This window comes from Oryza glaberrima, chromosome 10, assembly GCF_000147395.1.
Source record: "Oryza glaberrima chromosome 10, OglaRS2, whole genome shotgun sequence".
Classification (NCBI taxonomy): Eukaryota; Viridiplantae; Streptophyta; class Magnoliopsida; order Poales; family Poaceae; genus Oryza; species Oryza glaberrima.
The window spans coordinates 4,631,137-4,775,315 of record NC_068335.1 but is presented as its reverse complement, the minus strand read 5'-3'; the positions used below and the strand labels follow the sequence as shown (position 1 = coordinate 4,775,315).

Here is a 144,179-nt window from a genome sequence, read left to right as displayed (position 1 = left end):
CGAGATCCTTGTCGAGACTATTCGACGAGATCTCCTGTGGCTTCGGCTTGAGTCCTTTGGCTTTGTAGACTATGGTGGGTGTGTTGGCGCTATGATTCGGTGATCCTGAACCCCTCCGGGGGTGTGCCTTTTACACTGTGAGTTGCCTTAGTCTCCAAGTATAACTCGGAGACAACGAACCCTGCACGATATAGAATAGTCCCTATCCTTTTCGAGTAGGACTCTGATAGTCTCCGGCCCGTAAGGATATTTTCCATAATATCTTGTATATTTCCTTATCGCATATGGAAACATATCGTAGGATATGAGGTATACCAATCTGGTACACTTGGTGAATAGTAGGATAGGATGTATGCCTTATTCGTAACCCTGACAGTAGCCCCGACTTCAATTTAAATGAACTCTCGTTGTCATCCGCGACTTCCTGGTCAATGTTATAGCTCTCTTCTGGTCATTCTTGATAAGAATCGAAAAGACACTGAGTTCTCAATAACTCTGGAGGAAGTTCAACAGTCTATATAGGTGAATTTAATTTGAAGTCCAATCATCCTGTCAGCAACGGGTCATAGAAAATTTCAGCGGCAATCTCTCTCTTTCCCTCAAAATACGAACTGTCAAGTAGTGCGCTTATATAAAGCAGTTTCTGGATCCATTTCAAGTCTGTTTGCCAAAAAAAGGCCTTTCCAACTTTCTTTGCGCCCAGACTCTCAGCTTCTGCAATCTCCCGAAGAAAACCCTAACTTTCCTCTTCCTCTCCGGTGATCCTACGATGGTGATGGATCTTGGGGCTTCTAGCACCGACACCGCAGCCATGAAGAAGCTACAGGTAGAAGGAGCTCTCCCCGGCCATGAGCACCTGGTGCGGGAGGAAGGTGGTAATCATCCTTAATTGGTCTTAAGTCGGATGGTCATTGTTGAAGACTTTGTTCGTTGCAGTTTTTTTGCCTCCGCCATCCGAATTCCTCCTTCTGATTCTGAACTTCTACGGCCTTTCTCTTCTGCACCTTAACCCCAACTCCATCGCTTTTTTGAGTATTTTTGCTCATCTTTGCGAAGCCTACGTTGGGGTGGTACCCTTCCTTGATATTTTTCACTACTACTATGAGCTCCGGTGGAAGGAATCCAACAGATTTGGTCTCCGGATGCTATGGATTTCGTCTCTAGGACTGCATGAAAGCGGTTTACATCATCTTCAAATGCCATTTGTCCCGGAGCCATTGGAGATCAAAGTGGTTCTATATCGAGATACAGGATCTCGATCTTGTTCTGATCGTTCTAGAGGACAAGCCTGAATGTTCTCAGGATTGGACCTCAAAACCCCCACTGACTCCCTCCCTCCTAGAATTCGTCAACACCATCAGCAGCCTACGAGAACGGGGTCTGACTAGGTATGAAGTCGCTCAAGACTTCATTTCCCAGCGGATTCAACCGCTCCAGGCCCACGCACACCCAACCTTTGACTACACGGGGAAGGACAACATGACGTGGATCTCGACGCGGGGTACTTATTCTGGTGTCCTCGTGTCCGCTATTCTTTTGATGTCGGGGAATTTGTATTTATTCTAAAACAATCTTGTCCCTTTTTCCTTTGCAGATCTTAGCGACAAGACGGTGTCCCAGCGAGTGGGACAGGTGCTGATAAGCGCGGCGTTGGGCGTCGACAAGCCGCCCAGCACCATCTATGAGTTCGCGGACACGAGCCGCCTAGTGCCATCTACGAGTTCGCGGACGCTGACCAGACCGCCATCATTAACGTGAATGCCCGACTTGATTTTGTCGAACTTTCGTTTCTGTACTTGGAAGGCGAAGTGACTTCACCTCGTGCAGGCACTTCCCCTAGTTGATGCCATTGGACCACTGGTCGACTACCAAGCTGCTGCCTCCTTGAATGAGAAGGTCTCTCAGGAGACAACGACAACGGTTGGGTCGGTGCCAAGTGGGATCGGCAACAAGAACCCAAAGAGGAAGTGGGCTACCACCGTCCCAAGCCAGTTCTTGTTCTCTGAGGATGGGAAACTGAAACGAAGCAAATTTTGACTCCTAGTTCAATGTAGTACTCCTAGAAATCCTCGCTTGTGAACTAGGAGCCGTTATCGGTGAGGATGTGGTGAGGCAACCCATATCTTCAAAAGATCTCTTTGATAAAGTTGATGGCATTGTTGGAATTAATTTCACGTGTGGGCTCTGCCTCAATCCACTTTGTGAATTTATAGATTGCAATGAACAAGAACTTGTATTCTCCTCATCCTTGTGGAAACGGTCCGAGTATATCGAGTCCCTAGCATGAGAACGGCCATGTCAGAGGGATAGTTTGGAGCGCTTGTGCTGGCATCTTGGTGTGTTTGCTGTAGAACTGACAGGCTTCATAGCGTTGTACCATATCGCAAGCATCTTTGAGGGCAGTTGGCCAGAAAAACCCTTGTCGAAAAGCTTTTTCGACCAAGGTATGCCCGCCGACGTGCGATCCGCAGATTCCTTCGTGGATGTCGAGATGCAAGGCTTTTGCATCGTCGGTCGAAACGCATTTGAGGAGGACGTCATTCGGGGCCTTTTTGTATTGATCGTTGTCGATCAAACAGTAAATTATGGCCTGTCAAGATAGCTTCTCTGCCTCTGCGTCGTCCTCTGGCAACTTGTCAGCACCCAAGAAGTCAATAAGTGGAGTTCGCCGGTCTTTCATTGTCTTGATGTCAACAACGACATGTTCGACCTCTTGAGCCCCCGAGGAGTTGTCGGTATTGGCCATGGTACCTTCGTCGTGCGACTCTTTTACAGACGGTTTTGTCAGGACATCTAAGAAAGTTCCTAGTTCAAGAGGTTCTCTTCTGGATGCTTGTCGTGCTAAGTCATCTGGTTCGATGTTATCCTTGCTATAAACGTGTCGAACCTCGATGCCGTCAAACTTCTGCTCTAGCTTCTTGACTTCAAAGAGGTACTTAGCCAACTCAGGATTGGAGCATTTGTAATCCTTATCCACTTGGTTTGCGACTAATTTTGAGTCCCCTCTCACAATCAATCGTTTAACTCCTAGTGCAACGGCTGCTTGAATACCAGTGAGGAATCCTTCGTACTCGGCTGTATTGTTTATTGCTCGGAAATTGAGGTGAATTTCATGTTTGAACTGATCTCCTGTTGGAGCAGTCAAAATGAATCTGGCTCCTGCTCCTTGGCTGTTGAGTGTACCATCGAATGCCATGGTCCATGTCTCATTATCCGTTTGGCTGGTTGGTATATTTTCAGGGATAGTCCAGTCAGCTACGAAATCAGCGAGAACTTGGGATTTGATGGTTGTTCTTAGTACGAAATGGACATTAAATTGACTGAGCTCGACTACCACTTTGCAATGAGGTCGACAACGTCTTTGTTCCTAACGACTTCTCCTAGGCGAAAAAAAGAGACAACTGTAACTTTTTGTGCCTAGAAGTAGAGGCGCAGTTTCCTTGATGTCATGACTACAGCGTAGAGCATCTTTTGAATATGTGGGTACTTGGCTTTTGCGTCATGGAGGTCTTCGTTCACATACAACACTGGGTGTTGCACCTTCTCCCTCTCGACGATGATAACTGTACTCATAGAATATGGTGTGGCAGCGATGTATAGATAGAGCTCTTCGTTAGGTTGTGGGGCAACGAGTACAATGGATTTGACAGGTAGCGTTTGTGCGTGATGAACGCGTTCTCAGCATCCCGAGTCCACTCGAATTTGTCCTGCTTTTTGAGTAAAGTGAAGAAAGGTTGTGCTCGTTTTCCCATCTTGGCTACGAAGCGACTAAGTGCTGCTATACATCCGGTCAATTTCTAAACTTCCTTGAGTCAGGTGGGTGACTTCATGTTCTCGATGGCCTTGATCTTTTCAGGGTTTGCTTCGATGCCTCTTCCTGATACGAGAAAGCTGAACAACTTCCCTGATAGTACTCCGAACCTGCACTTCTCTATGTTCAGCTTGAGGCGATGTTGTCGGAGGTTATTGAACGTTTCTCCGAGGTCATCGATTAGTGTGTCACCCGTCTTCATCTTAATGACAACGTCATCGACATAAGCCTCGATGTTTCGTCTGAGTTGGTTACCAAGAGCCCCTTGGATCTCACGCTGATATGTGTTGCCGGCGCTGATTAATCCAAAAAGCATCATGGTGTAGCAGAAGACACCGAAGGGCGTGATAAATGATGTCTTCTCCTCGTCCTCTTTTCCCTTGCTGATTTGATGGTACCCGAGTAAGCATCAAGGAAACTTAACAACTTACAACCGGATATTGTATCCACCAATTGGTCTATTCGAGGAAGAGGGAAGTAATCTTCGGGGCACGCATTGTTGAGGTCGGTGAAATCCACGCACATTCTCCACTTCCCATTGGCTTTCTAGACCATGACCGGGTTGGCAAGCCACTCCGGGTGGAGTACTTCTCGAATGAAACCGGCCTTGAGAAGTTTGTCCAATTCTTCTCGTATGGCCTACTTTCAGTCTGGTGCAAATCTCCGCATTTTTTTTCTTAACTGGCTTGGCATCGGGTCGTACCATCAGTTTGTGCTCGATCACCTTTCTAGGTGATGAGGACACAACTAGCTCGGATATAATCATGACTACCTTATGTATTAATCAACCAAAGGTGCATATGTTCTACATTAGATTTACTTGTTATATATTTGAACAAACGTTGCTACACAATGAGTTTTGTGTGTTTTCATTTGCAGAGGTACTTGCTTGGGCGAAAGAAAAGAGACCGAACGTAAGGAATGCATGGATGATTGAACAATTTGATTGGGGACCAAACCAAGACCTTCTCCAAGTCTTCTTTCATCTCACCACGTCACTTTTGGTCCATAGAAGATAAGAGATAAAGTTCTACATGTTTTGGATTTGGATTCGGGCCTCCTGACAGCATCAACTTCAAACGGACCTAGCCGCTGATCTAGAAGGAATTTCGGGGCCCGTGAGTACTTCTTGGAAAGCTTATGGAGTCTAATTTCAGATGGTTTTGGTCCCACGTCAAAATTTCTACCGAGCTACTGGTAATCTGCAAAACAAGCCACATATCTCATCCAGTCTGAATCTGATTTAGGTTTTGGGCCTTGTAATTGTATCATGGGCTTAGCCCATAGGGGTGTGCGCCCTAGGGCAACCCTAGGACGTCCCTAATCATACTTAATCAGTAGTCGTCATCGTTTAGAGTCGGGTTTTGCTTAGATTATTCTGTCGAGAAGAGTTTCGCTGCTAGATCGGTTTGTAAAACCCCAACTTGTGAGCTTAATCATTCATCTGCAATTTTGGTTGTATTCTATTTCGTTCTTGTTTGTGTTCTTCGATTGGCAAACAGGTTTTAGCCTTCTTGGCGAGGTCATCCGCGTTTCGACATGGGTGATAACCAGAGGAGACGTGGTAATACGATTGCGGAGCGTGTGCGTTCAAAAAGTCGGATCAATTTGTGTTGCGACTCCGCCCAAATCGTTGTTTATCAGAACCTTTCGAAAGATCGGGAACCCTAGTCATCATCACTAGGGACTCCTGGAATGCCTGACGGTTGCCAAGCAAACGCGTCTGCATTATCGCGGAGGAAGGTGATGAGCTCGAGTTCCTATTTGCTACCTAGCGTTGCCCCGATCTTAACGGTCTTGTCGGGGTTGGTGCTAGTTTGCGGGACAATCTTGATTGCGTCATCGGGTTTTGGTGCTTTGTTGGGCTTGCTCACTTTCCTGGGTGGCTCGGTTGTGGTGGGTGGTGTGGGAGTATGTTCGACCATGTCGAGGCTTCTCTTGTCGCAGTGCACCGCTAACTTCGCATTTCCCTGGATAGTGATTGTCCATTTTCGTCCTGGTATCTTGAGCAATTGGTACGCGTAATGGGATGCCACCATGAACTTCGCGAGTGCAGTTCTCCCTAAGAAGGCATTGTACACAGTGCCGAACTCAGCAACATCGAAGGTGACCTATTCTGTTCCAAAGTTATCGGCCTGTCCGAAGGTAACTGCTAGCGTAATTTTTCCCAATGGTTTGGATGATGATTCTGGAGTGATCCCATGGAAGGGCTGATTTGAAGGTGTTAGCTCGCTTCGTGGAATGCCCATTTCATCCAGAGTGCTAGCGAAGAGAAGATTGATGGAGCTACCACCGTCGATGAGGACCCAGGCAACTTTGATGTTCCGAATAGTGGGCTCGACCACTATTGGGTATTTTCCTGGTATTGTTGTGGTCGTTGGGTGGCGTGCATCGGAGAACTTGATCTTTTGGTGAGACCATTTCATCTTGGCAGTAGTCCCTTGTGATGCAGAACAGACTTCGTGTTCAACCTTCTTGTACTCTCTCTTGGAAGAGAACGTCATAGAACCGCCAAAGATATGGGTGACATGGAGGTCGAATTCTGAGAAAATGAGTTCGTTATCGGGTGCAAGTACTTCGGTATCTACTTTAACAACGCGTACTCGTTTCCCTTTTTCCGCTGCCATCTGTCTTGCCAACGCCTTCTTGAAGACCAGACATTCTTCCAGAGAATGAGCGTTGGTTTTATGTATCAGGCACCATTGTCGTCGCGAGTCGTCGCCTTGGGGGTTTGGACGCTTGGGCGGGTATACCTGTTCCGTGGCTAGAACTTCTGTTGTCGCGTTGCGCTTCCCACTCTTACGACTTCTCATTTTGCTAGAATCTGGTGCTTCTTTGTTGGTTGTTTCCTTCTCCTCGCCTGTCTTCCCCTTTCCATCTTTTCATCTTAAGGCGTCATTTGCTTTAGCGCACCTATCGACGATCTCGAATAAATTGTGTGCGGAGGTAATCCGTCGTGTCGCCAGCTCCTGGGTAGTATAGCGATCTCGGACGCCTGATTTGAACGCGCGCAGCACAGAAGCATCAGAGATTTCGGGGATCGTATTTTAGCATTCGTTGAAACATCGAATATAGTCCCTCAAGGATTCACCGGAATTCTGAGTTAGGGCGTGTAGGTCGTCTGCTGGAAGTTAGCGACAAACTACTGCCACAAGTCTTCCCAAGAGGAAATTGAGCGAGGAGGGAGATGAACCAGCCATGATCGGGCTGATCCTTTTAACGTGGCAGACAAGTAATTTGCCAGAGCGTTATCATCCGCCCCAGCATCGTAGAGAACTGTAGAGTAGACATGGAGGAACTCCTTGGGGTCTATGCTTCCATCGTACTTCTCTATTGCTCCTGGTCGGAATTTCTCAGGCCATCGTACTTCTCGCAGTGTGGGTGTGAATGATCCGCATCCACCTCCCGGTATGATAGGCGGTCGGTGCCCATGCTATCTTCTAGGTGATCTGGTTGATGACAAGGACGATGAAGATGATGATGACGAAGGTCCCCTCGGATCTGGAGCACGACTCCAGGATCGACGCCCTTGTTGTCGATCTTGATGAGAGTCTGGAGAGCACGACTCCCGCCATCATTGATCGTCATTATCTCGTTGTTGACCTTGACTGTTGTCGTCCCGAACATGCTGTTCTTGGCGGTAATCATAGCGGTGACTTCGACGATCCTGTCGGTCTTGGTTCTTATTGGGGTGGCCTCCCCGATTCGCGGATTTATTCCGTCACGGTGGAGGACGGCATTGGTGAGCATCGTTGTCGACTCATTGCTCCCGCCGGCGCTTATCTAAGTGATCGCGTAAATCGCGATTACCTTGTGGCGGTGGGGTCTGTTGACGAGGGACACAAGGTGAAGCGTTGTGGGGGTTTCGACCCAGATCTCAACTTGGGTGATTGCAAGGGTCATGGCTGACTTCGGTCTCGGCTCCATCATGTACATATTCTTCTAGATGCGGCAAGTCTTGAGCTAGTGGTTCGGCGATTGCTGCAAAAGCACTATTCAAATTGGCCACTGTCTCCCGAAGTCGCTGAACCCATTGCTCACCGTTGGGATGCAAGACCGGATCGAAAGGGCTCTCTCTTAGGTTCGAGTTGACAGTGTCTAGATGTTGAGCAGGAGTGCGCACGGGTGTCATCCGCATTTGCACGAGCAGATGGTTCAGCACCGCCCTCCGCATTGATCGCGTTCACATCTCGTGGAGCGTTTGACGAAGATGATTCTCGATCCTCCAGACCGTGCAGGACCGATGTTTGTGAGTATCTAAACCCACGAATCCTACCAAACGATCTAGGCTTTTCTCTGCGTCCTGTTCCTTTGCGACATACCAAGATTGGACTCGCGGTTGTTGAACATTAGGACGTGAAGACTTGGTAGCGTTGAGAAAAACTCTTCAACTCGAGAGATCATGCATCTTCGATTTAGGGATCGGACACAAGGTGGTATTTGTTGGTGAAGTTCACTGGATTCCTCGTTCTTTGCAGGCTCTGAGTTTGTCCTTTATATGTTGCAGCACCGGGCAGTCCGATAGGGATTGCTTGGGTGTTTTATGGATAACACACCAAGCAGTTGATTTCTGAGAGAACGTCCTTGTCAGCGTCTGGTTCCCGATCGAGGGACGAGAAGTGGCCGCTTGAGGTTGTTCCCGAGATGTTGTTGTAGTCGGTGTCTGTTTCTCTATATAGAGAAGGCACCAATGATGTGTCGTTTCTCGAAGTCGTAGCTACGACGTTCTCGCTCCCGACAGAGATTGGGCCAGACGAGATCGGTATCGCAGAGTAGACTAGAAAGACGATGGATCCGACTTGAGTCCACACTAGCGGAGTAGAGGTTGGATCTCCTGCACTGGGGCCGATGTAGACGAAGTTGTCGGAGTAGCTTGAAGTCATATTGGCAAAACCTTGAGCACCAAGTCCTCCTACCTGGTGCGCCACTGTCGATGGGGGATACCCGTAGACCGGATAAATGGGGTATTGGTGTACGTTGGTACAAAGATCTACATGATACGACATCAAAGCAGACAAGAGACAAGGATTATACTGGTCCAGGCCCCTCGTAATGTAATAGCCCTAATCCAGTTTATATGAGATTGATATGGAAAACCACAGAGTTCAAAGAGAACAGATGATCCTCGTTGATACCGATGAGATCCTTGTCGAGACTATTCGATGAGATCTCCCGGCGGCTTCGGCTTGAGTCCTTCGGCTTCGTAGACTACGGTGGGTGTGTTGGCGCTATGATGTGGTGATCCTGAACCCCTCCGGTGGTGTGCCTTTTATATCGTGTGTTGCCTTAGTCTCCAAGTAGAACTCAGAGACAAGGAACATTGCATGATATAGAATAGTCCCTATCCTTTCCGAGTAGGACTCTGATAGTCTCTAGCCTGTAAGGATATTTTCCATAATATCTTGTATATTTCCTCATCGCATACGGAAACATATTGTAGGATATGAGGTATACCAATCTGGTATACTTGGTGAATCGTAGGATAGGAGGTATGCCTTATCCGTAACCCTGATAAGTTAGACCAGCATGTATCATGCGGTTAGACCGGCCAACCCGCGGTTTGACTGGCTAACATGTGTCGGTTTCCATTTTGGGTTTTTTCTTTGGATATTCGTGGGTAATCCATGTTTATGACTTTTAGATGGATGCTATGCGTATGTAATACTATTGTCTGCCAATATTGAGTCAAGTTAGAGAGAACTTGTGCTCGGATATGGTTTCTTGGTTGCCCCACGTGTAGGTAAGTCTTGATGCCTCGGGAGAGCGTGGCCAGTGATGGATCGGTAGTCAACTTGGGAGAAGATGACGTATGGATGATCAGGATATCATGCGGGATGCTTAGGCTGAAGATCAATGTATGTGGTTGGTGAAGATTCCATATGGTATGCAAAGAAGATATTGTGTGTATGGGATGTGGAGTCGAATTTGGAAGGAGACCAAATTCAGTACTATTGGAATTTGTAAAGTTTGATTCTTGTACGGGAAGGTTTCCTAGGAGATTAGGACTTCTTGTATGAGTTTGGTTCATGGCTTTAGGCTGCCTACCTCAGGTATAATAAAGAGGGAGTGTGTAGCCTCACAGTGTCGATTTTGTGAGAGTTGAGTTTAGAGAAAAGTTAGTGTTTCAAGTTTAGTCAAGATTTTTATGAGGAGTGATGTTGTTGTATTATGTAAATACAAATAGAAGCAATAAAGTTTCAATCTAGTTTGAGAGATCTTCAATTTGTGTTTGCTCAAGTGCGGCGGTCCAACCGGCGGGACACCAATCACATATCCGGGCCTGTCTGTCCATGAGGGGAGATTGACAGTGGCAGATTTGGCAATTGCTCCACATAAAATTGAAAATAGCCTTGCAACTTGGAACTGTCGGCACTTCTCCTATGGAGGCAAGGCTTTTTGATCAATTCATGTTTGAGTCGCATTCCTATGATCAATTCACCACGGTATGGATTCTATCATAGCAAGGTTTTTCTGGGAGGGACTGGAAAATAAGAGTAAATATGACATGATTAAATGTGAAGCTCTATATAGACCAACTCTAGGGTGATGAACATTGCTCTGCTGAGCAAATGGATTTTTAAATTAGAGACAAGCTGCAATGATCCTTGTTGTGACCTGCTCAGGAGGAAGTACTTGAAGGAGGTTTTTTTTTTTCAATCTAGTGCCAACGGGGGATAACAGTTTTGGAGAGGACTGGATGCGGTTAAGAGCAGTAGTTAAGAAATTGGAAGTGGGAAGACAGTTAGCTTTTGGGATGATGTCTGCCTAGGAGAAACTCCTCTGAAGGTTCAATACCCTTACAAATACAGCATCTGCACTGACAGAAAGGAGACTGTCTGGCAGGCCAAGGAGGGAAAACTGGGTAATCCACCTGTGAAGAACCTTGGGACAAAAGAAACTGGAGGAATGGAATGATTTTCAAGGAAAATTAAGAGGGATCCACTTAAACAATGAGAAAGTTGTTATGAAATGGAATGTTCTTCAAGGAAAATTAAGAGGGATCCAGTCAGGACTTTTTACAACTAAATCCCTTTAAAGAGAGATATTGTTTGGTGGAGTGAGAGAGATGAGACTGCAAGAAGTATGGAAGACACCTGCTCCCTTAAAAGTCAAGATCTTCTTCTGGATGATGTTGAAAGGGAGAATTCAGGCAGCCGAGCAACTTAAGAAGATGAACTGGAAGGGGAACTCTTTATGCAAATTATGTGAATAAAAGGAGGACGTGGATCACCTGATCTTTAGATGTGCGCCGGCTAGGTTCCTCTAGTGCTGCATTACAGATGTGCTAAATTGGGACTTTGTGCCCTCTTCTAGAGCTGATTTGCTAACTCTAAATCAGGGGCTTGGCAAAAAGAAGATGGCTCTGCTATGTTTTTTTGCTGCATGCTCCTGGGCCATCTGGTTAAGGAGGAAAAATAAGGTGTTTAATGATAAATTGATGAATGATGTTTCGCACCTTCCTCACAAGGCGGTGTCTTTTATGGTACAATGGAGAGGTCTTCGGAAGGACTCACTGCTTGGCAATATACACAAGATGGGAGATCAAAGGAGCGGATGAAGCTATAGAGCGCGGGGGTAGGCAGTGCGCTATCAATCTAGTGTAATCTATTTCTTCTTGGGTGCTTAGGTTTGTTCTGGTTGTGATCTGGCTTGTACCCCCACGATCTCCTTGCTTCGTTGGTCTTTCCAGCTTTCGTTTTTCTTTTGCTGTTTTTCTGTGTGAATCTGTTATGCTTTTTATTAAAAACTAGGTGATGAGCCTTTGTCTAAAAAAATCTAATCACTAATTAGAGTGTTGGATATACCCGGTTTTTATAGTAGTGATCACACATATACTCCCTCCCTATAGATGGCCAAATGGGCTGCCCGCCCCGCCACGGACCGGGTACGACAAGGCCCGGGCTGAGATCAGTTGGGCCGGCACGACCTGACCTACAAGCCGAGGCGGGTCGTGCCCGCCTACGGGCTGCAACAACGACCCAGGCACAACCCAACAAGACTCTGGCCATGCCAGGAGGCCCGAAGGCCCAACAGCCTATCATGCTTCTCCATGGAATAACTCTATTTTTCCTCTCCCATCTCTTTGGGTCATATCTTATATAGCTAGAGTAAGTCTATTTTATGTCCCTCTTGTCTTCGGATCGTGCCATATCTCTAATAATGAATTCAATGCATGTTACCGACCGGAACAAACGCCACGTGGCACGGCATGGTTCGAGGATACTCCCATGCGTGAGTATCTAATGTAAAAATTAAAAATTGATTAGGAGTTCAATAAAAAAATCGCCGGTACCCATATCTCTGGAAAGGTCGTGCCTCTTCCGCTCCCAATCGCTTCTCTGGATAAATCGCCCGGTCCTGTGGTTCGTCTCTTCATTAATCTCCTCATCTATCTATGAAAATATAAGAGCAAGTTTAATAGTATAGCCAGCTACTAGCTTCCAATTATCTATAGTTAATTTAATAGTCAATTCATACAATAGCTACCTATAAACATATATACTACACTATTAATATATGGTCTCACATATCATACACACATTGTGTCTTGGAGTCCGTGCTGCAGCTGGCTACAAATTTATCTTCTCGATATGTGTTTATAGTTGGCTTGTAGTCTGCTATTTTATCTGCTCTAAAAGACACACCCCGAAGTCTTAAGATATATTTGCAAATTCCTCTAGAAAAAAAACATTTCAATGAAGAAGGATGTCATCTGATCCACAATTTCTTCCGTTCAGTTCCCATAAGACCATAAGAGGAACTTAATTATTCGATTATTGTATTGTGTTACACCTGCTGCTATCAGCCTACTCCCTCCATCCCACAACAAAATAAATCTATGACTGAATGTGACACAGCCTAGTACAATGAATCTGGAGAGATCTATGTCCAAATTCATAGTATTAGGATGTGTCACATCTAGTACGAGGTTGGTTTTTATGAGAGAGTACTTTAATTAAGAGAGTAATAGCAGGTCTAGATGGAATATGTGCATGTGCTATGCCTCCTAGTATTCATTCTTCAGGATTTATTTGGTTAGCATATAAATTTCTGACAACATGTTGATGTATTTATAAGCGTCAAATGAGATGGCATCACAGGGCTAGCGTCCCAGCTAAGGTGTTCGATACGCCCAATTTAAGATGGCCCATCTACTATTGCACGCGGCAAAGCCGTGGGTACTTTCTAATTTATCTCTAAATCTCTTCTCTCGCGTCGCCCTCCCCTTGGCGGCATGAAAGGCAACGCCACGCCGCCACCCTCCTTCCCCGCCTCCTCCTCATCCTGCCTTGCTGCTGCGGCCGCAAGGACGGTGGCGGCAGGGCCTCGTCTCACCCACCCCGTGCTAGGTTGCCGGGGGAGGCTGTTCGGGGCGGTGATGGTGGTGGCCAGATCCAGGCCGAGTCCGGCCAGATCTGGCGGGGGGTGGCTAGCAGCGGAAGCTGACGGTGGTGGCAGCAACGCCTGGTGGCGGAGATGGCGGCGACAGCGGCGCAGCCCCGTCTAGATCCAGACCACCCCAGGTGGATCTGGCCAGGTGGCGGCAGGCCGTCGCGGATGAGGCGGGACGACGCGTCTTCATTGGAGGCAGCAAGTGGTGGCAAGGAAGGATATGGCGGCGGGGTAGGAGGCGCGGACGTCGGAGCGGTGGAGGGCAGCGGTTCGTGCAAGTGGCGACGGAGGCCGGCGAGGCACGGGCGGCGCGTGCAGGGGGCGGCGGAGGCCGGCGAGGCACGGCCGGCGCGTGCAGGCGATGATGGAGGCAGACAAGGTGCCGCCGCGCAGGTGGCCGCGGAGGCTGCTGGCGGAGGCCTGTGTGTGGTACACCGGCCACGGAGGTCGGCACGGTACGAGGAGGTACGGTCGGTGACGGCAGAAACCAGTACAGCACAAGGAGACGCTGCTGGTGGTGGCGGCGGCTTGCCGGCTGTCCGGTGGCGGCGAGTGGGAGGCCTCCGTGGAGGTATGTGGACGCTGCCCAGCGAAAGGCGTTGGTGCAGCAATGTCCACGCGCTAACAGTGAACGATCGGTGGTTGGAGCAAGGGGGAACAACTTTTGATCAGCAGGCGGTGGACGGCGGGTGAAAACCCTGCCCAGCGTTGGCCGGGTCGGCAACGGTGGCGTTCGAGCGCCACTCCCCTAATGAGGGCGTTGTCATGCCGTCTCACCTCCTCTAGTGTGGTTACTGGGTGAAAGCCCAGTCCCAGTTCTCTTTGAGACCTTGACGGATGGCGGTGGTGATTCTTTCGTCGCTTCTCTCCTTGGAGACATTGTCTAGACACCCCCTTGCCAAAACCTCCCAAGCAATTGGTGCAACCACGCTCTAGATTCTTATCCTCTTTTGTCGGTGTCCTGGCTTCCGCAAGTTGGCTACATCGGAGGGCCTAGGGGGAGAGTGGTTCCATTCTTCTCTCTCACCCTCTCTTCTTCAATCCCAAAGTTTTGGATAGAGCGTGGTTTTGTGTTAGTGTTGACAGAAAACACGAGGCCTGGGAGATCTGCTTAACCGTTAACAGTTAGTTGTAAGGGTTGGGTTTTGGGTGATCTCGACTGTATTACGTTGTTGGCTTAGGGTGGTCGGTCCCGCTTACCACCGGCCAGTCTGGTGCTAGCCTTCTCCTGGGTCTATGTGTTGGCACTGTCAGTGTGTGGATGGTTGTATACTTTTATTCTTTTTCCTGGTTACTACCTCCTAGGATTGTAATATTTTATTTTTCTCCTGCTTTATCAGTAGAACTTCGTTAAAGAAAAAAAGGGGATATGCGTATTCTAATAACATGAATCTAGTTTATTTTGAGATAGAGGTTGTAGGTCGGTTCGGATCCATTCACACACTTTGTCACCACACTTACGAGAAGAAGTGATTTTTTTAATCCCTAGGATAAAAAATGATGGGCAAAATTTGCTACAGGACACTCAAAGATTGTGGTCTTTACTGTGAGACACCCGAAGATCGTGTATTTTCTCGTGGACACTGTAAAAAAGTGGTAATTAGCTGCTGGACACTCCTCCCATTATTTTATTAATTTCGATGAAAACGGAGAGAGAAACTTTGGTTAAAGACAAGTTTGCCCATGGGCCCACTTGTCATTCTCACTTATCCTCTCTCTCTCTTCCTCTTCTTCCTTGTGCTGCTATGTGTGCCGCCGCTCGTGCCTCTCCCGTCTTCATCTCCGATTGGCGCGGCAATGGTAGCGGAGGACAACGTGGCATCCGCGGACTGAATCGCCTCAGCGTCGTAGGGATGTTGCGCCTGCTGGAGCTGCTTGTACGTTGCCTTCACCGCCGACACGCCATAGGATGCCATCAGCAGGATCGCGTGCGCGGCGGCCAGGTGGCGCGGCTAGGCGAGCGTCGTGCGGAGGCGGTGCGGCTTTGCAGGCGTGGCACGGCGCGACCACTGGGATACGGCGGTCGTGGCCAGGCGCAGCGCGGGTGCAGGCTGGCACGGCAATGCAGATATGGAAGCGACCCGACGAGGATGGTAATGGTGCAGCCTAGTGGTGTAGTGGCCGGCCGAGGGGCGGTGGAGCAGCACGGACCGGCCATGCGGCGGCGGGGTGGTGGCGGGGTATGCGCGATTCTGGCCATCCAGCGGGCGGTGTGGTGCGGCATGGCGCGGTGGCTAGATGTGGCACGGCGACCGGGATGCAGTGGTCGCGGCTTACCGTGCGACGACGATGACGGCAAGGGTGTCTTCGACCTCGTCTTCTCCACTGACGGCCGCCTCATTGCCTCCGTTTCCAACTGAGAGGGGATTGAGTCAGGTTCAACCAGTGTTTACAAGCAAAATGGCACAGGGGCATTTTGGTACTTTCAACGCCCTTTCTTTCTCCAGTTCAGCTAGAAATAATAAAATAATGGAAGGGGTGTCCAGCAGCTAATTACCATATTTTTACCGTGTCCATGAGCAAATACACGATCTTCAGGTGTCTCACAGCAAAGACCACAATCTTTGAGTGTCCTGTAGCAAATTTTGCCAGCTGTCGAGCTTTGGTTGGAGGAAGGACTACAGGGAAAACGTCGTTTGCCTTTGTCCTTTCAGAGCAAGTTTAATAGTATAGCCATCCATTGGCTTTAAATCATCTATAGTCAATTTAATAGCCAATTTATACAATAGTTATCTATAAACATGTACTGCATAATTAACGTCTGGTACCACCTGTCATACACACATGCACCTTGTAGTCTGTGCTACAACTGGCTATAAATCTGTAGCCTGATGTTTTTATTTCTCCTCTTTTATCTACTTAAAATATTTTCAACCGGCACCTATTGGTCGGCACCAATACAAGCAACCGGCACCTATAGGTTTCCACGAGCCAAAAAAAAGAGCCGGCTCGAATCGAGCCGAACTCACAATCGCCTTCACTGTGCCATGCCCCACACAATCGCCTTCACTGTGCCATGCCCCACATCTAGTTGTTTGAAATCCCCAAATCCCCACATCACATATCATCCACAAATCACATTTGAAACCCCCAAATCTCCACATCATAGATCATCCACAAATCAAGATCGAAACATATTCAACAAGAAAATCATCCACAAATCAAAAAAATCTTAAAAGAATCTACAAACCATCCCAAAAAAATTCCTCGGGCTCCGCCGCCTACCACCGCCGCCCGCCGCCACCCCTCCCACCAGATCCGATGGAGGGGAGTGCACCGCCGCCGGCCATCCCCGAAGGTCCACCACCTCCCTTCCGGCTGGATTCGGCGGAGGGGAGAGCGTGGCCGCCGCCTCCGCCTGACCACCGGCGAAGCCCGCCGACTCCCAAATGCCCTCCCACACAGGCTCCCCTCTACACCGCCGCCTCCGCCCGCGGGGTGCCTGCAGCCTCCCCTCCCGCCGGATCTGGCGGAGGGGAGGGCGTGGCTGCCGCCGCCGGTTGCCAGCTGAGGGGGCTCGCCGTCTTCGCCGCTCAGCCACTGCCGAGACGTGAGAGAGAGAGGGGAGGGAGAGAGACGCAAGAGCTGAGAGAGAGGAGAGATGGATAAGGCAGAGAAATGAGTTGAGAAGGACCGCTTGTGGTGCGGTGCTTGTAGGCTCGGCTCAAAACTATAGGTGCCGGTTTTTAAAAAAAACCGATGCCGGTTCTTTTATGAAAACCGGCACCTATAGTATAAGTGCTGGTTTTTTCGCTAAAAGCGCACCTACAATGTTTAAAGGTGTCGGTTCTATGTTTTTTCATCGTAGGGAGGTGGGAAAAGCTCATATGTGTCGGTTTTAAATGAACCGGCACCTATGAGAGAAGCCGTTCTCTATTAGGGTTTTTTTAGTAGTGATTGTACCTGCTCTGAGTGCATTTGTTGTGAAGCTGGCAACGGTCATCTTGGATCGGATGCATTTCTGATTCTTTGTTCCTCTCCTATGTACGTATGACTGTATCTCTAATTCTACTAGCAAAATGCCCGTGCGTTGCACCGGGTAATGATATGGTGACTGAAATTTGATTTGACTAAAGTTTTCTGCAATATTAATTACACTCTTTTAAATTATAGCAAAAGTGGTCTTGCGTTGCAACGAAAAGAAAAAATAGATAAAATTGAATTAAAACATATTAAATTCTAATTAAATTCTAATATTTGGTATTTTTTAAGTAGGTAGGTATATAATTAAATTAATTTATAAGTAAAGTAAGTGTAAGAAATAAAATGTTATGGTTGATTTAACTTTTATTAAATTTTCTATATTAATTACACTCATTGAAATTTTCTTGGAATTTACATTGCTTAATTGCTAATTTTGATAATACAAATATCATTTCAGCGTTTATTAAAATAAAAATCTAAATAAAAATCCTTTTTTCTCTATGGGCCTTTTTCAGCCCGCAAGAGAGCAAAGTCTACTTAATACCCCATACCCCCATACTCCTCTCTCGCTTAGTGGACCGCCGGCCCACGTGCAGCCCAAGTAGTGCGGCCCAAACCTTCAATTGATCTCAGCCGTTCGTTTTGATGGACGCCTTAGATTAGTTTAAAATTGATGAAAACCTAACCCTAACCCTCCCCCCTCCCCCCAGCCGAGCCGAGCCGTCCGCCTCCTCCTTCCCCGCCCCAACGCCGCCTCCTCCTCCCCCTCTCCATCTCCCCACCGGCGCCTCTCCCCTTCCCCCTCCCCCCAGCTGGCCGACTCCCCCGCCACCGGCGCCGTCCCTCCCTTCTCGCCGGCACTACGCGGCGACGGTGGGGTGCGGCGGGGTGTGGCGGCGGCGCCGCCTTCCCCCACGGCGAGCGGCGGCAGCGGCGGCGACGCCTCCCCCACACTGAGTAGCGGCGGCGGCGCCGCCCTCCCCACAACGCGATGCCCCCACCCCCACTCTCTCCACTTCCCTCCCTTTCTCTCTGTGTGGCGGCGGCGGGAGGGGAGGTGCGGCGGCGGTGGTCCCGGCGGAGCGGGAGGGGTGGCGGCCCGGACGACGTGGAGGCGGGCGGCGGCCGGCCGCCGTTTTTTTTTTTTGGCAATTTTTTCCATGGCTATTGCTAACCGAATCGAATTGTGTATGGACGAAAAACGGATGAAAATTAGATCTGACGATCAGAAAAATACGAATATTTATAGTAGTTATAGATATCACGATCACCGGACTAATTGACTTTCCCGGCTAATAAATACGTATCACGAGCTCTATCTGATGCATCGTGTCCTTGTTTTTCTGCTGTGGACGTCACCACTGACGCCGGATTTGTTTCATCCAGTTTCTGTAAGTCACCACTGACGTGTCCTTGTTTCACTCCTGTGGACGTCACCACTGACGCCGGGTGTGTTTCCTTCTTTTGTTGTAAAGTTTTTAGAGTATACGGATACACTTTTAAAATATTAAGTATAGATTAATAATAAAATAAATTATAGATTTCATCCGTAAACTGTGAGACGAATTTATTAAGTCTAATTAATTAGCAAATGATTAGTGTAGCATCACATTGTCAAATTATAGCGTAATTAAACTCAAAAGATTATCTCGTAATTTACATGTAAACTGTGTAATTGGTTTTTTTCCCACATTTAATACCCTGTGTGTATGTGTCCAAATATTTGAGGTCAGGTTTTTTGCAAAAATTTTTTGATGTAAACAAGGCCCTAGACTGCAAGGGGTTCCTAAACAATCAGGTTTGTGAATCTCGAGGCCTACCGGCCGATTAAATTTAACCACATCTGTTGGTTGGCAGGGACGAACGACTAGAAGCCATCGATCACACTATGATCCCATCTTGTGCAGCAGTATACGCCAGACAACCAAATATTTGCGTCTTTTCAAAATTTGACAATTTTCGCAAGTCTTTTACTTCTCCACATAGAAAGCTTTCGTTTTTGGTCATTGCTCTCACGGAAATAGCCGTCATGACGTGAGCATAGTAGAAAAAATCGAACCGGTACTTGAACCGTGGCAGCTGCTGGGTCACCAGGTCAGTGGTCTAACCGCCGGTTCATCCGGGTCAATTGCAGAACCGGCCTACTAGTTACTATGATGTATATCCTTGGGATAAGTCCATTTTACACCCTTCAACTCTTTGCTTCGTCTAAAATACACCTACCAACTTCAAAACTGGGTATTTGGCACCCCCTAAACTTTCAATACCGTCCATTTTACCCTCTCGAGCGGTTTTCAACTGGTTTTCACCTATGTGGCGCTGATGTGACGGTCCAATCAGCAAATAAGGAGAGCCACCTCTTCTTCCTCCATCTCCCATCCCCTTTCTCTCCTTCCTCTTTCTCTCTCTATCCATATTCCTCCCAGGTCAGGAGAGCAGCAGTGGTGGCGGTGGAGCTCGAGCGGGGCAGTCGGGTAGCGGCGAAGCTCGCGGACGGCAACCACATTCTAGATCTGGCGGTGAAAGTGGTGTGGGCGACGATGAGCTCGCGGACGCCAATGCCAATGTTGCTGGCGAGCTCCATTTATGGAGCCACCCCCTACCCCCCAATGCCTGGAGCTCCACGCCCTTCCGCCGCCGATAACACTGCCCAACGAGCTCCAATTGAAGGCGAATACGGCACAGGCAGCTCCAAGTGAGCTCACAGTGGGGTCGACCCACATCCATCAACCCTCGTTGGAGCTTGCCGACGACCCCGTCTTATTCGTGCTCCGCGACCCCTCTTCTCTGACCTCGGCCAAGGGGGCGGGCTCCGATCCGTGTTGAGCTCGCCGTCAACCTCCCTCTTCTCGCATCAATCTCGCCACCGACCTCCCTCTTCTCTCAAGCACGGCGAGATCTCGGCTGATCTTGGAGAAGATAGGTTCGGTGTCGAGCTTGTCGCGGTCTAGATCTGGGGGCTGAGGCGTCGACGACGCAAAGAGGCGGAACTCGCCGGAGCCCAAGTTATCGGTGAGATCGACCTAATCTCTTCTCCCCCTACCTCCCCGACGCCCGAGCACATCCTCCTGTATGCACCGGCGAGCTCAAGCTCCGGCTGCCCTCTGCCTTCCCGAGTGGCTCCTCCTGCATGTGCCGGCAAGCTCGAGCTCTGGCTACCTGCAGTCTCCCCGAGCGGCGTGAGCGTCTCCTCCGTGTGTCGTCTTCGATCCACCCACCGAGCGTCTCCTCCTCCTCTAGCGTGAAGGTCTCGAGCGTGCACGGTGCCGCAGAAGCTTGTTCCGTCGACCGCAAATACCACCTGCTTGCTTGTTGTGGCTTCCTCGCCGCGGGGAGCTGCTTCCCTGCTCAGCCATCTCCGCTGGCGCGCAGACCTCCTCCACTGATGACCGCAGCAGCTTGTTGGAGATGCTCCGAAAAAGTTGCCTTCCTCCGCCAATGACCGCGTAGACTTCCTTGCCGCTGCCGCTCGTGAAAAAGTTGGTCAAAACAACCGTCCCTACCATCACCCATTTAATCCTATGCATATGAAGTGTCATCCAAGTGTGCAAAAACCACAGCAAAACAGCTCTAGGGGGCAAAGTGTCTGGTATTGACAGTTCAGGGGTATAATATATCCGGTTTTGAAATTTAGGGATGTATTTTAGATAAGCATAATAGTTCAAGGGTGTAAATTGGACTTATCCCAATATCCTTTCACTAGATGATCTAAACAAGTAGCATTGTATCCCAATGGTAACGTGTGAGTGTTTGTAACAAAGCCAATCAGGTTCGATCCCCCATAAAGCATATTTTTTCACATATTCTTCTAATAAATAGGTATTGGGCCTTACCAGCTAATGACTTCGGCCTTCGCAAGCCCTATCTCTTTGGCCCACTAATCGAACCACCGTTTTCGACAAAAGCCGCACGGTTCAGCCGGGTCTCACCGGGTCAACTGCATGGACGGTCTCTGAAGCAAACCGAATCGGCGAGGTCTTCGTTCCGGTTTTTTCGGTCGAACCGTCGGGCTGGTCCGTTGAACTGCTGACTAGAGTGAAAGAATAATCATCAGGACAAAGATCATCGTGAATTCCTCCGAAACTTTATAAAGCCAACGTGAAATTTGTGTTGGTTGTGCATGCAGGACACATTAGGGCGGGTCAACGTTGCTCACCATGGCTTACTATATATTCAACGCCGCTCGCACCCTCGCGCTATATATATTTGTGGTTGTCCGATTTGAGGGCATTTGTTTCCGTTTTTTTTTTTTTTACAACCCGTTTGATCGGAACAGCTGCTAGCCATGAAGAGAAAGACGTTTGTGCTGTTCCCGTCGCTGGGCGTCGGACACCTGAACCCCATGGTGGAGCTGGCCAAGCACCTGCGCCGCCACGGCCTCGGCGTCGTCGTCGCGGTGATCGACCCACGCGACGATGATGCCACGTCGGCTGACGCGACGGCGCGCCTCGCTGCGGCCAACCCTTCCGTCACGTTCCGCATCCTGCCGGCGCCGGCCACGGCCAGCCCGGACCCCGGCGCGCACCGTGTCAGGCGCAGCCTCGACACGCTCCGGCTCGCCAACCCGGTGCTCCTGGAGTTCCTCCGCTCGCTGCCGTTCGCTGTCGACGCGCTCCTGCTCGACATGTTCTGCGTCGACGCGCTCGACGTCGCGGCCGAGCTCGCCATCCCCGCATACTTCTTCTTCCCCTCCCCGGCAAGCGCCCTCGCCGTCTTCCTCCACCTCCCGCATTACTACGCCAACGGGACGTCGTTCAGGGAGATGGGTAAGGCGGCGCTCCTCCGATTCCCCGGCATTCCGCCGATCCGCACCGTGGACATGATGGCGACGATGCAGGACAAGGAGAGCGAGACGACCAAGATCAGGTTGTACCAGTTCAAGCGGATGATGGAAGGGAAGGGCGTGCTGGTGAACAGCTTCGACTGGCTGGAGCCCAAGGCCCTGAAAGCGCTCGCCGCCGGTGTCTGCGTGCCCGACAAGCCCACGCCGAGCGTCTACTGCGTCGGGCCACTGGTCGACACCGGCAACAAGGTAGGGAGCGGCGCCGAGAGGCGCCATGCGTGCCTCGTGTGGCTTGACGCCCAGCCGCGGCGGAGCGTCGTGTTCCTCTCCTTCGGCAGCCAGGGCGCGCTCCCGGCGGCGCAGCTGAAGGAGATAGCTCGTGGGCTCGAGAGCTCCGGCCACCGCTTCCTGTGGGTCGTGAGGAGCCCGCCGGAGGAGCAGGCCACATCACCGGAGCCGGACCTGGAGCGGCTGCTTCCGGCGGGGTTCTTGGAGAGGACGAAGGGCACAGGCATGGTGGCCAAGAACTGGGCGCCACAGGCGGAGGTGGTGCAACACGAGGCGGTCGGCGTGTTCGTCACGCACTGCGGGTGGAACTCGACGCTGGAGGCGATCATGTCGGCGCTGCCGATGATATGCTGGCCGCTGTACGCGGAGCAGGCGATGAACAAGGTGATCATGGTGGAGGAGATGAAGATCGCCGTGCCGCTCGACGGCTACGAGGAAGGAGGGTTGGTGAAGGCCGAGGAAGTGGAGGCGAAGGTGAGGCTGGTGATGGAGACCGAGGAAGGGAGGAAGCTCAGGGAGAAGCTGGTGGAGACGAGGGACATGGCGTTGGATGCCGTCAAGGAAGGTGGGTCTTCTGAAGTGGCATTTGATGAGTTCATGAGAGATTTGGAGAAGAGCAGCTTGGAGAATGGCGTTTGTAGCTGATCAAGCAGAGTTACGCTCATGACCGAATAGAAATGGTGATGGTTTCTTGATTCCATTTTTTTTTTAAAGTTGGCGTAACTGAGGACTCTGCATAACTGTATTAGTGCATCAATGCGTAGCTGATGGGTGGGGGCTAACAGAAAGGAAAAATTGCAAAAACCACCCCAAATATCACTCTAAGTTTAAGATGCCCCCCTATAAGAGATTTGTTGCAAATTCCCACCTCCTAATTCACCTTATTTTGATTTAGGCACCTTCTCTCTACGGGCCTGTTTGGTACAGCTCCAACTCCTAAATATAACTCCAGGAGTTGAGTCTGGAGTGGAGTTGTGGAGCTGTCTAAACCCAGCTCCACAACTCTAGTATATTTTGTGAGAGAGCTCCACCCAACTCCACTCCCAGTTTTGGTGGAGCTGAAACTATTTGGCTGAAATTAGCCAAGTCCTGCTCGTCGTGATGATTTGTCAATAGGTCCCTTTTGCATTAGATTGTGTGGCCTTAATTTCTTATTAAACTATATTGAAACCTGCTATTTTAGGTCATCTGACCAATTGCAACGGATGAAGTCATGCAGTTCTAATCTAGCTATATGATTACTCCTTCATGTTCAAATGTTTCTATATGCTCATTACGTCTATGAAAAAAAAAGAGTATGTTGTTTAGTACACATGTCAGTTTGGAATATATATATAGCTAGTACACTATGAAAAACAGTGTTGGTCATGATAACACAACGAAATGATCGTCTTATACAGAACAAACAACATAATCACTTGCTCCCGCCGAGTGGGACTCAGTTAATTTCGCCAAGAGATTCTTCAGAAATCACACATATGTGAAGAGAAGGTACCTAAATTAAACCAAGGGTGAATTAGGAGGTGGGGATTTGCAACAAATCTTCTTATGGGAGGCATCTCAAACTCAGAGTGACATTTGGGGTGGTTTTTGCAATTTTCCCTAACATAAATTATTGATCTAATTTAGGCCTTGTTTAGTTGGAGAAAAATTTTGGGTTTAGTTATCACATCGGATATACGGACACATTTAAAGTATTAAATGTAGTCTAATAACAAAACAAATTACATATTCCACCAGGAAAATGCGAGACGAATTTATTAAGCCTAATTATTCCGTCATTAGCACATGTTTACTGTAGCACCACATTGTCAAATCATGGCGCAATTAGGCTTAAAAAATCGTCTCGCAATTAACACATAAACTGTGTAATTGGTTTTTTTTGCCACATTTAATACTTCATGCATGTGTCCAATTAAGCATTCGATGTGATGGGTGAAAAATTTTTGTTTTGGGAACTAAACAAGGCGTAAAATTGAAGGCAAAATTTGCTATACGACACGCAAAAATCCTGTAATTGGATGGGAGACACCGCAAAAATGCAACACTGCCCATAGATACTACAAAAGTTGTGTAATTGGCTGTAGGACACCAGAGATAATATTTTATAATTTCTGAGACAAAAGAGGGGAGAGAATTTTCTAAATGACCAGATTGGCCCCGGCGTCACCCCATCTGAACCAGACCCAGTCGGAGTCTGCTAATGGGGTTAGGCCCACATGTCAGCATCGCCGGCGGTGATGAGGTTGTGTGGCCCTGTCCGGATGGGAGGTAGAGAAGCGGCAAGGTTTGCAGCATCGCAAGCAGTGATGAGGTTGTGTGGCCACGACGTGTCGACGGCTCCAAACTTCTCCTCGGCTCCTAGCTCACCCTGCAACGTCACACGACTTCACTCTCCACTCCATTGCCAAGAAACCGAAGCCGGGTGTTCCATCTCATCCTCCTCGCCCTCATCTTCTCTGTCGGCCGTGTTGAAGACGAAGGCCGTCATTGCCATCGAGTCACGGTCGTCTCTATCTTTTACCCGTTCCATCATCTCCTTTCAGTGCCATCTCCATTCCACCTAATCCCACCCCATTTCGTGCAGTGACGGCGTCGGAACGCAACCTCGCCACCGTAGCTTGGGAGCACGCTCCGAGCACCACCGCCACAGCGACCTCGGCGTTCCGACCATAGTGGAGCATGCCCGGCCAAGCTGCCTCGCCATCATTACCACCTCGAGCACCTCTTCAAAACACTCCAAGAACCACCAAGATCGATGAAGTGAGGAGGAAGATCAACCTTCTCTTCTCCGGCACCGGTCTACCGCCATCGTCGTCAAATTCGTCCTCGCCAGTGAGCCGTTGTCCGATTCCCCTGTACACATGTCGTCCCTATGAACTCACCACCCTCAAGCATGCCACAACCTAGTGTCTCGTCAACCCTTTCGTGCCATCATCGTCGTCGTGGTCACCGCTAGTAGACTTTCTCCATCGTCATCGCTATCTGGACCTTGCGGAACCTTGCACGCGATTCGGTGAATACTCTAGAGCCCCTAGAAACCACATGCATGCATTCCCTTAGGCTAAATCGAGCTCTAACACGACATTCACCACCATCCCGAACTTGGCTGCCGACCGTACTGCTGATGCCATTGATTCTGTTCACCATTGCTTACAATAAGACCACGATAGCTTCGCCTTAGATCCCTGTACAAATTCTCTTTTGACCGCAACCTCATCCGAGCCGCCGTTCACCGCTGGCGACGCCACAAACCTCGTTGCTGCCCTACCTCCCATCCACCACCTCGCTGATGTGTGGGCCTAACCCCATTAGCGGACTCTGACTGGGTTGGGTTTAGATGGTGCGACGCCGGGGCAATCTGATCATTTAGAAAATTTTCTCCCCACTTTTGTCTCGGAAATTATAAAATATTATCTTCGGTGTCCAACAGCCAATTACACAACTTTTGTAGTGTCCATGGCAGCGTCACGTTTTTACGGTAGGCTAAACATTAGCCTAGGTGATATGTTTGGATATAATTAGTTTGGTGTTAAAATTATTTAGAACTACTATTAGGAGCGCAGTTCCAAGCACCAAGTATGCATCAGCTCAGGCTCACCCCACCCCACATCCCGTCATCCCACTCCTATCGTTGTCGGAGTAAACGATTTACTCCTATCGTGCGCCTCAACCACCCACCTTTATTCGAGTAAACGATTTACTTCGATAATAAAAACAACTCCCCTGCTTCTGATCCCACCCAATGTCCCGCATCGTGCTCCCACCATTATCGGAGTAAATGATTTACTTCGATAAAAACAACTTCTCTGCTTCCAGTATATATTCTATTTTTCCCGTACCCAACCAACCACTCTCGCCCCCACTTCATTTTTTCCTTTTTTTTTGGGATCTGAATCGATCCACCATCCCAGCCCACAGATCGGCGACACACCATGCAGGAGGATGATGACACCGTGGCAGTTGATGGCGGTGGCCTGGGCGGTTGAGGCAAAGGCACTACTTCGGCCTCACTGTCGGACGCTGGGCCGCACCTTAACCAGCAAGGAGGTGTTCACTTAGGCCAATAGCAACAATCAGCGGCTGCTCCATGTCGGCGAATCTGATAGAACAAGCAAGTAAGGAAATGACACTCTGATTTGCATCTGCATACTCTCCTTCAACTTGACGCATGAAGCCCCAATTTTTTTTTAAAATCAAATTAACGTGCAATCTCCAATATTACCTGATCTCAATTGATGGACTGCACAAGTCCTACATTTGCACATCGTGCTCCATGTGGTTGGCCGCAGAGGATAGGGTGGAGTCCGGTGGTGATGAAGGTTGTTTGCTATTTTTCTTTTGCTCGTCATCCCTATTGACATGAACGAGAATGTTTTTGCATTTTTTTCGTACTTGCTGGATGATGGATGGCTGCTACTGCGCAACATCGAGCTCATCTCTATACCACACCGCTACATCCTTCCATGATTCCATCGTCGACTACTGCTCGCCACCTGGTTGCCCTCTCCACTACCAATCACAAGACACGGATTGTGCTCTTCATTCTTATAGCAAAGATCCAGCAAAACCACCAGACGGATTTTTGGTTTTTTGGCCGAATCTTTTTTTTTTCTAGTTTGATTCACCTGTGAGTAATTTTATCGCTTATGTGTGATTGAGCCTGTAATTTTTTCATTCATACGACTATTTTGTGATACAGATCAACAATACTCTTACTATCAGTTTTTACTCTTATACTGTATATTGAACACATCAGTAAACATATTACTACACGATGGCTACTAGATCTATTAAACACATCAGTAAACATATTACTACACGGTGGCTATGAGATCATGGCTATATTAAGAGGAAGGTGATAATTGTTTTCCTCGCAGACCACAAAATCTCAATTTTTACTCTTATAATATGTATTGAACATATCAGTAAATATATTACTACATGGTGGCTACGAGATCATGAGCTGTATTGAGAGGACATGGTGGCTACAAGATCATGGGCTGTATTAAGAGGAAGGTAGTAATTGTTTTACTCATAGACCACGAAATCTAAACAATATTTATAATATTGGTAAAAGAATTACTAGCGTTGTAAGCTGGTAGTAATTCTTTTACGACCATCTAGGTATGGCGTCATACGATGTGGAGGCATTCATGCGAGTAAATTTGTTACTTTTGAATGAGCAGATATGGGAGGCTGAGAGTAAGTGAAAAACTCCACAGAGTAAATTCGTTACTTTTGAAACGTGCAGAGATACTAGAAAAACAGAAAACTCGAAAAGAAAAACAAGACGGTAAATATTTTACTAAAACGCGAAAACACTACAGATAAGGAATGAAAAACAGAAAAATATTTTACCGGGCCCATTGATGAAGCACGGATGAGATGGAAAAGAGAAAAAAGAAACACGGAAGGTGGAGTGGTAAAAAACGAAAAAAACGAACCGAGAAAAGGTGGGAGCGGAGGAAAAGTGGGGTGGTAAAAAAGGGAAAAACCGAAAGGAGAGGGCGTTGTGCGACGCTCGAACTAATATTCCGTGTTGTAGAACGTGGAATAGCGCTTCTCTCAAATTTCAGTGGTTTCCGAAAGTGTGAACCTTTTACGCTACTTGCATTCCTGTGTCTTTTGAGTGCTGGTGAAGCTGTCGGTGCTCGGTGGTCGCCTTAGCTCGGATGACTTTCTGAAATTCTCTCCTCCTTTGCTTGTATCTCTATGACAGTCACTCAGCTAGTCAGTATTGCTATTTATTTCTTTGATATTTTCTAACTATATATATATATATATATTACCGAAATTGATTAAAATCGGGCGACCGGGGGAGGTGGGAAGAATCGGTCGCTTCCCCTCCCCCCATGCGCACACGCTCCCCTCTCCCCATCTGGATCCACCCACTTATTCCCCCATTTTTCCACAAAAGATGTTTCACCTAATGTATTTATAATGTTTCACTATTTATAGATCTAATGTTGCAGTGAATTGAAATACTCTTTTGCAACAAAAAAAACCCACATATTTTAGAAACTCTCTATTAAGGAAATTTAGTTTATTTTTTGTTCCATAAAAAATGTTTCACCTAGTGTTCTCACAATATTTCGCTATGTATAGATCTAATGTTGCAGTAAACGAAATATTCCATTGCAACAAAAAAAACCCACATATTTTGGAAAACCCCTATTAAGAGAATTTGGTTTATTTTTTGTTCCACCGAAAAATTTTTCACCTAATGTAATCACAATGTTTCACTACGTATAAATCTAATGTTGCAGTGAACTGAAACATTCTTTCGCTATTTGCTGAAACATTATTTTATATAAGGTGAAACAACACCCGATTTAAACGAGTGAAATATTTTTGATCTACTTAGTGAGACAATTCCGATATACCTGGTGGAATATCGTGCAACATTTTAAAAAATCAATAATAAGCTAATTTTTTTCGTCGGAATATATCTATGTGTGGTTTTGTTTTGAAGATTTAATTGCAACGAATTTAATGGTGCAATCGGATCATGATTTGTATAAGTAATTTACGAGAAAAATCAGTTTAAAATATTTTTGCACATAAATCGGTCATCAGCGTCCAATTTTTCTTGAAATCGTCAGGCGCCCGAGCCGTAGGCAGCCCCGAGCTAGGAAAGGATTAACCATGTTTATTCTAGAGACTACAAATTCTATTGAAAAGGGAGAAATATATTAACCTAGCCAAAAAAAAAAAAAACTCCTACCGTGTCACCGCTCATTCAATGTAAAAAGGCCAACTATTCACATCTTCTCACGAAGGGAAATAAAAAGTCTAGTATGACTGAATTAAGTCTATATTGGGTCCCTTATATAGTTTTCTTCTCTACTCATTGGACCGTTCCGTACTGGGCCAGCCCACCGTGCCACTGTCAAGCCAGGCCGGTATTGGCCCGACACTAGTCATGTCATGCTATGTTTGGGCCGGGCCATCGGGCCTTGAGCTTTATGGCCATCTATATCCCTCCCTCCAAAAAAAACTCACTTTTGGACTTAAATCTGAATATAGAAGTAGTTCTATATTCCTCCCTCCAAAAAAAACTCACTTTTGGACTTAAATCTGAATATAGAAGTAGTTCTATATTCCTCCCTCCAAAAAAAACTCACTTTTGGACTTAAATCTGAATATAGAAGTAGTTCTTTTTGGAATGGAGAGAGTTCCTAGCTCGATTTAATATAATCGCTCCCGCGAGTGGCACACTGAGGCAAAAGAACTGTATGATATTTGCACCGGCCATAATACGACCTCGTGATAATTACAACAGAACGGATTGCATGGCATCCGTACAATCCGTTGTTTTAATCTTGATCATATAGTTTCCAGGGAAGGTATCGCTAGCTTTTTCATGATTTCTACGGACGGCATCGGCTTGACGAAGACGCAAATCAGGATTTTAATTAATCTCCTTGATGCTTTTATTGTTGAGAATGACCAGCTTGACCTAGGACAGCGATCAGCAAAATGAAGACTGTTCGGTGAAAGATGCGCGTTGACGCCACCGACGTAGAAGCTCGAGTTTTCATCAATCTCTGTATAAACAAAAGTCAAAATTTGCTAGAAGACACTAAAAGATTGTGGCTTTTGTTGTGAGACATTCGAAGATCGTGTATTTACTCGTGGACACTGTAAAAAAATGATAATTAGCTACTGAACACTCCTCCCATTATTTTATTATTTCCGGTTATGGGAGGAAATAGTTGTGTAAGTACCAAAATGCCCTAGATACTGTTCTTTCTCTATCTTCTTTTCTTTTCCCCTTCTTCTTCCTCGCAGCAGAGCAGAGGCGCGACGGCGGTTGGCTCGAGCCGGGATGGCTCAGCCATGATGGGGCAGCGGCGGCGTATCGCCGGGGTTCACTGCCGACGGCGACAACGCACGGCAGCGTCCCGGCACACAACTTCCTCTCTCTCTCTCTTCTTTTCTTTTCCTCTCTCTCCCGACGCACGTCGACGTGGTGTGCTGCCCGTCCTACTCTTCCTACCTCCACCCGCCGCGGCTCTGGCTCCGCACCGCACCGGAGTCGCTAGAGCTCATGAGGCTCCTCCTCCGCCACGTCAACCGCCACATCGCCCGCCTCGGCATCGTCCTCGCTGCCGCGGAGTTCGTCTTCACCGAGCCCCACTCAAAGCGCCTCATGCTCCGCCTCCGCGCGGCGAGATCCTCCTCGACAGCGGCCGCGTCACGCTGGAGCAGGGCCACGTCGTGAAGTTTGCTGTCCACGGCCGCCTCTGCGACGCGTGCGCCATGGCAAGAGCGCGGGCACAGGTGCTGGCCGAACCCCCCAACCAGTGCGGCTGGTTCGCTGTCGTGCAGGTGTGGCAGCACGCGTCGCATCGCCGCACGCTGCTCCACCTCGAGCAGTAGGTCGTCACCCACGACACCGCTGGCGACGCCCTCCGTGTCGGCACGGCGCGCGGTGTCGGCGGGCTCGACTTCTTCGTGTCACGCTCCCACTCCGCCCGCCTCATCGACCTTGTCACCTTGCTGTCGCCCACCCACGTCGTCGCGTCCAAGCAGCTCGTCTCGCACGATAGCAATAACAGTAGCTACGACGTGAGGCACACCTTCACCGTGGAGCTCTGCCCATTGTGCCGCGACAGAAAAAGAGAGGAAGAAGAATAGAGAAAGAGAGATTGACAAGTGGACCCATGGGCAAACTTGTCTTTAACCAAAGTCCCTCTCTCCGTTTCGACCGGAAATAATAAAATAATAGGAGGAGTGTCCAGCAGCTAATTACCACTTTTTTATAGTGTCTACGAGTAAATACACAATTTTCGGGTATCTTACAGCAAAGACCGCTATCTTTCGATGTCCTGCAACAAATTTTGCCTAAACAAAATATGTGCCATACATGTTCACCACCGACGGTGCAGCGCTGCTTCATGTGCAGCGCCCGCCTTGCATTTGTGTGGGTATTTAGATGCAAGAAGGCAATATCGCCCTTAAATAGACTGCATATGCGTATAGTGATGTGTCAATATCAACAATCGGAGAGTGTGAGATGATCGTGCAATCTACAAACTTACCGTATTGATAGCCAGAGCATCCATCCTGATGCATGCATGCACATTACAAAAAGGCCTCTATTTTTTACTAGTACTAACTAGGGATAAAAACGCTACGAAAACGGACGGAAACTATCTTTATTATTTTCGATTTCATATTTTTTCGGAATCAGAATCGGAAAACCTGGATACAAAAACGAAATCGAATATTATCAAAACCGAAAACCCGGAGCAAAAACGAATCGGCGCTGGTAACAAAAATTTATCAGAACACCAAAACCCCTCAAACTGATAAATCCAATTCTCAAGTCTCAACGGTCAACAATTCATCATAAAACACAATCATACAAGTCCAATTGTTAAGTCTCAACAGTAAATCTTAAAACACAATCTATAGAATAAATTATCTATGTTTAAAGAGTAATGATGTTGATAAATCCCAATGCAGAAAAAAAATTCATATGTAACTTCAGATTTGCATAGCAAATATTTTTTAAAGAATAACAATCAAACACCATGATATTCAACATTCAGTTCTTACAAAAAAAAGTCCAAGGTATTTCAGTCACAAAATTTTTGGAAATTCCGAGAAAATTTCTGGAAAGTTTCCGATCGGATTCCGAGTTCCGACGAAAACTGTCCTTATCATTTTCGATCCCGTTTCCGAGAAAATATTTTCGAATTCGTTTCCGTTTCCAAAAAATTCCGACCGATAGATTCCGTTTTCGAAAATAGGTCTGGCACCCTAGTATTAACTACATACGGCTCATTATTGCATCGCGTACGCAGTGATAGGCCAATGTCAAGCACTAGACCCAAGGGTGTGTTTAGTTCCTGAAAAAGGTTAGAAGTTTGAAGAAAGTTGGGAGTTTAAAAAAAAAGTTAGAAGTTTATCTGCGTAGGAAAGTTTTTGATGTGATATGATGTGATGGAAAGTTGGAAGTTTGGGGTAGTTGGGGGTGAACTAAACACGACCCAATTCATGTAACATATAAATATATATCGTACAGACGTGGGCATAATAGGAGGTATTGTGAATGGCGTGGCCTCATCTTTTTAATGTAAAACTAGGTTTATTAATAATTTGTACAATATACTATTGGCTATGCATTTATTTTTCTCAAAAATATCGGCAATAGTCTTATTGGCATAGAGACATTTTTATAGTAACAATAAACAATTTGAAATATAGAAATTTCGCATCTGACTTATAGGAATTTTGCCTAAAAATCTTGATTCTCGTACTACGAATCAAGAAAAATCCAGTCGCCTTGGCAATTTAGCATCCCTAAATTTCAATAAAATTTAATGTTTTATCGGCGAAAAAAATCATGCAGCCCTTTCGAAATCTCCTCCTCTTTGCGAGTAAAAAAACCCTCGGCTACGGGCTATCCACAAACTGCCATCGACGGATACTGTGTGGGTCGCCCATGGCGATTGGCGACAGCCGCTGCCGCGGCGTGGGTTTTCCGGTCGCAAAGAAACCGTCAAACGCCGCGGCCGCACCAAGCCACCCACTCGCCGCGGCCACTCGATATCCTCGGCGGCTCATCGGCTGCGCCCTAGGCCGGAATCCACATCTGCAGGTTATTTTTCTGTCTTTTTTATGTTCTTGCTCGCCATCCTTTTATTTCCTTTCTTTTCCTCACTATTTAATCATTTTGTAGGTGCGGAGGAACCAGTGGCTTCTAGATTCCATCATCTTTTTTATTCCCCAACTGCTGAGGTAAACCAGGTCATAGTGTTTAATTTGTTAATTTGTCTGTATCCCCATCATCAACCACGGCACGAATATTTGATTTACTTTCTGATCGGCTGTATATTCAAGATTCATGGCATCCACATGGGCTTGAAAGCGATGCTCCGGTTGTAAATTGTTACTGTAGCTTCTTCAGACACCGGAAGAGTTCTGAGAAAGTGAGCTTGTGGTGTAAGTTGTATTTTGCTGGAAATGGATAAGATTCCATTGCAGGGGCATTGACTTGAACCTGAAGGAAACTTCCTTGATATGCCTGATGAATAGGATTCAGGCTCTGAATGTGATTGAATCTTTGGTAATATCCACTGACCGGACAAAGTATTGGTCACTGCTTTTGCGATGTCCACCGACCAATTTAGAATTGCTTTGGTTATCCTTATTGGCACACGCAACACCCGTCAGATTCAATTTCCCCCTCTTTTCATCCATGACTTTTTGTGCAGTAACCAGCATATAGAACAGTCACAGTGTTCATTGTCACACTCATTAGCTCACAATTCACAGACTCTACACTTGAAATGGTGAGAATCTTATAGCTCTGGCTAGACAACCATGGCTGAGGGCGTCATTGGCTCGTTAATCCTGAAGCTAGGTGATGCCTTGGGTAATGAATCTTGCCAGCTGGGATCGTCATTGCTCGTTTATGAGGCATCTGCTCTGAAAGGCCTGTTTGGCGAGATACGGATGATCAAGGAGGAGCTGGAGAGCATGCAGGCCTTCTTCTGCACCTCTGAGCGGTTCAAGGATACTGATGAGACAACAGTTGCATTCGTGAAGCAGATCAGAGGCCTTGCATTCGACATCGAGGATGTTATCGATGAGTTCACCTACAAGTTGGGAGAAGATCGCGAAGGCATGTTTCTGCTGAAGGCATTCAGGAGGATCAGACAGATCAAGACATGGTATCGGTTGGCCAACAGTCTGCAGGATATCAAAGTTAGCCTCAAGAGTGCTGCAGAGAGGAGGTGCAGATATGACCTGAAGGGTGTTCGAAGGGAGAGGAAACTGATGCGGTTAGGGAGCTTGAATCAGAGATCTACAGAATCAGTACATTTCAAGAGGGAAGCTGATCTTGTGGGGATTGCTGAGAACAAACAGCTGTTGATGGATTGGTTGAAAGATGAGGAGCAGCAGCACATGATAATTACTGTATGGGGTATGGGCGGTGTCGGTAAAACGACACTTGTTGCTCATGTTTACAGTGCTATCAAGACTGACTTTGATACTTGTGCTTGGATCACAGTGTCTAATAGCTATGAAGCCGATGATTTGCTGAAACAAATTGTTGCGGAGTTCCGGAAGAATGACCGCAAGAAGGAGTTCCCAAAGGATGTCGATGTCACAGATTATAGAAGCCTGGTTTGAGACAATCCGACTTTACCTGGAGAAGAAAAGGTATGTTCTTGTTTTAGATGACGTGTGGAGTGTGAATGTTTGGTTTGATATCAAAGATGCATTTTCTGGTGGGAAACATGGGCGGATAATTTTTACATCTAGGATCTATGAGGTCGCTCTACTCGCTCCTGAAAGCCAAAAGATTAACCTTCAACCCTTACAAAATCACTATGCATGGGACCTTTTTTGTAAAGAGGCATTTTGGAAGTCTGAAAACAGGAGTTGTCCAGTAGAATTGCACCCTTGGGCCCAAAGGTTTGTTGACAAGTGCAAGGGCTTGCCAATCGCTATAGTGTGCATAGGGCGCCTCCTTTCATTCAAGAGTGCAAATTTGTTGGAGTGGGAGAATGTGTACAGAAATCTTGAGATGCAGTTTACCAACAATTACATCCTTGACATGAACATAATCCTGAAGGTTAGTTTGGAAGACTTGCCACACAACATGAAGAATTGCTTCCTCTATTGCTCCATGTTCCCAGAAAATTATGTGATGCAAAGGAAGTGGTTAGTACGGCTTTGGATTGCAGAAGGATTTATTGAAGAGAGTGAGCACAAGACGCTGGAGGAGGTAGCAGAGGATTACTTGACCGAACTTATTAACAGATGTTTGTTAGTGGAGGTCAAGAGGAATGAGTCTGGATATATTGATGATTTCCAGATGCATGATATATTTCGTGTTTTAGCTCTTAGCAAGGCACGAGAAGAGAACTTTTGCTTTGTCTTAGACTACACAAAGACTCATCTTATTGGCAAAGCACGCCGTTTGTCGATTCAAAGGGGGGATATCTCACAAATTGCAGAAAATGTGCCACATCTGCGGTCATTGCTTGTTTTCCACAATTCACTTAGTTTCAATTCACTTCGTTTGTTTGCAAGGTCTGTGAAGTTACTGTCTGTCCTGAATCTGCAAGATAGTTCAATTGAGAGTCTACCCAATGATGTGTTTGATTTGTTTAACTTACGTTTTCTGGGCCTTAGACGAACTAATATTGCATATATCTCAAGATCAATTGGGAGACTTCAAAATTTGGTCGTGTTGGATGCTTGGAAAAGCAAAATTATGAACCTACCAGAGGAAATTATAAGGCTATCTAAGTTGACACATCTTATTGTGACTGTGAAACCAGTGATTACTTCTATGAATTTTGTTCCTTCTGTTGGCATACCTGCACCTACTGGTTTATGGTCTTTGGGATGTTTGCAGACCTTATTACTGATGGAAGCTAGTTCTGAAATGGTCTTTTACCTTGGTGCTCTGGTGAATTTGAGATCATTTCGCATCAGCAAAGTACAAGGCCGCCATTGTGCCAAGCTGTTTGTGGCAATCACCAATATGTTTCATCTTGTCCGCCTCGGGATACACGCAAACGACAATCAGGAGGTTCTACAACTTGAAGCATTGAAACCATCTCCGTTACTTCAGAAGCTTATCTTGCAGGGGGCATTAGATAAAGAATCATTGCCTCAGTTCTTCATGTCAATCAGTAAACTGAAAAGCCTCACCATTCTACGGCTTGTCTGGTCGAAACTCGACGAAGAAGACTTCTACTATCTTGAGGAATTACAGCAGCTAGTGAAGCTTCAGCTTTATGATGCATATAATGGCAAGAGGCTGTCTTTCCAGGCAACATCATTTCCAAAGCTCAGGATACTGAAGATCTGGGGAGCTCCTCACCTCAGTCTGATCAAGATAGAAAGAGGGGCCATGTCAAGCATGGTTGATCTTAAGCTCCTGCTCTGCCCTGAATTGAAGTTGTTGCCTCGCGGCATTGAGCATGTGACCACTCTCGAAGAGATGACTTTGGATTCTACAGCAGAGGAGCTTGTGGGCAGGGTTAGGAAGAAGAATGAGGCCAGGATTTCTCATGTCAAGAGAGTTTATGTTGGGTTCATCAGAAATGGTGAGCTGGCTGCAGAAAGGATACAATAAATCGATGTCTATCTAGACAATGTCATGTATCTTTTCAACTATGATTTTCCTATTTTGTACATTTATAATTTTGTATTGGTCTTATGATGTAATCCAGACAATGCCATTTTCCTTTTCAGATATAGTTTCTTATCTGTAAGTATTTGTACATATTTGTGACATATAAACCTGTTTTGGGTTTTATTGTCAATATATGAATGTATACAAATAAGATTCTTCCCTATTGTATTCGTTCATTATTGTGTACATTCAAATTTATTTTCAATTTTCAACTGTAACTTGTTTCTTATCCAACTGGTGTGTATTTGTCTTGCAATTTAATCCTTGCCATGATCAATGGTATTCAGGGGCGGACCAAGGCCTTTGGGTTACGCATGGTCTGAGGGGATTGGAGGTCTATTAGGATGTACATTTTTTCACAATGTAATTGTCATTCAAGGCCCAACTCTCCATGGGCTTGCCCGAGCCTTGGGCTAATTCTAGGTTTGCTCTAGACTATTTTAGAAAGAAATAAAGTTGCAAGTCCGTGTACATGGACACCACCACTGTCGCGGGTGGGATCTTTTAAAAAAAGGAAAATGTACGAATTACCCCCCCCGAACTATCGCGTCGTCTGAATTACCCCCCTGAACCACAAAACCGGACATTTTTTACCCTGAACTATGCAAACCGGACAAATTACCCCCCTCGATCCAATCCGCGATGGTTTTGATTTACGTGGCGTACACGTGGCAGTCCAGTCAGCATTCTATATAAAAAAAATATGGGGCCTACATGTCATATGCTCTTCTCTCTCTATTCTCTCTCTCACTCTTCCTCTCTCTCTCTAACGGTCAGCGGCAGGCGGGGGCAGCGCTGAGGGCGGCGGCCTCGGCGCGGAGGCGGCGGCAGCAAGCGGCGGCCAGCGCGGCTGGCGCCGAGCGGCGGTGCGCGGGGGCGGACGCGGAGGCGGCGGCTGCGAGCGGCGGTGCGCGGGGGCGGAGGGCGGCGTGGGTGCGCGGGGGCGGACGGTCGGTGGGCGGCGGTGGCGGAGGTGGGGATGGTGGAGACGGCGGCGCCCCCGCCTCTCTCTTCCCCTCTCTCTCTCACGGGCGGCGGCGCGAGCGGCAGTGGCGGGCGCGGCTGGTGGAGGGCGATGGCGGATGACCGGACGGTGCGCTGGGGCGGGCGGACGACGCCTCCCAATCCACCTCTATCGTCGCCGCCGCTTCTCCTCCTCACCGGAGAAGCTCGCCTCGGATCCCTCCTCCTCCTTGTCGTCGTCGTCAGTGCTCGGCCCCCGGAACCTCCCCACCCCGGTCTCCAGCATCGTCGCCGCCACCGTCTCCATCATCCCCACCTCCGCCACCGCCGCCCACCGACCATCCGCCCCCGTGCACCGTCGCCGCCCATCTGCCCCCGCGCACCGCCGCTCGCCGCCGCCGCCACCTCCACGTCCGCCCCCGTGCCCCCGCGCATCGCCGCTCGCCGCCAGCCGCGCCCGCCGCTCGCCTCCAGCCGCCGCTCGCCGACGCCGCCTCCGCGCCGAGGGCGCCGCCCTCAGCCGCTGCCACCGCCTGCCGCTGATCGTGAGAGAGAGAGAGGGGGGAAGAGTGAGGAGAGTGAGAGAGAAGAGAGAGAGAAGAGTGTATGACATGTAGGCCCCACATTTTTTTTATATAGAACGCTGACTGGACTGCCACGCGTACGCCACGTAGACCAAAACCACCGCGGATTGAGTCGAGGGGGTAATTCGTCCGGTTTGTATAGTTCGAGGTGAAGAATGTCCGGTTTTGTGGTTCAGGGGGATAATTCAGACGACGCGATAGTTCGGGGGGGGGAGGGTAATTCGTACTTTTTCCTTTAAAAAATGCCCGTGTGCATTGCAACAGGTGAAGACTATTTTAATCTTATTATTGTTATACGATTTAGTTAAGGTGACATTCACTGTGGGAATTTGGTAGGATATATATGTTTTTAGAAAACCATGAGCTTTAATTATGAGTCCGATTATCTCAAGTTAGTATGCAAGTTTTTTTAAAGGCATTTCTTATATGACTTCTTCTATATTTCCAAAAGCGAATGAACTTAAAAACTGACTCAAATACGGATATGTATTTCCAAAAACGAACGAACTTAAAAATCGACTCATACATGGATAACGTACCAAAATACCAGCAAAACCATCTTTAAATTTTATAATAGTAGAGATCAGATGCTAGATTCCATCGTTCCCTAAGGAGATTTTGGATTTCATATCAAAATATATTTTATGCATTTTCTACCCTCAGTTTAAATTGTTCGGAAGAAACAAAGAATAATTTATATATTCTTTTTGTTTCTACTCCTCACATGTCGCCTGTGCTGCACCTCCAAGGAATCCAGGGCAAGATGGAATCAAGAACATGAGGAACACAGCTTGTCTTTTACTCTTAACTTTTTCTTTTTCTTTTGCGGGGGAAAAGGAATCTTTTACTCTTAACTTGAGGTGAGTTATAATATAATCCTCTCATCTGTGATGGCCCCTCACATGCCTGGATTTTGCGGGCCGTCACAATAAAGTGATCTTAAACGGGCCCAAAAAGAGGCCGACAAAGATATACCTGCACAAACATGTTAGATGTGCATAAAACTCTAACCCGTCACAGATGACACCTATCGGTGACGGGCTATAGTTGAGGCTCGATTGAGATAACCGGTGATATCTTTGTGGGGCCCTAACAAAAGCCCGTCACCGATGTCCATCATCAGTGTCAGGCTCCAACTTGAGGCCCAATTGAGATAACTATTAGGGCCGTCACCGATGAATATCATCGGTTACGAGCTTTTACTTAGGCCCAACAAAGATAACTGGAATACCCATCACCGTTGTAAGTTTTTTTGCCGTTACAAATATTTATTACACAGTATAAATACCCCAATTCCCTAGTGTAATGGTTATCCCACTATTCACTATTTTGGTGGGAGTGTGAAGGGGGCGATTTTTGCCTATTTTTTCCAAGAAAATTATAAATTGCAAATGTAATTGAAAAATAGTAGTCAATTCTCATAGATTTAGTAAATACTTACCTACAAAATGTATATATAATATTTTTCCACCTTTTTGCAGCTCAGGGATGGATCGAGGTTGGATGTATGGGAAAATTGTGTTATATTATACCAAGGAGTATAGAGATGGCATATTGAATTTTATTAACGCCACTGAGGATGATAGGAAAAGAAGAAACAACGAGAATGTGTTGTCCATGTGCAGATTGCAAAAATGAGAATATGTTAGATAGCATAGTGGACGTACACGCTCATCTGATACAAAGAGCTTTCATGAAGGGCTATACTTGTTGGGTGAAGCATGGAGAGCAACAATCAGGAAGTGGTGCACAAAATCAATAACATGAAGTTCATGAGCATGAATCAGGAAGTGGTGAACAAAATCAGGAAGATGAAGATGAGCATGACATGTTTGTACCTTCTCTATTGGGTGGTGAAATTGTTGATGTGGATCACGATCTGTTGCAAGATATGTTACGTAACGTTGAGGACCCAGCTTACAACGAGAGAGATTTCATGAAGTTCAGTAGGTTGGTCAGTGACTTACTAAATTAACCTTGAGTTCGAGGCGGCTAAACCTTAATGGTAGGCTGAAATTGGCTATGGGCTAAGGGCAGCCCGTCTCTTCTGTAAAGTGTAAACCCTAAATCCCTCACACTCTCTCTCCATCTCTCATTTCTCTCCCTCTTCTCTCCTCGATAGACATACAGGCAATGGCGGCGACTGTGCCTGGAGGGGGTGACAGTGGCGGGTGGCGACGGCTACGGCGGCGGGGTAGTAGCGGCGGCTACGGCAGCTGTGGTTGTGCCTGGAGCTACGACAGTCCTTTCCCATGCTTCTTCGTTCTACGATTCTTCCCCAAGCAGCGGCAGTTGCTCCCCAAGGCTGCATCCTGACTTCGGAGGCCCACTCCTCTCCCACAAGCGGCACCAACACCATGTTGAGACAGGCAAGTTTTTTTTTCTGTTCCTATGATGAACTGTTTATTCTTCTGTAGTGAACTATTTATCCCGTGACTCATGTCCTATTTTTGCAAAATAGCTAAATAGCTTAGCTGCAGCAATAGCCCACTATATCTGATCGTTTCTAAAAATTGGAGCCCGAGATTTGAATCATTGGTACATATTGACTATGGTGCCTATTATAGATGATATGTACACTAATTAGAGCCAGTAGCTGGCTCTCCTATTCACCTTGCTCTTAGATTTTTCATGGGAACTTTTTTGAAGAATTCTTTAAAGTTACATTTCTTCATTCCCGTTCTCCCTTCTGTTTTCTTCCGATTACCTCCATCGGTAACGAATTCATCTGTGTGGGGTAGCGACGAGGGAGTAGCCAGAGACGGTGAAACGCAGCAAGGTAGTGGCAGTAGGGGCGAAGTGTGGTTTCAGCGTTTTGGACCACCATGGCTTCTCCAAGCCTGTCCTTTAAATTTTGCAGTCGCTGGAAGAAGTTAGTTGAACGGTTGATCCAGAGCCCGTCATACAATGACAACAATTTCTTCACGATGGCGTTAGTCGCTGTCCCCTTCGTCTTTGCCAGGAATTTCGTGTAGCAATGGAGGCAACGATCACGATGTCGAGGTGGTTTCCCTGGAGGAACAAATAGTGTAGCCATTATCCTCCTCCTCCTCGTTGGTGGTGATGTATTATGGCTGCCGCTGTGAGTCCACCACTGCCAGAGTGCGGGTGGATAAAAGAGGTGAGACGAAAATAAGGAGTGTGCCAGGAAAACCTACACTTCTATTTATAGCCAAATAGCAGCTCAATTGGAGCTGAGCAGGTGCGACGTGGTAGTACAGGGCGTGACAGGTGTCCGAGTAAATTGACACGGGTGGTGGTCCTTATAAAGCATAAGTAGTTGTTTTGTATTTTTATCCGCCTACGAAATTAAGGGTGAGGGTCATGTGAAAATAGTGTTTATTGAGTAAAAAATACGGTCGATTCTTAAACTTAAGAGAGGGTGTCAGTTAGATCTGTAAACAAGAAAATTAAAAATCTAGATCCATCATATTGGTTTAATGAACCATAGCTGGTCCAAATATCGTTTGACCTAGACTGGCTACCGACGTAACATTTCATGTAGGCAACACTTTTGCATCCAGTCCTATACACAGTGAAGCGTGGTTGGAAAATTATCCGTGTGCTCAAATATAATTTTCGTGTGCGGAGGTCCTGCCCGTCTGCACCTAGGTGATGAGGACACAACTAGTTCGGATATAACCATGACTACCTTATGTATTAATCAACCAAAGGTGCATATGTTCTATATTAGATTTACTTGTTATATATTTGAATAAACGTTGCTACACAATGAGTTCTGTGTGTTTTCGTTTGTAGAGGTACTTGCTTGGGCGAAAGAAAAGAGACCAAGCGTAAGGAATGGATGGATGATTGAAGAAGTTGATTGGGGACCAAATCAAGACCTTCTCCAAGTTTTCTTTCATCTCACTACGTCACTTTTGGTCCATAGAAGACAAGAGATGAAGTTCTACACGTTTTAGATTCGGATTCGGGACTACTGACATCATCAACTTCAAACGGACCTAGCCGTTGTTCTAGAAGAAATTTCGGGGCCCATGAGTACTTTTTGGAAAGCTTATGGAGTCTACTTTCAGATGGTTTTGGTCCCACGTTAAAATTCCTACCGAGCTGCCAGGAATCTGCAAAACAAGCCACGTATCTCATCCAGTCCGAATCTGATTTGAGTTTTGGGCCTTGTAATTATATCGTGGGCTTAGCCCAAGGGGGTGTGCGCCCTAGGGCAACCCTAGGACGTCCCTAATCATATTAATTCAATAGCCGTCATCGTTTAGAGTTGGGTTTTGCTTAGATTATTTTGTCAAGAACAGTTTCGCCGCTAGATCGGTTTGTGGAACCCCAAATTCGTGTGCTTAATTATTCATATGCAATTTGGTTGCAATCTATCTTGTTCTTGCTTGTGTTCTTCGATTCGCATGCAGGGATTAGCCTTCTCGGCGAGGTCAACTGGGTTTTAGCACGGTTGATAACCAGAGGAGACGTGGTGCTGCGATTGCGGGGATCAGTAGTGTGTTCGTTTAGAAGCCGAATCGAGTTGTGTCATGACTCTGATACCAACTGATGAGGGATGTTAAGTTCCAATCTTCCGATAGGTATTGATAAACAGTCGATTTGGGCGAAGTCACGACACAATTCGATCATTCCATGCCGGCCGGCCCTCCGCGCGCCGCGCCGCCGCGCGGGCCGGCCGTCCCTCCGCGCCCCGCCGTTGCAGAGGGAGGTGAGGAGGTTGGGAGGAGGGAGGAGGGAGAGGAGGAGAGGAAGGGAGGAGGGAGAGGAAGAGATAAGGATGTGACTGTGTCATGAGATGAGTTAAAAAGGAGAGGAGGAGATTGTATCGATCCGATCCGCGTGCAACCACTCCGTTTATGTCGACTTTTTTTCCGGTTGGTAATAGATCTTTAGTCCCGGTTGGTAACATCAACCGGGAGTAAATCTTATATCGATCTTTTTTCCCGGTTGGTAACACTATAAATGGATCTTTAGTACCGGTTGGTGATCAAAAAATTCCTCTGAGTATTCAAACCGGGACTAAAGATATTTTTAGTCTCGGTTTTTAATACAACCAGGACTATTGTGAAATCTGGTGGACCGACTAAAGATGGTTTCTCAGTGAAGGGTGGTATGCGAGGGCGCAGTTATGCGCATCACGCAGAAGGGCTGCACACATTAGTTTTTGAGCGAGATGTGCAAGTACCATCCAACGGCATGTAGCAGTAAGGAAGACAAAAATATGAGATTGCTTAAGCATTGGAATGTGGGCTGTCATTGGAAGCTATGCATGGACGTGGTGTGCGCATATGCATGAGAAATTGAGAATCATGGTGGTCATTAATGTAAAGCAGGGATATCTGAATATTTTTGTTGACTTGTAGGCAACTACATGGTGGCTGGTGGCTGGGCAGGCATGGAAACCGAATCCAATCAAGCGCCAGAATTGCTAGTCGAAACTGTGTTGGTCTAGGTAGAGGCATGGCACAGTACGTGAGCCAAAGGCGAGGAGGTCAGATGCTAGACGGAACGGTGCGGTTTTTTTTTTGTTTGTCGCTGGTTACGGTGTGATCGAGGAGTTGTTCTCAACTCGGAGTCGATGAACTCGTTGGAGATCGGGTGGCAAGAGAGATGACAGAGTCAATTTAGACTCATGTTATCTAGCTAAGCCGGAAAACGGGACCGTGAATTAATAGCAACAGTAATTCAGCACTAGGTTTAGGCGTTCGCCATGGATTGATCGGAGAAGATGGAGGCTCAGGCGGAGGTGTACAGCAGTGTGTGCAGATCTCGGGCAATAGCGAGTGAAATCGTTGAGGGTGTCAACATGGTTGTTTGGCAGTACAGGGTATATCCAGGATTTGTGGGGTTTGCATGATGGGGACATATGGAATCTGCGTCACCGAAGAGTAAGAGCAAGCGCTATGGTGATAATTTCTTCAGATGATTCAAAGCAATGATGATTTTCTTAAATTATCAGGAATTCAGTCTACAGATGCAGGAAAGCGTAGATGTTGGATTTATTAGCTCAGTTCATAAGACGACAAGGAAGAAAGGGTTCTCTTCAAGTCTGGTGAGTTTGGTTTATCTATTTGGTGATGACACGGCCATGAATTAGATCAAGTCAAATTTAAGATGGTAGATAGAGTTGAACATGATCTTCGGAAAGTCTATGACATGATAGCTAGGAAGGAATCCAATTTCGTTTGGTAAGACGATTGTGGTAATATGAGAGAAGGTGGAGCACTGTTGCAGGTGGAGTCAATATGAAGAAATTACAGGAATAGTGGAGTCTCTTGTTATGGTGAGCCTGGTGGAGGCTTGTCGGGGCAGCTCGGCATGAGCGGCGAAAAGGAACCAACTCAAGTCATGGTACACGGAGGTTCGAGCAAGTAACACATGCATACATCGTCAAATGAGTTAAATGCCGAACTCATCTCCTCGCAAACCCGAACTTGACCCGACCGCGAATCGCTCCCTCTGAGCTCCGGCGCTCATCTGGTCTCGGTGCCATACTACCATCAAGAGGGGAAGAGGAGAGTCACTGCTCTGTGGGTCCCACCTGCCACGTCAGCAAAATCGCTTTCTAAAACCAATAAAGAGTCGATTTACAAGTTTTTTAAATACGAGGGGAACGTTATATCCAGCGATTTCAATCAGGACCTCCTTTAGTTGCAAACGGTATTTATTCCCTGAACCAGCCCGTCGGACCTTAAAAACAAAGAAAAAAAGTATGTACTTCCACATTTATATATATATATATATATATATATATATATATATATATATATATATATATATATATATATATTTATTAACATCAATATGAATGTAGAAAATGTTAGAATGACTTACATTGTGAAACGGAGAGAGTTCTCAAATAAAATAGGTCTATTAGCTACAGTAGGTAACGCGCGATTAAAGTTGTAATAAGCTGATACTCCCTCTGTCCTATAAAATAAGGAATTTTGATTTTTTACTTGCACTGTTTGACCATTCGTCTTATTCAAAAAATTTTGAAATTCTTATTTATTTTATTTGTGACTTACTTTATTATCCAAAGTACTTTAAGCACAACTTTTCGTTTTTTATATTTGCACAAATTTTTTGAATAAGACGAATGATCAAACAGTACAAGCAAAAAGTCCAAATCCCTACATGATACTTGCAGTTTTGAAAATTTACCCTTTTAGCAATGATTAATTTTGTTGTACTACAGTTGCATTATTATTGACACAGTTCTTTCAAATTATAATCGCAGATGGGAAGTTACCATCTATGTGCATTTTTCCACTGCTCCTTATAATAATTAATATATCTTTGATTGCATCGGATGGCAACAAATAATGCAGCAACAAACTCAACTATGCTAGTATAAACTAAAGAATGGTTCCCTTTCCTCTAAATAGGCAATGACGGGCCTTTTAGGTATATGTAATTCTCTTTTACAAAAAGAATTGGTCGGCCTTTGCCAAACACAATAAAGTAATTTATGCATATTTCTTTTCTACTATAATATATACTCCCTCCATCCAAAATATTTGACGCCGTTGACTTTTTTAAATATGTTTGACCGTTCGTCTTATTCAAAAAATTTTAAGTAATTAATAATTCCTTTCCTATCATTTGATTTATTGTTAAATATACTTTTATGTATACATATAGTTTTACATATTTCACAAAAATTTTTGAATAAGACGAACGGTCAAACATGTTTACATTTAGGAAAGGAGGTAGTATATATCTATCAGAACACGGAAAATGCGCGTTCACAAGTGTTACAACTAGTACTTTTTCGTGTGTCTACCAACCTAAACTGGGTCACTGCTTCTAGGTATTATCCGTACAGGAAGGCTGGCTGGCGTAGAGCTGTAAATATTGGCTACACCATGTCCATCTCCTTCACTTCCACTGTCCTTCTGAGGGGCATCAGTAAAATGGAAACTCGGGCCTTGTTCTAGGTCAAGATCATCATCACCCATGTACCTTGTCTTTGACAGGGCATGGGGGCTTCGCCAACTATTGTTGCTTTGATCTAGTTCTGAGTTTCCATCCGACGTTTCATCGCCATGATAGCTAGAGCTATGACAGGACATGTAATCACCAAAATCAGGAGGCTCAACGAAGCTGTCTTGTGGATCAGTTGACCTTCTGGAGGTCAGCCTACAATCACTTTGATGGCTGGAATCATGGCTAGCTTCCAAATGATTTCGGAAGTCCGGAGGCTCAAGAAAACTGTCTTGAGGAGGCCCTTGAAAACTGTTTCGTGGATCAGCCTGCTGCCTCGAGGCCTGAGCCCACCATTGACGGCTGGTAGAATTTTGTTCCCTGCCATGGCGCTTGAAGGTGGTGGCCTGTCGAAAGAATGCACTTGATGTTGATGCCTCCAGGTAGCTTCGAGCTCTTCTATATAAATCAGAATCCCAGATTTGCTCACCTTCAATTTCTGTTAATGGTTTGCTCAGAGGTGGCCATATCTCCTCCTGTTGCTCAGGTGATGCTTCATTAAGGTGGGAAGATGATCCCGCTTCTCTATTTGTGTGTTGGTGTGTGTAATACCAATCCAGGATATATGGACAAGTTCTTTGATCTGTGTCAAGCAGTCCTAATGGATCAAAGTTAAAAATGACCCCATTGCCAGGATAGATGTTTCTAGGGAGCAGTCGATGGAAAACTGCCGTTTGACCTCTACTACTCAACCCAAGCTGTGATGATTCCGTTGTTTGAAAGGTATGTTGACGGATTTGTTTCTCCTTGAATTTCTGGAGGTTGCAAATAAATTTCTTGCCATCTGCGTTTGGCTCCCATGATGTGTAGGTGCTTTGGAAACTGTAAGAAATGAAACAGCGTAGTTAGGCCAAGGCAATCTTCATCCAAACATACTATTTTTCCTGAGCCTTTCTGTTGAATTTGATATGGGTTTGTGGTGTTGTCATATCAATGAGATTATTAAAACCTGATTCATCTTCCTATGATTTCAACATGGCATTTGAAAGATGGATTTTGTGACACAATAGGCGAGCTCCCAGTACACTCAAAAGGACTGAAGGGCAGATGACTAACTACAAGTTCTCTAGTCAAGGAATAGCCTAACACCAAAGGGTATGAAAAGGCAAGCTAGAAAAGTGGCCCATGATAGGATGTGCATAGCATGTAAGCACACAACAGTACAAGGACTATAGTAATAATGCTAATATGCTTCAGATAAATATAAATGATAAGAGACATGTTTAAAATTAAATATGGGTACCTTAATAGTGATTTCTCCATTTTTCCTTGGGAGCTTCTCATGCTTTTAACTGCATTATGTGGTGAACCGTAGTTTCTATTTCCATGTCTTCTTAAGTCGAACATGCTTAAGCTGTTGAGATGTCAAACAGCAATGTCATTAGATGCAGCTGAGGTAACAGACTGATAATTTATAATCAACTGTAGAAGAAACAAACAAACCTGCACACATCTCCCACTCCATCAACGTAAACTGTGAAGTCTGATATGAAGCATAGAATATCATCAACACGCTACAAAATGGTTAAAAACTCAACATTTTAGAACATAATTTAGAAACACATGTGTTTTTTGGTATAGAAACTTAAAATACATTACCTTTGGAACCACAAATATTAGCAGATATGGAGTGATGAAAATTGAGGCCATCTCTTCTAGTAGCATCGTTATGGTATACTGCAATTGCAATTTACAGGGCATCAATTGTAAAAATAAACTGTACAAGAATAGAAAAGCTACACAATCAAAATAAGATAGAATGTAAATTCACTAATGCAGATTTTCTTTTTAATACCACCAATGCAGATTATAGCTGGGCAACATTCTGATTTCTATAAACCGGCTGTTATAGCTTCTATCTAAATAGGTACTAATTAGCAGCATACAGAAAATACATATCTATCACATGTCTTGAGTTGACAAAGATTGAAAGAACAAGAAACTTGAAAGTGACAGCTTTTTGAGAAAAAAAAGTGCAATATAATATAGTTTTAGTTTATATATCGAAATTAGAATTAGTGAGAAGAATTTCATTTCCATATAATTACTGATTATGCTCCCAAAAATTAAAAATCAACAAAATTTACAGACTTTGAAAGGACCTTATCAGCCGCAATCAGAAAATAAAACAACGCGCTTACTACTGGTTGCTGTCTACTGTTGTGAACAGCAAACACTTAGACACAATCAAATCGCCCATTTCAACATTTGAATCATATACAGAATTGACGGCTAAATTACCTGAAACAGAGATTCAAAGTCCCTTCGTACAAGTTCACTGCCCTCTTTACCGCGCCACCTTTTAGGCATGTAGTGTGTCTGCTGCAGAACAAAGGACATAGCTCCTTCTGGATCAATCACTTGGAGTTCATCAACCACAACATTCCGACTAACAGTTGCTATTGTTCCAAAAACAATAGTATACCAGAGAAGATTTCGGCCAAATACCTTCACAAATAATGAATTATATGAGTTTGCGAAAGGTAAATGGTATTCATGTGCCACTAAAAGCATGTGAATGCAAAATTAACAACTTACATGACCCTCAAGGATGGATTCACCTAGAAATCCAAGGATGAGAAGAATTCCAGCCAATCCACCAGATACAAACGATATGAATTTTGCAATAATAGATACTAGTGGAGTTGGAAACTGCTTCAAATAATTTAGTGAGTTGACACTACTGTTGTTCAACCTATGTTTGAAGAAATGGTCAACCTGAAAATTGTTTTCAGCAGTTACATTAGTAAAATGGGAAGTTTACTACATATTGATCTATAGAACTTGAAAGACGTCCAAAAAGGAAAAATAGAAAGGTTTGCCACGTGATTATTCAGATTTCAGAATTATCAACGCTATTCACAACAGAGAAACTAGTTTGAGAAGTCACCTCATTGTATTCCCTCAAAATCCACTTTGAAAGATTCGACCATTTTCGAGATGATGCCGTACTGGGGTGATTGTAGAATTCTTCTGCATATCTCAGAAATAGGTATACCAATGGGAAGATAACAAGACAAGGTGACAGAAGAAACATGGCAATACCCATAAATACAAGCCGTTTCTTCAATAAAGACGGACTTGTCAGAATGTCTTTTCTAACACAAAATTTCCTGCAGCAGAACAGGATGTGAGTTTTGAACAGAGAAGAATAGTACATAGTCCAAAAAGATGGAAACTATTTAATAACTACATAGTCCAAGATAATCAAGGTTATAACGAACTGGATTCTCTACAATGAACTTTCAAGGTTATAACGAACTGGATTCTCTACAATGAACTTTCTAATACAATTACAACAAGCACCACAGACTTCTTTAACTGTAAAATAATTTATTGGTTACAACATCCAGTAGATCTGTTTTGGCATAAAATTCAATGTTATCCAACTAAATGTCAATTTGATATGCCATAGTATCTCCATTTATGGTCGTAACTGTTCCTTGGAACTGTAGATTATATTAATTGATTTTAAATACTTGAATAACTTTGATGAACAAGTGAAACACCAACAGTAATAAAACAATATGCTACTTATGGCTAACAGAGACAGACACACAGCACATACCTATCAAACATGGTTTGGAAGATGCACCAATTCAATGTCCACTCCAGGGCCTTTGGAAGCATCAGATAGCTTTTTTTTCCATGCATACGTGAGCTGACAGTTGGGCCAACTCCAGGAAGCCAAGAGGGGATTGGCAATGCGATGATACCTTTATTAACCATCCCAATCAGGTAGTTTTGTTTACGCATTATTCGCATGATTATGTCATGCTCCGTGAGATCTTTAACGACACAAAGTCGTTGTGACTTCTGCAGAAGTACGACCTTCTCAACTACTCTAGGCCATGATATAGTCTGAATTTCGAGATCTGTAACCTTGAGACTGCAGGAAAAATACAATAGATGCATATAGATAAATCACCTGTTCTAATCAGCAAATGCTACTAACATGTACAACACAAGAAGATGGAATGTTACCTGTTACAGTAGAAGTCACGGACCTTGAGTGTGCTTCTCAGTTTTACAAAAAACTTCACAAAGTTAATGATTCCGTAAGTTGAGAGTATAACCATGGATCCAATAGTGATAAACTTTGTAAATGTGAAAGGATCTAGGGGATGATACTTAATGAGTTTCATTAGGTCACAAGGTTTTGCCCCTGACTCGAGTGCTTCCACTCCACATTTCAAATCGCCAAGGGCAGGCCAATCAACAAACAAGAAGAAAAACCCGATACAGCAAACCATAAACGTCACATTGAGGATCTCAATTATCCACTTGGTGATGATGCACCGCAGACCTTTCGCGCAGAAATACTCATAGAGCCTCTCAAAGAAAATATCCAAGTCAGGGATCACCTCCTCCTTAAAGTCTTCTCCATGAAGTAGCCCTGATGGGCTCTCATTACCAGGGCTTGGCAATCTTCGGTAGTCCGACAATTCGATTTCAGGTGGAATATCAATGAGAAGATGCGCCGATAGCTGCGATTCACCTCTCCATGGCCACTTAAACGCTGTTTGTGTAGTTTTGCCCTTCGGAAGGAAGGACATCATTTAAGAAAACGGCGAGCAAAAAGAGCTTCAGGCTTATCTCCCATGCCACAGCACACAACCTTCAAGGGCAAAATCATATTTTTATTATTATAAAAAAACTAACATTACTCCTCTAAAAAGGAAGGCTCACTTCAAAAGTAAGATGGCCTTCTATGGCTAAATAATAATTCATATAAACGGCATTATAAAATTAAATCATATGCAGAATCTAATTATTTGGGTCCAGTAATTCGTCTTAAACCCTAGAGCGCATATAGTAGTAATAGAACTAGAACCGAGTAACTAAACAAGAAGAATAGACACCAACCACGCGTCGGATAGCTCAGCCCAGCAGCACGATTCCCGTGCGCTGGAGCCGAGCGCGCGAACGTCCCCTGCAGCGGCGACTCGAGCGAGCGAGCGAGCGAAGAAGCGGCGGAGGCTACGGCTAGGGCTAGGGCTAGGGACGTGGCGTCGCTTATAAGTAAAGGGAAGCAGGTAGGGGCGGGGCGATTGGGCGGAAGCCGTGTAGCTTACCAGGACGGGGGCGGGAGCGGCGGCGTACGGAATCGGAGGCCGGGAGGGACGGGGTCGGGGGAGGAAGAGGAGGAGGAGGCCGCCGGAATCGGAGTCGGGGAGGCCGCCGCGGGGGGATTGCTTCGGCGGCGGGGTTAGCAGCAGCAGCAGCAGCGGTGGTGGTAGAAAAGCGGAAGGGGGAATCGGAATCGATGGAGACGACGATCTATCGATCGATTTCGTATTCTCGTCGGAAAAGGATTGCTGGGTCATCAGCTGCTGGGGCCTTGGGCCATAAGGAGCTGGGCCTTTGGCCTTGGGCCTTGGGCCTAGAGCCTCAAACGAGCCTAGATTTTTTGGATTAAGTTCACTATTGGTCCCTCACTTGACGCCGAGTTCCTTAATATACAAAACCAGTGTATCTATAATCCTCACATGATGAGGTGGATGAGAGATATGAATGTTAGATAATTCCATACCAAATGTGCTCGCTCATGAGCCCATTCTAAAGTCTCAAATAATTCCTTGTAATGAAATGTATCTGAATCTAAATACGCTACTCCCCTCGTGGTTATAAGACGTTTTGAGTTTAGTCAAAGTCAAACTGCTTTAATATTGACCAAGTTTGTAGAAAAAAGTATACATTTTCAACCCAAGACAAATTTATTATGAAAATATATTCAATTATTGATTTGATAAAACTAATTTAGTATTATAAATATTACTATATATATTTTTCTATAAACTTAGTCAAACTTGATATAATTTAACTTTGACCAAAATCAAAACGTCTTATATCCTGAAACGGAGAGAGTAGGTTGTAAGTTTTAGGCCCTGTTTGATTCAGCTTAGGGCTATTATAATATGGATTATTAGGAGTAACCTGAAATAAACAGATAGCTTATTATGATAGATTATTATAATCATAAGCTAGATTATTATAATCTGGTTGACTGTTGGTCCTTTTTACTCCCGACTAAGCCACTCTAAAGGTGTTTTTTTTTAATTGTTGGGTGGCTAACAGATAATAATCCAGAGAAACAAACAGCTAGCAGCTTATTCTATATAGGCTTATTATAATCCAGATTATAGTAATCTAGTTCTATAATTTAGATTACAATAGTCTTAAACTGAAACAAACAGTGAAACAAACAGTGCCTTAGTCGGTTATATTTACTCCCATCGTTTCATATTATAAGTCATTTGATTTTTCCCTAGTTAGATTTCTTTAAGTTTGACCAAGCTTATAGAAAAATATAGTAGTATTTTTAACATAAAATAAATATATTATCAAAATATATTCAATGCTATATTTAATAAAATTGATTTGATATTTTAAAAGTTAATAAATTTTTCTTTAAACTTTGTCAAACTTAACAAAATTTGACCAGGAAAAATGTCAAACGAGTTATTCATGTTTATTCATGTTTTGTTTGGTTCTCATGAGAATTTTATAGTATTTTCTAATCACGATATGTGCGCATATTTCATTTAGGAATCTGGGTTATAACTAGTAAGCATATTTATATTTAAGGAGTATATCGAACTTCAGTTCTGAGTTTGTAAGTGAATATTTTTTTCTCTAAAATACGTCAAAACTTACCCAATCTTTATCAAGTTTTGTTGAGACACTGGTAGAGAAACCCTTTTTACTCCCGATTGGGAATCCCCTTTAGTCCCGGGTTCCAACCGGGAGTAGCAATCCGGGACTAAAGATGCCCATCTTTAGTCCCGGTTGGTACCAACCGGGACTAAAGATAGGGTATCTTTAGTCCCGGTTGTTACCAACCGGGACTAAAGAGGATAGCCAGGTTTTTTTTTCCTTTTTTATTTTCTCCTGAATCTGGGTGGTATGCATATCCTTTTTTTTTATTTTCTCCCCAATATGGGTGGTATGCATATCCCAAATCGAAGTAAGATCCCATGTCCACATTACAAATTTTAAAGTTCTAAAAAATTACATCACAAATCCTAAAAAAAATTATACACAAATCAAATTACATCACAAGTTTCTACAAAATTCATCACAAATACATCACAAGTTCACATCACACACAAATCAAATTCATCACATGATGCTGCAATAAATCACAAATTCTTAAAAAAAAACAACAACAGAGGAGCCGGCCGGCCGCTGCCGCCTAGCCTCCACGCCGGCCGGCCGGCCACCGCCACGCCGCCCGCCTGCCGCCGCGCCGCCTGGCCCCAGCGGCGCTGCCTGACGCCGCGGCCCTCCGCGCTGCTGCGCGCCGGCTTCCCCTCCGCGCCGGCCGGCCACCGCCGCCCGTCCCTCAGTGCCGCCGCGCCGGCTACCGCCCGGCCCGCTCTCGCTCCAAGCAGCTAGCCTCTATCGCTCCGATCCAAGCGGGCTAAGGAAGAAGAAGAACTAAGGAAGAAGGAAGAGGAAAGGATAAGGATAGGGAGTTAGAGAGGAAAAAAAGAGATAGAGAAAGAGTTCGTTGTGTGGACGGGAAAAGAGGATAAGTAATAGGGATTATATAGTACGTGTTGATTTTTATTCCCGGTTAGTAACTCCAACTGGGAATAAAGTTAGATCTTTAGTCCCGGTTGGAGTTAAGATCCTAGCCGCCTGACATGGTCTAACATATAGACAACCGGGACTAAAGATCATCTTTAGTCCTGATCTTTATACCAACCGGAACTAAAGATGACCCCAACCGGGAAAAAAGATCATCTAGTCCTGTTACGCTTATAAACCGGGACTAAAAATCGTTTTTAGTCCCGGTTTTTAATGGAGCCAGGACTATTGTGGATTTGGGTCGACCGACCAAAGATGGTTTCTCCACCAGTGAGAATTTGTGAAAAAGAAGTTGAATCACAGTACAAACTCTATATAACTCTGTATAACTCATCATATACTGATAAATGGTCTTATATATGGGGTAATGCTTCATTATTTTCACAGAAAATATATGCTATCAATTTTACAAGTATATTCAACCTCCCTGTCACCTAAATTGGATACGGAATAGCACACGTGCATCATGAAAGTTAGGGTCTTTGGGTGTTTGCTCCTAATTGACAGACAAAAAGGGACATGTTGGATAGAAAACAATGTATGCCTGAAGATGGTGAGATAACATGAGCGCGCTCGATGTTCTATGTTCTGGATGAGGAAGAGAGACTTTTTTGCATCAATTTTTCCAATGCCAATTTAGTTTGGCGGCTCTGGCATGTTGGAATCTGTTGTAGATAACATGGGTTACCTCCTTGTCTTTTAGAAACATGTTGCAGCAGTATCACAACTCATAAAGTTCTTCATGTTTTGTAGACATCATATATGGAGCTTGGCGTATATCGAAACAGCGTAATGGCTCAAATGTTTAGAATATTGTTCACTCTGTATAGTCTTGGAGATCACTCTTAAAGGGTGATCTTTTACTTTTGCATATGTTAAATCCTTCTGAGAGAGCAGTCTTTTGTTCTTATTATCTTTTGTAATTGTTTTAATCTTATATTAGTAAAGCTTTAACATTGTGGCTGCCTCCCCTACCTTGTTTTGGTGCTACCCCTACAGTGTTTTGCAGGGCCGCCACTTAAAATTTGGAGGCCCTGTGCAAAGTCGTAACAAAGAATAAAAACTTAACTCATGGTACAATATGATAAAAAATTATACTCCGTAATATTTCATAGCAATGTGAAATGTTCTAAAACGATATACCTGGGCATAATATTCCTTAGAAAAGCGACATTCTTTTAGTATATTTTGATATAAAATCTTCGATGATAGCTTCATATTGATTCTTCCCCAACATACCACCCACAAGTGCAATTATAGCTAATCCAATAAGTCTTTCTGGTGGCATTGTAGATCACAAGTATTGACTTCAATAGCTTCAATTTAGAAAAACTCCATTCCGCCGATGCAAAAGTTAGGGGAATGATCAACAAAACTCTATATGCAATAGTTGCATTGGGAAAACAATCATGTCGCTTCAGAAACTTCAAGATTTTGAACAGGGCCCACTTCTCTTTGGGAATAAAACTTTGGAGAAAAATCAACTACACATACAATTCGTTTACTCCTCTCGTTTGTTATGATTGGCGATTGGTGAGGCCGCAGCCCAGAGGCCGAAGTAGCGCGAACGCGCGATCGAAGCCGAAACAATGTGGAAAAAATGACAATTTTTAGAACTAGTTGGGCTACAATTTTCTTGTTGGGCTGTATATCTAGTGTTAAAGTTTGGGGCTTAGGGGACCCGTGAAAATTGGGGGTCCTGTGCGGGCGCTCCGGCCGTACGCCCTTAGAGACAGCCTGTTTTGGGTAATCAGCCATAGATATATAAACGAAAATTGTTATCTAGTTGTAATGTGTCAATTAAAAGGACGAGGAGTTGGTGGCAAACTTTTCATAACTTCATTTGTACCATATTTTTGTTTGCACAGGAAACTAGTTACAAACTACCATGCTAATCCCTTATCTATCTAGACAATTTTATCGTCATCATCGCAAATTTGCCAAGCATCATCTTTCATTCAATCATAGTGCTGATATGCTATGCTATCTCATCTCCAACCTGCTCGTTGTGGTCTGTGTTCTGCTTGTGGCTGGTGTGCTGCGCCACAGCTTGCTTCAGCTCCTTGCCTTTCCCCCATAGAAACGCATTCAGCCCCACAATGATGAATGCTGTCCCCAGAATGCTGCAGATCATGACAGTAAACAGTCCCATAATATATTCAGAGAACATTCCCATTTTGTCGTATTTGCTACAGAACTAACTATGTAGCTCCAAAGAAAGTGAAATTTATATCCCTGCTCAAGAACAGGAACTCACCTCCCTAAGAAGATACTTGTACCAAGTAACACTGAGTCCATGATCACCATCAAGATCAGCGATAACGAGTTGAACATGGATGGGTAGATCGGTCCACGATGCTTGACCGCCAATGACATCAGGACAAATGAGATACCAGTGTTGAACACCCCCTGGTAGAATCAGCACATCAACATATAATTTCATATTTCAAACCAAACAGGTAGGATGAAGTAGTACCTAGACTACACAAAACATCATAGTTATTGTTTGGATGGTAATGTTCTTACTGAATAAACCACTGTCAGAAGCTGCATGTCCCATTTGAGGGTCCAGGCAGATTTTGTAGGACTGATCAGAATGCCAATCACAAAGGCTTGCAGGCTTCCAGAAAGACATGTCAGCGTAGTTGCCCAATACCTGTACGGGAAGACGCTCGCAAGCCTAACCTGTAGTTGCATTTGCAGAAAAAAATTACAATCTGAAAGTAGCAACGCTTCAGAAAGTCGATTCGCATGAACCATACATTGCACTACAACTCCCTGAGAAGTAACTACAAGCATAAACCTGAAATTGGCAGGTTTCAACTTGAAAGACTTGATTTGGTACCTGTATGATGAACCAAAAGGCGTAGCTAAGGCAGCTGCCACACAAGAACAATGTACCGGCTAACAAATTGTGATGATAGGCATAGCCTGATGCTTTCTGCGTGTGGAATTTCAACAGGTGGGAAGGCCAAGGGTGATGCAGCAGTTTCCCTTTGTACAAGCTCACTACCATTGTTCCTCCCACACATGTTATGATACCGAAGAGCTTTATCTTGCCAGGCCAGTTTGTAAACACCAACTTCTCTGCCCTGATGAAATTTGTAAACATAGAGAGAGGTTGTTAGTTGTAATGTTTTGTAACTAAGTGTAAAAACTTATTAATGAGAAGTGCGAATACCCGAATATGATTGCAATGATGGACGTGACAATAGGAATCAGGTTCAGAAATATGACTGAATATGTGGCGGAGGTGCTTCGCAGTCCATAGTAGTACAGCCCCATTGATAGGATTACCCTACATTAGGATTCTTGTACTTTTGTGAAATCACAGTTGGACTAGATAGATATTATATTCTTGCAAAAAAAAAAATTCCAGCAGTCAACATGGTCAAAGTTTTTATGTACACATTGAAGCGATATGAGTATATTAGGATGCATTGTGTTTTTTCCTTTTTTTTTAGTGAAACATATTTATTTAGATAATGGATTCATTGAGCTTGTAAAGCATATTGTGACTAAAAATTGTGGATTTTCTTTACAAAGTAAAAAGAGTATTTAATTAAAAATTTTCCTATAAGCATCTGTCAATGTAAATACTCCATCCGTCCTCTAATATAAAAGATTTTGACATTTTACTTGCACTATTTAACCATTCGTCTTATTCAAAAAATTTTAGAATTTTTATTTAATTTTTTTACTTACTTTATTATCCAAAGTACTTTAAGCATAACATTTCGTTTTTTTATATTTGCACAAATTTTTTAAATAAGACGAGTGGTCAAACAGTGGAAGCAAAATATCAAAATCCCTTATATTATGGGACGGAGGGAGTATATTTTATTATAGTGTAATTACATACATACAAGCGGGAAAGGAAAAAAAATCAAAGCGCGTGCATGGGTGAGGGGTTACATCCAACAACTCCCGATGCGTTTTGGAAAGCTACATACATTTTCCTTTATATTATAGCTACTTCCAAGTTACACAATGTATACTAGTATATTACTCCCTCCATTTCTTTTAACACCATTAACTTTTTAGCACATGTTTGACCGTTCGTCTTATTCAAAAACTTTTGTGAAATATGTAAAACTATATGTATCCATATAAGTATATTTAATAATGAATCAAATGATATGAAAAGAATTAATAATTAGTTAATATTTTTTTAATAAAACGAACGGTCAAACATATTTAAAAAAGTCAACGGCGTCAAATATTTAGAAACGGAGAGAGAGTAATATTTGACTGGCAAACATATAAGTGAGAGTCCCTTTGATTAATCTGGAAAAAAAATACCAACCCAAATGTAGCATTAAGCGAAATCCAGCACCACTCCACAATGCTCGGGATTTTCCTATTTTTCCTGGAACATACAAAAAGATCAAAAATCAGGAAGGCAATAAAGATCTTAAAAGAAGACAAGCAAGGGTGCTTCCGCTGAGGTCCATTTATATTTCCACTACCAATAAAGTAAAGGTCAGTCAACCCCTAGTTGGTACGAGATTCTATGGTCTTGTTTGGATCCTTCGGACTATTAAATAGCCCTCCGGAATATTGCTATTTAGGATTATTAAACTTAGATTACCGACAAAACCGATTCCATAACCCCTAAGCTATTTTGCGAGACGAATCTAATGATGTATATTAATCCATAATTAGTGGCTGATTACTGTAGCATCACTATAGCAAATCATGGATTAATATACCTCGTTAGATTCGTCTCGCAAAATAGCCTAGGGATTATGGAATGGGTTTTATCAGTAATCTACGTTTAGTACTCTTAAATAGTAAGATTTCGGAGGACTATTTAATAGCCCTCCCGATCCAAACAGGGCCTATGTACTAGTAGAGATTATTCATGTTAGTTGGTAGTACCAGTGTTAATTGATGATTAATGTATGATAAAATAATACTACATATATACTCGTGGACTGAGAGGAGTACTAATTAACTTCGTCCTAAAATAACATTTACTTTGATCTACCTCACACCTACCAATACAATGCTACTACTCCTTAAGACTATGCCTTCTAGCTAGTTTTAAAAACTCTAGTCAATTTGTCTCTGACTGAAAAATCTAATATATTTGTATGCACTTTCTCGAACTTCAATGCAATTGGTGATCTTCAAGATGTAGTTTTTGAGACAAATAAAGAAAGACAAGTGAAGACTTTGTGAGATGGCCGGGCTGGGCCGGAGTAATGGTGCACGCATGCAGACAAAAATATACCCCGTGGCTAGTGCATGACGTTGGGGACAACATTTGGAGTAATATTTTCTATGTACTTCCAACGTCATACAAGGATGTATGCTCTAAACCTCAAATTATACTTGTGTACATGCGCAGAGAAACAACAGCGTTGTGAACCAAACAAGAACGGATTAGGCTCCCCTACAAAGATATGTGTCTTTATCAGTTGTTACTGACATATGAGTCCGATGAACCATATATGTCCACCAGTCAGTGACAAATAGGTATGGTAGCTTTGGAAGCAGATGATTCCAATCCAACAAGAACTACTATATATGTTCAATGCAGAAAGCAAGGAATAATACAAGCTGGCCCAGTCGCCATTGCAGATGACGAATAAGCGACGAATGATTAACCTCTCAAAGATGAAGGCGAGAGGCGCGACGGCGACGGCGCCGACGAGGTTCCGGTAGGCGAGGAGGGCGAACGGCCGCATGCCGGTGCTGAGGGCGAGCTTGGACAGCAGCACCAGCACGACGGAGAAGAGCTGCACCAGCACCATGCTCGCCGGCAGCATCACGCTCTCTGCCGCCACCACCGCGCCGCCGCCGCCGCCGTCTGGAATGATCTCTCCGGCCATGGTGGTGATCGTCTCTCCTCGATCTCTGCGTGCACCCGCAATGAAATGCAGGCTTGGTGGGGGGATCGATCTGAAGATGTTGCTAGCTAGCTAGGAAAAGACTTGGAGGCATATGCGAGGGTTTTGGTCCGATATATGTATTCCCTGGATAGCTGCATGAGCACGAGAGCTGCCGACAGAGAGTAATAGTTAATGCGAATGCGTCACTGGCCTTGCACTGGTAGCAGCTCGTAATAGTTAATGCAGCAACAATGTGCACCTGAATTGATTTGTTTTTCTTTGGCTCGACGTGTTAGAGCAGGTAAAATAGCAGGCTATAAGCCAGTTATAAATACATTTTAAAAAGATAAAGAAAGATAGAGAAGAGTAGCGGGCTACAGATTTGTAGCCAGCTGCAGCACGGACTCTAAGACATAATGTGTGTATGACAGGTGGGACCAAGTATTAATAGTATAGTAAGCAGCTATTGTATGAATTGGCTATTACATTGGCTATAGATAATTTGGAGCTAGTAGTTGGCTATACTATTAAAGTTGCTCTTAGTACTGAGTATTGACCTCAGTTTTTATGACCCACTTTGTTCACCACGATTATACCGAATTAATAAAACAAAATACTATTTGGTGTTACCAAAATTCCTAGGCATTAACAAAACTTAGTGCTCCATCCATAAAAAAACACTTCATTTTTGGAACGTAGGTTTTAAAAAACTTGATACCACTTCCTCCGTTCCAAAACAAGTGACCACTTTGATTTAAAAATTATCTGAAAATAAGTAACAAGTTTAAAGTACTACTTATGTCATTACTCACCTCTTATTCAAATTCCTTCTTATCTTCTCTCAACCACCATCTTAATCGTAAAAATAACCTCATTTGACAAGGATATCTAAGTCACTTATTTTCAGACGGAGGAAGTTCTCCGTGTCCACCAATATGTATGTCTCATCGCTACCTTTTCTAAGCGTGAAGTATACAGACGGTCTCTAAAAACTTATAAGGATGAGTCATCTAGATCTATCTCAAAACGTATTTTTGGGTCTCTAAACTAACATTGAAAACTATACAGGTCCAATCAGTCTCCAACCCGCTCCATGCGCTTACACGGCATGTCATACTTGCACATAAGTGTCAATGAAACCGATGTATCAGTCACATGGAAAAAAAATGAACTAATAACATCTTTTCTCCTCTTAGGTGGAGAAGAGAAAAGATAAAATTAAAAAAAATTTAAGATAGAGAGGAGAAACCTAAGAGGAGAAAATATGTTTTTAATTTAATTTTTTTTCTGTGTGACTGACATATAGGTTGGCATACAACATCAGCGGACACTGTGAGTTACATACAGCCCGTTTGAATCTGTATGATGCCGTATGATACCCAAGATAAGTTCAAGAACCTAAAAATAAATTTTAGAAGTTTAGGAAACTATGGGGCTGCTTAGATTGATGTCATTATCAACCATATTATTTTTTTGGTAAAGTTGCTAAAAAATATCTACATTTAGTTTGTTGCCAAATTGGTAAATACATAAGAAATCCTGCCAAAATTTTGGCAATGCCATAATTTGGTAAGGTTTATTTTGGCTACAATCTGAACAGGCCCTATATGACACATCTGTACAAGTTTAGAGACCATTCGTGCACTTCACATGCACTTCATTCCTTCTAACTATATGTATTGGGTTAATTTGATCCATACCATTGTAACTTTGCCAATTTAGAACTATTTGCGATATCGGTTGGGTGCCACTGAAATTTTCCAAAATTGAAACCATGCGATCGCCGTTACATTTTCCATCCATTCCATCTTATTCCTTCTTCTCCCCATCAAGGGGTCGGCTGCAAGGATGCCAACCAGCGAGCTCCCACGAAGCGGGAGAGACTGGTGGCACCAAAGGCTAGGGAGCGAGTCAGCGAGAGAGGTCAGAGGCCGACCAGCAAGCTCCGGCGAAGCGGGTGAGGCTACCGGCGCCAAAGCCCAGGGAGGGAGTGAGGTCAATGGCAGAGAGGGATGACGCGGTGAGGACGGCGGAGCATCAAGTGATGAGGGCAACAGCCGACGCACATGAAGAACACGGAGGTGGAGCAGCAATTGATGCCAGCTGTGACCACCATCACCTCTCCATCCACGGTGAGGAGTAGGAGGTGAAGATGAGAGTAGCGCCTGGATCTAGCACATGGCGGCGGAGCCTAGATCCGACCTCCTTGGAGCTTGTGCAAGGAGGAGGAGGTGAATATGGTGGCCGGCGCTTGGATCCGGCCTCCCCAGAGCTTGCACGAGGAGGAGGTGGTGAAGATGGAGGTGACGCCGCTCGCAGACAACGCGCACCTGGATGCGGCCTCCTCGGAGCTCTCGCGAGGAGAAGGTGAAGAGAATACGGCACCGGTGCTTGGATCCGGCCTCCCTAGAGCTCGCGCAATGAGGAGGTTGTGATGATGGTGGTGACACCGGCTAGGGAGCACGCATGAGTTGATCCGGCCTTCCTAGAGCTCACGCAAGGAGTTGAAGATGGCGGCATTGGCTAGTGAGCATGCCGGAAAGTGAAGGAAGGAGCTGAAGGCGTGGCGGCAGTTCATTGAGGACCAGCAGGCACGGTCGGCCGACGGGAAGGAGACGAAACGGAGAGAAGAAAGAAGACGGAAGGGACGGAAAATGTGACAGCGATGACATGATTTCTATGGGTACCCAAACATTATATCATCCAGTGCAATTTGTGACCACCACATAATTTTGGATGAGTGGGATCCATACACGCATAAATAGCCACTCATACCTCAATGTGCCCATGATCACAATTTGACACCATTCGATATAAAATCCGCAATGCCGAATAATGGGCAAAGGAGATATTGTTCGGACTTAAGCATGCCAGTCAACTTCAGCCTGACACATGCCCGTCAAACCACAATTTCATTTTGCAAAATTTCAGTGACACCCAGCTGATATCACGAATAGTAATAGCATTTTTCTAAATTAGCAAAGTTGTAATGGCATGGATAAAATTAACCCATATATATTTGTGTAAAAATGACTAATAGTATATTTTGTATCAAAGTTTTTTTCACAACAAATATACCAATATCATTTTTCTGATATCAAATTCAAAATTTTTTATATTAGTTAATCATTTAATTAAGATTTGGTTAAACCCATCATAGGTAGAGGAAAAAAAAAGTAGTACTGCATCCATCCCACGAAAAATTCAATTATAGCTATGAACCTAAACATGTACTGTGGTGCACGTTGATAGCTAGAAATGCAGTCTTAGCTAGTAGGTTAATTCTGATTTTTCTTTTACCATCTACTCTCTTTGTCTCAAAATAATGTAATTTAAGACTATATCTAGATTCATAGTTAACCTATCTTATATAAAAAATATAAATCTAGATATATATATATATATATATGTCCAGATTCATAACTAAAAATACATATATCCATATTCATAGGTAAAAATATTTATATTTTAGGACAGAAAAAGTAATATTTTAAGACGAAAAGAGTTCAGCAGTTGTCGTGTTACCAAAATTCTAGTAATTACCAAATGGCAGCGAACAAGATGAGATCAACCTTGTTAGAGCAGGTACAATAGCAGGCTATAAGCCAGCTGCAAACATATTTTAAAAAGATAAATTAGGAGAGAGAAGAGCAGTGGGCTACAGATTTGTAGCCAGCTGTAGCACGGACTACAAGACACAGTGTGTCTATGACAGGTGGGACTAGGTATTAATAGTGTAGTATATAACTATTGTATAAATGAGCTATTAGATTGGCTATAGATGAATTGGAGCTAGTAGTTGGCTATACTGTTGAACTTGCTTTTAGGCATGCATTGAAGGAAGAGTCAGGTTTGTGGAAAGAACAAAAAAAACAAAGACAGGCTGGATTAACTAAATCATTGACCATTTGGTACAAACAAAACAAGCAGGTCAAGTCATTTGTTGTCTTGCAGTTAATTTATTGAACAATACAAACGCGTCTGTGATGGCCCGTGGAGTTGCCGTAGCTTGCTGCTGCTGCCGCTGCCGCTGAACACTAATGGATGCAAAATTAAGGGCAAATAGAACCAGGAGCACAAGGCATCAGCCGCTGTAGACGCTGCTCCCTTCATCTCTTGTGACCATAAATCCATTGTTGCTCTTATCATGCTCTCATCATGCTCTTGTCTCAGCCCCGGTGTCCAGCTGCTTGTCAAGCTTTCCGAATGTCTGATTGGAGGAGTTTTTTTGGCCACTTTAGATTCTCTCGGAATCAGAAAGCTCCTTAAAACAGTTACTCCCTTCATCCCATAATACAAGATATAGTTAAACTTGGCACAGTCTTCAAAACTAATTTTTGACTTAAAATTTCTCATATACAATAAGGTTTGTTGTAACAAATTTATAACCATCTTAAAGTAAATTTAAATATCAATCCAATGATATTAATTTTAACAAATAAAATTTATTTTATTTTATAATAATTATTGATCAAATGTTTTTAAAGTTGAATATTAAAATGTGTGCACGCCTTATATTATGGGATAGAGGGAGTAGTAAGTTTCTGATCCAGAGTAAATTCGAACAGACTTACAAATCAGGCCCTATTTAGTTCCCAATAACTTTTTCCTAAAAACATCACATCGAATATTTGGACACATGCATGGAGTATTAAATATAGGTAAATTTAAAAACTAATTGCACAGTTAGGGGAGAAATCGCGAGACGAATCTTTTGAGCCTAATTAGTCCATAATTAGCCACAAATGCTACAGTAACCCACATGTACTAATGACGGATTAATTAGGCTCAAAAGATTCGTCTCGCGGTTTCGAGGCGAGTTATATAATTATTTTTTTCATTCGTGTTTAAAAACCACTTTCGATACCCGATTAAACGTCTGATGTGATACTAAAAAATTTCCTTTTCGAGAACCAAACAGTCCCAGAATGAATCAAGATTGAATTAGTGATATGACAAGGGTACAGAGTACAAGACCATGCTGACAATTCCCTGGCAGGAATTGCATCGAACAGGTGTGCAGTAGAGGAAACGGAGTTTGGCTGTGTGGTCACAGGTAGAGGTCGGAGATGTAATCTATTTTCTTCTATTATTATATATTAAAAGTCTATTAATCATACTATAAATGCTTTCAAGCCGTCACATAGCATTCCTATAATCGCTCCAACACCGCCACGTGGCATTTCATAAATTAGAAAAATCGCAAAAATTCTGAGAACAAACAAATTATCTAGCCGTCGATTTTCACTAATATACGGTGGACCCATTATTTTTTACCATTGGATTTATTTATCCAAATAGAAAGAGATAAAAAAAGGGCCCACATATCCCGCTCCTTCCGTCCAGTAAGTATGCTTGTGTACGTGCTTATGTGCCTCCCCCACATATTTCCTTTCTCTTCTATTTTCCTCTGTTAATTAGATGAAAAAAATATTTTATGATTTATCCAAATACAAAAGGATTAAAAAAATCGAAAAAAAGAGCCCGTATACCCCTCCCCTCCTGTCCAGTATGCATATGTGTACTTACCTCACCCATATTTTTCTTCTCTCCTATTTTTCTGTTTTAGTTAGATGGAAAAAATATCACCTCCCCCACATATTTCTTCTCTCCTATTTTCCTCTTTTAGTTAGATGTTAAAAATATTTTATGATAAAAAATTTTAAACAATTATACTATCTAAATCATATAAAATAAATTTATTTGTGCACACTATTAGATTATTTACTATAAAATTTAAAATTGAAGATCCAAATTAACTGTTCATTAATTTTAGTCATATATCTTCTACGAACTATACCTATTGTTCACTGATTCATACATTTTTAAGAATCTAATAGATTTTAAACCTTCTGATTAATAACATGGGTGGACATATTTCATAACAAGAAACCTAACTAGTTGAGCTATGCTCACTTCGTAATAATGTTGGATAAAAATAACCATAATTTTTAAGCTATATTTTTAAATATCCCTATGCCTTTTAAACCGGTAGAACCATTATTTCTAACCATTAGATCTATCTTATATAAAAAACCAAGTGTTTATACATGGTACATGACATTTCTAAAACATTATTGTGCAATGATATTTCATCGTTATCGTAGTCCTATTAGGTTGCGTGGAGCCTCTCATCCACTCTAAATGAAATACTTATAGATGAATCGCCTCTCAAAATATATCAATCATATTATGCTATATAAACCCATGCATTTTGTTGAGCTTCACCTCCCACCCAATTCATCTTTTAACAGATTATGATAATATATTATACAATCAAAAAACAATGAAAAACACCTTAACTTTTATTTTACACTTACTTTTACTTTCGTTGACATGTTTTCTAAAGAAAATAAATCTACCTTCTTTCTATGGTATAATATAAGGCTAATAGGTTAAAATATTATTAAATAATTAATTAATGCTAACAAAAACAATTTGTGGAGAAATAGTGTCAGATGTTCTCCGGTCAATATATCGCTTTTATAAATACCTCAAATTTAGTGTATGAGGCATGCCTGCGTGAATGCGTGGGCTAACTTTCCAGTTTATAAAAAAGTGGAGTCAACGGAGAAGAACATAGATTTGACGTGGGGAGGAGGACTTGATTTGGGGATAAATGTTTTGAGTTGCAATGCGTTCATTGCGTTGCAATGCTGGCCTTTGCCAATTTATAGACGCACACCAACTCCCTCTCACGCCACCCTATCTGGCACAATGCAGCGAACATTGGGCCGCGACTCCCTGATGGGCCTCTTTCCTTTAGACGTTGGTTGCTGCCGATCCTAAGGCATAACCGCATTCTCCTTTTTTTTTCCCCTCCATCACAGATGGCTTGTCCCCAAGTCGGATCAGTCGAAAAAAGGAGAGCACAGCAGCTATAGGGTTGAGCTTTTTCCCCAATTTTTCTAACTCACATTTCTCCTTTTTTTTCACACATTTTTCAAACTGCTAAACAGTATTTTTTTAAAAAAAATTTCTGTAGGAAAGTTACATTAAAAAATTATATTAATTTATTTTTTAAAAAAAGTAAATGCTTAACTAATCTTGTGTTAATGAGTCACTATATTTTACATACGGAAGGGATTAGTTCCCCCAAGATCTAGCCACAGCTATCCTCTGCAACACCGGGCGCCCTTGCCGGCTAACCTTGACTTGCTTGATTGCCGCTGCACCACGACGAATCAGTTCGTTGTTCACCACCTGCCTTGTAATCGGTTCTGGTTCATCTTTAACAGGAGGGAGAGCTGCAGTGATACGATTAGCAGGTCTCAACGCAATTGTGTGACATGGACCACGCGGTGAATGGTGCACAATGGAAAATTCCAGACGATACGCCACCTGCCCCACCTGAGCCACCTCCCCCCGCTTATCCTATCTTACTATAAAGTTATCCCCCACTAACTCTTTAAGTTTAACATGCAAAAATGCCACATCATCATCCACTAACAAAATACCACATCATCATCCACTAATTAATAAGATGCCACATCATCATCCACTAACAATCATCACATTTAAACATCATGCAAACATGCTATATCTTTATAGTTTTTATAATTTAAGAGCTTTTCAAATACAAACATGTTAAATCATCCAACATAATTCACATAATGTTTTAATGTATATCTTTATTATGATTTATGATATCCTATATATTTATATAGTTCATCCTCACTTAGTTAGTGCTTAAAAGATTAATCTATGGTCGAAATTATCTTTCTTCTTTTTTCCTTTAATTAAGTCATATCACATCAATTGTTTTTAGCCTTTAGATGATTAATCTACGGTTCAAACTATCTCTCTACTTTTCTTCTTCCACTAAGTCATACGACCTTACTTTTTACGTTTGAATCACCATTTTGCATACTTTTAAATTTAAATTATCATAAACCACATTAATTTACTTAATCTAATGTTATCTATCTATCTTACACGTTACTTTTTTTATTTTTATTATATTAAATTCCCGCATCAATGCGCGGGGTTTCACCTAGTTAATAAAGTTTTGAGTAATCTTAAATCCGTTGATAAGCATAGTAGGAGGAGTGGTGGTGTAGGATTTTTGTAGGATGCCGGTTGATGAGGTGGATAGCTGTGTGGAGGGCCTCGGCCCACAAGGAGCGTGTAAGGCTGGCCTGACACAGAAGGGAGCGCACAATATTGTTAATGGAACGAAGTATATGCTCGGCTTTACCGTTTCTTGGAGACGTGTGGGGGCATGAGATCCGCATAGCGACGCCATTAGTGAGGAAGAAAGTCTGTGCAGTGATGTTGTCAACCTGTCGACCATTGTCGCATTGTATGCTACTGATCTTAGTAGAAGACTGGGTGCACATAAGCGAAGAATGGTAAATTGAGGTGAACTTGAAATACAGATCCCTTTGGATTTTTCAAAAATAAATTTCTTCTACTCTTATCTTTCCATTTTTATGAGGTTTTTGCGGTGCTACCGACTAATTAATTTACTCTTATCACAATATTCATTTACCTTTATTTCCGTTGGCATGTTCTTTCCGAAAGTAAAATTGATTCTTGTGGACTATTGTAACAGTATCCCTAATAGTACATACGAGCATGTGTGGAGACTGACTTGAAATCATATTAGCATATCCCAGAAACCGTGACGTGTAATACGAATAGAATGGATGATCTGGGCAACGATGTACGTTATCCACACGGACTCTGCGAATTTCATTCGCTTCGTATCCACATCACACGAAATCTCTTTCACAGTTCACTCGTAAGTCGTGACTTCGTCATGAATGTTACGCATATGGGAATCGGATACGGACGACGTACCATAGTTTGGACAAAAACATCTTCAATTTTTAGATCGTGGGGGAGGGCGACGCAATAACAATCGGACATGCGGCATGGGTAAATCGCACGCGCGAGGGCGTCGTGGGCCCAACTGTGGTGGCGCGCAATGTCGCATTTGGAAAATGAACTCAGGACAAAAACATCTTCAATTTTTAAATCATGGGGGAGGGCGAAACAATAACAATCGGACATGCGGCAAGGGCAAATCGCATGCGCGAGGGCGTCACGGGCCCAACCGCGGTGGTGCGCAATGTCGCGTGTGGAAAACGGACTTAGACGCGGACCCGATCGCTGCGTGCGGCAAGGGGCGTGCTACGCCGTGAAAAGCCACGGCCCAATTAATTCGCGTGTGTCTTAGGTAAGAGAGACACTCTAGAGTTCGAAAAAAAGGAAAAAATTTGGTAGAAACATAAAATTAAAATTGCTTCAAACACGGATGACATACCAAAATTCTGGCGGAAACAATTTCAATTTTTATAAAAGCATAGATATGTACTTTAGTAATAACTTATTTATAAAATTATTTCAATAGAACGAATAGTCATATAGTTCTATCTGCCTATATATATATTCTACCTCCGTTTTTTAATACTCTTTCATATTGTAAGTTGTTTCATTTTTTCTTAGTTAAAGTTCTTTAGGTGTAACCTAATTTATAGAAAAAATTAGTAACATCTACGACACCAAATTAGTTTATTAAATTTACCATTGATTATTTGTCTTATTCATTTTTTTTACAAATATAGAAATTTTTAAGTCATGGTATAAAAACATTTGATAATAAATTAAATCATATTAAAATAAATGATAATTACATATATTTTTTAAATAAGATTAATGGTAAAGCGTATCTAAAAAGTCAATAGTGTCGTATATTAGAATCATAGGTTAGCATATACATCCATGTATGTATTTGTAGCGTCATAGGGTTATTTGGACGGATAATTGTGTTGCCAATTGACCACTTGATTCTAAGTACACTATATAATGGAACAGATTCATCCATCGTCATCTGATCCCAAGTCAAAATTAGTTGAAGATATTGATACGGAATGGAGTCGAACCACTAAATTAAATTTATGAAAAGACCCCATTATGAGTCAATCCTAATAGGGCTTTCAATTTCAGCAAACCCAGGACGAAACTATTTATCCTGAAATTTCATTTTGTTACCCATTTTTTTGTGATTTTTTGGTCAAATATTTAGATCTCAAATAGTTTGAAATTTACTGAAATTCACAAGATTTTGGTCCCCGGCTCTGTTTGCAAGAGGGTGTTCCCAACTCACCCTCTCGTTTTCCGTGCGCACGCTTTTCAAACTGCTAAATGGTGCGTTTTTTACACAAATTTTCTATACGAAAGTTGCTTAAAAAACCATGTTGATCCATTTTTGAAAAAAAAAATTACGTGATAATGGACCGCTCCGTTTTCTGTGCGGAGAGAATCACTACTACATAAACTATTTTTTCCGTGCGGAGGTTTTCCCCGTCTGGACCCACGCGTCTGGAAAAATAAATATTTTCACGTGCGGGCGGCCAACCGCACAGGATAATCATTTTCCCGTGTGGTCGGGTTAAGTGGACCGCACGGGTTAATCGATTATCCCGTGCGGTCAAATTATTTCACCCGCACGGAATAAAAAAACCAAAAATAAAAAAAACACAAAAATCGAAAGTCGCCGTCGAGCCCGGCTGCCACATCGCCCGGCCGTCGCCTCGTGCGCCGCTCGCCGCTCGTCGCTCCTTCGCCAAGCCGCGTGGTGCCGTGGCAGCCGTGGCGTCCGCCGCTCGTCCCATGCCCGTCGCTCCTTCGCCGAGCCGCACGATGCCTCGGCCGCTGCGCCGTCCGCCGCCCGTCCCGCGGCCGCCGCTCCTCCGCTCACCGAGCCGCCGCGTCACCTCTGCCAGCAGCCGTCCCGCCCCGCCAACAGAGCCGCCAACGCCGCCCCCGTGCCCTCTCCCGTCGCCACCTTCTCCTCCTCCTGGTCGCTCTCGCTGAGCCACTGCTCCCACCGAGCCGCTGCTCCCTCACGGGGAGGAGGGGAGGGGCCACCGCCGCCGTTGACGGAGGAGGGGAGGGGAAGGAGTAGGGGAAGGTGGGGAGGAGTGGCTGAGAATAGAGATATGGTAGAGAGAGAGGAGAGTGGTTGAGGGAGAATAAAAGGGAAAAAAGAAGAGAAAGGATGTGAAAAATTTGAAGTGGGTGGAAGTGAAAGGAGGGAGGTATTTTCCTGTGCAGTCCACTTAAAAAGCCCGCACACGAAAATCGATTTTTCCGTGCGGTCCTCTTAAGTCGAGCGCATGGGATAGTGAGGATTTTTCCATGCGTACTCTTAAGACGCCCGTACGGGAAAATGCATTTTCCCGTGCGGGCGACAGCTCGGTGCCGGTCCCTCTATTTTTCCGTGTGGTTCCACTTACGGACCGTATGAAAATAAAAAGGGGATGACGTCCAGAAAAATCTATCGTGTAGCAGTGAATGAGTTCCCAACCGCTAGAAACGAACGCACCAAATATGCTAGCAAATCCTGATGCTAACGAACTTGGGTATAGTGTTATTGCCAGACGCAGACACCAAACACAGACATCCGCAACCAACTGTATTTAAAGTTGATGCCTACATATGTGGAGTTATCTATATTAATAAGCCCTATTATAGTATATTTAGAAAAGAACCCGAGGAGATGAGAGAAAAAACGTAAGAGAACGCTAGCTAGTGGTTTCAGTTCTACACTTGTACTGAATAACTGTGAAGCGCTAATAGGCTGTTGGCATGGCGACATCGCCGCTGCCACGCTGGGCACCGACGCCAAGCCCGTCGCTCCCGCTGTGGCGAACCTCTCCCGGCGGCGGTGACGGCGCCACCGTCCGTGGCTTCCTGCGTTCCACATTCCGCACCGTGCTCGCGGCTCTCCGCGGTCGGCGCGCCGCTCCCCGCGGCGACACGGCGCCTCCTCGTCCGCTACATCCGGCGGCAGCGGCGGCGACGACGGAGCACGCCGCCGCCAGCGGGTTCGATAGTATAGGTATCGACGTCGTCGGCGCGGCTCGAGGGGAGAAGCGGCTTGACGACGGCGATGGCGGGGGCGTGTTCCTGACGTGGGAGGACGTGTGGGTGACGGCGGTGGACAGCAGGGGGCACGCCGCCGCCATCCTCAACGGCGTCGGCGGCTGCGCGCGCCCCGGCGAGGTGCTGGCCATCATGCGGCAAGACCACGCTGCTCGACACCCTCGCCGGTAACCCAACACGTACACTTTGCTCACTTAGTTTCTCCCCGTGGATCGCATGCTAGCTGATCTGAGGTTAATTACATTCATCTTGAATTTGGCAAGGTGCTGTACATGTCCTTACATATCTTGACAGTTTTGGAATAAAAAAAAAAATCAAATTCTCCAACCACACTATTATTAGTAGCAAGTAGCATACTCCAACCGTTTTGTAATATATAACACTGTTGTTATTTTGACATACGTTTATTTCTAGAATTTATGTAACTATTATTTATTTTATTGTGACTTGATTTATCGTTGAAGGTTCTTCAAGCATGACTTATATTTTGGTTGGTTTGCACATAAATTTTGAATAAAATGAATAGTAAAACGAATTTCAAAAAGATCAATAGCGACATATATTAAAAAACGAACGAAGATAGTACATGAGAAAGTCTTTTTAAATAGTTAAACTTTCACAGATAGAACTAATCTCCACTACTTGCCTCAGAACTACTATATGAAGAAAAAACTTTACGGAAGTTCCTATATGACAAATATATCGATATCATTTTCACATATAAAATCGTATTTTATTCTATTATTAATTGAACATTTCAAAATTTAACTCTAAGCATAAGGCGTCATCTCTTTGAGAACTGAATTTTCCTTAATGTGAGGTCGCTTATACCATAAACATGGCAATGTGCAGTGTTACATCATTTTAATTTGCACGTAGTGTCCAAACATCCAAAGTTTTTTTTTTCTTTTTGCATGTAGGCAGGATATTTGCCTGTTTCTAGCCAAGAGCATCAATAGAAATTGAGAAAATCTCTTATATGCCACTGAAAATTAGTCTGATCCCTTATATGTTACTGAAAATTGGCTCTTCCACTAAATGTTTTTAGTCCAAATTTACGCACCCTCTCATGCCAACCGTTAACTCTCAAGTAAAAAAAAGATGTATTTGCCATTTTGAGTTGTTAGGCATGTCCTATACTTAGAATGGCAAATATGTCTTTTTTACTTGAGAGTTAATGGTCAACACACAGTTAACAGACGGGAGTAGCATGAGAGGGTGCGCAAATTTGGAACAATGGCATATAAGAAAAAAAACTAATTTTCAGTGGCAACAAGGGATCGGACCAATTTTCAGTAGCATATAAGGAATTATCTCATTGAAATTACAGTATATTCTACACTGTAAATTATATAAGGGTCAAATAGCTGAGTGGAACTCCCTAGAAATGTAATATTACGCGCGTGCCAAAATATTTAGGCTGTGTTCGTTTGAAAGTGTCGGGAACACAGCTTGTGGACGGAAAACAGAGCGATCCATTAGCGTATGATTAATTAAGTATTAGCTAATTTTTCTTAAAAATGGATCAATATGATTTTTTAAGCAACTTTCGTATATATATTTTTTTTAAAAAAACGCATCATTTAGCAGTTTGAAAAACGTGCTCGTAGAATACGAGAGATGGATTGGAAACATAGAGAGAAGAACTCAGCCTAAGATTGTGTGTTGGTAACTATATAGGGTCTTCGTATGGGTCCTGTTATTTAATGGCCTAAGATTCAATCTGAAAATTTTAATTTGTTTTTCCCCGACCACTGAATTGTCTGTAAAATTCATATGCCACGTTTGGATTCAAGCGTACCTAGCTGGTCTTCCACGTCTGATATGCACGGTGATCCTGCTTGTAGTTTGGTTGCGGTAACCAGCGATTTGGTTGGATCCAATTAATGGAATCACCCTGGTCCCTTTCAAAATAAAACGAACGTTTAAGAATCTCCAAATTTGGCAGTTAATAAAAAACAACCCAGCATTGACCCTGACAAAAAATTTTAAAAATGTTCAAAATTTAAAATATCATTGTTTTAACAGCAGGAGTATAGATAAGTTACAACTAAAATTTTAATATTGCTAATCATGGTACTTATACCTTTTATAGATTACAAATTTCTCATCAGATCATAGAAGAATATTGTCTGGAATTTTTAAGTTAATAAGATAAATTCGACTAGTTAATTCTTTTACATAAATTAAACAACGACGCAAGTACTACCTCCGTCCAGTGCGCAATTCTGGTTATTCATATAAAGAAATACATGCACATGTGCGTAGCCCGAAATGTATTATTTTTATGTTGGTAGTATAATATTATAACGTAAACATTGAGAAAGATATACAATCCTAGTTATACAAACGTCCGTCCTCAAAGGCAAACCTAATCGACTATGATATAAAACTTCTAAAACCTTTAGTGAGTAGTACTATGTCCGTCTCAAATTACTTATCTTTCTAGGTAGTTTGGCATATAATAAGGTTTGAAATAAAATACTATAATAACTTTATCAAATAATTTATGGTTGAGAATAAAACGGTGGTTGAGGGGTATAATATGGAAAAATTGAAATGTGTTGTGATTGATGTGGTAAATAGTAATAGAGAAAAACGAGATACCTGTCCCTTTCTACTTGTCACCGAGAAGAATGCTAGACAGTGAGGAGAAGTGCTGAAGGGGGACCGAAGAGAGGTAGCAATTAAGAGGTCTTTCGACTACATGCACGAGTTGCGAGAGCATATATACCACGACACAATCATCTTTCCATAATAAATGCTCTTTGATTAGTTCAGTGTTATTAAGGAGTCCATATCTTTCCCTTGACTTGTGGTTACCGTGATAATCAAACTTACCGACAAACTACATTAATAATGAGGTAGTAAGGAGGACTCATTAATCACACCTAGTATTATAATTTTATAAGATACTAACTCCATCCTAAAATGTATGACACGCTTGACTTTTCGCTGTTTGATCATTCGTCTTATTAAAAAATTAGTATAACTATGTTAAAATAAAAGTTAACATTACAATTTCTTTAACGAGAAAATAAGTCACGGAAAATAAATAAAAGATTATATGATTTTTTAATAAAACGAATGATGGGAACGATATACGAAAAATCAACGTCGTCATGTATTTCTTTAGGCAAGGGTGAATTCATTTTGCGGCGCTGACTGAATTTAGGTGAGCCACGCATGCCCTTTGATTAGCCAACAGTATTAGGACAGTGAATAGACAAGAAACTTCCTGACGCTGACTCTATTTAAAATTTACATCTTGACCTTTCATTACTACTAAAACCTAGGATATTGACTTAGCGCAGGACCTGTGGGTTAGTTTTCATGGACAAAGTCGGGATTTAGAGATTAGAGCAAAGATAATATATAAGAGAGCTTACTTACTGCTATTATTAGTCTATCTTAAAGCTAATATATATAATATATTAGCTATAAGGTTAGTATCAATTTTTTCTCATATCTCTTCCTCACTTATACATTATTTAATGTATTTATCTTGGAACACGTGTTAAGCTAGCACTGGTATAAGAGCCAACACTTTTTATTTTTTTTTACCTCACTCCTCCACATAAGCTTATACTCCCTCCTTCCCAAATTGTTTATCGTGTAATGGAATTTAAAATTTCTCAAGTTGATCATCACATAACCGCACGGACACGGATCATCATAATACAATTGATGCAACATAGGAGAATGTGTTAGCGGAGGAAAGAGCTCCACGGCGGTGGAGGATGAAGTTATACAACTTTATTGTTGATAACTTTTCTAGTTCAAATCATTTAGTATTTAAAAATGTTGTTTTGAAGTTATCATATTTTCAAATTCAAATTTAATATGTTCAAAAGAAGTTATATAGAAAAATGACCAAAATAAAAGTTGTAAATCTTTATAAGTTATACAACTTTATTATTGACAATTTTTCCATTGAAATTATTTACTACTCAAAAAATTATTTTGAATAATAAAATAAATTATTATACTGCAGTTAATTATTTTGCTACATGTCATCTCACAAATATAAACATTTCATATGATGAATGGAAAAAAAATACTAAGTCATCTCAATCGGACATTAGTATAGAGCCCATCACGGATGAGTCATCTGTGACGGGCCTAGATGTTATCGATTGAGATATAGTCGCACATACATGTTAGATGGGCATAAAACTCAGACCCGTTACGGATGACACCTATAAGTGACGAGCCGTAGTTTAGGTCCGATTGAGATAACATTACATATCTCCATCGGGCCCTAAGTTGGCGCCCGTCATATCTGGCCTGATCGAGATATGTAATGTTATCTCAATCGGGCCTAAACTACGGCCCGTCACTGATGTATCATCCGTGATGGGCCTGAGTTTTATACCCATCTAACATATCTGTGCGACCATATCTTAATCAGATGATTTTTCGACCCGTCACAGATGACTCATCCGTGACAGCCCACTAATCACTACTTAAAAAAAAACATTTATGCTGGTGGCAAGAAGTGGTTTGTGTTGGCGGCTAAGCAGCCCGCCAGTAAGTAAAGGCCAGAGAAAATCATTGGTTTTCACAAGCGGTCATAATACCGCTTGCGAAGCGTTCTTAAGTGGACCGTCTGCGAAAACCAATTTTCGCAAGCGCGTTCTTAAGAGGGCCACCTGCGAAATTTAATTTTTCACAAGCGTGTTATTAAGAGGGCCGCCTGCGAAAACCAATTTTTGCAAGCGCGTTCTTAAAAGGCTGCCTGTGAAAATATTCTCCAGTGCAAAAAAACAAAAGTCCAAATTCAAACCGATTCAGATATGCCCTAAATTACAAATTCATGCATCCTCTTTTTCTCACAAATTCACAAATACAAGTCCACAATCACAAATTCAAGCATCGATTCAAATATGTTGGCCTCACAGTGCAATTTCACCATCACAAAAATCAAAATTAATTTTGCCAACCATGCTGTCGATCCTGCAGAACAAAAAATGTTTCAATCCCAGCATGCATCACCCATTGCCTCACCACGAGAAGAACAGCAGCGGTTGCTGAACCCCCGAGCTCCCGGCAGCGGCTCGATGCGGAGGAAGGAGCTCCACGGTGGCAGCTCGTCATGGAGGAAGGAGCTCCACGCCGTTGTCGATCCAAGGACTTGGGGCTGCCGGATTGCCTAATGGCTTGCCGATGGAGGACTTGCCAATGCAGGACTTGAACGAGTCGCCGCCGGATCCGCCATCTGCCTCCCAACCTAGCTCCGCTGCTCGCAAGTCTCTCTGCCCGTTCACCGCCGACCACTGCCGCCACCAACGCACTGCCGAGCACCGCCGCCGCCCAACAGATCCGGAGCTCTCGTGTACCCCCGTCGCTGATCCGCACTCCCCACCCTTTCCTCCACCGTGCCTCCCCTTCATCCTCTTCCTCCACCACATCATCACCTCCTCTGCGCCGACCACTCCCTTCCAACCAGATCTGGTAGAGGGGGAGGGTACAGAGGGAGGGGAGGAGCCTGCGGATCCCGAGTTGGCGGTGGATCCGCTCTCCTGGCCGGCGTCGTCGTTGTGGTCACCGAGTGTCGACGACACGCGGTGGTGGCGGGTGGGAGCGGAGCGCAGGAGGAAGGGCGCGCGGTGGCGGCGGCGGGTGGGAGAGGAGCGGTCGAGTGGAGGAGGAAGGAGCGCGGTGGCGGCGACAGAAGGGAGAGGATCGGAGGAGGAAGGGCGCACGGTGAAGGTGGTTGGGTGGGAGCGACGGGATGGGGATGGGAGATGAGCGGATAATGTTGGGGATAAGGTGTGAGGCTGCGAGGGATTTTAAGGATTTTTTTTGTTTGCAGGCGGTGCTCTTAACCTCCGCTTGTAAAATTTCATTTTTGCTGACGGTACATTAAGTTGGCCGCTAGCAAAAAGAAATATATTTTCGCTGGCGGTACATTAAGTGGGTCGCCAGTAAAAAGGGACATATTTTTTTGCTAGCGGTTCATTAAGTGGGCTGCCAGCAAAAATGGACATATTTTTGCTGGCAGCTATCTTAACCCGGCGCTGGCGGTACTTAACCCCACACCCCTCATTACATTTTTAATGGCGGTTTATGCATATGGCCGCCAGAGAAAAAAAGTAGAGTGACGCCATGGAAAATCGATTTTGTAGTAGTAAATTCCAGGCATGTTAGAGGGCGTCACAGATAGAAGGATTCTGTACTAGTGATAATACTGATGTGACATGCCAAAACTTTAAACCCGTAGATCTAAACGCCCCTTTATTTTATTTGTTTGTCTAATCCCCTTCCTTTCATTAGTATATAGTACTTGCCCTAGGGTTTTAATGTGCCAGATAAGCACCCATTTAATGACTATATTTTAGTGTGCTCCATGTTCAAGTAAAATTCAAATCAAATTTCGATACATGTTTCTTCCGTAGGATACTAAACTAAATCTTGTAACTGCTCAGCACACAAGAACGGCAGCACAGACCAATTTGCCGAATAAATTTTGACAGGGAGTTAATTAATTATCACCGGTTGGTTAGGAGTGGCATTAGAGCATGTACAATAGCAGGTTATTAGCCAGCTCTAAACATATTTTAATGAGATAAACGAGGAGAGAGAAGAGAAGCGGGCTGCAGATCTGTAGCCAGCTGCAGCACGGACTCCAAGATACATTGTGTATATGACAGGTGAGACCATATATTAATAGTATAGCAAGCAACTATTGTATGAATTGACTATTTGATTGGCTATAGATAAATTGGAGCTAGTAGTGGGCTATACTATTAGACTTGCTCTTATAAGATAATTAACTCGAGCTAAGTCCCGTAAGAGAATGTCTGTAAGCACGATATGGTCGGCAGTTCATCTCGCGCGGTTAGTCTTCTCTTCTCCGGCATTAGCGTCCACGCGGCCTCAAGGGTTATTTCAGACCTTGTTGGTGTCCTCTCTTAGCTTGTCATGCTGACAATAACAAAAGAGTAAAGTCCATCACCTATCTCTAAACTTGTACCGCTGTGTCATCCCGGTCTCTAAACTCACAAATCGACCTATCAGATCCTCAAACTTGTTCGACTGTGTCATCCCGGTCCTTAAACTTGCAGATCACTTGTAAAGGTCCTCCAACTTGTTCAGTTGTGTTACCCCGGTTCTTAAACTTGGATTCGAATATCATCTGGGTTAAATAGGACGATCTAAAGACTTTATATTTAAAAATAATTCATAACTTTAAAATTAAAATTTCAAAATCTATAAACATGCAACAATATTTTGGGACCCTAAACATTTTTAATTCAAAAACTTTTCAACTACAAAGTTGTAGGTTGCGTCGAGGGCTACAATTTTGATATAAAGTTTGTCTTTATTAGAGTTCACATAAAAAAGTTATGAATTATTTTTTGATATAAAGTTTTTAGACCGTCCTGTTTAGGAACCAGGGTGATACAGCTGAACAAGTTGGAGGATCTAAACGAGTGATCTGTAAGTTTAGGGACCGGGATGACACAGTCGAACAAGTTTGAGAACCTGAACGGTTGACTTGCGAGTTTAAGGACCGGGATGACACAACGGTACAAGATTAGGGACCGGCGATAGACTTTACTCACAACAAAATAACGGTGACAGTATCCATCAGCAAATAACATATTTTAATAGTATTTCTCTCAAAGATTTATTTTGGTTTTACAGTGTCCTACGAGAACAATAAAGTCACGAGTCATAATGTTCAGCAGCAAATTTTTCCTATATTACATTGTTGGTGTATATCTAAGTTCGGCCCATAATGCGTCCTATTTCAATTTGTATTTATTTTTACAATGTTGATATACGCAGGAAGATTGGACTTGAACTTGAAGATGAGAGGACAAATTTTAATTAATGGCCGATCTCAGAAACTTGCATTTGGAACCTCGGTGAGTTCAAATTAGAAAATATGTTGAAGCATTTAATTGATAAAACCAAAATTTCACACATCATGTTGAATATTATTGATTTTTTTAGTCAGCTTTTATTGAGCTGCACTGTGCACTAAATGCCACTTTCTACATAGGAGCGAAGAAGCAAACATGTTCACTACAATATGAGTCGTTGTACATAGATGGATGACTACAAGTTTGTCTACAATAAGTTGAAGTTTAGTCAAAGTTGACGACATAAAAAATTACACTATAAAGAACTACTCCCTCCATCCCTAAATATTTGGCACCGTTGACTTTTTAAAATATGTTTGATCGTTCGTCTTATTCAAAAAAATTTAAGCAATTATTAATTCTTTTCCTACCATTTGATTCATTGTTAAATATACTTTTATGTAGAGATATAGTTTTACATATTTCACAAAAGTTTTTGAATAAGACGAACGGTCAAACATGTTTAAAAAAGTCAACGGTGTCAAACATCTAGGGAAGGAGGGAGTAGAATATTAAGCTATAGTGTAACTGGACAATCTAATTTTCTGCAACACTTGTTTAGAAATATTAAGGGGGTATTTCGCTTATTCCCCTATTTTGATTTTTAATATTGATTTTACTCTTACTTTTAGGGTTTTCGTTTTTGCCCCTACTTTTTTTTACTGAACTATCATTTTGCCCCTACTTTAGATGATAAAGTTAACGGTGTTAAGTAATTAGCAAAAGTATATTTATACGCTCTCCTATCTCAGTTGGTATTGGCTACTATGATTTCATATGATTGTGTAAGATGTTGAAATCTTGTCAAAATTTTGGTCAAGTTCCAGTTAAAATGCTGCTTAAATTTTGTCAAAATTCCATCAAATTCAGAATCTGTCTAAATTGTTATGTTAATCAATGTGCGTCATTTAATTTTAAATATACTAAAAAAATAAAGTTTCAAAGCTACATGCATAAAATAGGGCAAAAACACAATTAATGAACAGAGATAGAAGATGGTATAAATGTCCTTTTGCCAATTACTTAACACCGTTGATTTCACCATCCAAACTAGGGGCAAAAACGACAGTTCGGTTCAAAAAAATGGGAGCAAAAACGAAAATTGGGGTAAAATTAATATTAGACATCAAAGTAGAGGCCTAAACAAAATTGCCCCAAATATTAAGGTTGTGTTTGGTTGGGATTTTTTAGAGGGTAGTGTTCGTTTGCAGTTGGGAATCCTTTCCAGAACGTAAAACAAAATGGTAGGTCAGCACACAAATTTTTAAATCAATTATTCTATAGAACTTTTCTTTAAAAAACATTGTTTAGATATATGATAAGCGCGCCTATGAAAAAAAAACTTTTGATGTTAGAAAAGTGTATCACCGAACACACCCTTAAGGAGAGAAAAAACCGAGCAACTGGCGATCGTAAAACGTAAATGATTGGATATATGCTTATGCACACATGGACCGATCAGGCATACGTGACTCAAGACAACGTGCTAATGGTAACGCTGACGGTGCGCGAGGCCATTTACTACTCGGCGCAAATCCAGCTGCCGGACACCATGTCGACGGCGGAGAAGCTGGCGCGCGCTGACGACACGGTGAGGGAGATGGGGCTGACTGGCGCGCTGGACATCCGGATCGGCGGGCGGTCGAGCAAGGGAATCAGCGGCGGGCAGCAGAAACGGCTGAGCATCTGCCTCGACATCCTGACCTGTCCCCGCCTTCTCTTCCTGGATGAGCCCACCAGCGGCCTTGACAGTGCTGCCTCCTTCCATGTCATGAGCCGAATCACCAGCCTCGCTGCCAGGGAGGGCATGACCATCGTCGCCGTCGTGCACCAGCCGTGCAGCGAGGTCTTCGAGCTCTTCCATGGTCTCTGCCTGCTCGCCTCTGGGAGTACCATCTTCTTTGGCCCAGCTTCAACTGCTGCCGAGGTTAGTCGATCTAGTTGTGATATATATAGTGGGAAGTGGATTTTAATCCCTTAGGAGATATCCTCTCGTGTACCGTTTTCTTGAATGTTTAATGCGTGATGTGTGAAAAAATAAATTTGATAATGTAGTTTATATATAGAGACCACTCCACCAAAAATCAATTTCAAATTTGATCTACATATGGAGAAAAAAAGGACAAATATGAATGTGAACAGCATTGGAATTGCTAATATGATGGACTTATCTTTTTAATTTTTCATTGTGTAAGTTGATTTTTGGCTTGACTTTTTTGGAGAGTATATGTATATTGTATGAATGTTGTTATTTTGTTTGAAAATCTTTAGTAACTATTTGGAGGATGTTTGAACAAATGAGGATACATCAGTTCCTGGGATTAAAGAGTTTCCCATATATACTGTCTATGTATGTACGTGTTTACTGGTTTTACCTTCTAATTGGTTTAATTTGCAGTTCTTTGCTTCGAATGGCTACCCTTGCCCGCCAATGAGGAACCCATCGGATCATTTCTTGAGGACTGTGAACAAAGATTTTGATAAGGTTAGATATATATATAGTGTGGTCTGTGACTCCAATTCATTTTTGATAAGGTTAGATATATAGTGTGGTAGATGACTACAATTCATTTTTATTTAGAGAAGGGTATTTTTTACCCGGCCTCTATATCCAACCGGATATATGCAGCCTTTTTAAATTAGAAACTTAGCCTATCAAATAGGGAATTTAGCCCTCAAATAATCCAATTTGAAATTCACTCCTATAGAGATTTGACTCAAACATTGGGGTGCTACTCAGGTCACTGCAACCACTAGGATACATGCATTTTACAATGGAAAAGGCTATACGTACTAACTTTTTCTTACTAAATTCTTACTAACACTGATGTGTCATGCTATAAGTGCATCTAGATTTTTTGTAACTTCCATCTACTTAAATCAAACAGTTGAGATGATTGTTAGTAAAAGTTTAGTAAGAAAAATTTAGTACGTGTAGCATTGCTCTTTCACAATTCATACGCAGTATAACTAGTTAATGGAATATCATAATTTGTTTTAGATAATGAAAAATTGTTTAAACCTCAGGCCTCTGCACATACTATGTATACAACCCAACAGTAAAAGAGAAGTTAAAAAGATAGGCTACGAGTAACACCACCGTAGGTTTTTCTCTAATCTGGAAGTAAAGCACAATTGGAAATTGGACGACAGCATTTATAACTGAATGGTTTTCAGCACGACAAAGTGAACATATCTATGCTATATATAGATGCCATAATTTCTTCGTTTCGGAATTGTTGTCTTTCAATTTGCTGACACACATACAGGAGAGTGAAGAAGGACTCCCGTGCATGCCAGCAGAGGAAGCAATAGACATTTTGGTGAACTCATACAAATCCTCCAATACATCAGAAGTTGCGAACCAGGAAATGCGTTACGTAAACGAGATGGTTTCTGTTCTAATTTTGCGTACATAATTACATGTAAACATTAGCATAATTATATTTTCATGGTATATATCACAAGTTACGTTTAACATATTCTTTTCATTCAGGATCGGGCGATAATTGGAAGAAACCGACCTGGTTTTGTTACTAAGACACTTGTGCTTACTAGACGTTCATTTGTCAATATGTATAGAGATATTGGATATTATTGGTTGCGGTTAGCCATTTACGTTTGCATAACTGTTTGCCTTGGGACCATATTTTACCATGTGGGCTATGGACCCGATTCAATTCAAGTAAGTGAAGATAAAACATTGGTTGTTCTCTCGCAAATTGCTGATCGAGTATGCATCAACAATTAAAAATTAATATATTAATTAATTAATTTTGATTCTTTCAGGCTAGATCACACATGCTAATGTTTATTGCCACACTGCTAACCTTTATGGCAATTGGAGGGTTCCCCTCCTTCGTGGAGGACATGAAGGTATTATGAATTTAACTTATATATATATTTATGAACAGAAAGATCAAACGTGTTTTCTCTATATGATTTTTTAAATTCGACCGTATATACCAACATAAATAAATTTGTAGGTGAGCATAGAAGCGATGTCTGGAATCGATTATGCATTTCACCAGCACTTTGTGTATACAACAGTGCAAAATCATAATACTTTATAATGATTCAACAAAGTATCAACGCAACCGAGGCTCCCATCGTTTCCCCATTCAGCATCAGCCGCTGCTAAAATTTGAATTTTGAACCATAAATTTGAAGTTGATTTTGAAGTTTTTTTATTAAAGTTTATTTAACTGAAGCACAAAGTTTCATCAAACTTTCTTACATAGAGGAAAAGGAAGAACATTATTTAACTAAGAGAGAAAGAACAGAAAAATAAATTCATTTCCAATTTTGGTTCCGCATAGAAAAGCCTAAAAAAAACTCTTAGTATCCTGAAAAAATTCAGGGAGATAAAATAATTCTAACTCATTTCTATTTTTTACTGGATTGAGTATACTGAATTACCATTAAGCTTTAACTACATCAACGTGTCCATCCATACATGCTACGTATTTTACAAAATTAATATCAGCTTACAATATTGTAAATCAGATTTTAGAACCAGTAGTCCCTCTGTTTCAGGTTATAAGATGTTTTGACTCTGACAACTGTCAAACTGCTTCAAGTTTGACCAAATTTATAGAAAAAAATAGTAATATATTTTTTACGCAAGATAAATTTATTGTAAAAACAAATTTAATTATAATTTAATAAAACCAATTTGGTAATGTAAATATTACTATATTTGTCTATAAACGTAGTCAGACTTGAAGCAGTTTGACTTTGACAAAAGTCAAAATATCTTATAACCTGAAACGAAGGGAGTAACAAATATTATTTGATTAATATTTTCTGATTTCAATATTATTTGATTGAGAAAAAACAAACTGAAACTATTAATTTTTATTTATTCTGAAATTTGGATTGCAAAAATGAATACTTCAACAGAGAACTCCAAGTGAGTACAACTAGGTATTTACTAACTCATTACTAACTCGAGTTTTAATAAATCCAAATATTATTTGTTGGACGATATCTGGCCATAGGTTTGATAGATGAACTCACAAGTTTAATATTGGAATTTCTACCTTTTCTATCTTCTATTGGGATTTATGTCGGTTCCTCTTGGTGAAGCCTCTCTAATTAGTATATATAGATTTTGAAGCAATAAATTATTTATTAATAAATACAGAGTGATGATTTTCATAATTTTATTAAAATATTTTAAATACTTGCCATTTGCACAAGAGGTCACATTTTATGACATATGAAATAATCAAATTAGCAACATTCTTTTTTTAGATAATGGAATTAAATCCCGGACTTTACTTAAAGAGGTACAGCCATTTATTACACCAGTTCAACCAAACTCGAACTAAATAAAACAAAGACATAGAAACACACTCCTCACAAAACAGGAGCACACACAAGTACTTAAAAACACACTCCTTTCAAAACTGGGGCACAAACAAAAACCAACCTAAAAGAACACATGATTATTGAATTCTATTTGTGAATCTTCATCCAAAGTTGGCGAAAAGATGCATAACCATTGAATCAATATTACGACATGCAGTTTTTACTAGCTTGATATCATCATCAAACATTAGTAGTTGAGCCCATGACCGGAGCCAGTATGTTGCTCTGAAAAGAACCTACATATAAGGTACATAAGGTGACTTGCCAAAAACATATCATTCCTATGCAGCCATATGGTCCAACAAATAGCGGATGCTCCAACAAGAATAAGTTTACTACTTCTTTTATCCACTCCCACAAGCCAATTCTAAAAAATATGAGATATACTATGTGGAGCATATAAACCACAAGAAAACTGTAGAGCATATAAATTTTGCATAATGACACTCCAAAAATAAATGTTGAATAGTCTCATTTTTCATGCAAAAGCAACATTTCATACGACCATGCTAGTTCCTCCTAGCCAAATTGTCCTATGTCAAGACAACCCCTTTAAGTAGGTATTACATAAAAATCTTAATCTTAAGAGGCATCTTAAGTTTTCATATAAACTTATTCCTCTCAACATAACCATGATTAATTAAAACTAAATACATAGAACGAACGGAGAATTGACCATTTTGATGAAAATTCCATCTAAAAATATCATTTTCCCCGGTCAAATGAATATGAACAATTGAAGCACATAAATTATGCCAATTAGTCATATTCTAACCTACTAAAGCTCTCCTAAAAGAAACATTCAGAGAAACATAAGACATAATATTTGCAATCGAAGAGTTTCTCCTTCGAACTATAGCATATTGTGATGGGTACTTATCTTTAAAAGAAGAATTTCCTACCCAATTATCCTCCCAAAATCTCACTTGCTGACCATTATGCACAATCCAAGAACCCATATTTAGAAATGTGCTCTTAACTTTCATAAAGCCCGACCAGAAATGGGAATCCCCTTGTTTCCACTCAACTTGACTTAAAAGCTTATTCAAATATTTTCTTTTCCATAGATCTTGCCAAACACCCTGTTCATTAATTAGCTTAAACAACAACTTGCTAAAAAGACATTAATTTTGATTTTCTAAATTATGAACTCCAAGACCACCCTGATCTTTAGGATGACATATAATATCTTATCTTGTAAGTCTATATTTCTTCTTATGCTCATCACCTTGCCAAAAGAAACGTGGCCTATAATAATCAATTTTTTGAAGAACTCCTTTTGAAATCTCAAAAAAATATATGATAAACATGGCTAAACTAGAAAGCATAGAATTAATTAACACCAATCTCCCCCCCCCCCCCTACAGACAACTACTAAGTTTCTTGTCAATTCTTTCCTCAATTGTTTTCTAGCCCTTGTTGTTTAGTTTCCTAAAATGCATAGAAATACCAAGATATCTTACAGGAAAGTACCCAAGCTTACAACCAAAAATATTAGAATAAAGCTCCTAACATTCTGCAGCCTGACCAAAACTAAATATTTCATTTTAAGACAACATTCATTTATCAATCTGGTTAGAAAAAACATTCATTTATCAAATGAATTTGCGTTTGTGCATCAAATTTTGCCTAATGAAATTTAAACTCTTGTATGTCTCATGTTGCTCAGATCTTCAGGAGGGAAAGACTAAATGGACACTATGGTGTGGCCGCATTTGTCATCTCCAATACATTGTCATCCATACCATACCTTCTCCTTAATGCTGTAGTACTTGGTGCAATTGCATACTATCTTACTGGCTTACAAGGGAAAATTGAACATTTTGTCTATTTTGCGCTAGTACTTTGTGCATGCACAATGCTAGTCGAAGCCCTGATGATGATCGTAGCAACCATTGTACCAGATTTCCTAATGGGGATAATCACAGGTGCTGGTATATAAGGTATTATGATGCTTACTAGTGGATTCTTCCAAATACCTAATAACCTTCCAAAGATATTATGGAAGTACCCAATGTACTACATTTCCTTTCACAAGTATGCACTGCAGGGGTTTTACAAGAATGAGTTCTCAGGGTTAGTCTTCCAAAGTAACCTAGGAGGACAGGAAACAGTGAGTGGTGAAAAAGTTATTGTTGAGTTATTTCAAGTGGAAACAGGTCATTCAAGATGGGTGGATCTTGCGGTACTTTGTGGCATGATTGTCATCTATAGGCTATTGTTTGTAGTGATTATCAAGGTTATTGATGTGGTCAAGCCCATGCTTTTGGGGCTGACATTTAGGTGCAACACTAAATGCATTTGTGGCATAGAGAACCTTTGCAGTACTTCATGATGTTTTAAGAAAATATTATATCTAACATTGTTATATTGCTTTGTCCTCTATACAATGAGAAAACAAATTGTAATGATGCCATGGCTATTACTTGGACGAATCTTTCATGGGTTGCATCAAAGTAACAGTAGTTCTCTCCATTAGCACTGTCAAGGAAAACAAAGTGATGTTTGTTTCCTGTCAGGAAAGTGCTCTTGCTCTGCCTTGGAGTCATTCATGGAGACAATTATATTTCATTAACTATGTTTAGCATAGAAAGTATGCACATTAATAAGTTATATTTGTATGAATGAGTATAACAGTGTGACCAATTGGTTAATAAAGTATGCCTTCCGAGCAGTTGTTAAGGTGTTTCAGTGAGATACATACGTATGTGTGTGTGTGTTTATTCAGACAACCCAATGAATCGATAGTCTGCTACAGTGCCTGTGATACACCATGAAGGAGGCCGGTCGGGAACCTTGGCTGCCCCAAGCAGGGCTAAGCTTGGGGTCTCCCTTCAGGTTGGAAGCCAGGATCTGAGCTCGGGGCATAATCATCTTTTGTCCCCGAGATCGGTGTACCGAGCTTCTCGAGGATAATAGCAGTGCATTAATGGCATTGAGACACAGTGTCCTGCTGTGCTCTTTTGTGTGTAGGCTTTGCATTAAATGTGATATGACACTTTACATGCAACCAGTCTAACGGGATAGTGCCTGCACAGCCATCTTGCACAGCATCATCACCCCTATGGGGAGGGGCGTGGGCTGTTAAGTGGCACGGTTGACTAATGTGCTTCCCGGCAAGTCCTACACCTTTCTACATGTTCCACCTCCTGAGGCTAACAAATGGGGCTCAACAATTGGCCATTAGAGCACCAGCCTTCTACCCCAAGCTTTTCCTTGTCGCGCAGGATGCATGGCAGATCAGCACAGCATCTTCCCAATGTTGCCACTAGAGGTAGGAGGAGGGGGGGGGGTGCATGGCGGTTTTGCATCTTGGTCCACTCTTCTACAAGCAATAAGACTTCCCATATCTAACCACTCTATGCTACGGTTCAGTCGCGAGGGTTCTATAACTGTGGTATTTTCCCATTGACTACAAAGGGAGAGCCAAGGCCTTCAGAAAGGGTTGTAGGAAACACAAAAAAACTCCATAGGATTTGCACCATCCTTTAGTCTCTGAAAAAAATATAACGGAAAGAACCCCACAGGAGTAGGGTATTATGCACCACGCAGCCTAAACCTGTATAAATGATTTTGCCTCATTTACTACCACAACTATAGTATAACATTTCCACTCCTTAAGCTATTATAAAATTATCAACCGCGTAATAAGTGCATGGCACATTGTATTACAATACTTAATACTTGTCATGCCCCGATTTTCATTCGGGATTAAAAATCATAATAATAATGCATTTCTAGAAATTATATTAAAAGTTAAAGCAATTTAATCAAGTCAATTATTGAGGGAATTAAAAATTTTCCTTTAAAAATCATGGCCGGAAATATTTTTGTAATATTCTCCATGCTCTAAAATACTCTCTGGAATTTCCTGTGAATTTTCGGAGCTCAATATCTAATTTTAATATCACAAAGTTCATTAAACCAATTAAATATAAATGGAAAACAAATAAAATCTCTCTCTTGGGTTCTTGGGCCATTTTCTTCCCAATGTCTACCACCCCTCCCTTGGCCCGCATGCCCCTCCTTCATCTCCTCTCTCTCGGGCCGCCCTCCTTTCCTCCTTCCTTTCGGGCCTGTGTTTTTCCCTAGTCTACTTTTCGTCCCTCTTGCTACCGTGCCTTTTCAACCTCCGGCCTGAGGCAGTGCCCGACCCGGTGTTGATTCCCCTCCTAATTTGGCCGTTTCGTTGTTCCATTTCACAAATTGGTTGAGGGGATTTCTTTCCCTTATCCTCCTGTTTCTTTCCCCTCAAGTAATCGAAGAAATCCCGTGATTTATCTCCGTGAATAGGAACGGTTTTGATCTCCTATTTTGCCGGCGAACCCTAACTCTTCTGCCGCCAAACCCCACCGTATCCAAGCCGATCTCCTCCCTCTTTGCTTATAAATAGCACGCCCTGGACCTCCTCTCCCTTTTCCACCTTTTTCCCAAGTTTTTACCTTGCCCTAGAGCCGTCGCCACGCTCTACCTCTCTCTCCACCTCTAGCTGCCGCTCTAGCCACACCATGCCGTCACCTTGGTCGACGCCGCCTTGCGCCAAATCCTGCCCGAAGCCACTCGTCACCCTGCACTCGGGGCTCTCAGCCTTTCTTGATGGTCGTTATAGAGCAATTTCAACTGTCATTATACACAAAATAATGGAGAACTAGCTATGCTTGCAATTCATATTTGTTTTAGAATAATTTATTTCCACTTGTACTTGGATTCTATTCGATTGCAGTTCGACGAAAAACAAACGAACAATCAATTGGAAGTCGTCAAGAGGTAGACTTGTGGATAGATGGGCCTACAAATCCAAAGAAATAATCTCAAAAGGCCCAAAATACCACGTCACTGGACTAAGGAATCAACCAGGAGGAGGCCTGCAAAAAATTGGGCCTTCTAGGCCAGGCCAAGGTTCGACTGAACCCCCACCTCAGCCGTTCAGGTTGGGGTTTAGCATGGACGTCCAGGATTCTAACCTTTCCAACCATCATAACTGTCATACTGAACCTATAAAAGGAGCTCACCTCACTCACTTCTTCACACACTCAAGCAACAAAAATCAAGCTCTTCTCAAGTTTAATTAGTATTCTAGTGCTAGTGGTGTAGGAAATAAAATAGTTTTCTTAGTCCTCGAGTCTTCAGGAGAATTCGGGTATGACTCTAGTAGCTTTTCTCTTTTTTTGTAAGACTTGTAAAATTAATGAAATAATCTTTTTTATTCAGTCTCGGTATTTTACCTCACTCTTATTATTTAAGTACCGACTTTACCTTAGATTTATCTTGATATAATTGTGTAGCTTGCTTACCAGAGATATGCAAATGGCGTGTGTGACATCCCGACCCAGGGCTTAATAGAATTAATAGAATACTTATATCAACAAGTTGCAACTTCTTTTTCGGAAGCCGATCTCTAAAGAACTCTGAGGTTAAGCGTGCTTGGTCTGGAGCAATTTAGAGATAGGCGACCAGCTCAGTACGGATCTTCCCCATGTTAATATATAGTTCTAAGTGAATTTCCTAGTATGAGCTTTGGGCCTTGGCCCATGCGTGCAGCCCACAGCAAAGTAGCCCAGCAGCAGCATGCCTTGGGCCTTGGCCGGCCCATGTGAGCAAGCAGCAGGAGCAGCAGCAAAAAAGCGGCAGTGCAGCCAGCGAGCAGAGAGCAGCGGCTGTGCAGCTGTAGCTAGCTTTAGTCCCACCTCGCCAATTTGAGAAGAGAGGGAGCAGCGTATAAGGGAGGATGGTTGCCCGGTCAAACAAGGACAAAAAAAAAAAATGCAGTGAGTTGCAGTGTTAGGTTGTGGGCCAACTGTATGAGAGATGGTCTGTTACCGTTTTCGGGCCCTGGCTTGTCGTAAGGTTATTAACAAAGTCTTCTCTTATCAATTAATTTGGGGATGTGACTCCAGTGCTCCAGTCTCCAGTCGCCACCAATATATGATTTTGATTCCTATGGTGAGATTCCTGTGATTTTTATTTTGATTCCTATGGTGAGATTCCTGTGATTTTTATTTTTTATTTTCGTTATTGGGACAACTGCGACGGACACAAGAAGAATTGTGACAATTTTTTTATTTGTGAATGCCAGATGCACTCAATCCAAATGAATGTGATGGTAAGTTAGGAGGCTGGTGTTTCTCTTTTTTATTTTTCCTTATTTCACACCAGTGGCGTTCCCAATTATGATCAGTAACGTGTTAAAATATAAACCCGTCAGAGGTGACTCTCACCCGTAACGGGTTTTGGTTGGGACTAGTCAGAGGTGACTCTCACCAGTGATAGGTTTTAATTGGGGCCCATTTGAGGTGGCTCTTAACTCTGACGGGCCTTCACCCATCACAGGTAACTCAAAATCATCAGTGACCACTAATCTCTGACCAGGCCGAACCCGTCAAAAGTGAGGGTTTAGACCCGTCAGAGGTGACCTGATCCGGTGTAGTGACTTCCAGCTCAATTGGCCAACACCCAAGGTCGATCAGCATGTTAGCAGTTCCTAACCTTATCAAGTGCCCGTATTGCTTTCACATTTTCTCAAGAATTTACTAGTTTTTTCAGAACTGAAAATTTATTATTTTCCAATATTTTCATCCATAAACGTGCTAAAGCCTATAGAATACTTAATGGCTAATGCAGGTGACGTAGAGAGAGGGAGATGTTTTTACATGCTGGTGGGGAAATCTTCAATATATCCTTCATATGCTTTGATCTAATTTTTTTGATGTTGTTTAATTGATCCTTGCTTTTTTTTGTCTGATGGTTTGTTTATTTATTTAAAACATCAAAATTTTACCTTTTTTTAATTCTCGGCAAAGCTAGCTCAAAAACCATCAGACATTGGCTTTTTTTGATTTTTTTGTGCTGACCAAAGTGCTGGTTCGTTGGCTGGGCTGCTCTTGCGGCAGGCATTGGGCCATGGGTGTGTGTAGCCGTTAGCCATAGGCGCGTGATTAATCTAGAATGGTGGCGTGACTGTACGACGCGTATGGTGAAAAATCCCAAAGGGCAACCGTTTGGGTAATGCACGCGTATGTCTAATGCACGATCGATCGCTAGTCCAACATCCCACGCGATCGTACGATCCTACGACCCCACGTGCAGCTGCGTGTTTGTTGGACTTTCTTTTTGGATATTTCTATTTAGGGCCTGTTTAGATCCCTGGTGAATTTTTTCACCTTGTCACATCAAATATTTAGACATATGTATGGAGTATTAAATATAGATAAATAAAATAATTACACAGATCGTGTGTAAATTACGAGACAAATCTTTTAAACCTAATCGCTCCATGATCTGACAATGTGGTGTTACAGTAAACATTTGCTTAATAATGTGGTGATACAGTAAACATTTGCTAATGATGGATTAATTAGACTTAATAAATTCATCTCGCAGTTTACATGCGGAATCTACAATTTGTTTGTTATTAGTCTACGTTTAATACAGTCCGTATATCCGATGTGACACACCGAAACTTTTCACCGGCAAGTGTTTATTTAAACACAGCCTTAACAGGCCTATTTATTTAAAGTAAACCCACGAGTGTTTGCTCTTTTAAGAGCGTCTTTTGTGGCGGATGGACCCATTGCACATAATGGTGCACTTGGCCCAGCTACTTGCTAGGCTGCAGCGAGTTGAGGCCTTGAGTGCCCGACTAGTAACAACAGGAGTCCAAGCCCCAACTCAGTTCGATGCTGACGGTGGTGTTTGAATCTCTAAAGATATTCAGATATGAAGATAAAGATTAAGTGTTTTATAAAAAATTAGGTGGCAATAATGTGTGATTAATTGAGTTTTAATTATTATAAACTTAAAAAATAGATTAATCTGATATTTTAGAGCAATATTCATATAGAAAGTTTTCGCACGAAACACACTATTTATCAGTTTGAAAAACGTGTCACAAGTATCCAAAAATTCAACAACTTTTGATGGAGAAAGGACCACAGCCGAACATTAGGGGAAAGTACGCCCGAGCACCCGTCTAATTATTTCTAATGAACTGTGTGTTAGTTCACACCAAAATTAAAAGTTTGGTTGAAATTGGAACGATGTGATGAAAAAGTTGGAAGTTTTCGTGTGTAGGAAAGTTTTGATGTGATGGAAAAGTTGAAATTTGAAAAAAAAAACTTTGTAACTAAACACGGCGGAATTATTGTCTGGCCGTGTACGATGAGTTGAAGAGAATGAAGTGATCAACTAATAGAAATCCCAGTGCTGATAAATTACAGTTGAGCAACCCGACTATCCTCCTCCTTCGAAGCTTGCACAAAATTCTCCCGAGGAATCTCACTAACCAGACGCTCCAAGGCGGCACCATCAGAGACAACGCCGTCGTGAGACGTGCCGGCGATCTTGACGGACTTGTAGTACCCCTGCCTCGGATCTTCGCCGATCACCGTGTCGAGAGCCAGTATGCTCGCCGAATTGACGACCCCATCGCCGTCGCCGTACACGATCTCCGGGGCCTGGCTGAAGTCGCCGTCCCAGTACACCAGCTTCTCCGTCGTCGGCACGCCGACGCCGTTGATGCACGTCGTCGGCACCGCCGGCGCCCTGAAATTCATCGCCACCGGCAGCGCCCTCGTCTTGTATAGCGTCACCTCGTACGCCGGGAGACCGACTGCCGTCAGGAGCTCCGGTAGTTCTTGTCCCGCGTGACCACCAGCGGCGTGTCGCGGTCGAACACCTTGGGTGACGGCAGCGACGTGAACTTGCAGGCGAGGCTCCTCCCGGCAAGGCCCATTGGGGAGGCGTCGCTGACGCCGGAGACCAGGGACTGCAATCCCAGCACGAACCCGCCGGCGCCGGTGGACGCCATGACGAAGTGCTTGACGTGCCTCCGGCGCCACGCCATGGGGCTCCGGTTGAGGAACTCGAGCGCGAAGTAGCCCCCCTGGCTGTGCGACACGAGGATGACCGGTTGGTCCCCGTTCGTCCTGCTCGCGTGCTCGACAAGCGCCCGGAGCTGACGCCGGAACCGCGAGAACGCCCTGCACGGCTTCCCCGGCGCCGCTGGCCCCTGCCGGAAGTCGTACGGCGCGCCGAACAAGGTCTCGCCGTCGCGGTAGCCGACTTTCTCCAACGCCTCGACGAGCCTTCCCATGCAGAGGTCTCTGCTCGCGTGTACAAACCACAGTATTTCTCGTCACGATCGATGTGTTTTTGTTGGCGCAATTCATGGGAGACAGTAGTCTCGGCGGGCTGAACTGTTGGCGGGCACGTCGGCGAGGAACCCACGGGTGGAGCCGAAGTCCAGGACACGAGTCTCCACGCCGGGGACGCCGCGGTAGTCACCGGCGGCGTGGTCGAAGACGAGGCGGAGCTGGTCGGCGACGCAGGGCGCGCGCGACGACGGGGTCGTCCAGCTCCGTGGTGTTCTTCCACAGCCGGAATCACCGGCCGTCGGCCTCGTGGTGGTGCGCGGCGCATTGCGGCGACGGCGGCACGTAGGCGTCCGTGAGGCGTGCCTCCAGCTAGCTGCAGGTGCTCCCCGGCAGCAGCACGACCGGGGGGAGACCACCGGAGGGCGCGTCGCGCCGGCGCGGCGGGGAGGTGGTGGTGTGCCGCCGTCCGCCGGCGAGGTAGAAGAATGGGAGGAAGAGGAGGAGCGGCAGCAGCCGATGCAGCTGTGTGGTGGCCATTGATCGACGTGGAGATACAGGGTGCCGACGATAAGGATAGGTAGGTGCTGATAGTGATAGCCCATCTACCACGTGGCTGCATGCTGATCTTATTGGTGTATGCACAGTGCATGGGTACCACAGTTGCAATCAGTGTTCCTTCCTCTCGAAAAGAAAAACGGTTTTGCTATTTTGAGCCACCTACACCTACGTAATACTTACTCCCTCTATTTTTTTTATATGACTTTGGGACAAGCTAGAAAGACAGCCTTGCATTCGCGCGAACATGTGTTATGTGTTACAGATTTATGAACATCTCATGTATACGATTTTTCCATAATTGTTTTTATTAGCATTGCTTTTATAATATTCTAACCTAGCTATTAATTAGCTTTATAACATATCATATTTAATTAATCCCTCCAAGCAATTATTTATAATATTTTTCACCATCTAAAAAGAAGAAGGTAGATTTATTTTGTGTAATAAAACATGTATACCAAATTAAGTGTAAAGTCAAAAGTAAGAAGTTTTTTAATTGAATATAGGTTGTCATTATTCATTGACGGATGAATTCGGTGAGATATGAGGCTCCACTAAATGTATGGGTTTATATAGCCAAATATTATTTTTTAGTTTGAGAGAGAGTCCATATGTGAACGTTCCATATAGAGTTGCAACCTAGTGTGAATAATGCTGGATGAAGAAATATAGTTGTGCAATATATATTTTTTTGAATGCGATGTATCATAAATATTATTTCTAACCATTAGAAATAATGAGTTCATCGATTTAAAAGGCCTAGGAGTATTTATGGGGTAACAGGTGGCGGCTTTATAGTAAAAAGCAACCATCATCTAAAGTCGATTAAATGATAAATAAAATAAGTTTGAAACACTTAGGCAGAAGATCATTTGACTTGTTTTGATTATTTGAGCATATTAATTGCAAAAGTAATCATGAAGTAATCGGATTATTTTCTCTAACTGAAGGCACCAATTTTTTTTATACAAATCAGATTTCAGATAGTTATTTTTCTTATGTAGTGTATATCTAATTTAACTATACCTTGCTTGCGAAACAATGTACTTACAACCTGTTTGTTGAATTAATTTATTTTTTTTGCAATTCGGATGATTGTCCCTATGAATTTATTTCTACGTAGTCGCTTGGACTATTTGTGTTCGAGCTATTTTTTATGTACGGAATGTCTAATTAGTTTAGTTATGTATGGTTGCAAAATAATATATGATAGTGCAACTTATGATGTTGAATTATTCCAAAATCTTTAGTGGAAATTCGAATGACACGTAAAATGTTAGGGATGTTGCGCACCGTTAAAACATGAATTTACATTTTTTTAATAATATTGATTTAATTTAGCGATTCATATTTCTAGATTGATGTATAATAAGGAAATATATGTTGATAATGCTTTTTAGTATTCCATCGCTCTTTGGGTGACCTGCAAAGTGCACGGTGGAATGTGCCAAAATGTCATATTTTTATATAAATAAATATCGGCACATGGATCTTGAATTATTGCTTTATTAATTACAAATAAAGCAACAATTAGATTAGAAAATTACAAGTGTAGCTTAAAATTATTTTTATAATTAGGCAAATACTCCCTCCTTCCCAAATTGATCATCATATAATGGAATTTAAAATTTCTTAAATTGATTATCAGATAACCGCATGAACATGAATTTCATTTAACTACAATTATTATACCATGTGAGTATGCACATGCTAAGATGTAATTGGCATGGTGTTTTAATCGATGCATATATTGTGGGAGAATGTGTGTATGGTGTCTTGATTGATATAATTTAAATTACCCTTGGTCTTGGTGCATAAATATATGTGATGATCAATTTGCGAAGGAGGGAGTAGTTTAGTATATGAAAATAGGGAGGAGACTGGAGAGGAACGAATAGCATAGAACTCGAGTCATAGATGAGAGAGAGGGATAACAGTGCAATAGTGTTATGTGTAGGGACGAAATCGGTACGAAAACGGATGGAAACAACATTTATCGTTTTCGTTTTCATATTTTTTTTCGGAATCGGAATCGGAAACCCTGGATATAAAAATGGAATCAAATATTGTCGAAACCGAAAACGGAGCGAAAACGGACCGGCGTTGATATGGTAACGAAAATTTATCGGAATTCAAAAATCACTCAAACTATGCTTTAAACTATGTCAAATCCAATTCCTAAGTCTCAAATTTCGGGATGGCCGGGGTGGGGGGGGGGGAATTATAGACTATGGTATGGGCCTTTATAATTCCGATAAATTTTTCGGGAAGTTTCCGACCGATTCCGAGTTCCGATGGAAACTGCCCTTATCATATTCGATTCCATTTCCAAGAAAATGTTTCTGATTCGTTTTCGTTTCCGTTTCCGAAAAAAATCTGATCGACAGATTCCGTTTCCGAACTAGGGGCCAGCCCAATCCAGCCCATTTTTGGCTGGCGGCCACCTCTTCTATTGCTCACTTCAGACTTGTGAATTTTGGCCCAATTAATCGTGTCATTTCTGCGTTCTTGGCCCATTTATTGCTAAGTCTGATTCTCGATATCATCCGATTGATTGATCGCCTATTTTGATGTCAATTCTCCTCCGTTTTATGTTTATTCTCTGCAAGAGCTTAGTAATCCTAGTGCTAGTGGAATATTTATTATTTTAACATAAATATGCATTGCAAGTATAACTAGTTCTCCTTTATTTTGGTAATATTGACGGGCGAAACTGATCGCAGACGACCATCAACAGTGTCCTGATCAAGCGTCCTGATATCTCTATATAAGCTGAGCGGAGATCGTACGTCATGCAGGAGTCCTGATCAAGCGTCCTGATATCTCTATATAAGCTAAGCGGAGATTGTGCAGGCGCCCCGATATCTTTATATAAGCTGAGCGGAGATCGTGCAGGCGTCCTGATCAAGTTCGGAACCTCCGCCTTCGACGTCCAGCACCAGGAGAAGGCGGCAATAAGATTTTCGGGAAGCGCTTTGCACGACTGCTCCCTATTTATGCTTTATTGTCTAGTTTATATGTGTAGACCTAATGATGCTTATGCTAGTTTAAATCTGCAATATCATGATTTATATATGGAATAAATTAAATTGTTATGGGCTTATAAATTCAACAATTTTAAGGCTTCAAAGCTTCATATTGAAATAGAGCAGCTCAATCGACTAAACTCAAAGAAGTGAAGTTAATTTCATTCAACAAAATCACCCAGCACCGGGCAAATCAGACAGTTACAAAGTGATTGATAAAAATAAAAACTCCGGGCCAGCTGATGTTCATCAGCAAATATTTTACAAGAAAAAAACAAGGTTCTGGATTATTAAGACAAGGCTTTTAGATAACCACAGATAATTTGTGCTCCAGGGTTCGATCTGTCGGAAAGGGAAAGATTCTGAAATCCCGATCCGAAATTGTGAATCCTGTTAGAGCCTCTAGATATCAAAACCGCATTATGTAACGGCCCCAGAATGGGAAATCGATCAGGTAGCCAAGCCATAGCAGGCCAGCGCCTGATGCAGATCAGTACTTGTAGTCCTTGACGTGCAGGCTTTCAGCAGCGCCCTCGCCGAGGACAGCATCACCCTTGTAAGTACCCAGGGTAGCCTCGGAGTTGGCCTTGCACCTGACGAGGAAGGCCGCCCTGGCCTTCTCTACGTTCTCCGTCTTGCCAGCCCAGGCCTTGAGCGTGCTCTGCTGCAGGGCACGGCCAAAGGAGAAGGACAGCGACCACGGCTTCTTGGCGCTGAGCTTGTTCATGGCGTTCAGGTTCAGCGTCGCCTCCTCCTCGCTCTGTCCACCGGAGAGGAAGACGATGGCCGGCACGGCAGGAGGGACGGTCCTCTGGAGGGTGCGGACGGTGTACTCCGCGATGACCTCCGGCGCCACCTTCTTGGCGTCGGAACCCGGGGTGACCATGTTGGGCTTCAGGAGGGTGCCCTCGAGGAGGACATGGTGGTCGTTCAGCGCCTTGTAGCACGCGGCGAGGACCACCTCGGAGACGTACGCGCATCGATCGATGTCGTGAGGGCCATCGACGAGGATCTCCGGCTCGACGATCGGCACCAGCCCGTTCTCCTGGCAGATGATGGCGTAGCGAGCAAGGCCCTGGGCGTTCAGATCAATGGCAAGCTGGGAGGGCTGGTTGGGTCCGATCTTGAGGACAGCACGCCACTTGGCGAAGCGGGCACCGGCCTCGTAGTACTTGGCGCATTGCTTGCCGAGGTCATCGTGGCCCTGGGTGGTGGTCTCCTTGTCGGTGCCGGCGACCTCGATGGTGCCCTTGTCCACCTTGATGCCGGGGAGGGCACCGGCCTCCTTGAGGACATTGACGAAGGGCTTGCCATCCTTGGTCTTCTGGTAGAGGGTCTCGTCGAAGAGGATCACGCCGCTGATGTACTGGAGAGCGCCAGGGGTGCAGAAGAGGAGCTCACGGAGGGCACGGCGGTTATCCTCGATGTTCTCAACATTGATGCTGGCGAAGCGCTTGCCGATGGTGCCAGTGGACTCGTCCGCAGCGAGGATACCCTTGCCCGGGGTGCCAATGTAGGCAGCATTTTTTATGAGCTCATCTGTAAGATATACAGCATACAAATACAATTTCAGCGTCTCCTTGTGGATTTAATTATTGATTTATCCCAATTGCCTAGTGTAAATTATGCCTGATAGATGCTTATTTAATCCAACCAAGTCATGCATGCATGCCATCTAGATCAACTTAACTGTGTCACAAAATAATGCACAATTTATCACTAAAGATGCCATTTGTATTAATAAAATGAATCTTAACGTATTTTTATGATAAAAGCAATCTCCATTAGATTAATAAGTACATGCACTATATGGCGAGATAAATTAAAGTACACGATCGATTTACAGATGCTGAATGGAAAACTCTTCCCGAATCCTGTCACCAAAACTAGATCTAAGACCACACAAATCCATGCGCATGACCCTAGTACTGGAGAGAAGAACACCAAGAGAGAAGGATGATTGTGGATGGATCATACCTTTGTACTTGCCGCAGTAGGCCGACATTGCTGTGGATGAACTGATATTATGGTGAGTTTGGTTAAGCACCGAAATGGGGTCAAGAGGAGAGGAGATGACTATGAGGAATGGGGTGGGAAGGGGTGCTGCATAATTTTAGGCCAAGAGAGATTTGTGGAGGGTGCATGTGTGTACGAAGAAAGTTTTGGTCCATAAACAAGAATAGAATGGCTGTAACTGTATGGACAATAATAGGATATTCGTCTATTACCTGAGTGGTAGATAACATATAAAGCTATCTATAGTACCTGTTTATCGATCAATAGGTGGTACTTCTTCTCTCTCTTCTCCATCCGTTTACAGCCCACTCACAAACTACAAAGTTTAAACAATATTTATAACACTGGTAAAAGAATTACTAGCGTTGTAAGTTAGTAGTAATTTTAGTACGGCCATCTAGGAATGGTGTGGGGGACATTTATGCGAGTAATTTTAGTACGGCATCTAGGAATGGTGTGGGGGCATTCATGCGAGTAAATTTGTTACTTTTGAAGGTACAAAGGTGGGATGTTGGTAACAAATGGAAAACTTAGTAGAGTAAATTTGTTACTTTTAAAACGTCGAGAGACACTATCAAAACAGAAAACTCAGAAAGAAAACCTAGATGGTAAATATTTTACTAAAACGAGAGAACAACAAAAATCTGGACGAATGGTGGGATGCTGAGTAAAGGTAGAGTGGTAAAAAAAAAAAGAGAGAAAACTGGATGGAGGGTGCATTGTGCAGCGCTGAAACTAGCATTCCACACGTATTAATGCTACCGATTTTTTAATGATAAAAAATCATATCAAAATGAATTATAATTACTTAATTTTTGAATAAGATAAATAATCAAACATGTGTCTAAAAGTCAGCTGCGTCATTTATTAAAAAACAGAGGTAATGATGAAAGAACTACTCTCTCCATTTCATAATATAATGCACAACCACTTTTCTTAGATATTTCATAATATAAGGCATGCATGCAAGCATGCAATTAACTATGATATATTCTCCATTAAATTATTACTTTTTTAAATCCTCCACTCTCATATTATCTAATCCTATTGGATGCATGCATTATATTTATTAGGATGATCCAAACTATAATATGATAATAATTATTTCTTGGTCTTTGGGTTAAGGGTGGTTGTGCCTTATATTTTGAAATGGAGGGAGTATAATGAAACCATGCACGTTGATGTTCTAAACGGTGAGTTGAAGAGAATGAAGTGATCGACTAATAGAAATCCTAGTGCCGGTAAATTAGAGTTGAGCAACTCGAAGCTTGGAGTCACAAGACAGACCGTAGGAGGAAAAATGCTTGTAGTGAGCAAAGTCAGACCGACTGGATGGATCCAGAAATAGTAGGGTTTTCATGGGGTCTCTCATGGTTACACTACGAGTAGTGGGGTCTCGAGACCCCAGAGACCCCATGGTGGATCCGCTATTGACTGGAGTCACGAGACATACACGGTACTGATAAGTAAAGACCTAAATATATAGGAGGATGATGCATGTAAATGTAATATTAATATATTTATTTTGTGTTAGAAATATTACTATATTTTTTATAAGCTTAGTTAAACTTAAAAAATTTTGATTTATAAATATATTAAAGCAACTTATAATATGTATAATATGGAACGGAGGAAGTATTTTATTTTAGTTACAAATATACGAGTAGAAAAGTTATGATTAAACAGTTACTTACTGTCTTGTATTTCATTTCGTATTGTAATATGTTGGTTTGAATAGGTTTATAGTTTATACATGGATTCATCTAGGTGTTTTATATACGTTTTCAGATTTTTTTTATACGTGTGTTAGTGATACGAAAACATTTTATAATGTGGAACCAAGTGAATACATTACAAGTAGTGCATACATGTTGATCTAAACGATGAGTTAAAGAGAGTAGAAAGAGTGATCAACTTAGAGTTGAGCAACTCGACGATAATCCACCTTCTTGGAATCTTGCACAAAACTCTCCCGAAGAATCTCACTGATCAAACGCTCCAAGGCGACACCGTCGGAGATAACGCCGGCGTGATACATGCCGGCGATCTTGATGGACTTGTAGTACTGCTGCATCGGATCATCGCCGATCACCGTGTCGAGGGCCAATATGCTCGCCGAATTGACAAGCCCATCGCCGTCGCCGTACACTGTTTCCGGGGCCTCGCCGAAGTTGCCGTCCCAGTACACCAGCTTCTCCGCCGTGGGCACGCCGATGCCGTTGATGCACGTCGTCGGCACAACCGGTGCTCTGAAGTTCATCGCCATGGGCAGCTCCCTCGTCTCGTACAGCGTCACCTCGAACTCCGGTAGCCCCGCCGCCGCGAGGAACGCCGGCATGTCGTGCGCGGTGTAGTTCTTGTCCCGCGTGACCACCAGCGGCGCGTCGCGGTCGAACACCTTGGGCGACGGCAGCGGCGTGAACTTGCTGGGGACGCTCCTCCTCACGCGTGCAAGCGGGGACACGTCGCTGACGCAGGACGCGACGACCTCCATGAACTTCACGAACCCGCCGGCGCCGGTGGACGCCATGACGAAGTGCTTGATGTGCCTCCGCCGCCACGGCAAGGGGCTCCGGTTGAGGAACTCGAGCGCGAAGTAGCCCCCTTCGCTGTGCGACACGAGGACGACCGGTTTGTCCCCGTTCGTCCTGCTCGCGTGCTCGACGAGCGCCCGGAGCCGCTGCCTGTACCGCGAGAACGCCCTGCATGGCTGCCCCAGCGCCGCCGGCGACTGCCGGAAGTCGTACGGTGCGCCGAAGAGGGTCTCGCCGTCGCGGTAGCCGACTTCCTCCAACGCCTCGACGAGCCTTCCCATGCACCGGTTTCTGCTCATGCGTATGTAGCAACCATGAGAGCATTTCAGTTTTCACGATGATTATTATGTTGGTGACATGGCCGCAGACCTGTTGGCGGGCTCGTCGGCGAGGAACCCACGGGTGGAGCCGAAGTCCAGGACGCGCGTCTCCACGCCGGGGACGTTGCGGTAGTCGCCGGCGACGTGGTCGAAGACGAGGCGGAGCTGGTCGGCAACGCAGGGGGCAACGGCTGGGTCGTCGAGCTCCGTGGTGTTCTTCCACAGCCGGAACCACCGGCCGTCGTGGTCCTTGTGGTGCGCGGCGCATTGCGGCGACGGCGGCACGTAGGCGTCCGTGAGGCGTGCCTCGAGCTGGCTGCAGGTGGTGTCCGGCAGCAGCACGACGGGGTGGAGGCCGGACGGCGAGGTTGAGGCGGCGATGTGGAAGAAGGGGAGGAAGAGGAGTAACGGGAGCAGCCGAGGGAGTTGAGTCGCCATGGATCGAGCTGAAGATGCACCTCGTAAGTCCAAAAAAGGGCAGGGTTGTAGTTCTAATACAGGATGTAAATTCAACACTCCCATTTATGATATGCCTCTCTTAAAATGGAATAAATGTTTCGGTAATAAGGACATCTTTTCATACTAAAACAGATACATAAAAATCCATAACAACTTTACATGTCTTTCTCATATTCCTCTTTTACGTCTTTATCTCTCGGTATCATGTCCTGTCCACTATCGGTCTGACTATTCTCACTACTAGCTAGTGTTTTTCCTCGTACTGTACTCCGCACTACGGAGTACTGTTCAGTCTTGGCACCTTCTAGCATGTAGCAAAACAAATTTCTTTCGTCCATAGCTCCGCTTCCAAATTCTAGCTTATCACACAATGCAATAGAGGGTGAGGGTGAACTCGCCATAATTATTCTCGAGTGTGTCGTACTGATGATCGTGACGGCTTTGAAGAATCTTCCTCCGGATCATCTCCGTGCATATCCAGCGCCAACACGCTGGTCAGTGGTCACATTCACCGCCCCATCTCTCAATTTCCTTACTCAAGTGTCCCAGTAGACAAGCTTCTCCGAATTGTTGGCCTGCCAAAAAAAAATTTTAAGTATACGGACACACATTTAAAGTATTAAATGTAAACTAATAACAAAACAAATTACAGATTCTGTGTGTAAATTGTGAGACGAATTTATTAAGCCTAGTTAATCCGTCATTAGCAAATGTTTACGGTAGCATCATATTGTCAAATCATGGCGTAATTAGGCTCAAAAGATTCGTCTCATAATTTACATGCAAACTATACAATTGGTTATTTTGTCCACATTTAATACTCCATGCATATGTCCAAACATTTGATGTAACGGAATTTTTGAAAGTTTGAATGGAACTAAACACTGCCATTAGGTAAAAAAACAAGTGCGCATAAGCTGCCAATCTATACTTTCTATAAAGTTATAATCCACTAACGCTAAAGCTTAACATGCAACCATGCCACATCATCACCCACTAGCAATAATTACATATTCACCTCATGCAAGCAGGCAACATCATCTACAATCTATTTAATTATACAAATCAACATGCAAACATATCCAATCATTACCCCTCACATCATTTTCACAATATTTTTATAAATTTATCTATCATTTTTATAATATTTAACACAAACTTGTCAATATGTTTTCACATTAAAGTGTGGGTTTCATTTGTTTGATTCATGATTAATACTGATAAGCCCTGAGATTTCATTTGTTTTCTTTTTACCTCTACCTTGATTGTAACGAAAAAATATAAATTCCTGCAGCGAAGTGCAGGGAATCACCTAGTTAATTAAATACTCCTGTATAACGGTGAAATCTGACATGGCCTCAACACAATGATTCCATTGGATGGATAGAGCTCGAGTACATATAGGATGGGACTTTTCTTATCCTATCCTCTAACCGACTTATAAAGATTGAATCAAGAGAATAGGGAGGAAACCAAAAAAACAACTTAATTTAACACCTCCAGTGGTCATAATATCGGTAGGACAGACGTGTAATGTAGGCCGGAACTCAGTAAGAACTGAGGAAGGCATGCCTTCCACACGCACCGGCCTCAAATCCCCCACTTCACCAGCATCCCGTGGGATGATGGGACCAGCGGTGCGAGGCGACGTCGGCACGGGTTGGACGAAATGGACCACCTCCCCCACCCGTGCGCTGCAATACTAACGCTCTCACCATGCACTCTACGGTGGTCACCAGTCCTGTGTTGCTCCACTTGCCGCTGCAAGTCCCTAGTGGCTGCTTCACCATGGCTCCCCGTGCTAGAGGCATCGCCTTGCCGTCGTCCCATGTTCTCCGAAGCCGAGTAACCATTGTCATCACATAGTGCTCCATCACTTACACTACGGCCGCCACATACATGCTTGAAGAGAAATGGGGAGGTTAGGGAGACTACGGAGATGGGAATAGAAGAGGAAGAATAAGACATACCCGCTGACATTTGGGCCTATGTGGGCCCCATGCTGATTTAACCGTATTGACCACGGTCGGCTCATCACGTCAGCTCTAACCAGGCACAAAATTGCAGTGGGACCTTGAGTAATTGGGTATTGCAAGTTGACCAACACATTCTAATTCAACTAGCACTTCAAGATGAGGGATTTAAATTGAACTTATTCCACATAAATAAGGAGTTAATGACAACAAGGTCCATGAGATGATTTGTTGGTTACTACTCCTATTTCGTATTTTAATAAGTTTTGACTTTTTTCTAAGTCAAAATCTTATATGTTTTCCAAATTTATAGGGAAAAATAAACTCGTATAATACCAAATTATTTTTCATTAAACCTAACATTGAATATATATTTGATATTATGTTTGTTTGGTGTTAAAATTATTACTATTTTTTATAAACATAGCAAACTTAAAAAATTAAAGCAGATTATAATATGAAATGGAGAGATGGAGTATTAATTATTGTTACGCAACAATGTGCATCACTGCGTGACTCAGAATGTCAGACGCGCATAATTATTTGACACATGCAAGGAATATTATTGACACATACCTAACATCAATGTTCTGATCCTTAACTCGAAACTCAGCTCGTTCGTAATTATTTGTCATAGGTGGCACGATTCGCTTCAAGGATCTCGCTAATCACACGCTTCAGGGCGAACTCGTCGGTAATGATTCCGCCGTGTGTCATGTTGGCAATTTTTTTTTTGACAAGTTGACAAACACGATCGCAACACCTAAACGTCTTGCGGTGATATGGAGTCGCCAACTACCTCGATCTAGCCAAAGGGCCAAATTAAGATGGGTTTTTGGAGAAAAACAGCTAAACTGGCTAGCGGAGCCGATTTAGAGATCAAAATCAGCCTCTAGGCCAATTTAGATCGATATGAGGATAACTACCTGTCTCGTGGGCAAAACGGAAGGTTTCCAGGACAAACCTACGAAGAGATGTCGCACTCTCGCAGCGGCGGCAGACGGTTTACGGCGCAAACCGACAAAGATGGACTAAAACTAGGATAAAATAGAAAACATAGTAAAAGAACGATTCAAGTAGATTGTATTAGAGGGTTTTACAATGAACCGGCCTTGTCCCTTAAATAGGGGTTGGTCTTGCCCTCTACAGGCCCTTCTCCATGCCCAACTCGGGATAGAAACCAAAGGAAACACGAAACATGCCTTCCCGAGTAAGGAAACCCGAGACCCAACGAAAACAGACTAGGACTCGGACCCTGCCGGTCTGACTGCCCACATACCTGCGGTCAGACCGGCCCTACTAGCCGGTCAGACCGCCCATATACCTGCGGTCTAACCGCCCATATACCTACGGTCTGACCGACCCTGTGAAGCAAACCCGATACTTTCCAAACTTTGGCAATTTTCCCCTATTTCGTCCATAGGTGCCAAATTTGGGTGTAAACACATTGTCACAACCTAAAAATCCTAAAAATATAAATTGTTGTTTAATTGGAATTATTAGAATTGATTTTAAAAGCCTAGAAGAGAAGATCTAATTTTAAATAATAAATTCCAATATAAAATGGGGCCAGATAAAATTTCATTAAATACTTTGCTTGATTCTATAATTCCTAGATTTTTCTGGGATTTATTTGAGCTAAGGAAGTATTTTTAATAAATGGAATTGCATTTCATGGATAATTTAAATTGGAAAAAGGTTTTTAAAAGTCTCTTTTGGCTTTGGGCCGAAAGTCGGCCCAAAACCCTCTCCCTCTTCCTCGGCCCAAGCCGGCCCGCAGCCGCCCGCTCGCGCGCGCGCGTCCGCTCGCTGACAGCTGGGGCCCACCTGTCGGACTCTTCGTCTTCCTCGCGCCGCCGCCGCCGCCCGAAACCCTAGCGCCGCGCCGCCGCCGTCTCCTTCCAAATTCGGCCGCGCCTTTCCTTCTCCGGTGAAATCAATTGAAGGGAAATGATCCTTGGGATCTCCTCTACCTTTTCCCTTCTGGAAACTTCATCTAAATTGCTTTGGAAATTCGTGGATTCGATCTCGAATCGGATTCGTCTCTCTCTCCCGAACCCTAACCTTTCCTTCTCGTCGCCGGTCGCCGTGGGCCTTCGCTGCCGCCTTCTTTCCTCTTTAAAAGGATCCCCGGTGTCTCCGCTACCCGTCGCCACCCTCGCCTTCACCTCTCGTCGCCGGTAGAGCCCTAGCACCGTGTAGCTTAGTGCCGCCGTCGCCGCCGTCGCTCCAGCCGTGCGCCGCCGTCGCTCCGGTTGTCGCCGTCGCTCGGGGAGGCCGCCGTCGTGATCGCCAAGCCGTCGCCGACCTCGTCCGCCCCTCCGCCGTCGCTGTCGACCGCCGGAACACCGTCGCCGTCGTCAAGCCGAAGGTCGCCGCCGCTTCTTCTTCGCCGCCATCGCCGTCCGTTGCTCCTCCGCCGCTTCTTTGGTCACCGGTGAGTTCGCCGTGCCGTCCGCTACCCGTAGGTGTCCTCCGTTCGCGTCGTCGCGTTGTCGTTCGCCGGCGAGCTTGCGTGCCCGAGCCGCCGCCGCAGATGACGTCATCGCCGACGTCATCGGTGCCATCCGTCGTGGTCCGGCCGTGGACCGGTCGATCTCGGCCGTTCGTTTTGGATGGATCGATCTCGGCCGTCCGTTCCCGTGAACCGTCGCCGTGCGCCCGGTCCACCGCAAACCCTAGCCGCTGACGCAATAATCCTTTTTTTTCTTTTCAAAAATAATTCATTATTGCGTCATAATTCAATTAAAATCTAAATAAATGATTTAATCCGATTTAATCTTTGAAAATTCATAACTAATTCATCTTAGCTTGGATTTAGTTGGTTCAAGTCTCTAAATTTTTCTAAAATTGAGATCTACATGTTAAAAATATCCACATGTACTGTTCATGCTTGTTTATGTGCTGTTTTGGTGTTTTTGCTCTTTTCTTTTTAGATTCCGACGTTTCCGGAGAGTCCGTTTTCGCAGGAGAAGAATTTGAAGAGTTCCAAGGCCAGCAAGGCAAGTCACACAGATCCCAAACAACCCTTTGAGCATGTTGATCCCGTTTAAAGCTATTGTTTCTATTCAACTATTGCATTTATTTTCGAATGTCATTGGGTGGAATTAACCTATTGTTTGTTATAGCCCTTTTGTTCTTGATTACTTTATTCCTTGATATCTTGGGTTATTATAACTTGACTAGTTGGGCTTTATATATTGGTTCAGCTAGATATTAGATATGATTGCTTAGCCATGCTTAGAAACATTAGCACACTATTGGGATAACTTATGACTCACTATTACCTAATGATGGCTTAATGATAGCTCATGATGGTTAATCATGATTGGTTAATTAATTAATTTGCCAACTAAAACCTGATAATGGTGGGTTGTGAGCACATGGTTTTGATGGTCGTGCTCATGACAATTAAGGACCGGTTCACGAGTTTCGGTTGTGAAACATTAACCGTGCCAACCACAAGCCAGCGTGGGCAACGGCTTTACCTTTTGTATAGCATGGTTCATTGCGGGGCACCAGACTGAGAAGTGGCGGAGATAAGCCCACGGGGGTCGCTGGGGAGTCCATGCCTTGTTTATAAGGGGGTGATTATGATTCAGGAACGGTGCACTGTGGTGGATTGTGTTGTGCGAGGGGTACTGTCACAGCTCCTTTCCGAGGTACCATGGTGGTATCAAGGCGCATGGTGACATGTCGTGGGGCTGTGTCTTGTGGGTACAGTGGTACACCTCTGGCCAGAGTAAAGCTATTCGAGTAGCCGTGCCCGCGGTTATGGGCGGGTCTAACAATGTCTTTCGTGATTAGTCTCACACCTCTCATCTTAATAAAAGATGCTATAACTGGTAATAATTTGATTAGCTCCTGGTTTGGAACGGTATATTACTGGTCTGGAAATAGAACTGTGCAGCCGGGATGGTTGTTCAGAATGGTTGGGCCTATGCAACAGGGTATGTTGTATAGCGTTGGGTTAATATTGTTTAATTATTACTTAACCGTTTTATTAAATTCTGAAATGTTTATTAAATGCTGTCTATGCAAACGAAACCCTACTATGCCCTCCTTTGTTATCCTGTGCACTTGCATATTTGCTGCGTGGCTTGCTGAGTATGTCATATACTCACCTTGCAATCATTCATCAGAGGAGGAATTCTACAGCGATGCTGATGGTGTGGAGGATTAGGTGTAGCCCTGGTCAAGCTGCCTGTGGAGTGGAGTCGTCTGCGCTGTTTATCTTATTTTCCGCTGCTTAGATCTTTATTGATTGAGAGGAACTATCTACCTCTGTAATGATATTTTATTCGCTTATTAATTAGAGTAATAATTGTACTCTATTATCAATTTGTTATTGTGTGCCTCGGCTGATTCCTGGACGAGGGTTCACACACATGTAAGCGTTTGGAATTTTGGATAGAAATTCCGGGCATGACACACATGCCCCCTACCTTTTTGGTGAACATACGTGAATCTAAAAGTATAGAACGTGTTATCTCAGGGCGATAATCCAATTACCGGCCATAGGACTTCCTAAGCATCTTGCCAAATGCTCGGGAAGTATTTCTTCATGTATTTCCCATTAATCGCTCTCCGAAAACACCGTCTTGAAGTGTCTTCATCTCCTTCAAAGTCTTCAAACGCTTGTCAATGACGACTTCAAAATTGTTTCCCATCAAGGTCTTGTAATCTTCAACCGACAAGTCGTCTTGCTTGAAATATTAAAGAGAGCCAAGATTTACCTCAACTGGCAAAACGGCAATTTCAACAATGTTTTATTACTCGACTCGGCTTATCCATTAGCCTGAGTGTACTAAAGAGAAGAACTCAACAACTTAATATTATAAGATTCGGTAAAACTTCTCACTTCTTTGGACATAAAAGAAGCTCCTTTAACGTTTGAGGAATACTGAATCTATGAACAATATGCTTCAAAATAAAGTCAATTACCTCCGCACAAGTAATATTTTTGAGCGGCACGGCTTTGGCCCACTTAGTGAAGTAATCCATTGCAACTAGCACGAACCAATGCCCTTTTGATGACGAAGAATAAATTTGACCAATGAAATCCAAAGCCCAACCTCGGAACGGCCATAGTTCAATGATAGGATTCAACACAGCGGTAGGCGCCAATTGAACATTGCCGATCCGTTAACAAGCTTCACTCCCTCTATAACATTTGAAACAATCATCAATTATTTTCGGCCAATGAAACCCCACTCTCCTAAGCAACCAATTTATCTTACGGGCCGATTGATGAATTTCACAAATCCCTTCATGTACTACTCTCCTAGCAACTTTAGATTGATCATTATCTAAGTAATACTCCATCTATTTTTCGGCGATATAATATTTGAGCGCTTGCCGCCGAATCTTTTGATCAACCTTAAGTGTAGGATCATTCAAATATCTAATCAAATGAATTCTGCAAGCTACCTCTAACTCATGGGCACAAATGTCTGAATTCACAATTAATTCGGCCTTTTAATCAATTGTAACGTGCCCCCCAGCCTCCTGTCTGGGATCGGTCAGACCGGCCATGCAATGCAGGTCAGACCGCCCTGTCTACCTGGTCAGACCAGCCATGTAGAGCCGGTCAGACCGCCGGTACCACCGGTCAGACCGGCCGTGCAATGCCGGTCAGACCGCCCTTGGTCTATGACTTTGCCAATTTCGTCCAAACTTTTGAAATCAAGCATCGGCCTTTAGTATATAATTTCTCTTCACATAATAGCCAGATGCTTGGTGTATCAAATTATTGGACCAAAATTTCTTCTCTCTAGACATATGAAAAATTATAGCATCCAACTAACATGTCTAGATGAATACTAATTCAAATGGCTTTTGAAACAATAATCATCGTGGCATCAAAACACTTAGCCAATTGAAGTATGATCAATAATGAATCACCAAAGTCATATGCCTCACACACATGAATTCCAATAAACTACAAATGTAAGTAATCGGCTTGAGTATGTATGCAAAATATTAACAATGCCAATGTTTCTAAAGAAAACAACTCTAGAATAAATCATCACATTGACCATTGACATTAGCCGAATTACTAATAAGCAAAACTTTCATGGTGCAATAATTATAAAATCTATATCTTATATGGTGATCCATAAAAACACATACAATTTGGCTTTAAATAAATATCAAAGACTCATGAGCCAAATCATACTACAAACAAATTATATGCCAATCTACCAATTCCACTACTTAGAACTGGCATTTGCAACATGTATGTATAATATCAATTCGATAAGCAAAAACACACATGTGCTAGATAGTAAGCAATGTTGTAACATGGCATAGGCATATAATATGATGATGAACACAATAAACTCATACCTTGCCTTAGCATCTGACAAACGGCGGCTCAAAGATGTGATGTCGTATCCATCGCTGCTCATCTCTCTTGATTCCTTCATGAGCATATTAATGTCTTGCCCCCCAAGCAAAATCGGCTTTCTCGACTGCACGATTTCGAAGGCAAGATGGATACCGCACTAACTCTCATAGCATCATGTGGAGGAGACTTATCTCTAATGACCGATGATTCTTCTCTCATCAAATTGAATTTATCACTACTACTATGGGAAATCACCGGTCTCTTAACTTTTACTTCTTTAGGTCTCCACACTTGCCTAGGTGCTATTCGAGGCTCTAAATTATTGCATGTCTTGTTCTCCACATCTTTGGCCTCCTTTTCTTTTTGACCTATGGCCCGAAGACGCTGTAGCCTCCTCTTTTGAGAGCGAGATAAGCCAGAAGGTATCCACTTCGGTTGTGGTTGTTTTCCAGGAGCTAAGCAATGATTCTTCATATTTTTGGTCGAAATGGAAGCTCCTATGTTGCTTTCAATTTTCCCACTCTTCTCCAATGCCCCCTGATCAGACCGGCCTCTGGGCCCGGTTAGACCGGTCACAAGCCGTCAGTCAGACTGATCAGGAGGGTCGGTCAGAATGGCCGTAGTCTGGCAGTTAGACCGGCCAACCGTCTCGGTCAGACTGCCGATGTCGACAGCAACGGCGTCGGCTTCAGTCTTCTCCGCTTGTATATTTTTCGCCGCATCTCCAGTAGGTACTTGAACATCTTGAGATTCCTCCTTAATAGTGACGACTTCCGGAGCTTTGGCTTCTTTTCTCACCCACACCTTCTTCACCTTTTTCACCATTGATCCACCGGACCGATTCTTTTGTGGGAAACGGTCTTGTCTTGAGTTAGAATGACTTGGTACTGTCCTAAGTGATTGCTTCCATCCTTGATGATACAGCATAGGCGGTTGATGCATCCACGGCATGTAATACATAAAAGGATAACCAAACGGTGACATTGGATATGGATACCATGGCATCACAATCGGAGGTTTGTATCGAGTTGGTATAGTTGATGGCTCCGATTGCTTTGGTGTTTGACCAAATCTCTTCCTACGAGATGATCTTGGTCTTTTTGAATCACTAGTTTGATTATGAAATCATTGACCAGCTAATCCTTTCTTGTACTTAGCCATAAGCATGTCAAAAGTGAGCTTCGGCTTTTTGGTCTTTTGGAAACTAGATGACTCATCCTTTGCAACTTTATGATCTTCGGCCTTCGCATTTTTATCCTATTCTTGGGCCGAGGATCCCCAATAATAACACTTTTCCCTTTCTTTTTGCCAACATCAATAGAACTAACAGGGAGAGGATCACTAACAATTCCGGTCTTAGGCATAGATGTAACCGAAATAGTTTCACAAGTGACCGATGAAGTATCAATCGGTCTTTGCTCCATCAAGCTTGCATATTTGAAATAACCATGAAACTCATGCTCCATTTGTGACCATGTAGAAATTGAATTAGGAGCAAGTAAACTATACCATGTAGATGCAAAATTTGACAAAGAAAGAGGAAACAACTTTAACTTAAGCAAATCATTACTACCGACCTTACCACATTGATCAACAAATTGGCCGATATGCTCCATTGTTGTTCTAGCATCCTCACCTGTGAATTTTGTGAAGTTGGGCACCTCAAATCCTTGCGGGTATGGGACTGAATCTACGTGTTCAGGATACGGCCTTTGGTATGTATGCATAGCTAGTTTGGATTCTATTTCACTACTATCCCGCAAGACATTGTCATCATCTTTCCCAACATCCACATGACCGATTTGTGATTCGGTCTTAGGTGATAATGCTATTTCACTTTCGCTTGTGATACAATCCGAACCGTCATTTAGTTTGGTTATATCTTCAATGGTATTATTCTCTAAGCTAGCAACACAATCCGAACCATTACTTGGTTCGACTATTCCATCTTTGTCTAAACTAGTAACACAATCCGAATCATCGCTTGATTCGGCTATAATGGTTATTGCATTATTATCCACGCTAACAAGACAATCCGAACCAACATTTGGTTCGGCTATAATTGTTATGGCATCATTGCACAAATTATTAACACAATCCGAACCGTCGCTTAGTTCGGCTACACATGATATTGCACTATCATCTAAACTAGCATTTAAACTATTATCATCCACTTAGCTTTCCTGAGCCAGAGCTTCATGCAACACATGATCAACATTAAAAAATATTTGGCCATTCAACCTCTCTTTAATAGAATCAAGCAATCCATCATATGCAATGTTGGCCAAATCTTTGTCAGTTATTTTCAAACTAAAACATCAGCTTTTAATATCTCTAAACCTTTCAATATAATCAACGACAGATTCATTGTATTTGTGCCTAACCGATATTAAATCGGACAACCTAAGCTCAGTCTCACTAGTGTGGAAATAATCATGAAATTTTTGTTCTAATTGAGCCCAGGAAAAAATAGAATTTGCCGGTAAAGAAGTAAACCATGCAAAAGCAGTACCAGACAAAGATAAAGAAAACAAGTGCAATTTACATGTATCCTAATTAGCCTCACCACATTGCGCTAAAAATTGATCTACATGCTCCCATGTGGTCCTACTATCCTCACCACTAAACTTGGTAAATTCAGGAATTTTATAACCACGAGGATATGGGATAATATCATAAAAATCAGGATACGACTTTTGGTACTCCCTAGCACGATTCCTTAGCTTTGCAAAATTCTCTCTGATAGTATTTCTAAACCAATCCTCCATAGTTTCAGGCTTTGGTGGATCTGGTGGTGGACTTGGTGGCCTAAAAGGTGGTTGTTGTGGCACAATATTGTTATATTGGCCATACCTAGTATCGGGAGGATATCCCCTATTAATATCATTGTAGGCATTAGGGATATGTGGAATAGCATGACTAACAGTATTAACAGGTGAATTAAAATCAGTACTGCTAGTCGTGGTATGAAAACCTAGAGAAACTCCCTGGGAACCGGTCTGACCGGCGCATGGCCCGGTCTGACTGGTGGTCAGCGGTGCGGTCATACCGGCCACAGGAGGTCTGATCTGGCCAGCATAGGGCACGGTCTGACCGGCTATGGTAGGCACGGTTTGACCGGCGTAGTACATGGTTTGACCGGCCATGGTGGGCGCGGTCTGACCGGCAAAGGATGCGGTTAGACCGGTGTCACGACCGGTCATACTATCAGCTCGGTTTTGCGTATAGCCGATTCCTGTGTAATCGGCTACATAATCACCCATTGACCCCCCTAAGCATTATAAGCATATTGTATAGGAGCAAAACTAGAAGTAGCATATGCATCTACACAATGATTATTAACGTTTTGAATAGCAAAGGATGGGTTGGGCGAATCGAAGGTTACCTTTGGTGAAATTACAACTTGAGGTAGCGGGACGTTTCCTCTCATGACGCCTTGATCGGTTCTAATGTATTGTGTAGCAATATTGTTGAACCCGTTCCCGCTCGTCATAGTTGATGAAGAAATTCCTTGATTAAATCCGGCCATATAGCTCATAGCCGAAATATTTGACCGTATTGATTAATATACGGTCTTATAATTTTCCTAGATATATCTGACGTGTGTACCTAGCAAAAATTCCAAAAATCAAAAGATCAGTAGCCTTGATTGGCCGAACCCCTGTGTGCAGCAAAAATCTGGAAAATCAATGCTTCACAGTAACGGCCGAAACAATATGAATCGGCTTTTTGTCTTTATGTAAATATATGTGTGCAGTACTAGCTTTGATCGATCTAATCCGAATGATTTTCTTGCTCTAGCTGTACACAGCAAGACAGAAAAGGCAGCGTGCTGCTATCTAACCGATCGAATCGATCGGTCTCAAATACCAGACAACGATGAAATCGGATAACGTCAGCCGAACTAGTAGATTGGTTCTGCTTGATGACCAAACAGTACTGCCGTCAATCAAATTGATCCAATGAGAAATATGCAACAGCAGTAGATGAATTGTATGGATTGATTTCGGCCGCACAGCCGAAACAGACGTGGAACTCGTCTCGACGAAACACAGATGGGTAGATCGCAAATTCGGCTATTCTAAAGCCGAATAGATTTGTCCCCAGCGGAGTCGCCAAAACTCGTGTTGGCAACTTTTCGTGACAAGTTGACAAACACGATCGCAACACCTAAACGCTTTGTGGTGATATGGAGTCGCCTACCACCTCGATCTAGCCAAAGGGCCAAATTAAGATGGGTTTTGGAGAAAAACAGCTAAACCGGCTAGCGGTGCCGATTTAGAGAACAAAATCAGCCTCTAGGCCGATTTAGATCGATATGAGGATAACTACCCATCTCGTGGGCAAATGGAAGGTTACCAGGATAAACCAACGAAGAGGTGTTGCACTCTCGCAGCGGCGGCGGACGGTTTACAGCGCAAACCGACAAAGATGGACTAAAACTAGGGTAGAATAGAAAACATAGTAAAAGAACGATTCAAGTATATTGTATTCGGGGGTTTTATAATGAACCGGCCTTGTCCCTTAAATAGGGGTTGGTCTTGCCCTCTATAGGCCCTTCTCCATGCCCAACTCGAGATAGAAACCAAAGGAAACACGAAACATGCCTTCCCGAGTAAGGAAACCCGAGACCCGACGAAAACAGACTCGGACTCGGACCCTGCCGGTCTGACCGCCCACATACCTGCGGTCAGACCGGCCCTACTAGCCGGTGAGACTGCCCATATACCTGCGGTCTAACCGGCCTTGTGAAGGAAACTCGATACTTTCCAAACTTTGGTAATTTTCCCCTATTTCGTCCATAGGTACCAAATTTGGGTGTAAACATGTCGCATTCATGACCTTGACGGCCTTGAAGAAACCTTGCTCCAGATCATGTCCGACCACTGTGTTCCACGCCAACACGCTCACCAGATTGACTGCTCCGTCGCCGTTGCCGTACACCACCTCCGGCGCCTTGCTGAAGTCGCCGTCCCAGTACACCAGCTGCTCTGGCGTGGGCACGCCGGCGCCGTAGACGGCGGTCATCGGCACGCACGGCGCCCTCAACCCCGAGTTCACCGGCAGCACCCTCGTGCGGTACAGCTTGACCTCCTCGCCGGAGAACCCGACCACCACGAGGAACTCCGAGATGTTGTGGGCTGAGTAGTTCCTGCGCCGCGTCACGACCAGCGGCGCGCCGCCGAACACGTTCGGGGACGGTAGCGCCGCGAACACCGTCCCGTAGCTCCGCTCCGTCCTCGCCAACGACCCCGGCGCCGCGTAGGCGGAGGCGGCGAGGCTCTGCATCGCCACGACGATGCCGTGGGCGCCTGTGGAGACCATGACGAGGTGCTTGACGAACCTCCTGCACTACGGCGTCGCGCTCCGCGTGAGGAACTCCGCGGCTATCAGGCTGCCTTTGCTGTGGGTCACCAGGATGACCGGCTTGCCGCCGTTCTTCCTGCTGGCGTGCTCGACGAGACACCTCAGGTCGGCGGTGCAGGCAGCGAACGCCATGGCGGGCATGCCCGGTGGCGCCGCCACATACCGGGAGTCGTAGGGAGCGCCGAAGAGGTTCTCTCCTTCTTTGTAGCTGATTCTTCCCAGTGCCTCTGCCTGTTGGGATACGCGTAGGCTATGATAGCATAAATCAAAATTTTCTACCGCGTAAACCAGGAACCATGCAAGTATTAGATCATAGATCGTTACCACTCGACGCACTGTGCAGCGGAAGAAGATGCTGAGAAGTCGAAGGAACTCTCGCGAAGTAGCGTGCATCGATGTAGAGGAAGTAGTCGATCGCACCGGCTCGACCTTCTCCTCCTCATGCGTTCTCCTCGCCGTACTCCCACGCCGGTCAGCACCGCAAACCAGCGGCGCCTCTACCGGTATCCACACGTACAGGGACGGAACGCCACGCGCAGATGTGCTAGCACCCGCGCGCGGCTAGGGTTTTGCTCGGGGAGGGAAGTGACGGCTAAGGTTTCTCACGTGATGCAATGCCTCCGCCGGTCACACCCCTCACGAATATATAGGATCCATCACTCGGGCCTCCAAGGCCCATAGGACTCCTATTCGGATCCCAATCCGAATTAAGCTCATATTGGATCTCTATCTAATTCCCTTATTCTGGCCCATTAAGCGTGCGACCCTGTAGGTTCATATATACTCGGCTGTAACCCGAAGACTCCTTTTCGGTCCACACGTTAACAGCGGCCCCTAGCAGAACGTATTGACCCACCGGGCATCCATAAAGATCATATCGGCTGAACCTCTAGTGTATACTTGTATGAACCCCTTTGCCTCACGATATCGATTAAGCTCAAGGCTAGATATGTGCCATCCTCTAATAGCTCAATCATTCACTCGAACTTGTTGATAGATTATATAACTTGTGCTTGACTCCTCAATCACCTTTGGCATGGCCATGCACTTCCATAATCTACAACATCGAGGGGCACAGAGATATCTCTCCATAGGAGGGGCAAATCCCACCTTGATTATTCATATCCCACTACATGTTTCATAGCATACCCGAAAACTACTTTTATAACTACCCAATTACGGAGTAGCGTTTTGCAGTCCCTAAGTAAGCTACTATACATGTTGAGAACCATGATAATTTCTGGTCTAAGGATTCAACACCAACACTCAATGAGATTACTGATGACACAACACATATGGCTCTTGCAGTGTCTCATGTTGGGTCTATCCAACAACATGTTCACCAACATGTGTCCATGTCACACCCTAAAAATCCTAAATATATAAATTGTTGTTTAATTGGAATTATTAGAAATGATTTTAAAAGCCTAGAAGAGAAGATCTAATTTTAAATAATAAATCCCAATATAAAATGAGGCTAGATAAAATTTCATTAAATACTTTGCTTAATTCTATAATTCCTAGATTTTTCTGGGATTTATTTGAGCTAAGGAAGTATTTTTAATAAATGGAATTGCATTTCATGAATAATTTAAATTGGAAAAAGTTTTAAAAAGTCTCTTTTGGCTTTGGGCCGAAAGTCGGCCTCAAACCTTCTCTCTCTCTCTGGCCCAAGCCGGCCCAGTCCGCAGTCGAGCCGCCGCTCGCGCGCGCGCTCCCGCTCGCTGACAGGTGGGGCCCACCTGTCAGGTCTTCGTCTTCCTCGCGCCGCCACCCGAAACCCTAGCGCCGCACCGCCGCCGTCTCCTTCCAAATCCGGCCGATCCTTTCCGTTTCCGATGAAATCGATAGAGGGGAAATGATCTTCTCGATCTCCTCTATCTTTTCTCTTTTGGAATCATCGGCTAGAATCGTTTGGAAATTCGTGGATTCGAGGTCGAATCGGATCGGTCTCTCTCCTCCGAACCCTAGACTTTCCTTCTCGTCGCCGGCCGCCGTGGGCCTTCGCCGCCGTGTCCTTGCCCCTATAAAAGGATCCCCGGTGTCTCCGCTACCCGTCGCCACCCTCGCCTTCGCCTCTCGTCGCCGGTAGAGCCCTAGCACCGTGTGGCTTAGCGCCGCCGTCGCCGCCGTCGCTCCAGCCGTGCGCCGCCGTCGCTCCGGTCGTCGCCGTCGCTCGGGAAGGCCGCCGTCGTGGTCGTCGTCGCGTCGCCGTCCTCGTCCGCCCCTCCGCCGTCGCTGTCGACCGCCGGAACTTCGTCGCCGTCGTCAAGCCGAAGGTTGCCGCCGCTTCTTCCTCGTCGCTGTCGCCGTCCGTTGTTCTTCCGCCGCTTCTTTGGTCACCGGTGAGTTCGCCGTGCCGTCCGCTACCCGTAGGTGCTCTCCGTTCGCGCCGCCGCGCCGTCGTTCGCTGGCGAGCTCGCGCGGTTCGGTCGCCGCCGGTGGTGACGTCATCGCCGACGTCATCGATGCCGTCCGCCGTGGTCCGGCCGTGGACCGGTCGATCTCGGCCGTTCGTTTTGGATGGATCGATTACTTATGACTCACTATTATTTAATGATGGCTTAATGATAACTCATGATGGTTAATCATGATGGGTTAATTAATTAATTTGCCAACTAAAACCTGATAATGGTGGGTTGTGAGCACATGGTTTTGATGGTCGTGCTCATGACAATTAAGGACCGGTTCACGAGTTTCGGTTGTGAAACATTAACCGTGCCAACCAGAAGCCAGCGTAGGCAACGGCTTTACCTTTTGTATAGCATGGTTCATTGCGGGGCACCAGACTGAGAAGTGGCGGAGATAAGCCCACGGGGGTCGCTGGGGAGTCCATGCCTTGTTTATAAGGGGGTGATTATGATCCAGGAACGGTGCGCTGTGGTGGATTGTGTTGTGCGAGGGGTACTGTCACAGCTCCTTTCTGAGGTACCGTGGTGGTATCAAGGCGCATGGTGACATGTCGTGGGGCTGTGTCTTGTGGGTACAGTGGTACACCTTTGGCCAGAGTAAAACTATTCGAATAGCCGTGCCCGCGGTTATGGGCGGGTCGAACAATGTCTTTCGTGATTAGTCTCACACCTCTCATCATAATGAAAGATACTATGACTGGTAATAATTTGATTAGCTCCTGGTTTGGAATGGTATATTCCTGGTTTGGAGATAGAACTGTGCAGCCGGCTTTGGTTGTTCAGAATGGTTGGGCCTATGCAACAGGGTATGTTGTATAGCGTTGGATTAATAATGTTTAATTATTACTTAACTGTTTTATTAAATTCTGAAATGTCTATTAAATGCTGTTTATGCAAATGAAACCCTACTATGCCATCCTTTTGTTATCCTGTGCACTTGCATAATTGCTGCGTGGCTTGCTGAGTATGTCATATACTCACCTTGCAATCATTCATCAGAGGAGGAGTTCTACAGTGATGCTGATGGTGTGGAGGATTAGGTGTAGCCCTGGTCAAGCTGCCTGTGGAGTGGAGTCGTTTGCGCCATTTATCTTTTTTTCCGCTGCTTAGATCTTTATTGATTGAGAGGAACTATCTACCTCTGTAATGACATTTTATTCGCTTATTAATTAGAGTAATAATTGTACTCTATTATCAATTTGTTATTGTGTGCCTCGGCTGATTCCTGGACGAGGGTTCACACACATGTAAGCGTTTGGAATTTTGGATAGAAATTCCGGGCGTGACAAGTTGGTATCAGAGCCTCCTTGACCCTAGGTTATGCCCAATGGTTACCCATAGGAGCCCTCTAAAAATATTGGAAAAATAGAACTATTCTCCTCTCTTTCTCTTTTAATTAAACCAAACAAATGGCACATGCGGTTTAAAATTCCTTTAATTGTTCTCATTTAAAAATTTATTTATTATTCCTGTGTTATTAGTACCGTACATCTATTACTGTACTAATGACTCATTTACCAGCAAAAGTTTTACAACATTGTTTTATTTAATCTTGCTGCAATGAAATAAATTTAGCAGGTTGATTTTATAACTTTTCTTTTATTTGGAAACCTGTTGTTCAAAAGTGCAAAATTTGTGATCTTGTTTCCAACTGTTTCAACTTATCTTGCAAGCTTGGTTTACTTTATTTATTTACTTATCTTTTACTTTGATTTTCTAAATTTATTCAAATTAATCCAAAAACTTATGCTATTAATTGGACAAACGTCTTAACTCCCTCCTTTCACTTGTCTTTAGATGCCGCGCTACAAGCCTGAGTACTTGTTTGGTGTTGAGGGATTTGTCCAGGAGTTGCGTACGATGTCCTTTGCCATAGGATTTGGGACTGCCCTTTTGTATGCCCAGATTCCTCAGGATCGTGATGAAGAGAAGTGCCGAGTCAAAGTCACCTTGAATAGTAATAGTGAAGATATCCCATCAGTGATGTTCGAAGCTGGAGGAGGAAACTACATTCATGCATGTCAGGAGGTGGCAAGGATCGCCATAGGAGAGCTCCGCGATCGCTACAGTGGTCAGTTGGCCGACACTGAGTATCGCTACCATCCTCGCCAACCCCAGGGAAGTGACCGTGGCAGCTACCTTGAGACTGAGGGGATTGAGAACGATGCTACCACAAGGCATTTGGTCGAGATGTTGTGGGCTATGGATGAGACCCGCGCGGAGACTGTGTTAGCCGCTCAAGATCGTGAAGACCGGAATCGTGGTAAGATTTGCAAGCTAGAGGACAAGGTGGACCGTTTGGAGAAGGAACTAGCCGCATTGAAGGGAGAAGCACCACCGCAGAAGGCCAGGGTTCGTCTTACCGCAAGGAAGAGAGCTCTATTCATCCCTCGCTACCAATTGGCGCCAAAGGTCCGTGTGGTGGAGAAAGAAGTTACCCCAGCCCTAGCAGATCCTCCGATCGTCAATGTAAGTGATGATGAAGGAGAAGAATCAAAGCCCACCCATTCAAAGGTCAAGTGGGGAGCCACTCAAGATGATGAGGACGAGTCGAACGAGCCTTCAATCAACTCCGATGCCCGGAAGACCTAGAATTCCTTGTCAAGCCGTTGTCTTAGATCGTTGTGTTAGTTTGCTTGTTTTAAGTTTGGTTGTGTGTGTGAGTTCTGCATGTGGTTTACATCAGTGGTGGGATGTAAGTGCATGCGTTTGTTTGCTTTCGAGTGTTAGGTAGTTGGTGAGTTTAGTGGTGTGAGAGAGTCTTCAGTTTTGTAATAATGAAACTCAGTTAAGATCAATAAAAGTTAAGTTAGAAGAAAAATTACTTCTCTGTCCTAAGTAGTTTTCCCCGATTTCTCTTCTTGTGCTCTCGCCCATGCCAGATGGTGCTCACTCGCAGCAACGGGAATGGCCCCAACAACAACAACAACAACAATGGAGAGAATCCCACACTTGCCCAAGTCCTGGCTCAACAGGCACAGCTTATGAACATGATGATGCAGCAACTCCAGAACCAGCAGAACCAGGGAAATAACCAGGCACCTCCCCAGAACAAGTTAGCAGAATTTCTTCGTGTGAGGCCGCCCACTTTCTCTAGCACCACTAATCCTGTTGAAGCTGGTGATTGGCTGCACACCATAGAGAAGAAGTTGGATTTGCTTTAGTGCACCGATCAGGAGAAGGTCTCATTTGCATCACACCAACTGCATGGCCCTGCCTCTGAGTGGTGGGATCACTTCCGCCTTAACAGGACTACTGCTGAACCTATCACTTGGCTTGAATTCACCGCTGCTTTTCGGAAGACGCATATACCATCGGGAGTGGTGTCTCTCAAGAAGAAAGAATTTAGGTCGCTCACCCAAGGATCTCGCACGGTCACCGAGTATCTGCACGAGTTCAATCGTCTGGCTCGTTATGCTCCAGAAGATGTGCGCACTGATGAAGAGCGTCAGGAGAGGTTCTTGGAGGGACTTAATGATGAGCTGTCTTACCCACTCATGACTGGGGATTACCATGATTTCCAGAAGTTAGTGGATAAGGCTATTCGACAGGAGGACAAGTACAACCGCATGGAGCAGAAGAAACGTCGGATTGCTCACTTCAAGGCACAACAGGGGAATAGTCAGAGGCCGCGTCTTACTTTAGGACCCCAGTCCATGCCACAAGGAGGTTCTTCGTCTGTTGTTCGTCCGCAGCGTCAGTTCTTCAACAACAATGCTGGCAACAACATCCGAAATCAAGCTCCACGTCCTGTGGCAGCTCCAACACAACAACAGCCTGCCAAGAAGGAGCAAGGCAGCAAGCCCGGAGTATGCTTCAACTGTGGTGAACCAGGACATTACTCTGACAAGTGTCCGAAGCCCCGACGCGTGAAGGTTGTCCCTACCCAGAGTAACTTTACCGCTCCTACGCCAAAGGCTCGTGTCAATCATGTTGCTGCTGCAGAAGCTCAAGGTGCTCCAGATGTGATTTTGGGTACGTTCCTTGTTAACTCAGTTCCTGCAACAGTGCTTTTCGATTCTGGTGCTACACATTCATTTTTATCTATGAGTTTTGCGGGAAATCATGGGATGGAAGTAGAAGATCTTAGACGTCCTTTGATGGTTAGTACCCCGAGTAATCAAGTACTCTCTTTGCAACGTAGCCCCTCTGTCAGAATAGAAATTCAAGAAGTGCCATTTCTGGCCAATCTTATCTTGTTAGAATCCAAAGATCTTGATGCCATCCTAGGGATGGACTGGTTAGTCAGGTATAAAGGTGTGATAGACTGTGCCAACAGAAAAGTAACTCTCACCAGCAATGATGGTCGAGTTGTAACAGTTCATGCACTGTCTTCTGAGTCTTTAAGGTCAAGTCTGAACCAAATAGCTTTGGAAGAGATTCCCGTAGTACAGGAATACCCGGACGTGTTCCCGGACGATTTACCTAGTATGCCGCCTAAAAGGGATATAGAGTTCAGAATAGATTTGGTGCCAGGAACCACTCCGATCCATAAGAGACCATATAGAATGGCAGCCAATGAGTTGGCAGAAGTCAAAAGGCAAGTCGACGATTTGCTTCAAAAGGGATACATCAGACCGAGTTCATCTCCATGGGGAGCTCCAGTTATTTTTGTGGAAAAGAAAGATCATACCCAGAGGATGTGTGTGGACTATCGTGCATTAAATGATGTGACTATCAAGAATAAGTACCCGCTGCCCAGAATTGATGATTTGTTTGAGCAGCTTAAAGGTGCCACCGTTTTCTCCAAGATAGATCTTCGATCAGGGTATCACCAGTTGAGGATTAAAGAAGAGGATATACCTAAGACGGCTTTTACCACTAGGTATGGATTGTTCGAATGTACTGTTATGTCTTTTGGACTTACCAATGCCCCCGCTTTCTTCATGAACTTAATGAATAAGGTGTTTATGGAATACCTAGACAAGTTCGTGGTGGTCTTTATTGATGACATTCTTATCTACTCCCAAACAAAAGAAGAGCATGAAGAACATCTTCGTCTTGCACTAGAGAAGCTGCGAGAACATCAGTTGTATGCCAAGTTTAGCAAATGTGAATTTTGGTTGTCTGAAGTGAAGTTCCTTGGTCACGTCATCTCAGCCGGAGGAGTTGCCGTTGATCCTAGTAATGTGGAATCCGTAACCAACTGGAAACAACCGAAGACAGTTTCAGAGATTCGCAGTTTCCTGGGTCTTGCAGGTTATTACCGGAGGTTCATAGAGAATTTCTCCAAGATTGCTAAGCCCATGACACGACTGCTTCAAAAGGATGTAAAGTACAAGTGGTTAGAAGAATGTGAGCAGAGTTTTCAAGAGTTGAAGAATCGCTTAACATCAGCTCCTATTTTGATTTTACCTAATCCAAAGAAGGGTTTCCAAGTGTATTGCGATGCATCTAAGCTTGGCTTAGGTTGTGTTCTGATGCAAGATGGGAAGGTGGTTGCCTATGCATCTCGTCAGTTACGTCCGCATGAGAAGAACTACCCTACTCATGATCTTGAGTTAGCTGCAGTGGTTCATGCGTTGAAAATTTGGCGTCATTATCTTTTCGGTACTCGTACAGAGGTGTACACCGATCACAAGAGCTTAAAGTATATCTTTACTCAGCCAGATCTGAACATGAGACAACGGAGATGGTTGGAATTAATTAAGGATTATGATATGGGAATTCATTATCACCCGGGAAAGGCTAATGTTGTAGCAGATGCTATTAGCAGGAAAGGCTATTGCAATGCTACGGAAGGACGACAGTTGCCATTGGAGTTATGCAAGGATTTTGAAAGATTAAATTTGGGAATTGTTAATAGAGGTTTTGTTGCAGCCTTAGAAGCAAAGCCCACGCTGATCGATCAGGTTAGAGAAGCCCAAATTAATGACCCCGATATTCAAGAAATTAAGAAGAATATGAGAAGAGGAAAAGCTATCGGTTTCTTGGAAGATGAGCAAGGAACTGTATGGTTGGGCGAAAGAATCTGCGTCCCAGACAACAGAGATTTAAAAGATGCAATCCTGAAGGAAGCTCATGATACTTTATACTCCATTCACCCTGGTAGTACCAAGATGTACCAGGATCTCAAGGAAAGATTTTGGTGGGCAAGTATGAAGCGTGAAATCGTAGAATACGTAGCAGTATGTGATGTTTGTCAGCGAGTCAAAGCAGAACATCAGAAGCCCGCAGGTTTGCTGCAGCCTTTGAAGATTCCTGAATGGAAGTGGGAGGAAATCGGTATGGATTTCATCACTGGACTACCCAGAACATCATCAGGCCACGACTCTATTTGGGTGATAGTCGACAGACTTACCAAAGTGGCTCATTTCATTCCAGTAAAGACAACATATTCCGGAAGTCGGTTGGCGGAATTGTATATGGCAAGGATTGTGTGTTTGCATGGCGTCCCTAAGAAAATAGTGTCTGATCGGGGAAGTCAGTTCACTTCAAAATTTTGGAAGAAACTTCAAGAAGAGATGGGTTCTAAGTTGAACTTTAGTACTGCTTATCATCCTCAGACAGACGGACAAACCGAAAGGGTAAATCAGATTTTGGAGGACATGTTGAGAGCTTGTGCTTTAGACTTCGGTGGAAGTTGGGATAAGAATTTACCTTATGCGGAATTCTCGTACAACAACAGTTATCAAGCTAGTCTTCAGATGGCTCCTTACGAAGCGCTGTATGGTCGGAAGTGCCGCACTCCGCTTTTGTGGGAGCAAACGGGAGAACGTCAGGTTTTTGGGACTGATATCCTGAGGGAAGCAGAAGAAAAGGTGAAAATCATTCAAGAAAGATCGCGTGTGGCCCAGGCTCGTCATAAGAGTTATGCCGACAATCGCCGCAGAGATTTGAGTTTTGAAGAAAGTGATTATGTGTACCTTCGTGTCACGCCTCTTCGAGGAGTTCATCACTTCCACACTAAAGGAAAATTGGCACCGCGTTTCGTGGGACCTTACAAGATTGTCAGTAGAAGAGGGGAGGTCGCTTATCAGTTGGAGTTACCTCAATCTTTAACAGGAGTCCATAATGTGTTCCATGTGTCGCAATTGAAAAAGTGTTTAAGGGTACCTACCGAAGAAGCTAATCTTGAACAGATAGAAGTCCAAGAGGATCTGACCTATATTGAGAAACCAATCCGTATCTTGGAAACGGATGAGAGAAGAACCAGGAATCGAGTTATCCGTTTTTGTAAAGTTCAATGGAGTAATCACTCGGAAGAAGAATCAACTTGGGAACGAGAAGATGAATTGAAGTCAGCTCATCCGCATCTGTTCGCCAGTTCTTCCGAATCTCGAGGACGAGATTCTGTTTAAGGGGGGTAGGTTTGTCACACCCTAAAAATCCTAAATATATAAATTGTTGTTTAATTGGAATTATTAGAAATGATTTTAAAAGCCTAGAAGAGAAGATCTAATTTTAAATAATAAATTCCAATATAAAATGAGGCTAGATAAAATTTCATTAAATACTTTGCTTAATTCTATAATTCCTAGATTTTTCGAGGATTTATTTGAGCAAAGGAAGTATTTTTAATAAATGGAATTGCATTTCATGAATAATTTAAATTGGAAAAAGTTTTAAAAAGTCTCTTTTGGCTTTGGGCCGAAAGTCGGCCCAAAACCTTCTCTCTCTCTGGCCCAAGCCGGTCCAGTCCGCAGCCGAGCCGCCGCTCGCGCGCGCTCCCGCTCGCTGACAGGTGGGGCCCACCTGTCAGGTCTTCGTCTTCCTCGCGCCGCCGCCGCCCGAAACCCTAGCGCCGCGCCGCCGCCGTCTCCTTCCAAATCCGGCCGATCCTTTCCATTTCCGATGAAATCGATAGAGGGGAAATGATCTTCTCGATCTCCTCTATCTTTTCTCTTTTGGAATCATCGGCTAGAATCGTTTGGAAATTCGTGGATTCGAGGTCGAATCGGATCAGTCTCTCTCCTCCGAACCCTAGACTTTCCTTCTCGTCGCCGGCCGCCGAGGGCCTTCGCCGCCGTGTCCTTGCCCCTATAAAAGGATCCCCGGTGTCTCCGCTACCCGTCGCCACCCTCGCCTTCGCCTCTCGTCGCCGGTAGAGCCCTAGCACCGTGTGGCTTAGCGCCGCCATCGCCGCCGTCGCTCCAGCCGTGCGCCGCCGTCGCTCCGGTCGTCGCCGTCGCTCGGGAAGGCCGCCGTCGTGGTCGTCGTCGCGTCGCCGTCCTCGTCCGCCCCTCCGCCGTCGCTGTCGACCGCCGGAACTCCATCGCTGTCGTCAAGCCGAAGGTTGCCGCCGCTTCTTCCTCGTCGCTGTCGCCGTCCGTTTTTCTTCCGCCGCTTCTTTGGTCACCGGTGAGTTCGCCGTGCCGTCCGCTACCCGTAGGTGCTCTCCGTTCGCGCCGCCGCGCCGTCGTTCGCCGGCGAGCTCGCGCGGTTCGGTCGCCGCCGGTGGTGACGTCATCGCCGACGTCATCGATGCCGTCCGCCGTGGTCCGGCCGTGGACCGGTCGATCTCGGCCGTTCGTTTTGGATGGATCGATCTCGGCCGTCCGTTCTCGTGAACCGCCGCCGTGCACCCGGTCCACCGCAAACCCTAGCCGCTGACGCAATAAATCCTCTTTTCCTTTTCAAAAATAATTCATTATTGCGTCATAATTCAATTAAAATCCATATAAGTGTTTTAATCCGATTTAATCTTTAAAAATTCATAACTAATTCATGTTAGCTCGGATTTAGTTGGTTCAAGTTTCTAAATTTTTCTAAAATTGAGATCTACATGTTAAAAATATCCACATGTACTGTTCATACTTGTTTATGTGCTGTTTGGGTGATTTTGCTCTTTTCTCTTAGATTCCGACGTTTCCGGAGAGTCCGTTTTCGCAGGAGAAGAATTTGAAGAGTTCCAAGGCCAGCAAGGCAAGTCACACAGATCCCAAACAACCCTTTGAGCATGTTGATCCCGTTTAAAGCTATTGTTTCTATTCAACTATTGCATTTATTTTCGAATGTCATTGGGTGGAATTAGCCTATTGTTGGTTATAGCCCTTTTGTTCTTGATTACTTTATTCCTTGATACCTTGGGTTATTATAAATTGACTAGTTGAGCTTTATATATTGGTTCAGCTAGATATTACATGTGATTGCTTAGCCATGCTTAGAAACTTTAGCACACTATTGGGATAACTTATGACTCACTATTATTTAATGATGGCTTAATGATAACTCATGATGGTTAATCATGATGGGTTAATTAATTAATTTGCCAACTAAAACCTGATAATGTTGGGTTGTGAGCACATGGTTTTGATGGTCGTGCTCATGACAATTAAGGACCGGTTCACGAGTTTCGGTTGTGAAACATTAACCGTGCCAGCCACAAGCCAGCGTGGGCAACGGCTTTACCTTTTGTATAGCATGGTTCATTGCGGGGCACCAGACTGAGAAGTGGCGGAGATAAGCCCACGGGGGTCGCTGGGGAGTCCATGCCTTGTTTATAAGGGGGTGATTATGATCCAGGAACGGTGCGCTGTGGTGGATTGTGTTGTGCGAGGGGTACTGTCACAGCTCCTTTCTGAGGTACCGTGGTGGTATCAAGGCGCATGGTGACATGTCGTGGGGCTGTGTCTTGTGGGTACAGTGGTACACCTTTGGCCAGAGTAAAACTATTCGAATAGCCGTGCCCGCGGTTATGGGCGGGTCGAACAATGTCTTTCGTGATTAGTCTCACACCTCTCATCATAATGAAAGATACTATGACTGGTAATAATTTGATTAGCTCCTGGTTTAGAATGGTATATTCCTGGTTTGGAGATAGAACTGTGCAGCTGGGTTTGGTTGTTCAGAATGGTTGGGCCTGTGCAACAGGGTATGTTGTATAGCGTTGGATTAATAATGTTTAATTATTACTTAACTATTTTATTAAATTCTGAAATGTCTATTAAATGCTGTTTATGCAAATGAAACCCTACTATGCCATCCTTTTGTTATCCTGTGCACTTGCATAATTGCTGCGTGGCTTGCTGAGTATGTCATATACTCACCTTGCAATCATTCATCAGAGGAGGAGTTCTACAGTGATGCTGATGGTGTGGAGGATTAGGTGTAGCCCTGGTCAAGCTGCCTGTGGAGTGGAGTCGTCTGCGCCGTTTATCTTTTTTTCCGCTGCTTAGATCTTTATTGATTCAGAGGAACTATCTACCTCTGTAATGACATTTTATTCGCTTATTAATTAGAGTAATAATTGTACTCTATTATCAATTTGTTATTGTGTGCCTCGGCTGATTCCTGGACGAGGGTTCACACACATGTAAGCGTTTGGAATTTTGGATAGAAATTCCGGGCGTGACAGTCCACATTATTAATTTGGTATCTCTAAACCATGATCCATGAGACATGATTATCAATTAATACATGTGTGGATCATATAAACATATTTGTTCCACATATGATATTTGATCAGGGATCCTTTAGAAATAGTAACAAACAACATAAAGAGTCTCATGAAAGAATCACATATTAGTTAACCAATAAGGAGTTATCTATTTTAAGGAACAATGTCGGATAAATATGTAAACATAGTATATGATACAATCATCTCTATGATTGCCTTTAGGGCATATCACTAACACTGCCATCTTCTTGAAACAATGGCTCCTGACAGGATTTTCAGTTCAATCCAAAAAAAAATTGAGGCTGAGGATTTGATGAAAAAAAATAAGCATACATGAATTCAGTTATACATAAAACTTCTTGTTTGAAAAAATGCACATGTAGTTTCTCGAGAACCCTAAATTTTCTCATATTTTTTTCATACTACTTACCATTACTACTAGCTATTTCTTCATTCCATATTGATTATTGTATAAGTTTTTTTCTACCAAGACCAAATAAGAATTGACTATCATGTATTTTAATTAATGTAAGTATGTAGTGAGGAAGAATCAAGAAAAATACATACTTTGACTCTCCATATGCATAAGAAACGATCGAGTGCTTTAGTTCTCCTAAAAACCTACATGAATGCATAAACACAATAATGCTGCATATCAAATAAGGTACAAGGGTCTATATGGTGATCAATTTAAACATTATGACTTTTGATTATATAATGATCGATCAATATGAAATGGAGGAAGTACTTAGAACAGTTTTAATAACAGCGCCGACTGATGGCTCCAAAAACATACCAACCTGACATACAACAATATGCTACTAGCTTTATTTTTTAATCGTGCTATTCTCTTGTTCCAACGCTGCATGTTGCTCTCCTATTTTTCTACTAGCTGTTGTGAGGGGTGGAGTTACAGGCAATCATCGGGGTGATGTTTTTTGCCGATGTCTAGTACCCCTCTTATTTGCTATGACCCCAGTGAAGAGTTAAACTAGACCCTGGTGACATCATTGATTGTTCCATCAAAGCTCAACTGCTACTATAGGAATGATACTAGCAAGCAGCAAATAGAAAATGAACTAGCACTTATGATTATACGATGGTCCAATATACATATATGATTTGATATTTGGGCCCATAAATAAGGCCAGAAGCCACTACTCCATAAATTCCCTGGTTGCATCATCATATTCCTAGTTGTCTTGCATCGGCATCGCACGTCCTGACATCATATTTCATTTTATTTCCAGCATAATGGAAGGCAAAGAATTAGTGTTTTTGATAATTTTTGATGCATTTGGTGTATTTTACATATTAATAATATATATGTTTTAATAATTTTATCGACATAAACTGTAATAGGCAAGATGTAACACTACTACAATAGGAGTTGGTTTTATTTTGATAATTTTGTCTCGTATTTTGTAGTCTCTTATCGTTAATTACAAGTTGTAATAATTATGTAGTTTTATTTCCAATTTACTGTTGGATTCCAACCAGCCATATGACATTTTTCACAAAATTTTGATAAATTTCGATCAAATCTTGGTCTAATTTTACTGTTTTAAAAAATAATTCTCGAAAATCATTCAAAATTTTACTCGGAATCTACTTTTTCCCCGCCTGGAAATATCAAACTTGCGTAGTTTCGATTGGTTTTGGTGAAAACATGAATCCTGATTAGTACGAATACTGACCCCGGTAACTATTTATCCTGGCTTCACCCCTGGTTGTGACAGTCCGATGACATGCAGATTTACATACCACACATGGTCAGCTGGCGACTAATTAGTCGCTGGCTTTTCTCTCTGCAGTTTAGCTCGCTGCCACATGTGCTAAAATCCTACGTAAACGGCTATCAGCTCACTATTGTACATGCCCTTAGCTAAAATTAGTTGTACTCGCTCCATTCCATTACACAGTGTATCCATGAAAATCAAAAAAATATGTTCACAAAGATTTCGATAGTCCCTCGTATTAAAATATAAGATGCCCTTTTTTCTGGAGAATCATATCATTTGAGAACTTAATGAAGGGTTTGTTGTCATGCATATAGTGTTACTATATCGATCGTATTCCAAAACGGTTTCATGTGATGTTTATATTTTAGTGCAGTATCAAAGAAATCAATGGTCAAAGCATAAATGTTGTTGACCGTGGCCAAATATAAGCCAAAACCTGTTTGCTATGCATTGTTATTTTGGTATTAGTGGGGGCCTAAATAGCTAAATCTTGTGATCACTAATCATAGTAATTTTTGTTGGTCGAGGCCAGGCCTCACCCTGTCCTCTCTTAATTAGCTCCGTCACTTATTCCATATATAACTGATAATTCCACTTAGATTGTGACATATTAATGTCGACATGTACAAATCTAGGAAAAGTGAAATTTTACAAAGGTTTTCTTTCCAGACAGAAACATTAACATTTGGAGTATATCATAAGATTTTGTCAATTTTCAAAACTGAACTTTGAGTAACTTTTCAGATGCTTATCTAAATAAAACAAAAAAAAAAGGTATGCACATGTTTGTCTTACATTGGTTCAATATTGTTGACGTTTTGAACGAAGTTAAACAATTGTAGCTTTGACTATTACTAGCTTATAACTTTTAGAACATTAAATTTCAAGACACATGTGTAGATTAGTCCAAAACATTCTTTAATAAAACTAAAATATTTAAAAGCTTTTATATATATTATAATAGACAATAATATATAATTGAAGATGTCGTTACTAGAAAAATTATTTCCCCAGGTGGCCAAAAATCATTTTCTAGGCGGGGGAGGCCCGTTTGTATGCATAAGTCTGTGAAAATAGATGATTTTTACAGGCAGGTCATTGCTGGCATCTCCATATTTGCAGGCACCGTAGCCTCCCGCCTACGAATATATTTTGGCCGAAAAAAAAACTCACCACCACCCCCACCCCCCACCCTACCCATCTCCGTCCGCGCAGCCGCCGCAGCCATCCCACCTCTTGCCGTTGCAGGGGCGCGGGCGCCGCCATGGGCCACCACCACTGCCCTTCCCCCTCCCCCTCCGGCCAGATCTGGGAGGGAGGGAGGGAGGGAGGGGAACCGCCTCTACCACCGCTTGGAGCTGTGCCACCACCGTCGTGTGGGAGGGAGGGGAGAGAATTTAGCCGCGCTGGGGTGGGGTATGCTACCGCCCTCCCCCTCGCTCCGGCCGGATTCGGGAGGAGGGAGGGGAGTCGCTGCCGCTATCGCCCTCCCCCCTACCCCCTTCAGTCAGATCTAGGAGGGAGGGGACGGGAGGGAAGCCACGCCGGTGGTGGGGTGACGCCGCCGCAATCGCCGCCCTCCCCCACCCTCCGGTCGGATCTAGGAGGAGGGCAAGGGAGCTGCCACCGCCACCACCCTCCCCCCCCCTTCGGCCGGATCTGGGAGGAAGGGGAGGGAAGCCGCACCGGGATGGAGCCGCTGCCACCACCGTGGTATCTGCCATTGCTACCGCCGGCAGGGACAGAGGGAAGGAGAGGTGGGAGGGGAGGGGACCGTCGGGAAGAGAGGGAAGGAGAGGACGCAGGGAGGAATTGAAGGAGAGGGACTTAGGCAATTTTGACTAGGTAGGTGGTCATTTTTATGATGCTTAATCTTTTTGCTGGCGGAACTCTTAAGGTACCACCTGCGAAAATAGATTTTCGTAGGTTGATTGTTTAAGAGGTCCGCTTGCAAAAATAAAGATATGACCACCTAAAGATATTTTTGCAGGCGGACCTCTTAAGAGATCCGTCTGCGAAAATCTATTTTCGTAGATGGACGACGATCTTGCCCACGGTTGTCATTTTTATTTAGCTCTGAGAGGCCTACCCACCTGGATAAAAATGCTATCATTTGGAAAAATGGTTAATTTAGTAGTGTGTATTTTGGAGACCGCACCGTTTTCCAAACGTAAGAAATAATGTACTGGAGGAGGGTATAGATTTAATTATGTCTTATATAAGCTTGGATTATTTGTACCGAAGAGAGTATTTTTGTAGTGATTTCTCTATAAATTTGTCAAATATAAATACAGTATAATTATAGTGTAATTACATTATAACTTGTATGTAAATACAACATAACATATATATATGCAACTTTCGTATAATTATAAACCATTAGATATTCTTTCACGATTCGTGCAAGCAAGGAAGGAAACAATCACAACACACGCATAGGAGAGGGGATTTGGGCATGTGACCACCGCTTCATGGAAATAGTATGTTATCATGTGAGTTTCTAAACTTACATATGAAAATTATATGATAGTTACATGCAAACAGCTATACAATTGCAAGGCGATTGTATAATTTTAAATCGACAAACGTATAGGTAGTCCCATTTATAAACATGAAGATCTAGGATCTAAGATGGTACTTACACGGGGATGGATTCAGCATGGGTGCACGTACCATATTAAGAGAAGGGGAGAGGGAAGGGGGAAAGAAAATGAAGAGAAGGAAGAGTAGGGAGGCTGGACCGCTGGAGGAATAAAAAAGAAGATAAGCCCCCTCCATTCTATTTCTAGCCTGTACGTACATATTTTCTCTCTTAAAAAATAGCTTTAACTTTAAGTTTGGACCACCATATCTTCCGCTGTGCGGCATCTCGTGAATGACAAACCTATATAAATACTCCCTCTCCGTTTCAGGTTATAAAATGTTTTGACTTTGTCAAAATAAAACTACTCTAAGTTTGATTAAATTTGTAGAAAAAAAGTTGTAATATTTTTAATCCAAAACTAATATATTATAAGAATTTATTCAACTAGGAAGGTAACCCGCGCATTCGCGCGGGTATGCGTCGTATGCTAAGTTTAATATACTTATATGAGTGAAATATTAAACGGAAAACATCTGCCACTATTTCTCCATAAATTATTTTCATCAACATTAATTGTTTTATAATTTCTAACCTATTAGTTTATATTATATTATATTTAAGTAATATCTACAAGCAATTATTTATGATCTTATTTATCATTTGAAAATAAGGTAGACTTATTGTTTTAAAATGAAAATCGAGGGCTAGTTTTTTTCTCGGAATTTCTAAGATTTTTTCTATTTTTTTAGAGCGTCATGTGGCAGCTTGAGAGTGTTTTTAGAGTGCCGCAAGTTATTTAAAATATTATCATAACATTAATTATTATATGTCGGCCTTATGTGTTGTGATGTATTTATAAACATAGGCACCAATAGTTTAATTCATTTAATTAAAGGAATCTGACTGGATAACAAATTAAAAAACATTGATCGGATAATTTATATTTATATATCATAGAAGATCTAGTTTAATTGTGCATATTTACGTAGATTTATAGTAATATATTTTATTTTATTTTTAAATAGTGCCATAAGTTTTTTTTCAATGGTAGTATATATTACTTGTAAATAAAAATTTATATTTTATAGAACATCGATTTTTTTCTTCAATGGCATGTTACTTATGTTTATTTTTCTTTATGTTACGTATGTTTTTTTTATTGCTCTTATCGTAATTACGTACATGATGTTATTTTCTTCTTGTGAGAGCAGTAGGTAAGCTTATACGTTTTTTTTTCAGTTGTACGTACTATTTATGTTTCTCTAATCAATTTTATAATCATACTTATGTTTCGTATGTATGGAGTCCTTTCGTACATATGGATTTCTTTTTCCGACCCACATGAAGGTATTAATTTTTTAAATAGTATATCTAATCTAATGATGTAAAATATAGGGTCCACCAATTTAAATGAAAATCGACGGTGAGATTGAACGTGCCATGTGGCGGCTTATGAGCGTTTGTAGGATACCACATGGTGGTTTAGGAGCGTTTGTAGGAAGTTTAATAGACTTTTAGTTTATAATAATAGATAGATAGAAGATTATGGATTTAATGATACTATGTTGGTGTTGTAAATATTACTATTTTTTTCAATAGAGTTAGTCAGACTTAGAGTAGTTTAACTTTATCCAAAGTTAAAACGTCTTGTAATCTGAAAGAGAGGGAGTAGCTAATTACGATAGTCAGCATGCATCACGTGCGTTTGCATCACAGTACGTCACTACTAGAAAAAGCATTTTTCTTAACGTGAGGACCTTATTTTCACAGGCGGACGTGACCCTTAGAGCCAAATGACAGCCTACAAAAATATAAATCGGGGTGAAATTTGATGCCCGCTTGCGGAAGGCACCTGTGAAAATCAGTTTCGCAGGCGCCGCTTAAGTGGTTCGCCTGCGAAAATAGACTTGAATATAAATAGATTTGCGGGCCCTAATTTCTTTCTAAGTCCTCACACCTCTCAGTCGCTCCACACCTCTCCTCCCTTCCTCACCGGCCTCTCCCCTCCCCTCTCCTCTCCTCCTCTCCCCTCCCTTCACTTCTACTCTCCCCAGCGGCGATCGCGGGCGGTGACGGCGGAGGGCGGCAACGGCGAGGAGGCGCGACCGAAGTCCGGGCGGCGGCGACGCGGGCTGGGCGGCTGTAGCGGTTCCCCTCCCCCCTCCCTCCTAGATCTGGCCGGAGGAGGGAGGGGGAGGCCGGCGGCAACGGCGTGGAGCGGCAGCGGAGTGGGCTGGGCGGTGGCGGTGGCTCCCCTCCCCCTTCCCTCTCAGATCTGACCGGAGGAGGGAGGGGGAGGCCGGCGGGGTTGACGGCGGCGGCTCTCCTCCCACCTCCCTCCCAGATCTGGCTGGAGGAGGGAGGGGGAGGCCGGCTGGGGCGACGGCGGCGACGACGGCGCGGGGCATCCTCGTCGTCCTCGCCATCCTCGTCGGCATCATCGCGCTCATCGTGTACCTCGTCCTCCGCCCCACCCACCCTCGCTTCTACCTCCAAGACGCCACCCTTCGCCAGCTCGACCTTTCCAACTCCTCCTCCACCGCCGGCGCGGGGCGGCGCGCGGCGGCCGGCGGCATCTCCCCTCCCTCCCTCCCTCGCAGATCTGGCTGGAGGAGGGAGGGGGGAGGTCGGCGGGGGCTGGCGGCGGCGACGAAGGCGCGGGACGGTGGTGAAGACGACGCGCGGGGCGACGATGGCATGGAGCGCGGCGGCGGCGACGATGACGACGGCGGCGGCTCCCCTCCCCTCTCAGATCCGGCCGGGAGGGCGGCGGCGGCGAGCCGCGTGCGGCGATTTTTGTTTGTTCGTTTTTTTGCATTTTCTCAGGCGGGCCGTTGCGCCGACTGCGAAAATCGATGATTTTCGCAGTCGTTGTGATGCAGCCGGACCTCCCTCCTGCCTGCGAAGATTAGTTTTCTAGTAGTGCGTACACCGTAATCGCCCACGTATATCACGTAGCAAACTTCGTCAAAAGTGCAGAGTGTATGACAATAATAATGTTGTACACGTACGACATGGCCGGCGGCTCACCTTTCCGGATCCGAGGGATCATCGTCGGAGCCGAAGCCGCGGGTGGTGCCGAACGACACGACATGGGTCCAGACGCGGGCGATGTTGCGGTAGTCGGTGACGGCGCGGTCGTACACCACCCGCAGCTGGTCCGCATAGCAAAGCGCCACCGCGGGGTCGCCCAGTGCGGTGCTGTTCTTCCACAGCCGGAACCACCGTCGTCGTCCCTTCCCCTTCCCCGCGGCCGCAGCGCCGCCGCAGCTCGCCGGCGCCCATGGCGATGGCTCGTAGTGCTCGGTGAGCTCCGCGTCGAGCTGGCTACAGCCATTCCCTGGCAGCAGCATGATGGGGTGGAGATCGACGGCGGCATCATGGAGCGGCAGGAGGGCGCTGCCGTTGACTACGGGGCACATGAGAGCTAGAAGGACGGGGCACATGAGAGCTGGAGGAGCAGGAGGAGGAATGGCAGTGCGTCCATTGTGGCGGGCAGATAGCTGGCTAGCTTGGTTGGTTTGTTTGGGGCGAGATGAGACGATATGTATAAGCAAGTGGCACTCTAGGTATTGCAAGCAGGAGCCTAGCAAACTTGCGTGTTATTGTGGGCTCGTACAGAGAAGGTGCGTTGATTCACTGGTGGAGAAACCATCTTTGGTCGGTCGGCCGAAATCCACAATGGTCCCGGATTCATTTAAAACCGGGACTAAAGATGATCTGTAGTCCCGGTTGGTGGCTACAACGGGCATATGTGATCGCCAACGGTTGTAAAGATGTCAGACGTTGTCAGGGCCCCCGGGATCACCAACCGGGACTAAAGATCACGGCGATCTTTAGCCCTGGTTGGTAACACCAACCGGGACAAAAGATCCCCCCTTATATATGCCTTCTTCCTCCTCCAGCCCGAGAGCGAGCTTCAAAATTTCTCAAAGAAAGAGGGGAGGTCATGCCAAAATTTCTTGTGAAATTTTTTTAGTGATTATATACAAATCGGAGGTGTCTAAAAGGTTAGTCACTTCATCCTCACACATTTTTTTTGTCTCCAAAACTTTGTTGTAAGATGAAGAGAGAAAATTTGTGTGGAGAAGAAGAATATATAGATATTTTATTCTCATAGTTTAAAATATGATAAAAATTCATCTTAAAAAATAGAAAACAAACTAAATTTAAAATTAAGAGAAGTATAACACTAATATTAGTTTAGAACTTCAAAAATTGTTAATAAGAATTGCTTGTCGAAAGAGTTTTTAATTATTTTATCATTACTGTTTGACTGTCATTATTGTACCAAAATTTATTTATATACGATTTTTTTTCATTTCATGTAGATGAATCGGCAATGGATGTACGCTGACCGGCGGTCCAAAGAGTTTATCGATGGCGTGCATTATTTTTTGAGAGTGGCCGAAGCTGACAAGCGTAACTGTTTTATTTGTTGTCCATGCAATAAGTGTAAGAACCAGAAGGAGTATTCTGCATCCAAGACTATTCATTTGTACTTGTTTGAGTCGGGGTTCATGCCAAGCTATAATTATTGGACATCCCATGGTGAGCAAGGGGTTGAAAAGGAAGAAGATGAAGTGGAGGACGAGAACATTCCCGACTGGGCTCAGTACGCTGGATTTTAAGGAAATCAAACGGGCGAGGTGGACAGGGTTGCTGGCGATAACAACACTGCGGATGATCTTGGTCAGATGTTGCAGGATGCAAATGAGGATTGTGAAAGTGAAAAGGAGGCCCATAAATTGGAGCGGATGTTAGAGGACCACAGAACGTCGTTGTACCCAAGTTATGAGCAGGGGCACAAAAAGTTGGATACCACTCTGGAGTTCTTACAATGGAAGGCAAAAAATGGTGTTAGTGACAAGGCATTTGGCGATTTATTGAAACTTGTCAAGAACATGCTTCCGGAGGAAAACAAATTGCCCGAGACAACGTACGAGGCTAAGAAGATAGTCTGCCCTCTAGGACTGGAAGTTCAGAAGATTCACGCATGTTCGAATGATTGTATGCAATGTTTGTAAAGCACTACGATACAAGATTAGACGAGAGGAGCTAGGTGAAGTTGACGGGCAGCCAACAAAGAAGAGAATTCCTGCTAAGGTGATATGGTATTTCCCTATAATACCACGGCTAAGGCGTTTGTTCAGGAACAAGAGGAATGCTAGAATGATGCGTCGGCACGCTGAAGAACGTCAACAGGACAGGATGCTGAGACATCCCGCCGATGGTTTGCAGTGGCGAAACATCGACAGAAAATTTAAAGACTTTGGAAAGGACGCACGAAACATAAGGTTTAGTTTAAGTACGGATAGCATGAATCCTTTTGGAGAGATGAGCAGCGGCCATAGCACTTGGCCCGTTACGATGTGTATCTACAACCTCCCCCCTTGGCTATGCATGAAGAGGAAGTACATAATGATGCCGATTATTATTCAAGGCCCCAAGCAACCTGGTAACGACATCGATGTGTACCTAAGACCACTGGTCGAAGATCTAAAACTGTTGTGAAAAAAGGAAGGTGTCCCCGTGTGGGACGAGGACAAACAGGAGGAGTTGGAGTTTAACCTACAAGCGCTGCTGTTCGTAACCATCAACTATTGGCCTGCACTTAGCAACCTTTTCGGGCAGTCCAACAAGGGGTACAAGGCTTGCACTCACTGTATGGATGAAGCAGAAAGTACGTATCTTAAGCACTGCAGGTAGGTTGTGTACACTGGTTATCGTCGATTCCTTGCTGCAAACCACCCGGTACGGAAGAAAGGCAAGCACTTGGAACATAAGGCGGACCAATGTACGAAGCCTAAATATCGAAGCGGGAAAACAGTGTTTGCTATGGTTAAAGATCTTAAAGTAGTGTTTGGAAAGAGGCCTGGAAGCCACCCTATAGAGAGCGAAGATGGTCACGCGTTGATGTGGAAAAAAAACTCTATATTTTGGGAGTTATCCTATTGGGAATTCTTGGACGTCCGCCACGCAATCGACGTGATGCACCTCACTAAGAACCTTTGCGTAAACCTTCTTTGCTTCCTAGGTGTATATGGAAAGTCGAAAGATACACTGGAAGCATGTAATGATCTGAAGCATATGGAACAACGCGACGACCTTCACCCGGAACCAAAGGAGAAAGGAAGCCATTACTTGAGTCCAGCCAGCTACACTCTTAGCAAGGCAGAGAAGAAAGTATGTTTGAATACTTGGAGAGCATAAAGGTACCGTCTGGATACTCCACGAATATAAAGTGAATAATAAGCACGAAGGAGAAGAAGTTCACAAACCTAAAGTCTCATGACTGTCACGTGTTGATGACACAACTTCTACTAGTTGTAACAAGGGGTATCCTTCCAGACAATGTCCGGGCAACAATAACAAAGCTATGCGCTTTCATGAACGCTGTTGGCGGTATGGCATGAGGCCCTTCGACCAAACCTGCTGAAACCATGCGAGCAGTGAGGATTCAAGCCTGAGACGTTAAGGTTAGTCAGGGCGAAGCCCCCCCATGGCGATGACTATGGAACAAGGATGGCGGTGGCAGGGAATCGCGCGGGTACATCGCCAAGCCAGAGGCCTCTTGGGCGAAGGATGTAGGGCGAAGAGTATATGCCGAAGGGAGATGACTTCGCGGTAGCAAGTTCGGCCCCGCGAGGACCGAAGAAGCCATCCTGGCCCATCAAGCCTAGGGGCTATTGGGCCAACGATCGCCTGACAGCCCATTAGGAGCCCATGAACCTTAATTACACTGTATACCCATGTAAATGTCCCTTTCATAAGGGCAACCATGTAAATTCCCCTGGATAACCAAAGCCCTAGTAGTAAAAACCTGTAATGAGGCTATAAATAGTCTCATAGGGCCATGTAATACGGGGGGATCACAAGAAAAATTCTCAATTTAATACACTTTACTTCTTTTCCAACTACTGTTGAGTAACCACGTCTTTCGACGTATGCAGTTGTCGTCTCGACAATAGCTGGCGCCGAACGTTGGGACCTCCGAGCGAAACCACTAAGAGCGAATGCCACCGAAGAGGGTCGTGAAGGAGAAGGTTACAAGGCGAAAGGAAAGCGAAGCCGGGGGGGAGATGACCGCCGAAGAGGGAGCAGAGCCTTTGCCGCCCATCACCGAAGATGGAGGAGCGTCGTCTGCCTCCGCACCTGCGCCATCACTACCGCCTTCGGCTCCTACCGCCTCTAGGTAGGTGCCGAACACGGCTGACATGGCAAAGGCAGCCGCGGCGGCAAGGGCACTTCAGTCCAGGGCGGAGATCCTTTCAACAAGCCAACTGCTGGTGCCCCAAGCCGCCCCGTCGCAGCCGACAGCGGCCTCGACTGCGCTCGCCGCCGTACAAGTCAACCCTGACCTTGAAACACAGGCCGAACCCAACATGGTAGCCATGCGACAGAACATGACACGCCTCCAGGACATGCTTCGGCAGATGCAAGAACAGCAGCAAGCGTACGAGGCAGCGAGGCGGGCCAAGGCCGCTTCGACCCAATCCTCCAGTATTCGGTGCGTGTCACGACCGGAAATAGCCCAACGGGCGTTCCTTACGTGCGTGTATTATTCCTTGTCCCAGGAGGCAAGGTACACCAGAAGTTGATACAATTCAGAGTTTAATAAGCGGAAGCGTAAATAGTTAATTATTACATGGGCAGCGACGGCCCAGCACACTCAAAGACAACGAAAAACAGCGGAAGACTAAGGCGATGACCACAGGCGCTTGACGGCAGGCACGAGCTAGACACCAAAGCCTTCATCATCCAGGGGCTCCTCTTCTGGGTTTGGGAAAAATTGAGCAAGACTGAGTACAACCACCGTACTCAACAAGACACACCCACAAGTGCAGCATAAATGCAAAGGAGTACAATGGAGTTATAGTATAGGGGTTAGGTTTTGTAATAAACAGCATTTAAAAGACTCTTAGTTGCTCAAAGCTAAATTTAAAACACGATCCTAGAACTATTTAATATTATTAAACAAGGCCGTGAACCCACACGAACCTGCCTTAACCCAAGGCCTACGATGATTCAGACCGAACTGGCAACCCGACCCTGGGTCCCAGCTCGTCCCAAGCCAACCCAGGCCAACCATTCCACATTTTAGTTATTAAGCTGGTTTTAGGAATTAAAAACACTAACTTGGGTACATTGCTAGGCTTGCCCATAACCGAGGGCGCGGCTATTCGAATAGGTTTTACTCTGATCAGAGGTGTACATCTTTACCCACAAGACACGTCTTCCTCACGTGCAACCACGTGCCACATACCACCACGGCATATGGACGGAAGACATGACATAGTTTCTAACCCATCCTAGCCATAGACAAGAGTACCGACCCAACCCACCTACGGCCGGAACCCCCGGGACAGGTAGGCAGGACTGAGCCCCTAGCAGCAGCACACCGGCCCTGTGCCATGACATCTCAACTACCGGGCCGCAGCTCGTGTAGCCTTCATTTGCCCTAGAGATGTCCATCGACCCCCGACTTCGTCCATCTCCATCCGTGTACTTTTGTTTATAACCAGACTGAGCCACAAACTAAGCCTTACCCATTAGACATGTGGAAGTACAGTAGTGCTTTGCAACAGAGGCCCGAAGACCGGTCCTTATATGGCCGAGGTGCTACCATCAAAACCATGCACCCCGAGCCCAGCCTAAAACCATTTTGAGGGTTTTGAATAGAGGGAGAGGTGTGAATCCAATTCCACAATAATCCAACCATTCCATGGTGTCCAAGTGATATGAATATTCCCAAAGTCTAGAGTTATAAAACCACCCTATGTTGTCCTATTAAACAGCGAAGCATCTACCTAAATTCATACTAGTGGAACCATGAATAAAATGTCCACTAGTTGGGGTTTTGTTTATCCTAGGGTGAACAAGGTAATAATAACAATAACAATAATAAGTTCATAACAAAGGTAAATAGGCATGGCTAAATAAAACAGTGATAACGCGGGAATTTAAATAAAGCGGTAATGCAATAATTTAAATCAAAATAACTTTATAAACTGGGATTCAATATGTTCAAGGATGATGTGACTTGCCTTGCTCGCTTTCCCAAACGTCGGCTTCAACCTCCACGAAGAGCGGATCTTCCGAAGCTGCAGCGTCTACAAGACTAATGGAAAATAAAAGGGCTTTTACTCTAATAAACTCCATATAACAAGCAGGAACAAAGCACAAAAATGGGTTCTTGACTTCTTAAGGAAAAATTAGAGACTTGAACGGTCCAATTCCGAGTTCAAATGGCCAAGTTATGGCCATTTGAAGTTTATATGCTCTTTAAATGAATATTTACGAATTTCTTCATTTAAATTTTAATTTAAAAATATATTTATTACGTCAGCCGGGAGAGAGGGCGCGCGGACCGGGTCCACGGGAGTGGGACCCACGCGGCAGCCTCACGGTCCACGGTGAACCGGGTGCACCCGGCTCACACCGGCCGGCGCCGTGGGCCCCACGCGTCAGCCGCACCCGAGGGCGCGGGCGGCTGACGGCCGGGCCCCACGCGGCAGCCGCTAGGAGCGCCCGGAGGCGGCCACGTCGGCGCGGCCGGCGGGAGGCGGCGCGCCCGCGCCCCTATGGTCGCCGACGGCGGCCATAGGCATGGCGGAGCGGCGGCCGAGAGAGGGGAGGGAAAGGGGGAAACGAAGCGGCGGTCCATGGCTCACCGCGGGTCGACGGCGACGACGGAAACGGCAACCGGAGCGGAGGAAGGCGGCGGCGCGGCTCGGGTGGACGGGGTCGACGGTGCTCCGGCGGTCGGCGAGCGAAACGGAGGGGTGGACGAGGTCGGCGAGGACGCAGCGAAGCCGAAGGAGGCGGCGCCGAGGTGGGAGGTGGTCCGGGGCGACGACGGCGGCGGACCGGAGCTCGGCGGCGACGGCGGAGAGAGAGAGCGACAACGCGAGCTCGATTCCGGCGAGGAGAGAGGGCGGTGAGTGGCGGAAACGGTGGTGGGGAGCTCGGGGAGGGTTTATATAGGGTTGGGAGTGAGAGAGGGCGGCCGGAGGAGGGGGAAACGGGCGCGGGAGACCCGGCCGCCATTAATGGCACCGGCGAGGTTAGGGGAGAGGTTTCCAAACAAATCCGAGGGAGAGAGGGAGGGAAAAATGGGGGGAAAGGGGGAGGGGATCCCGGGGAATAATTCCCCCCACTTTATTGCGCGCGGGGACGGCGGGAGGCGGCGGGATTCGCGGCGGCGGTGGCGCTAGGCGCGGGCGAGGCGGCGGGGGCGGCGGGAGGAAGGGGATGACGGGTGGGCCCCACCCGTCAGCGAGGGTGGCGGGTGGGCCCGCCAGTCAGCGGCGCGCGCGCGGGGAGGGCCGAGTGGGCCGCGGGGGAGAGGAGAGAGGGGGAGGGAGATGGGCCGAATTCGGCCCATTAGAGGGGAGAGGGTGATTTTTAGGGTTTTCTTTTTATAAAACCTTTTTAACTTTGTTTATTTCTTAATAATTATTATTTGTGCTCTGAAAATTCCACTAAAATTTATTTACACATTTTAGGCTTTTAGGAAATATACAAAAATCCTCCAAGCCCTATTTGACTTTTAACTTTGCACATTTTAATTTTTGAAGGCTTTCACAAGCATTTTAATTATTCTAGGCATAATTTAGAGGATGTATTTTAGGGTCGATTTGGGACGCGACAATGCGTTACGTCCAACCCAAGTCTATCCACAAGCACCGATCCAGCCCCTTCCGCCACAAGCTATGCAAGTGCCAGTGTGCTTTTCCGGGCAACCTTTGATTGCGGTAGTATATCCGGCCCCTCATGCGCAGCTGCAAGCTCAGCCGGTCGCTGCCCAAGCACACTCTCAACCGCCTGGCCAAGTGTCACAAGTAATGGCAGAAGGGGCTTCGGCTCTGCAAGCGCAACTTCAAGCTCTCCTTCAACAACTTAGGCCCTGTTTCTTTCAGCTTGGGATTATTATAATCAGATTATTGGGAGTAAGCTAAAAGAAAT

The 144,179-nt window shown here is 44.0% G+C and overlaps 6 protein-coding genes and 4 pseudogenes across 7 annotated transcripts; 3 read left to right on the top strand and 7 right to left on the bottom strand.

Moving 5' to 3' along the window:
• Nucleotides 1–21,354: 21,354 nt before the first annotated feature.
• On the top strand, nucleotides 21,355–23,413 carry LOC127753061 (UDP-glycosyltransferase 13-like). The gene has a single exon (XM_052278519.1). The coding sequence runs from the start codon at nucleotides 21,414–21,416 to the stop codon at nucleotides 22,842–22,844; it is 1,431 nt and encodes a 476-aa protein (XP_052134479.1). The 5' UTR covers nucleotides 21,355–21,413; the 3' UTR covers nucleotides 22,845–23,413.
• Nucleotides 23,414–32,564: 9,151 nt separating this feature from the next.
• LOC127753228 (disease resistance protein RPM1-like) lies at nucleotides 32,565–36,525 on the top strand (annotated as a pseudogene).
• Nucleotides 36,526–45,210: 8,685 nt separating this feature from the next.
• On the bottom strand, nucleotides 45,211–51,135 carry LOC127753218 (autophagy-related protein 9-like). Of its 2 annotated transcripts, XM_052278692.1 has the most exons (11): nucleotides 50,951–51,135; nucleotides 49,860–50,493; nucleotides 49,444–49,764; nucleotides 48,766–48,988; nucleotides 48,414–48,593; nucleotides 48,117–48,323; nucleotides 47,475–47,552; nucleotides 47,319–47,389; nucleotides 47,119–47,229; nucleotides 46,306–46,697; nucleotides 46,008–46,222 (listed from the first exon to the last, which is right to left on the bottom strand). In XM_052278692.1, exons 2-11 carry the CDS (start codon nucleotides 50,432–50,434, stop codon nucleotides 46,140–46,142), a joined length of 2,241 nt encoding a protein of 746 aa, XP_052134652.1. In that variant the 5' UTR covers nucleotides 50,435–50,493; nucleotides 50,951–51,135; the 3' UTR covers nucleotides 46,008–46,139. The 2 variants fall into 2 exon arrangements, with proteins under 2 accessions (XP_052134651.1, XP_052134652.1); XM_052278691.1 differs by having other exon boundaries at nucleotides 45,211–46,697.
• A 4,237-nt stretch (nucleotides 51,136–55,372) lies between these two features.
• LOC127753487 (WAT1-related protein At5g64700-like) lies at nucleotides 55,373–59,305 on the bottom strand. The gene is made up of 7 exons (XM_052278970.1): nucleotides 59,082–59,305; nucleotides 57,775–57,837; nucleotides 56,650–56,766; nucleotides 56,314–56,560; nucleotides 55,995–56,153; nucleotides 55,726–55,877; nucleotides 55,373–55,591 (listed from the first exon to the last, which is right to left on the bottom strand). The coding sequence occupies exons 1-7, from the start codon at nucleotides 59,303–59,305 to the stop codon at nucleotides 55,447–55,449; spliced, it is 1,107 nt and encodes a 368-aa protein (XP_052134930.1). The 3' UTR covers nucleotides 55,373–55,446.
• An 11,518-nt stretch (nucleotides 59,306–70,823) lies between these two features.
• Nucleotides 70,824–86,776, top strand: LOC127752984 (ABC transporter G family member 1-like; annotated as a pseudogene).
• A 5,765-nt stretch (nucleotides 86,777–92,541) lies between these two features.
• On the bottom strand, nucleotides 92,542–94,062 carry LOC127786140 (lecithin-cholesterol acyltransferase-like 1; annotated as a pseudogene).
• LOC127752696 (lecithin-cholesterol acyltransferase-like 1) lies at nucleotides 93,605–94,325 on the bottom strand (annotated as a pseudogene).
• Nucleotides 94,326–97,253: 2,928 nt separating this feature from the next.
• Nucleotides 97,254–99,230, bottom strand: LOC127786232 (fructose-bisphosphate aldolase 2, cytoplasmic). The gene is made up of 2 exons (XM_052313568.1): nucleotides 99,095–99,230; nucleotides 97,254–98,656 (listed from the first exon to the last, which is right to left on the bottom strand). Exons 1-2 carry the CDS (start codon nucleotides 99,120–99,122, stop codon nucleotides 97,608–97,610), a joined length of 1,077 nt encoding a protein of 358 aa, XP_052169528.1. The 5' UTR covers nucleotides 99,123–99,230; the 3' UTR covers nucleotides 97,254–97,607.
• Nucleotides 99,231–100,945: 1,715 nt separating this feature from the next.
• Nucleotides 100,946–102,509, bottom strand: LOC127753097 (lecithin-cholesterol acyltransferase-like 1). Its single transcript, XM_052278563.1, has 2 exons — nucleotides 102,037–102,509; nucleotides 100,946–101,958 (listed from the first exon to the last, which is right to left on the bottom strand). Exons 1-2 carry the CDS (start codon nucleotides 102,507–102,509, stop codon nucleotides 101,049–101,051), a joined length of 1,383 nt encoding a protein of 460 aa, XP_052134523.1. The 3' UTR covers nucleotides 100,946–101,048.
• Nucleotides 102,510–114,396: 11,887 nt separating this feature from the next.
• On the bottom strand, nucleotides 114,397–136,657 carry LOC127752695 (lecithin-cholesterol acyltransferase-like 1). Its single transcript, XM_052278096.1, has 5 exons — nucleotides 136,487–136,657; nucleotides 136,242–136,366; nucleotides 116,168–116,385; nucleotides 115,611–116,080; nucleotides 114,397–114,429 (listed from the first exon to the last, which is right to left on the bottom strand). Exons 1-5 carry the CDS (start codon nucleotides 136,655–136,657, stop codon nucleotides 114,397–114,399), a joined length of 1,017 nt encoding a protein of 338 aa, XP_052134056.1.
• Nucleotides 136,658–144,179: the final 7,522 nt, after the last annotated feature.

Excerpts from the sequence above, each read along its gene's own strand:
- LOC127753061 (XM_052278519.1), top strand. The coding sequence starts at position 21,414 with ATGAAGAGAAAGACGTTTGTGCTGTTCCCGTCGCTGGGCGTCGGACAC.
- LOC127753487 (XM_052278970.1), bottom strand. The coding sequence starts at position 59,305 with ATGGCCGGAGAGATCATTCCAGACGGCGGCGGCGGCGGCGCGGTGGTG. Across the intron at positions 56,154-56,313 it reads CCTTTTGGTTCATCATACAG|GTTAGGCTTGCGAGCGTCTT; the intron begins GTACCAAATCAA and ends ATGCAACTACAG. Across the intron at positions 55,878-55,994 it reads TTCTGACAGTGGTTTATTCA|GGGGTGTTCAACACTGGTAT; the intron begins GTAAGAACATTA and ends TGATTCTACCAG.
- LOC127753097 (XM_052278563.1), bottom strand. The coding sequence starts at position 102,509 with ATGGGAGTGTTGAATTTACATCCTGTATTAGAACTACAACCCTGCCCT. Across the intron at positions 101,959-102,036 it reads GCCGACGAGCCCGCCAACAG|AAACCGGTGCATGGGAAGGC; the intron begins GTCTGCGGCCAT and ends ACGCATGAGCAG.
- LOC127753218 (XM_052278691.1), bottom strand. The coding sequence starts at position 50,434 with ATGATGTCCTTCCTTCCGAAGGGCAAAACTACACAAACAGCGTTTAAG. Across the intron at positions 48,989-49,443 it reads TTCCAAACCATGTTTGATAG|GAAATTTTGTGTTAGAAAAG; the intron begins GTATGTGCTGTG and ends GTTCTGCTGCAG. Across the intron at positions 47,390-47,474 it reads TAATATTTGTGGTTCCAAAG|CGTGTTGATGATATTCTATG; the intron begins GTAATGTATTTT and ends ACCATTTTGTAG.
- LOC127752695 (XM_052278096.1), bottom strand. The coding sequence starts at position 136,657 with ATGTGCCCCGTCCTTCTAGCTCTCATGTGCCCCGTAGTCAACGGCAGC. Across the intron at positions 136,367-136,486 it reads AGCCATCGCCATGGGCGCCG|CTGCGGGTGGTGTACGACCG; the intron begins GCGAGCTGCGGC and ends TATGCGGACCAG. Across the intron at positions 114,430-115,610 it reads GTTTCTTCAAGGCCGTCAAG|GGGTTCGGCCAATCAAGGCT; the intron begins GTCATGAATGCG and ends TGCTGCACACAG.
- LOC127786232 (XM_052313568.1), bottom strand. The coding sequence starts at position 99,122 with ATGTCGGCCTACTGCGGCAAGTACAAAG. Across the intron at positions 98,657-99,094 it reads CTACTGCGGCAAGTACAAAG|ATGAGCTCATAAAAAATGCT; the intron begins GTATGATCCATC and ends TATATCTTACAG.